Source organism: Lutjanus erythropterus, chromosome 6 (genome assembly GCF_056507025.1).
Source record: "Lutjanus erythropterus isolate fLutEry1 chromosome 6, fLutEry1.hap2, whole genome shotgun sequence".
Taxonomy (NCBI): Eukaryota; Metazoa; Chordata; class Actinopteri; order Lutjaniformes; family Lutjanidae; genus Lutjanus; species Lutjanus erythropterus.
In genome coordinates, this window is record NC_139322.1 from 1,210,070 (window position 1) to 1,314,830 (window position 104,761).

The following is a 104,761-nucleotide window of genomic DNA, read 5'->3' on the forward strand; positions in this document are numbered from 1 at the left end:
TTCCAAACAGTGTGGCATGGCACACGGGTGCTTTGACGCAGGTCCAGATGTACCTTGAGATATTGTGACAACCGTTCAATCTTATTGCAAATATACAACTATAAATTACTAACAGTTTTTTATTTACTGTATCAGTAGTTTGTACGCAATATTTCCCAAGAAGCAAATTCCATTTCCTCTTAAAAAAATCATTTCAAAGCAGACCCCGACTTTTTGCATTTGCATTTTGCATTATTTTATTTTATTAATAAATATTTCATAAATTTTATTTGGCATTATAAACTAAAGAGAAAGTAGTATTGTACTGTCATCTCAGAAATATTCTGGGTCTCATTGCATAAATTTATCCTGTTTCTTACAGAAAAACTCTTTAGTGAGATTAAATCAGTGGCGTGCTCTTTTAAAGGACCATCCCGTGTTTTTTCACGTTGCAGCTCATTAACTATAAATGGCTCATTCCTCCTGACTGTTTTCTGAAGCACAACATCAGTTGTCAGATGTTTTTTTTTTCCTTCTAGGCAGCTGTGTTCATGTTTCAGTGTTACATCAGCTCCTGAGAGGAACAAACAGTAGATCTTTTTCACATTCAGACTGAACGTAGGTTACTGTATATGTGTAATCAACACCGCTGTACTCATGACAGGAACATACACACACGTGTCCTGGTCTGGTTCGTATTCTGTTGGTAAATGAGCCCGTTCATCATTTCTCTGCAGAAACTCTGTGATGAAGTTCTGCACTGAAGAGTCAGAGAGACAAAAAACCAACAACACACAGACACAGAGAAATCAATTTTACCTGGTTATCAGGTAAAATATCCAAAAGATGAACAAAAAGAGAGAAAAATACGAGTTTTCGTTGTCATTCTTCAGTGTTGAACTGAAGCTTCACGATAAAATGTTTTCAACACACAAACATTAAACTTTGATGCACCGTCCAGCTGCTGTGTGTGTCTGTGTGTGTGAGTGACAGTCCGACAGCTGACCAGTGTTTCTTTACATTCATTATTCATATTTAACTTTGTGTGTTTGTGTGTACAGTGTGTTTTTATCATGGGATGTAGCCTGTTGTGTGTCTGTGTGTGGGCGGATACACATGCTGCACATGTACCTCCAGGCAGTCTGTGTGTGTGTGTGTGTGTGTGTGTGTGTTTCTGCATGTTGTTCACACTAATGTGGATAAAATCTTTGGTTTTCTGTTTTTGCTGCACATCATTAAGGAGGAAAACATATTTCAGATGTTATAAAGGACGAATGAAGCAGCTGTCATCAGAGACAAATAAAACATTGAAGAAAACACTATTAAATGTGTTTTTTAAAAAATGTATTTATTTTATTTTACCTTTATTTAACCAGGCAAGTCATTAAGATCAGATTCTGATTTAAACCGGCAGCCTGGTGAATGTGTCGACGTTCACAGTCTGACTGCAGATTTTGTTGTTTCCTTTCTATACGCATATTTGACAAATACAGTCTGTACAAAACTTCAGTTCTGTTTTATTAGTTAAAAGTAGATTAACACAGGGTCAGTGACATGTACTGAATGAGAACATGTCAGCAGTAGGAGCACGAGTCATATAAATGTAAAATAAAATAAAGAAAAAATACATAAAAGAAAAATTTTCTGCCACAGCTCTGTTGCTGGACAGAGTCTCACACGCTTTGGACACTGCAAGAAGGAGTTTGATGTCACTTCCTGTCTCCACTAAGTGGCACTGCAGAGCACCCGCTAACTGTATGTCAAATGAATGTTACAGGAAGCTTACTTCCTGTTGCCACTAGGTGGTGCTATGACTATGACTCCTGATTGTCATGTCGGTGTCTGCAGGACTCTGATCAAACAAGTGAAATTTGGAGTGGATTGAACAATGAACACTGACGTCACAGCAACTTCCTGTGTTTTGGAGGAAAGTTGAAGTTTGCTGTGCTGCCAGGACAACAAACATTTGCTCTTTTGAAGTTTCAGCACTTTTCGACCAGAATATGTGCACCAGTTTTCAGATCATCATTTACAAGGTCTGAAACCTGGAACACAAAGAACCCTGAGAGAACAACAAATGTGAAACAAAGTGTGTACAGAAACTGAAGCTGCAGCTGTGAACTAAGACTCAAAACACAAAATGTTTTCAGAGATTCGATTTTTTTCAGCTGAGCTGAACAGTATACAACTCTTCAAAACTTGGTATCAATCTTGAATTTTTTTTAGGTTTCAAGCTTTCAAACACTGCAGTGGAACCTTTTTTTTTTTTCCTGTTTTGAATGATGACATGATATTCATTATTCAAAACAGGAAATAAATATTATATATGATATTCATTCATGAAGTGAACCTCCATGTTAGAGGTGACAGTGATGTTTGGAAGTAAAAGGGATTAGCCCCCATGTGTCACCTCTAACATAAAGACTCAAAAACATTTCATACAGTTAATTAATGAATTAATTCTTGAATGTACTTGTGTCAAGTCAAAGACAAACAAAGACATGGTTCATTACTTCCTCCAGGATTTTGCTGTTTTGGGGGGACTGTTGTGGTATAAAATGCCTGAAATTACAGCAGCTTTTCTAAAAAACTGCAGTACATGTTTTGATGTTTTCAGGTGTTTATTACAAGAAACCGCCAGAGCAAATGAAAATTGCAAAAAAAAAAAAAAAAGTTGCATAAAAAAATTCTAACAAAATATGCTTCAAATGCAAATGAATAAGTTCACTTGGAGAGTATTTCCCAAAGAAGTGAAATTTTTCTGGGGCTTAAACTCAATCAAATATGCACTGATTAGTTAGTAACAATGATGAACCTCTTCAGTACCTGTGATAAAATCATAAAAAAAAACAAAGGCACAACAAAGTAATAAATACTAAAACACTGAGTTGGTTCATTGAGACCTATATGCTCTGCTCTAATTGCTGAAAACTACAGTTGTTGGTCAAATTTGCAGAAGAGTTGCACTGATTGGACAAAATTGCAAGTTTATGCAGAATTCCCTGTGATTTGCTGCATTTGCGTTAATTGTTGCTATTGCAACATCGCAGCTTCCTGGAAGGACTAATTAATATGACAGAAAAATGCGTATTTAACCCTTCAGTGTGAGAATGTGTGCACTCCATTTAAACTGTGTGAGAATAAAAGCAAATCAACAAGATTCACATCAAACAAAGTGTGTTATGTGAAGTGTTTGGGTGTGATTGACTGCAGATGAAATGAACCTGTGCAGGTCAGTGTGAATGACTGTTAGCATGTGTGGCTGTTAGCATGGGTGGCTGTTAGCATGTGTGGCTGTTAGCATGTGTGGCTGCTGTTAGCTTGTGTGGCTGTTAGTAATGAGGGCTGTGACGTAAATATTCTCCTTCCGTGTTTGGTTTGTTCCAGCAGGCTGAGGTGACAACACACATCAGTGCTGGTTCAGGACAGGAATTACAGCCTGGCAGTGCTTCAGATGCCTCAGAGTGTTGCTGTAATGACCCCTCTTAAATTAACTGCCCGCACAGCCAGTTTAACACGCCCCGTGTTGAGCTGACCGCTGTAGCCTTAAAATAACGCAGCAAATAAACAAACATTTCACAGCGTCTCTGTCGTCTCGGTGTGAGTCTCCCACTCTCACATATAGCATAAACATTAACAGCAAACCTGCAAGCTAACATTAGCTAACCAGTAACGTCATATGATGAGGACCAGCAGCTGTGAGAATTCACACACATGATTGAGAGTGAATTAACAGTATTAGGAGTCTGTGTTTAATTCAGTGTGTCTGATCCACCAACCAGTTCTCCTCTCGTTCCTACAGTCTCCTCCCATTAAAGCAGCTCAGCTAATTAACAGGCTGGTAGAGTGGAGGCGACAAAATCCAAACGTCTGTAGAGAAACACACTTTACTAAGAGTCTGTGTGTGTAAAAACGTGTTTAAACTTGACTCTAAACTTGACTTTAAACTTGATCTCCTGCACACAAATGTGCAAGCTGATCTACTAACGGTGCGCACTGAGGATCGTCTTTCAAGACAGAACGAACTGTCCATTTATTATGTTTGCTTTGATGAAGATGTAATTCTCGAGTGTCCAAAATACTTTTTATGTCGTCTAACTTCCGTCTTTTCATCAATATAATATTTTTACCTGCAGGTTGCGTGTCTCTTCCCCCTTCACTACAGTTAACAGCTAAAGTGTGATTAAGTTGTCTGACACTGACTGCAGTTGGTTATTAGTTTGATTAATGGTTTACAGTCTAATAATGTGTGCCTGTATTGATTACTGATGGTGGCTGATCAGGCTAATTATCAGCTAATTGTGCTGATTTGTCTTCATTCAGTGTAATTATAATTCACTGTTGTTGCTCCATTGATTCTGGCCCTGATGTCCTACACTTTGGCTGCGATGACCCATTAAATTTGTATTTATAAAAAAAAAAAAATTAAAAATGGCTTATTCTCAGGTCTGCTGGTCTAAAACACAAAGCGTCCAAAGCGAACAGTATTTTGTTGGCTGTGGTCAAAAATGCTAACTGCTCTCAGTGTGCCATCATGTTAATCGATGGAGAAAGTAGGCTAATACTGTTCACAGAGCGTGAAATGTGCTAACTGTACATAATGGTGATTCTGTCTGCAGTTAATATTCTGTGACTCTTAAAATCATTATTTTCTTCTGGCACGGTCGTCATGACAACACAAACAGCAATATCAGTCGATACCAACAGATGGACTGTTTGTGCTGCTAATGAGGCGACCGAGGACGAGATTTAAAGGAATATTTCACCAGTTTGGAACAGAAGCTTATTTTTGTTGTTGAGCCTCAGTTTTCTGTTTAAATGTTTCAGTACGCAGCTCCAGTGTCCACCTGTGTGTGTGTGTGTGTGTGTGTGTGTGTTAGCAGTGTTTTGTCCCACTAAGCGGTGAAGCTGATTGTGTTTCCTTCACGTCTCTCAGGGAACAAATGAAACTTGACCTCAAACACGTTTCACAGACCAAACGTTCAGATTCAAATTAAAAATGGATTCTTCACTTCCCTGCAGGTTAAACGTGACAAAAAATAGCTGTCCACATTAAAATTTACATTAACCTTTAATATTGTAACTTATATGTCCAAATATTCACATTTTAATCTCAATCAAAAACTAATCTGAATCTAAAAAATGCTACAAAGTCCAAAGTCAGAAGGTGAACGGTTGTATTTCTCTGTTTAAAAAGGAAAATAGGTGAGAGAATATTTCATTTCTTGACACTTTGTGAGTTTTTCTTGTTTATTGGACATAGTGAACGTAAATGTACATAACGTAGTGAATACACATGCTTACGCACATCTCCCAGCTGAGACTCAAGAGGACGGGAGGAGAGGTGGAGAGTGGGAGACGAATATATCGCCAATCATCGATGGATGGGCTGATGATGGTTGGTTGGAAAATTTGAACATATCGCCCAACCCTGGCATTGTTAACTCTTTCCCTGCTGTTGATGATATATCTCAATTATCTAGCAAGTGCTGTTTTCCCTGCCAGGCGGTAGGAGACGCTGTGACATCATCTGACAAAAAAAATGGCACCTCTAGAAGAAGAGAACCGCTGGAACTGATTAGCAGGAGAAGAAGATGGTCATCTAGCATGAAAACATCTTTGCTCAGCTGCAGATCCGTGGGAAAGCGAGCACGGCGACCGAGCCGCAGAGCTCTGGGACTCGGTCAGTCGGGGCAGAGGGCGCTTCAGCCCCGGGGCCTCTCAGACTGTTTTGACCGGGGGACGGGGGACACACAGCTAAAGTTAGCCACTCACAAAATTTTTTGATGCAACCAAACAACATTCAAGTGCTTCTAAAAAAGAATGAATGAAGCTCAAACAAAAAGTTTTTTTGTGTCTGAAACTAGAAGATCTTCCTTTGATAGATTCCACGGTAACATATTCACAGAAATGAATATTCTGTTGGCCCCCGGCTGGCAACTTTATTAAAAAAAAAACACTGGTGGGAAAAGACTTAAAAGCTGGTGATAGAAGTCATTGTCTAAAATGTAATTAAACTTAGATGAGTCTTACTGCGTTTAAATATTTATGGCCCATAGATCAATGAATACATAAGAAATAAGCGCCTTTATTCCATAAGATTCTTACTAAATGACCCAATAAACTTGTTGCCGTGGATACCAACCCATCATTTGGTTGAACGGAAGCTTGATGATTTACAAATGTATCATGTGGTGAATAAACTGCTTTTATAGTTGAAGAATTCATGTCAAAATAAAGTTAGATGCAGCTGGCAACTTTTAAAAAAATGCTGGTGGGGAAAGAGTTAATAAATTAATAAAAATAAAAGATGACTGAGAAGGATACATTGGGAGATCCATAAACAAAACCTTCAGAATGTGTTGGTTTTATGTGTGAATTATTTCTATTAAATATATATTTTCAATTCAGAAATAATTTCTTGGGACTGGAGGAAAGTTGTGGGACACTCGTCTCCTCTGACCCTGCAGGATCTGCACCCGAGCTTCACAGTGAAAGTTACTTTCTGAATTTTACTACGTTTTTTAAATGTGTTTCAGCAGCAGTGTCGTTTGCAGATCTGTTTTACACGGAGCAGTTTGTAAAGTAAAGATCAGCTCTTCTCTCAGTCTGAACACTTTTATTTTTCTCTGCTTTGTTACATCATCAGGTAGTAAAATCCTCCTCCTCTCCTCTCCCAACATGAAACTCCCATCAGTCTGCTTAATGTGGAGCAGAGAGGGAGAGAGAGAGAGAGAGAGTGTGTGTGTGTGTGTGTGTGTGTGTGTGTGTGTGTGTGTGTGTGTGTGTGGAGAGAAAAGGGAGGGACACAAGGGAGCGAGGAAGAAGAGGGTGAGAAATGACAACGAACAGAGAGAGAGAGAGAGAGAGAGAGGAGGGAGGGAGGGTCGAGTGAGCAAATGGGAGGTGGAGCCAGAGAGAGAGAGTGTGTGTGTGTGTGTGAGAGAGAGAGAGAGAGGAGGGATGACAGGAGATGTGGTTGTTGCCGCGGCAGCAGAGCAGGACGGATCTGAGACAGTAAAACAACACTCCTCCTCCTCCTCCTCCTCTTCTTCTTCTTTTTTTAATCATCATTCCTCCGTCCTCCTGCGTCCGTCCATCCGTCCCGTCAACACCTGGAAAAAAAAAACCTGCCGCTGCTCTCCTCATCACTCCTCTTCTTCCTCACCTTCTTCATCATCATCATCATCACCATCAGCTGTGGTAAGTAGGATGAAAACTGCTCCAGATACACCGGCACTGACTTACTGCTGAGAATAGAAAGAGAAGAGAAGGGAGCGGAGAAGAGTGGTGAGGAGGAGGAGGAGGAGGAGGAAGAGGAGGAGGAGGAGCGGGACGGGACGGCAGGGTGGAGGTGGAGAGGGAAGAGTTTGGAGAAGAAGAGGAAGAAAATAGATTCAGAGTAGAAAAAGTAAAGAGGAGAGGAGAAGCAGGACAGAAAGATGTAGGAGGTGCAAGAACACAGAAAATAGAAAAAAGAAGAAGTGGAAGAACAGGACAGAACAGAATAGAACAGAACATAGAAAAGAATAGAACAGAACATAGAACAGAATAGAACAGAACATAGAAAAGAACGGAACAGAACAGAATAGAATAAAATAGAGTAGTTTGAGTGTTTGAGAGCGACTGCAGATTCAGGAATGAAAAATGTTGTAAAAATGTTGAAAAATAGAATAACAGGTAGAAAGTGAAGAACACAAAAATAGGTGGTTGTGTTTGCGCGTTCATGCGTGTGTGTGCACGTGTGTGTGTGTGTGTGTGTGTGTGTGTGTGTGTGTGTGTGTGTGTTGAGGTTGACGTAATCCAGCAGTATGAATTAGTGATGAAGTTCTGTGTATTTGCTATTAACGGTGGTTAGCTTTCACACACACACACACACACACACACACACACTTTTCATATGCATGCATGCACATACACACACATTATGCTCATTAATATTCACACACCTCCTGCTTCTGTAGTCCTGTCACGATGAAATCTTTTCTTTCCTGCTGCTGGACGTCTTTGTTTTGTTCTTTGACATATTTTTAGTTTTAAAGTTGAATGAAGGTTTTAGTGAAAAAGTGACAAAAGAAAAGTCGTGACGGTTGTCGCGTGCCTGCTGTCGTCTCTCTTCACGTGTTCGTTGTCGTCTCAATACTTTGTGACCTCCCTTCTCTCTCTGTGGCTCTCAGCTCAAAGCTCATTGGTTCCTCCTGAAGATGTGAGTCTTTTAAAAACATCTCACAGATCTAAAGTTTCGGATTTAAAAAGCTTCAGTAATTTCTTCAAACAGCCTCCTACTGCAGTTTTTAAGCAAACAAACAAACAGGAGGAACTGGTGCATTTGTTGGGGACTATTTTCAGTGGCGGATTGATCCACATTTGGTGCAGCAGGATGGTGTGTGTGGGATTGAATCAAAATAAACTACAGTGTGTGTGTGTGTTCATAATGAAGGAACGTGTCAGCCGGCGCAACAGCGAGGTTCACTGATGGGTTTTTAATAGTTTGGACACGATGGAGCTCAGAGGAAGTAGATCTATCAGGCGCCATACCTTTTTATCTTTCCAAGAAATGTTTTTAAGATGTTAGGCCTGTTTTGTTAAATCACATAAAGAGAAACTGACTCAAACAATTATGTCATGCTGTGATAATCAGTTTTTGTCTTGTCAATATGTGGAGAAAGTTATAAACCCTTCAATCTATCCAGTGTGGCTCTTAAAAATACAGAATCATCTGAAGAGTGAAAAGTTGTATTTCACTGCTTGAAAGAGGGTCTTTTCTTTAAACTGGCCTGTCTGTAGAAAGACTAGAATATCTTTGAAATTGGTGCAACGTGACCAGAAAAAAATGATGAAAATGGCTGTGTATAAAGTATATAAATATAGCAGGAAATTCTATCACAGTAGATGGTAAATATTGATAATTCTACATCATGCAGGTTGTGACTGATGACATGTTTGTGCTCTAAAGAGTAGAAGCAGCTGAGGTGATAAAATGAGTTTGTTGTTTTGCCGGTCTTGGTTGGGACAGTACATTCCTGCACATCCATCCGTCCATCCTGGTCGTGGTGGCAGCAGGTCAAACGGCTCCTCCACCTCAGCTGACTCCTGTTGATGCGACGGAGCAGCGTTTCTCTGGATGTCCAAGCCCCTCCCCCTCTGATAGCTGTCTGACTTAAAAAAAAACTAGAAACTGCCATACTGGTGATCTGACCTGTCCTTTTTTTATTCTTCATCTGCACCCAGTTTGTCCCTCCACATTGCTTTAAACGTTAAATGGTTGGCTGTTCGTGTTTCACGTGACAGGCTGTTTATTCGTTATGTGCAGTGAAAGTGCGTTTTGTCGCTCTGGCCTGTGTCATATTCCCTTTTGCTTACGTGGTAGAAAACCTACCACTGCGCCTGTTGCCTTCCAAAGCCCCTCCCACTTCCCTAATTCCTTTAAACAGTCAGTCAGAGCTGCTAGCGTTAAGCTAAACCCTGATAGCACTGCCAGGTAACAAACTGGGGCAGCATGTGTGCTAAGCTGTGTGATGTCACCATGTTTGTTAAAAGCATTGATACTTTTTCATCACCACATATTTAAATCAATATAGTATAATTTAATAAAAAAGGATTAAAAGTACCGAAGCTATTAAACATGATGTTCAAAACCTCACAACAGTTCAGCTCTTTATTTCCTGCCTGTATTTTCAGCTCAGCTTTTTGTGCGTCTAGTACTTTTTGAAAGATAAAGAGAGAGGTAGAGAGTATCAGTCCGTCCAGGATGCTGTGGGTCTTTTTTGGGATTGTTGCAGCCTAAAATGATTTCACAGCAGCTTTTCTAAAAAGCATGTTGGGATGTTTTTATGCATTTTTGCAGGGAAATTGTGGGACCAAGAGAAAATTGCAAAGGAAAGTTGCGATTTTTTATTTTACAACTTGTTCCAAGGAGACAATAAAACTCTGTCCTGAATGTTCTGAAAGGCTCAGAATTACAAAAATTCTAAAAAAAAAATCAGCTTTATGTGTAAATGAAGACCCGAGGAATATTCCACAAAGAAGTCAAATCTTTTTGGAGCTCAAACAGCTGAAAATTAAAAAAATTAAATGCACAGAGTGATAAATGTGTTCTTTTCAGAACCCAAGACAAAATTTAAAAAAAAAAGTATAAATGCAGAAAAATAGAGAATAATAAAACAAAATATTGACATGTTTGCCAGGGGGACTGCTGTACTTGGTGGAACTCACAGGAAGCTACAGTGATTGGTCAAATTTTTGGAAAATCAGCAGTTTGGTTGTGCAGAATTCATGGCGATTGCTTGAATTTCCATGAATTGTTGTGCAACTTCCTGGAAGGACTGGAGTATAGATTTTTTATACTAGTAAAGTGTAAGAATCTGGTATCGTGACACATTAGTAACACTGACTGTTGCTCAGACGTCTGTTTTGTCTCGCTGACTTTAGTTGTTTTTTTTTTCCCATTTTATTGTTGTGGATGTTGAAGTGTGTCTCCGGCTCTCTCCTGTCACACACACTCATTCAGGAACTTTACCCAGGAGAAACTGTCTTTGGTAAAATTCGCTGCAGCACAGCGACTCCGCTTCTGTTTCCACCGGGGCACATTTACCGCGACAGCACCGCCTGTTGTCTCCAGCTCAGGGCAGCTCTGCGCCGCTGTCCTCGCCAGCCAGCGTTTGTTGACTCTCGGTATCGGCAGCCTCTTCCTTGTCCACGTTCCTTAATTCCTCCTCTCTGCGTTGTAGCTCATATAAGTCTGATTCAATTCTATTAAAACAGTTTTCCTCAGATCTACAGGAACGTCACCTTCAGGCGTGATCCTCCAGTTGATATTTTGATTTAGGAGCCGTCTCTCTCGGTCCGTCTGTCCACAGCTGTGGAGACAGATAGACAATCTGTAGTTTGAACAACAGATGAAGCGTGAATCTCATGGGAGAAAATTCATTGTTGTTCAGTTGCATATTCTATCAATATGGTAAAGTACAAAGGTGACTGAATATTAGCAAAGTTTCCTTTTAACGGCCTGAAGAGGTCAGTAAACGCATCTCTGAACACTGTGTAGTTTTTACTGTTAGTGGTGAGTTTTTCCTGCTCAGGATCTGAACTGTGTGCTGAAACTGTCGATCCCTCGTGTTTGTGTAAGATTTAAATCCGGCGCAGGAATGGCGGACTACGCCACTAATATAAGCTACCATGTACAGAATATAAATACACTGAACGGCTGGTGCAGACACAAATATCAGAAATGTGGTTTGATTTAGGATTTATTGATCTTTAGCATCACAACTTTAATGTCTTGACGGACGACAAATAAAAACAACAACAACAAAGTGACAAATATTTTAAAAATGTGGCAGACTTCAGAACTGTCCAAAAAAAATTCTGCTTCAAACTGTTTTGTAACGTCTCGGTCAGACGAACAGAAAAATACGATTTATAAATAAATTCACAGAATCATGTGATGTTCTGTGAGCTGCTGCACTTCATTCTCCTGTTTCATCTGCTCTCTTGTTTTCTACTGTTTCCTCTGTGATCCCTGATTCTACTCGACTGTGTGTGTGTGTGTGTGTGTGTGTGTGTGTGTGTGTGTCTGCTGCAGTGAAGTGCTGCTGCTCACTGATGGTCGTCTAATGGTTTCACACAAACACTCAGACTGACCGGCCATGTGCTGCTCTTCATCACTCTGTGTGTGTGTGTGTGTGTGTGTGTGTGTGTGTGTGTGTGTGTGTGTGTGTGTGTGTGTGTTGACAGCAGTTTCCACTCCAGCAGAAACACTTTTCCTCCTGTTACTTACTCGGGGTTGACTGACAGTTTTTTAGTTTAAAGGTGCAGTCGGATCTTTTTTTTTTTTTTGGACACCATCTTTGTTCTCCGTCACGTGTTTCAGATGTTTCAGATGTTTCAGATGTTTTTCAGTTTCATGTCAGTGTGTTCAGTACAGACTCGTGACAAAATCTGATCACACATGAAACATGGCCAATGTGTGTGTATAAATACTGCGTGATGAGCCCCCGGTTATGATGTTCATATATAGAGATATTTTTTTTGCTATAGTTTTTGTGCTCAGTGTGCAGAGGAGAGACCAAATCGTTGTTGTTCACGAGCCAAGACTGAATTTTTATTGAAATTGTATCCAAATCATAATATGATCTACAGCAATTTGCAAACTGCAGGAAGCTCGTTCACATTCATCCACTTTGTTTTCAGCACGGCCGTGTGAAATATTCTCCTCCTGATCTGAACTCCTCTTCATGATTCTCATGACTGCAGTGTTTCTGAAACTTTTCATTTCTTACCATCATAGTTTAGCTTGTAACTCTCAGAAGGATGACAGGCAAAACATTTAATTATCTGATATTTTATGTATTTTCATTAAACACTTTGTAGTATTTTGATAGTGCTACTTTATTTATTTCATGTAAAAAAATATATTCCTGACATTACTTCGTGCACCACTAGAGGGAGCTCATGGACCACGGTTTGAGAAATAGTAGAAATACTCTTTTATTAAACTTTTTTTTCAATCATAGAATGATTTATTTTGGTAAAAGTACAAAACTATGAGCATGAATCTTAACTCTTTCCTCACCAATGACGAGATATTCTGTCAGTTTTCACTGCCAGGTGGTAGGAGGCGCTGTGACGGATCATCTTACAAAAAATTGTCAGTTGAAGAAGAAGAGAACGGCACAAAAACAAACAAAAATGACAACATTAAGCTGATATTCTGCCTCAAAATGTCTCGCTGTTTCCTCTGGTTTTTTGTCTGAAAAGTGGATTTTTTGATGCAACCAATAAACATTCAAGTGCTTTTTTAAAAAAAAAAAAAAATGACTGAAGCTCAAACAAAATGTTTTTTGTGTCTGAAACTATCAGATCTGTTCTTTCTTTTGATATATTCCATATTAACATACTCACATAACTGAATATTCTGTGGATGTTGAAAAATCAGTGAATGTGCTGTCTGACAACTAAAAAAAAAAAAAAAAAAAACGCTGGCAGGGAAGAAGTGAATAAGTGTAATATTACTGGATTATATTTAAAGATTATATAGTACTTGGTAGTTTAACACACAACAACATATTCTATTTTATTTATTGACCACAATTTATTAATAATATTGTGAAACTGCAAAGTAACTAGTAAATAAATTTATCACATAAGTGCAGGGAAGTAAAAAGTTGAAGTAGAAAGTTACATAAAATGGAAATACTCAAGTACAGTTACTTTAAAATATTACTAAAGTACAGTGTTTAAAATAAAATCATAATAAATCAGATGAGTTATTGATAGAAGCCAAATGTTCAAAGTTAAAGCAGACGTGCAGCTCTGCCTCCTGCAGACTTCCTGGGTCTGTTTAACTCGTTATTGATCAGCGATCAGAGAGCCCTGCTTCCTCTTTATTGATCAGTAATCACAAACATGTTTTCTGCGCCATCGATCAGTGATTGGAGACATGTTGTTGTCCTGTTATTGATCGGGTCAACATGCAGAGCGGAGCGGAGGCAGCGAGCAGGACTCTGATTTCATATTCACAGAAACATTTAGTCGTATCAGCAGCAGATCAGGTTGTTTCCTGTTTCCTGTATTTAAAAAAACATGATATCTGAAACTCATCTGTGTTTTAGAAACATGTTAAACAGACTCACTTTGTCAGCAAAGAGTTTTTATTTGTGCACAAAACACTGAAACTGTCTGTTTGCAGTTGAGACATTTCAAGGTAAATGTCTTTCTGTGTTTTCTCAAACTCTTTAACTTTCAAAAAAGTTTTGCCAACCTATAATCTTTAGTTGAGATAATTTACTTTACCTCTTATATTTTTTCTAGTTTTAGAAATAAAATAAATGAGTAAACTCATTAAAATGAAAGTGGATAATTATAAAAAATGGCTCATTAACTCGTTTAATTAATGAGATTAAAAATAAGACAAATAACCAGACTTCAGCTGCCAAATACAGATATTAAAGGAGGTGAAGAAACACTGGCAGATGTTTTGCAAATATATTCAGTATACATGTGAATATTCAACATACATTTTAATGTAAAAGAGTTGTGTGTAAATCATACTTTTCAGCTGGATGTTGTGTGGTTGGTCAGATCTTAGTCCACAGAAACATGATCCCCGTCCGATCGCAGCAGTAACTCATGTTCTGATGTTCACTTGATAATCAGGAGCAGATGAAGCTGCAGCAGGAGGCTCATCATCAACAATCATCAGACAGTGAAGCATTACAGCACAACTGCTGCCATGTTCTGTTTGAAGCTTTTAAGATGAAACACTGACTGATGGAGGGATGAATAAGACATGAACAGTTTACCAGTGATGGAGGAAGAACTCAGACCTGTACTGCAGTGACAGTACTAATACCTCACCGTGAACATACTGCAGTACAGGTGAAGTAAAGTAAAGTAAGTCACAGCCTGTTTTCAGCTTCATGACGGCGGATTTTCCAGCTGATCCCAGACGTTTTTTAAAGAGTTTATTCATCTGAAAAAAGAGAAGAATTATCTCAACGCACAATCTGTACTCAAGTACATGAACTGTTACACTGCTAAAATAATACTCAATTACAAGTAAAAGTACTGCTGTAAGAAAAATACTTAAGGAAAAGTACAAAGTATTTGTCTCAAAGACGACGTTGATGTCACTGCCATGTCACCAAACTGCATTTTCCTGAACCAGTAGTTGAGAATGCTAACAGTGGATTAATCATTGATAATTTATTAAATACAATACCTTTTCTGTTTTTTTTCGTTTTTTTGGTCTTTATTTTCCTCATTTTAATTCTAAGTTTAATTTTCCTTTCTTTTCCAGTGTTGAATGAGGTGCAAATTACTGCCATTACTATTGATTAATAATCCATGAATTCATTTTTAATGTAATGTAAGCTAAACATTTATTTAGATTACAATCTTACCAGTTAATTCCACCCATCACGGCTCGTCTGTGCCACGGTTCTGATCCGTCCTCCGTACAGCTGCGGCGACCAGCAGCCTGATTATGTTTAGTTACTCAGATTTTGTTGATTATGTCCCCTTTCCTTGTTCTTTGTGCTTCTAACATGGATGAGCAGGCTACGTGGTTAAACAGTTTGCTTTCTGTCTGTCTTTATGAGTCTGCACAGGGTCTTTTATTTTGAAAATCATCTGGATTCTCCCTGCCTTTTCTGTGTCTGACTTCCTGCCCGTTCGATCTGCTCTGTGCTAACTGAAGCAGCATCCTTCAGAAACAGACTCAGTGTGTATCTGAAGCGGAGTGGAGCAGAGAGACGCTCCTGGGACGCTTCGAGGCGCCGCTGCTGGAATCATAAGCGTCGTCAAGAATGGCTGCGATCAGCTCCGGGTGACATAGTGCAGCCGTAATGCGACGCAGCTGCGCCTGATGGAATTTAGCCGTTAGTGGGGCGATTTGATTCAAAGACCTTATGACTATACTGAGTCACATATTGTTAGCTAACATTTTACACAATATATTAATACGAAATGAAAGACAAACAAACAGATCCAGCGATGACATGGTCCTCACTGGCTGCCTGGGTATAATTTAAAAACTTGGACTAAAGTTGAATACCCCTCACCTCACGTTCCCCTTCCAAGCATGTAGGAAAACCAACGGTAAAACATGTTTCTTATGAAAAATCTGACAATCTGTAAATGACCATTTTTGTCCATTCTGGGCTACCGTAGAAACATGTTGGCCTCCATGGAAGAGGAGCTGCTTCCTCTGTAGATAAATACTGAAAACACTGATGCAGAAAATACTGATGCAGTTTACTGCTCAGACTGGATGGAAACGTTCTGTTCAGGCTGTTTGCTGACTGATTTGCAGATGTAATGTTGGTTCTTGGTGAATGTAAAGTCAAGAAAACTCATCTCGGTTCTTCTCGAGGTCGAGGAGAGTCTTTCACTCAGCAGTCGGACAGGAAACCCACTGACTCAGTTCGGCTCTTATGCAGCAATAACCATAAAACCCGCAGCCATCCCATTACTGTTACCGGAAGCTTCCAGGGTCGAAGCCGCAGCAGCAAAAGCAGCAACAGCAGCAGCAGCTCGGTGTCAGCTGGATAAAAAGCATCATGTGGGATTCTCTAAATATCTAATGTGGGCTCAGAAACACATGATGTCAGCAGGGATTCCCACAGAGAGGACGGACAGATGGACAGACGGACTTACTGGAATAACCTGCAGACAGATGGTGGACAGAAGTGAGCTGGATTTTACAAACACCCAACACAGAGATTTAGGTTTTTCACAGTTCAGTCAAATCTTCTGACAGTTTTATTGTTCATGGAAATTCTTCTGGAAACCACCAAGTTTTTAACAACTAATTTAACTTCAGTTCTGTCACAGACAGAGGAGGACAACTGGACTGGTTTTAAAGAGCAGAGAAACAGCCGGGAGGAGGGTTAGTGAGCTCCGTCTTGTTTCTTCAGCTCGGTTTAGGATGATGTTAGATGGATCTCGAAATTAAAGAGCTGGTTTTCGAACAGAAGTCTTTGAGCTGGAAGGTGGTGAAGCTGTAGTGAGTCCTGAACGGAGCGAAAACTGGCATCCAACCACCGCACTTACACACCCGAGCTTCAGCACATCAGTTATTATTTTCACAGTTGCTTTTGTGGCAAAAGTTTGAGAACCACTTTGTTAGTCAGTACTCACAAAAACCTACTTCTGTAAAGTGCTGTGAAATATTAGAAAAAGACGTTTTCTACAGTGATTAGCTTACTGAGGTGTGCAGCTCTGGAGCCAGAGACAAAACCACGTGATCCACCTCATCTGCAGGTTCTCACTGCTGTCAGTTTCCTGACAACCACCAGAGAGATTCTGATGATAGGTCTGACACATCTCTGTTTCCTGTCAGGCCTGAGACTTTTAACTGTGCAATGCATCATGTCTGTGTACTCTGCATCCATTTGGAGCGATGGTTGCATGGGCGGAGTTACACTATGCATACTCGAATGCAAATATGATTAAACAGCAAGTATATCTCCGGCCTTATGGCAGGTTCACGCTACACGCTTGAGTAGCACATGTGTGTGTTGCTACCTGCTGGTTTTCATTTTGGAGCCCATATTAACCAGTTAGAGTGTCGAGCTGCAGCCATACTTCATCTAGAGATTCAGAAGCTCGCCTATGTTTCTGTGTGATCCGTGCATTACTCTGCAAAAATACGCATTAAAACTGGTCATATCAACAGGACACCTTTCTTCTCACTGCAGTTTCATTATTACATCATCCCTCCTTCCCTCTCTGAATGAGGAGGAAATCACTGATTGCATGCAGAAAACACGTGAGACGTTTTCTTCTCCAAACTCTCAACTGCAAACTCTTATGTAGAAAAGCAGAACTTTCAGCAGCTGCATCGCAGCAGAAAAGCAGCCTGTATGGACGCCGCAGCGTGTGTGAGCCGCAGCCGTCCGATGATGGTACCATCACGCTCTGCTTCAGCTTGTAGGGAGAACCAGCTGTTAGTTCATCCAGTTTACAAACCACTGCTCAGCTAACAGATGAATCCACTGTGCACATCATGGGACCATCTCCACATCTGTTCCCATCCTCAAAAGATAAAAAAATTAAATTCAATAAATACTCAAATATTATGTGATGCACAGGATGACATCTTGAACACTTTTTCTTTAAAACTGCCTTTCGGCGGCATTTCCTCTTGTTTTCATTTCTTTTCTTCTGTTTGCTGTGAGTTTGACCTGTCAGATATCAGTGACTTGTTGCTTTGTGGTTTGGACACGGCTCCTCAATCTGCCTTCCTTTCTACCTTCCTTCTTTCCTTCCTTTGTGGAGAACACATCCAGTTTAAGGGACAGGGAACATTTTACTGCGACATGAATACTTTTATTTTTACTTACATTTATCTGATAATATTTCCAGCCTTTTACTTCAGTAAGGTTTTGTGAATGCAGGACTTTTACTTGTAGTGAAGTATTTTTACAGTGTGATATTAGTACTTTTGCTTCAGTAAAGGATCTGAATACTTTTTACACTCCTGACAGACAGACAGACAGACAGACACACAGACAGACAGACAGACAGACACACAGACAGACAGACACACAGACAGACAGACAGACAGACACACAGACAGACAGACAGAGGAACATCAACTTAATGTTACTGTAAATGAAGGAACTTGTAAAGGAGGAAATACAAGTTCACCTGATAACAGTTCACCTCGTGCCTTGTAGGGTTCTACACAACTTGCGTAGCGTGCGTTTAGGACTGACCAGCTCTGATTATGTGTTATATTAAGTGTTACACCTGTAGTTTCACCTGAAACATCATCTGTCTGTGGTTCCCTGGATGTCAGTGCTGGTGGCTTTTTGGAAAAATTGTGGATGTCTGTACTCGATGACAAGCGTGAGTGAGAATGAAACACTTGTTCTTCAGGACAGGCTAAGTAGGCTGCATGCCCACTGATGGCATATTACTGCCTCTCTGTTAGACTCCAGTACTGCACACTGACACACACACACACACACACACACACACACACACACACACACACACACACACACACACACACACACACACACACACACACACACACACAGACGTACGGCACTGAGGTCAGAGAGAGGCTGAGAGAAACTCCCAGTACACTGTCATTCTCAAAACGTAAAAGATGTGGGTGTCTTGATAAAAACATCTGGGGCCTGAACCTCAGAATATACAGATCTGTGATCAGACAGTCCAGTGACGGGCTGGAATATAGATATGACATGTGTGTGTGTGTGTGTGTGTGTGTGTGTGTGTGTGTGTGTTGGGTGTTGGCCTAAAAGCTTTCCTGTCTACTGTCTGCAGTACCAACAGTGGTCAGATGAAGCCTGTTTTGTTTGTTTGTGTTTGTTCATATGTGTGTGTGTGTGTGTGCGTGCGTGCGTGCGTGTGTGTGTACGTGTGTGTGAGAGAGAGTGTGTGTTATGATGGATTGTATGTGCTTAGTGGTAACTGAGGCAGTGCAGCTGAACAGAGGAACCAGTCAGGCTGAAAGTTCATTCATAATTCATCAACACACACACACACACACACACACACACACACACACACACACACACACACACACACACACACACACACACGAGATTTAACTGAGGCAGGGCAGGTACAGGAGAGTGTGTGTGTTGAACTTTGATGTGCTTTAAGTTTGTGTTTGTGTTTGTGTACCTGAAGAAAATCCTGTGTGTTTAATATATATATATAAGACGACACCAAAAAATAAAAACAGTGCAATTCTAACAAATAAAAAGTCCATGATATATTTATATTAATATTTAGAAATAAAGAAAAATGATGACATGAAAAAACATCCTTTATTAAATAATAAATCTGATGTGTACAACAGCTTTTGCTCTTAAAGTTTTTTGTTCCTTTTAAATTAAAGTGCTTCTGCTCTCCTTCTTTAATAAAATAAAACAGGTAGCAGCCATGACCTGAACATGAATTATATATAACTGCAAAACTAAAAGAATGCAGCAGTCAGTAGCAAAGCTTTGACCAAGTAAGATAAAAATATTAAAAGAAAATAATTAACTATATAATATGATGTTACATATCATCACAGGTCATTTTTTTATTTACTGTGATATTCAATATATTGTTAACTTACATGACCATAGCTGGTCAGATTTTTGTCTAAACTCTGGTTTTTATTTTTATTCCAGTGAACTAAAATGTTTGTTTTTTTCCACCTAGTTGTAGGTTTTAGTTTTGATTTAAGACTTGACTCGAGTGTAAAGACTTGAGACTTCCTTGTGACCTGCAGAACAGTGACTTGGTTCCACCTCAGTCTGTTACATCACACCCCGTCCTCCCTCCGTCTCTGCCACCTGGGATATCTTTTATTTGAATTATTGCGAGCAGCGTGAGCTCTGCAGACGGTTCCTGATAATATTTTGCAGAACGTCCTGTCAGCGTTTGTCTGTATTGATCCGTTGTGTCAGAAGGTTTGGACCTGATTCAGACAAACCCCCCCAACATGAAGAAAAATACATTTCAAATGCAGCTTTCAACCAACAGCAGCACTTAAAAAGTCTGGTTATATAATGAGTGACGACTCGCTGCTGTCAGTGTAAATTGGTGTAATTATACTGATGACTAAAGTACATTTCTTAACTCGGCTGTTTTCATACTGTTGTATTGTTTCGCCGACAAAACCTCATTCGCTGCTGTCAGGAGGTGAATTATGAAAGTCTTTTGCACCAAAGTGTAATCGTGTGTAGGCCTGATTGTAATTCTGTGTTTTATTGGCTCAAGTACAAATGCACTGCATGCATAAATTGGTTTAGTAAAGAAAGTCACAGTGAAAAATACTGTGAATAAATATAGTGATGTAGCAGCCTGTCACAAAATGAAATTAACTTCATTAATTCTTCTCTGAATTCAGTCCAACAATACATGAAAATATAAATCAAATATATGAAAGTCCCTGTGGTCGAGAAGTTTCCTCCATCAAACGTCATCGGTGCCTTAATTAAATCATATTTTAATGCACAGAAAACAAGAGTAAGATTATAAAGTAAGCAAATACTGCTGCTAAAACTTTTTTTTGTGATCATGTTGGGATTTTTACTGTTTATGCAACATCTTGTCATGCACTTTTATTTTGAAATTTCTGTACTGGAGGTGGAGCATCCCGTAAAGGCCACCTCTCATTGGATGACTGACAAAGTTTCGGCCATCTTGTGGTGTATATAAAGGCTGTGTTTGCACCTGGTCTGTAAAACACTCAGAGGAAGTCAGTTTGACACGCAGCTCTGACTCGTTATCATAGAAACATGTTAACATTCAGCTGCACATCGACATGATCGACCCAGCAGAGTCGTGTTTGTATCACCTGATGGATGTGAGTCTGATCTTCAGTGTCTTTCAGCTCTGGTTTTGGTCTCCGCCACCTCCTGAGGGAAACACGTGACTCTCAGCTGATAAAGCTCATCTCTGACCTTGTCTGTCTGCAGTAAAACTTAAGCTCCTGATTTTAATTTAGTTTTATTCCAAGTGTTTTGATAAAATGTTTAGTTTTAGTCACAGTTTTGTCAGCAGTCACAGTTTCACTTTTATTCTTAGTTTAATTGACATTTTACTCTTATTTTATGTGCATTCTTAACTGTTATAAAGGAGACATTATTTGGTCTCATATATTATGAGTTTGGCAGAAAAGGAGCTGTTTAACTGTTTATATCAGACTCATACACAAACAGAAGAATTAATCTCCTCAGCAATTTTTTTTTATAAACGTCGACATGCTGCAGAATTCAAGAAAATGAAATGTAACACTAACTCCATCATTTTAGACACATTTCATCAGAATTCAGCCTGACATATTTCATATCTTTGGTCTTTTATCTCCTCTAGAATTTGAGCTCTTGGACAAACAGTTTGTTCAAAATAAATCAGACAGTAGTTCAGTTCAGTTCAGTTCAGGGTTGCAGAGGTTAAACTGCCTGGATCAGACTTAACTGTGATTCAAACTAAACCTGAGGAAGGAAAAGTTTTATTGCTCCCACCGTGGACTTCATGCAATAAACCCGCGACAATAACTTTTCATCTGACGAAGAGCAGTTTCAGAGGAAACTTTATTGTGGCTGCTTTATTGAATGAAGAACGCAGAGGGAGAAATAAAGAGAGAGACGGCCGGCTGTGTTTTTCCTCTGCAGACTGAGGACGCTCATCATAAAAACCATCTTTAATAACCTGCAGCTTCATATCTTCATCTTAAACACATGAACAGGATTTCAGCTGCGTGTGTCTGTCGGGGGACGTTAGAAACAGGAAGGAAACGATCGATAAAGGACTGACGTCCACGTGAAGCCGTCCTGTTTCTGATTTAAGATGTTTCTCAGATTTTTAATTAAGAGCATCGTGTGTTTTTATTTATTTATGGGTTTAATAACTTCAAACGATCTCAAAACAGGAAGCTGTAACTGCCACTGAACTTTAATGTGCACAGGCCTGCTGCTGTGTCACACGTGTGTGTATACAGACGTGTGTGTGTGTAAAATAATTAACAATGGAGTGAAAAAAAAAAAAGAATTTTCCCCAAGAGGGATTAATAAAGTCGTTCGTTCTCCTCTGAATTAAGACTGGTCCATGTTTCATCCATACTGTCCAGTGGCCAGTCTGCAACATTAAAAACAGGGTCATTTAGTGTCTCCGTCGTTGTTTTGTGTCCCTTTGTGGTTGTTACGTGTCTCTTTATACCAGTTTTGCATCTCTATTATTGTCTTGTGTCTTTTTGTGGTTGTTTTGTGTCTTTTTGTGGTTGTTTTGTGTCTTTTTGTGGTTATTTTGTGTCTTTTTGTGGTTGTTTTGTGTCTCTTTGTGGTTATTTTGTGTCTTTGTGGTTGTTTTGTGTCTTTTTGTGGTTGTTTAGCCTCCTCTTGTTGTCATTCTGCATCTCTGTACAGTTGTTACGTATCTGTCTGTAGTTTTGTGTCTTTGTGGTTGTTTTGTGTCTTTTTGTGGTTGTTTAGTGTCTTTTTGTGGTTGTTTTTTGTCTTTTTGTGGTTGTTTTTTGTCTTTTTGTGGTTGTTTAGTGTCTTTTTGTGGTTGTTTTTTGTCTTTTTGTGGTTGTTTAGCCTCCTCTTGTTGTCATTCTGCATCTCTGTACAGTTGTTACGTATCTGTCTGTAGTTTTGTGTCTTTGTGGTTGTTTTGTGTCTTTTTGTGGTTGTTACGTGTCTCTTTATACCAGTTTTGCATCTCTATTATTGTCTTGTGTCTTTTTGTGGTTGTTTTGTGTCTTTTTGTGGTTATTTTGTGTCTTTTTGTGGTTGTTTTGTGTCTCTTTGTGGTTATTTTGTGTCTTTGTGGTTGTTTTGTGTCTTTTTGTGGTTGTTTTTTGTCTTTTTGTGGTTGTTTTTTGTCTTTTTGTGGTTGTTTAGCCTCCTCTTGTTGTCATTCTGCATCTCTGTACAGTTGTTACGTATCTGTCTGTAGTTTTGTGTCTTTGTGGTTGTTTTGTGTCTTTTTGTGGTTGTTTAGTGTCTTTTTGTGGTTGTTTTTTGTCTTTTTGTGGTTGTTTAGCCTCCTCTTGTTGTCATTCTGCATCTCTGTACAGTTGTTACGTATCTGTCTGTAGTTTTGTGTCTTTGTGGTTGTTTTGTGTCTTTTTGTGGTTGTTTAGTGTCTTTTTGTGGTTGTTTTTTGTCTTTTTGTGGTTGTTTTTTGACTTTTTGTGGTTGTTTAGTGTCTTTTTGTGGTTGTTTTTTGTCTTTTTGTGGTTGTTTAGCCTCCTCTTGTTGTCATTCTGCATCTCTGTACAGTTGTTACGTATCTGTCTGTAGTTTTGTGTCTTTGTGGTTGTTTTGTGTCTTTTTGTGGTTGTTTTGTGTCTCTTTGTGGTTGTTTTGTGTCTCTTTGTGGTTGTTTTGTGTCTCTTTGTGGTTGTTTAGTGTCTTTTTGTGGTTGTTTTTTGTCTCTTTGTGGTTGTTTTGTGTCTCTTTGTGGTTGCTTTGTGTCTTTTTGTGGTTGTTTTGTGTCTCTTTGTGGTTGTTTTGTGTCTCTTTGTGGTTGCTTTGTGTCTTTTTGTGGTTGTTTAGTGTCTTTTTGTGGTTATTTTGTGTCTTTTTGTGGTTGTTTAGCCTCCTCTTGTTGTCATTCTGCATCTCTGTACAGTTGTTATGTATCTGTCTGTAGTTTTGTGTCTCTCTTTGGTTGCTTCGTGTCTCTTTGTGGTCATATTGCATCTCCTCGTGGTTATTGTGTGTGTGTCCACAGTCCTGCTGCCCCAAATACTCACTAGAGCACCAAACATGGATTAAAAATAGTCCCTGACAAATGCACTGTTTCCTCCAGTTTGTTGGACAAAAATACAGCGAGCAGCTGTTTGAGGAAACAACTGAACATGAACATCAAACTTTAGATTTGTGAAGAGTCTCTTCTCTTCTTCTCTGCATCATCTCTGTCCTCCATTTCCTCCCTTTTCTCTCTCATCTTTTTTATCCTCTTTTCCATTTTGCAGCTCATCCTGCCTTATTTCCGCCTCCTACTTACCTTCATTTTTTCTTTTTATAATCTCGTCTCTCCTCCGTCTTATTTTGACTCTCCTTTTCTTTTGAAAACTCAATTTATCCTTTCAACTGTTTTTCTCTTTGCCTCATTCCCTCCTTTTCCCATTTGCCCTCTTTTCCCCCATTCTCTCTCGTCTCATTTCCTTGTCTTTTCCCCTCCCATCCATCCTTCCTTCTTGCCTACGACTCTTTCTCCTCCTCTCGTCCTTCCTCCCCTCTTACTCCCATCCCTCCCTCTTTCCACTTTTTCACTCATCTCCATATCCCATCCTTCCTCGTTCCCTTCTTCTGTTTCCTCGCTGTGCCTCGTCTCTCCTTCTTCTGTTTTCATACTTTTGACAACTCAGTTTCTCATTTCTCCTCCTGTCTTCATCTCCTTTCCTCCCTCCCTTCCTTCCTTCCTCTCTCTTTTCTTACTTCTCACATTCTTTACATTGAACAACTCTTTCTCCTCCTTTTCACTTCTTCTTTCAGTTCTTTTCTCCCTTCTTTCCTTCATTCCAGTTTTCCTCCCAGACCTCCTCTCTCTTTCTTTCCCCTCTCCTCCTGGTTTGTCTCTCACTCTCTGTCTCTTTTCTGTTTGTGTGTTTTCTGACAGGACGGCCATACATGGACATGGAGTAAGGACGACCCAACGCCTCCTCCTCCTCCTCCTCGCTGTCTCTCCTCCACCACCAACACTACGACCACTAATGTCCCACTATTTCAACAACAGAGACAGTAGAAGAGAGGGACAGATGAAAGGAAATTAGAGGACAAAACAGCAGCAAAAGCAAAACGGAGGAGAGGAAGATGAAGAGGGAGGCTGAACATCCATAATCTCCACAGAGAGGGAGGGAGGAGGCAACACCCACGATTCTGTCTATCCTGCAACTTCAGGAACCATCATCACAATTTAATAAGAATTTGAAAGGCTGCGGCGCTGCAACCAATCAGTGTTCAGAGGGAGAGAGAGCTTCACACAGACAGAGAGAGAGAGAGAGAGGGAGGGAGGAGGCTGCAGCGAGGTGGAGGCCAGACAACCAGTGCTTTAACACTTTCCTACCTGGATTTATATCTTTTTGCTTTCTGTTGCGAATCCCAGCGGTAATAAACCTGTGACGGCAATATCACAGAGTAACTTTATTATTATTTTACACATATTCTGCTGTTCTGAGACTGCTGAGATTTCAAGAAATGATGTTTGTCTACCAGGAGAGTCTGTGTTGTGAGTTGGAACATCTTATTATTTAGAGGAACAGGACTGGACAGGCTGAAGTTTGTCGGGAAAAACGACCAAAACAGGAAATATTCCATCTAATTCCTGAGAGTTTCTGGGTTTTAAAGGGTGTTGTTTTGCCCTGAGGGTCGCCTCGCAGGCCAGAAGGAGGTCTGCTTTTATTTTGGAGGGCTCCAGGACGGCTCCGCCCCCGTCCACCAGAAGGACATTAGAATCTCATCAAATTAAAAGACAGGCCACACGTCTGTCAGATGCATCGGTTTTCCCGCCACTTTACGGCATTTTTTTCATGGCTTGACACCTAAACTGCCATTTGGCCCCTCCCTCTGCCCCTCCTCCCCCCCCGTCCTCCTCCCCCCGTCAACATGTCGGACCGCTTCGTCTCTCGCTGCCAGGCAAAGTGAGCGAGAATTTCATTAAGGCTTCACCTCAAGATACTTTTAGCTCCGCCCTCCTGTCCAGGACACAACTTGACTCTCTGCGGGCACGGAACCAACTGATGCAAGATGGCGGCCGGCGTGGCGACGTGGCTGCCGTTTGCGCGGGCTGCGGCGGTGGGATGGCTGCCGCTGGCCAAGAAGACGATGCCCAAACCTCCCGTGGACAACTCGTCCAGATCAGATGAGATCCTGTACGTCAACGTCAGCGGGGTCAGGTTTCAGGTGAGCGTCGACGTCTACTGAGCATGCTCCAAAAATCCCTGAGAACTGGGACAAAAACATTTTTACTCTTCAATTAAACTGGAAAATATATTTTAAAAGATTTTTATTTTATTTTTTGAAGTGTCTCAGAGTCTCTTAATGTTCATCAAAAGACACTTTTTTAAACCAGAATTCTTATTGATCTTTGATTTAGAAGGACGACAGAGTCGACATGTTATGATTAAGACACATCTGATAGAAATATTATTGAATGAATTTGTCTATAAGAAGAAAGTTTACCAGTGTCTGAGGAGTATTCCCGCCTTTTTTAAACCAGGAAGTGAGACAGGGGTCCTTAAGGTATAGCTGACCCTTTTTATGCCTGATTAAATCATCTTTTTGCAAAACAAACACTTTTCACTAAAAACAATGATAACAATACCACATTTTTACGCCTATATTATCAGCAGGTTGTTAGATTTGAACACATTTTTTAATTTTTTAAAGTAGTGAATTCTTGTCTGAGACAAGAGGATGTTTTCTGTCACAGAGACAGTTTAGAAATAAAGAAATGATAGAAAACTAAAATATTTCATATAGAAATCCTTAAAGAATAAAATTTTATCAAAATTGGAATTAGTTTTTTTGGTAGGACATGATCTGATATGTGATATTCATTTCTAATAACAAATGACATTTTGTCTGTTGTTTTTTTTGTGTGTTTTTCATTTCACTCACTTTGTCAGCGAACATTTTTTTCTGTTTTCTGTGCCAGTAAAGCTTTTTGAACTGAACAGATGTTCTGATCAGCAGGTTGTCAGACGAGGCTGTTTTCTTCCACAGAACAACTTTAGAAATTAAAAAAAATTAAAGCAAACCAAAACATTTCATAAATTACATATATTTCAAATCCTTAAAGAATAATTTTTCACCAAAAACTTGTAATTACAGATTTGCTATTCATAATTCTCAAAGTTTCTTTTTGGGAGGACTTTGATTTGTCCCAATTCTGAAGACGATTTACATTAACAGCAAACAAAGCACATTTTTAGCTCAGTTTTGCAGCAGTTTATGAAATTATCACTAAATGTAATCTATAGATTTGTGTACATGATCACAGCAATGAGGCCAAACGTGGTATAAAGATCAAAAAGTCCACAGAGGAATGATGTCCGGGTGGACGGACGGTCAAACGCTGGACTTTCACACAGGAGACAGTCAATGTTCATTTGTTTAAGAAAGACTTTGATCTTTTAAAATATATTTTCCAGCATAATTGAAGAGTAAAAATCAAAACCCCCTCAAAAAACAAACACAAAAAAAGTTTTGTCCCATTTCTGAAGAATTAGTGGGACATTATTAACCCTGCGGCTCCACAGCCTCGAGTTTGGTGAAAAATTATATGGAAATGAATTTTTCACATTTTAATTTTCAGTTATCATTGTTTAGGGTCTAAATCGTAAAAATGAAAAAGCTGAGAAAATTCAGTGTCAAGGCAGCGTCAGATCTTTGAGTTTTCAGCTCAACTCAAACTCTTGACTTTTGAAAAATCTTTTCCATGTTCTGATCTTTTGTTGAGATAATTTACTTTTCTTCTTTAGCGTCAAATATTTTTCATTGTGAAGAGTCGTGTCGTCATATATGGCATCCAAATAAATATGTTTCCGTTTCCTTTTTAAAGCAAACAGACCCTGTAAACGACATCGCTGAGGAGGAATGAACGCTTTTCTTCTTCAGATAAACTTTAATATTTGAGTTTTTGAAACAAAAAATTGTATATGAAAAATAATCAAGTAAAAGTGTTGAAGTGAAGGTGAATGGTGTTTGAAATGTTATATCTGTAATTAAAACCATTTTATTTTCAGACACCAAAATATTTCCAGCTTCACAGCTGACAGTTTTTGAAATATCTTTTTTTGAGTATCTACAACAGAAAGATTGAAGTTTATCTAAAGAAGGAAAGTAAATCATCTCAACTAAAGATTACAGGTTGGCAGAACTTTCAGTCCATTTCAGAAGTCAAAAAGTTTGAGTTGGGCTCAAAACTCAAAAATCTACTGCAGCATGTTGTTGTTGTCTCAACTATTTTTTACAGTGTAAAGCAATTCTGTAAAAATATGTAGCCTATACAACAAATCAAATTTTAGTTTAAAAGTTTTAATAACATTTAAAGTAAAATCTGCATCACAGCCTGTCTGTGGCTCTGCGTCTGTCTTCTTGTGTCTCCAGCTATGAATGCCATATTTAAAAAAAAAAGTCTTCAGGGAAAAAAGAGAGTTTTATAGTTGCAGCTCCAGACAGATGTGTTTTTTTTTCTTTTTTTGGTCAAAAATGACTCTTTTGATGGTAAAGGTTTCCGACTCGTGGACTCAGCAGAATAAAAAGTGCTCCAGTGTTTGAGGATGTGTGGATTTAAAACGTCTCCTGACTTCCTGTGTGAACCTTCTGTCTCCTGAACCCTCGGTGGCTGAAGATTTTCGGTACACGGTGACGCTGCGGTTCATCTTAGTAATACTCCAACATTTTCTGCTGAGGTTTGTTTAGAACTCGTAGCGTTCTTCCTCTGAAATTGTTGAAGGCCTTTTCCCTTTTTATTCTGAGAACAAGGACATCATCTCTTTGGGTGAAATGTAATTCATTTACATTTACATTAACCCCCCGCCGTCCCTCTTTGATGTCGAGAACGCTTCTTTCATGTCGGGTTTCTCAAACTGCGTCAGCAGCAGCGGCTCTGTGCTGCAGACCCACAGCATCTGTTAATGACATCCAATTAGAATTTCATTCTGGGTTCATGATAAACTGAATAAATACCATAGTTAGTTTTAATTGGATTAACTGCTGTTCATTCTGTTCAGCTGAAGCTTTTAACAGTGAGAGAAGTCACTCACAAGTGTCTTCATCAGGTCTAATATCAGGGGATTCAGGACCATCATTTTAAAGTTTTCTCCACCTCTGCCACAGTCTGCTCCTTTAACACTATCTTAAAGGGATAGTTTGTACTATTTGAGGTGTGGGTTCTTCTCCACAGTCAGTGTGTTACCCACAGTACACACTGTAATCAATGTCCTGCTGTGGACAGAGTCGGCAGCAAAACATATTTCAGACACCTGAAAAATCTGTATCAGCTTAAGCTTAAACACTTTATTTAGAATATTTTCACCACATCACCTTTCTGTCAGACAGACTCTTCTGACAGGAACCAAGTATCACTCTCTCCAAACCAAACTCCACTGACAAAATCAGTAATTTTAGCTCACAGAACACAGGAGTTGCTGAACAGATTTCGAACTTGTTCTTTGTAGGTGTTGATGAGCGCCAGGTTTTTTCTCTCAGTGTGTGTGGAATAGTTTTAAATACTTCATTACCCATGAGCCACAGCAGCTATTCCAGCCAGAGCTACATTTTTAAGAGTTTTACTGCATCACATTCAGAGCAGCCTTGTCGCTGCAATCAGGAACTTCTGCAAAATAATTAAAAAGCGATTCACATTCATGAATTTATCCAACAGAGATCAACCTTTCAGATTCCATGGCAACAGAATCCAGAGCGTTCTGATTGGATGGACTCACAGTTGACACTATAAGTTGTCATGGATGCAGTCTCGTACAAATTCTAATAAAACAGAAGTGATTCCAGTAAGAGTTTTAAAAAACTTCCAGAAGTACTTTGTGTTTCTCTCGATGTGCTCCGACGTGTCTGAAGGCTGTAAATACTGTACGTCTAATCAGAGCATTGATGTGCATTTGAGCTGAAATAACAACAAAATGGCTCCACAACAAAAATAGATTTTTGGTGGCTTTCAGGAATCAAAGTACTTTGTGCTGCGGTGGCAGAACAAGAAGAAAGTTCCTGTCAGGCCTGTGACTTTGTCCTAATTTTTTTAAAAACAAAAGCTTGATGTTCTTGTGATATAAATAGAAACACAAACATACAGAAATGCTCGGCTTTAATACAAAGTTATAACATCTAAGCATAAAATAGACCTTTACTTCACTTTTACCATCAGTGACGCTCCACTGCTCCCGTCTCGCTCCACGTCTCGCTCCACGTCTCGCTCCACGTCTCAGTCCACGTCTCGCTCCACGTCTCGCTCCACGTCTCGCTCCACGTCTCACTCCATGTCTCAGTCACTCCTTCAGGTGGAACTTGTGTGTTTTTAACATGTTGTTAATAATAAAAAAAACCTTTTAACACCCTGCTGATGACAGGGTCACTCCTTCATCCCCAGAGTCCTCTGGTCCCCAGATATTATATTGCATGTAGTTATTGTGTATTTCATGTTGTATTGAACTGTGCAGTGTGTAACTACTGCTTTTATTATGTTAGACACCTGCATTTACTGTCGTTTTTATTGCTTTTAAAATGTAAGTTATTGTGTCTGCTTGTTATTTGCAGGACTGCAGATGGAAATCTGTAAATGTGGTGCAGCCATGTTTTCATTTCTGAATGATCAGTGTCATTAAACACTGACCTTTTTATCAATTAAATAAATTAAACTCCACCAAAATTGTTATTTGAAATACGATCAAAGACATTATTAGAGTTAAAGTAATATTATTACAGTAATCTATTAATATTAATATATTAATATATTAATATATTAATATGTCATCTTCTGCTCAGTGTCTGTTCGTCTAAATTGTACTGGGAGCTGAAAAAAAATAGGAAAACCGAGCATTCAGTAGTTGCGGCTCCAGACAGACATATATCTATATGTGTGTGTGTGTGTGTGTGTGTGTGTGTGTGTGTGTATACACACATATACTACGCTGTGAATATGTTGCAGAAAAAAACAGAATATTTCCCTCAGAAATGTAGTGCAGTGGGTGAATTCAGTTACATAAAATGGAAATACCTTGAAATTGTACTTAAGTAAAGTCGGCTCTACTCGAGTAACTTAAATCTCCTTCATTACTTTCCACCACTGCCTCCAAACAGAAAAAATCATTTTAGAAATGAGTGACTGAAATGACGGTGGATCATCAGCAGCATCTGTTTAACTGAACTGGCTGTTTGTGTTTTTAAAGTTCTTCACTTTGGTCTCAAATTTGGAAAAATATTGATAAAACAAGATACAGTAAGTTAATCGTTAATGTGATTTTAGCTGCAGTTGAAATTCATGACTGGATGGTTTAAGAACATTGCATAATTAGAAACATTAGCCTACATAATTTAAAAAAAGATAATTTAATATTAATTTCTATGACATGATCTAAAATGTTACAGCAAATACATCCGATCATAAAATGTTAAAATGCAGTAAATTCATAAGTTACCTGATGTGAAGCAGCAGGGACCGTCTCTCATAATTCAAGGTAAATAAGGCACTTTCTTTTTTAAGTATAAAATAGCTCATAATAAAAGATCTTTCATGTGGACACAGGACAGACAAGTCATTCAAAGGAATTTGTTGACTTGTTCAACAAAATTGTGTTAAACAGTAAATCCTCCAAATGATGAATTAGTAAATTAGTATTATATTTTCATAAAATAGAAGTTCTTTTCCTTCCTGTTTGGTTTCTGCAGACATGGAAGAACACTTTGGACCGTTATCCGGACACGCTGCTGGGCTCGTCAGAGAAGGAGTTTTTCTACAACGAGGACACACAGGAGTACTTCTTCGACCGAGACCCTGAAATGTTCAGACACATCCTGAACTTTTACCGCACCGGGAAGCTCCACTACCCGCGACACGAGTGCATCCAGGCCTTCGACGAGGAGCTGGCCTTCTACGGCATCGTGCCAGAGATCATCGGAGACTGCTGCATGGAGGTAAACTGTCTTCTCTCTGCTCAGTGGAAAGAAATTCTGTCTTTAAAATCACTATGGTTGGCACCAAGAAGGAGCTGCAGCGTTTGTCTGAATGTCTGAAAGTCAAAGATGATCACTTGCATGTTCCTGGTTGGGTCTTGTCTCTGTTTTGGTGTTCTAAGAGTTGTGATGTTTGGCCAACAGGGGGCGTTACATTAACTACATTAATTTGTTACTGACTGATCTATTGAAAAAAAGTCAAAGACGTCCAGGCCTGGACACAACTCTGTTGTTAGAAAATGGAATAAAAGAGGAGGTTTACAGGCTTTTCTTGGACTTTATGTTTATTGTTTCTATTTGCAAAATCAAAACCAGGGCTGCACCAGTCAACTGGCCAGAGAGTGGAACTGGATGGTTTTCATGACTGGTCACTTGCTGGTCTAAAACCCTTTCTCACTTGGTTCCACAAAATTTGTGGCAGCTAGAAGACTTTTACTTTGAAACAGCTGCAGATGCATGTTGCACATGGACTTAGTCTGTTAGTAGTAAAGTCCAGTAAAGAAGGACCACAGCTTCCATATTTATGAAACTCTGCAGCCCTTTCAGATGATTATGTTTATTATACCTGCACCATTCCTGGCGTACCTGCTGTATTTATGTATTCTTTCATGGTTTAATGGTCGACTGTAATGTCGGTTCTCGTGCTCCGGTGCTCATTAAGTCTCTTTGGAGAAAAGCAACATCAGCTAAATGACTAAAGTGTCAAAACATGGATGAATCTGAGGGGGATCACTAACCAGCGCTGCTCTCAAACTCCATTATAAAACTGAAGCTCATTAAGACGGCAGTGATGAGCCCCCTGAAACACCCAGCAGCTCAAATACAATCTGATTGGCTCTTTATTGCCTCAGAATTTGGCTTCGTACCTCGTGTTTCTGTAAGTGATTTCTTAAACGAGTCATAAACAAGTTCCCCACTCGCTCTCGGAACAACAAATCACTTTCAGAGCTTCTTTATATCACCATTAGTCACATTCGCCTCGTCTTCAGAGGCTCTTTATATCCTTGTTTTTAGAGCCGACCCGTCCACTGACTCATGAATGGATAATTGTTCTTTTTTTTCCCCTCAGATTTGCTCACAAATGTTGATTCAACTGTGAGAGATTCTTATTTCTGGGCTTCTTTTTTTTTTTTTACCCGCTCAACACACACCCCCACAGTTTCCCACGAGAAACAGTCAACAAGGTTTTTATTTTTGTTCCTCCAGTGATTTCACAGATTCTGCCGCTCTTCACCATTTTCTCTGTTACACTAAATTGCAGCATTTTCGTCCTGTCAACTAGGATTTGAGATGAAATGTTTGAAGACAGAATTTAACCACCGTCTGGACCAGTTTATTAGTCTCTGTAGGAGAACAGGGAACAGCTAACAGGAGGAGCAGCTAACTGCGGTGAAGCTAACGTCACAACATTCATTAAAATGAGGCAACACAAACTTCATAGTAATTCATATTTTGTTGGATCTCAGCAGTCAGTCTGGTCTTCATGTAAAGAATCACTCTAGTTGGTAATTTTCTGGCTTCAATAAGAAACTTCATTTAACTTCCTTCAGGGGACCGTTAGCTTATTAGCACCTGTGGGGGCTGCTGGCTAAAGTTGAACTATCTTGCTAACAGCTAACAGGAAAAGCAGCTAACCTTAGTAGACTGTGGCAAATGTAAAATCAACACAAGCATGAAGCCAACATTATATTAGCATTAACAAGGTTCAGTTCATAGCACACAAAGCTAACATGATGATGATACGATCTTCAGAATTACAAGCAGCCAAGTGGGAAAAATGTTGAAATCAGCCTTCTGGTTAATATGTAAATGGATTCAAATAAATAATTTAGACTTACTTTTGCATTTATCTGTTGTGACCACAAGGCTAGACGTCTTACAAGCTTGCTAGTTATATTAATCAGTGCATTAAGCTAACGTTCTGCATCCCTGCAGTGCAGAAGGAGAACACCTGTGGTTATCCTGACTTACAAGCATTCATGCATCATTCTAGGACAGCTAGCTTTGTAGTCACACCAAATAACTAGTCTAAATTAGCTGTATTTATGCTGTTACACCTTTTTGATAAAACTGACTTACAGTTAGAGTTATGCTGCATTCATGTGACTTTGGTGTGTTCATGAGCTTTTATGCTGTAAAGTGGAAACGGCGGGAACGTCGGGGTCAGGGTTGTTGTTGCTGTTGTTGTACTTGTTGAAGCATCTGGGTGATGATTGGCTGAGATGAGGGTTTCAGTAAAGACTCTTGTTGTTGAAACAGTTTGTTGCTGCAGTAGTGCATTCACTAAAACTAGCTAGCTAGCCTGTTAGGAGTCGGCATCTGGGCTCTTCACCTGTGCTAGCATACGCAGTCAGGGCTTAACAATTTATGTTACCAAATCCTGACTTAAATAGCTACTTTTTATGTATATTTGCTTAAAGTGAGCTTACCTGAAGACCAGTCGTGGCTGACATGAGGTAGCCTCTCCGTCTCCAACGCCTACTCTCAGTTTTGTTGGTGCCAGTTGGATAACGTGCAATGTATCGATCCATAGCCGACCTATCGCCGACTTTGAAATGGCGCATAATCCCGTCCTCTGGCAAACCACGTCCCTGCTATGGGCCGATGCTTCTCAGATGAACTTAAAGACTTTAGAAGTAGAATGCCGACGCACGATCTGAGGCCGACGTCGGACAGATGCTTGTGTTCTGTCTGGGTATGTTCAACCTTCTTTATCTGTTTTAATTGGATACACAATAAGCCTGAAAGATCGATTACTTTGACAGATATTGTGATATGAATGAATTAATGGGGATTTTTTTTTCATGTCATAAAAAGGATGATGTGATTTTTGCTGCAGTCTGCACCAAACAGCATTTTCCCTTCCGTCTGGAGAAAATGATTTGTTGGCCGGTGTATCTCTGTAGCACCACGGTGCTTTATTTATAATGGTATGTTGTGACACATTTTACCTTTATCAAAAAATTGCAGCTTTGGATGTTGCACACTGGACCATATTGCAATTTTGATAATAAATTAATTCATTTTTTAGCTCTAATACACAAGAGCATTCCACCTTAATGAGAGTTTTTGAAGCAGGATTTTGGCCTCAGCAGTTCCAGTTACTAACTTTACTTAAAGCTGCTCAGAGTTATGTCGCCTAAACAAATTTCTGACCTGTTTTGCACATTTCTTTCTCCTGAGCATTTTTTTTTCTCTCTGACTCGTTGTTGTGTGTTTTAAACACAGTTAACTTGATCAAAAAGATAATCTTGTCCTCTTTGTGTCTTTGTGAAGGAATACAGGGACAGGAAAAAGGAGAACCAGGAGCGCCTGGCCGAGGACACGGAGGCCAACGAGGCGATGGACGCCCCCCTCCCTCCACACAGCACCTCCAGGGAGCGGCTGTGGCGAGCCTTCGAGAACCCCCACACCTCCACCATGGCGCTGGTCTTCTACTATGTCACCGGCTTCTTCATCGCCGTCTCCGTCATCGCCAACGTGGTGGAGACGGTCCCCTGCCGGCCTCCCAAAGGCAGCGTCAAAGACCTCCCATGCGGGGAGAAATACCAGCTGGCCTTCTTCTGCATGGACACAGCCTGCGTGCTCATCTTCACCTTCGAGTACCTGATGCGTCTGTTCGCCGCGCCCAGCCGCTGTAAGTTCATGCGCTCGGTGATGTCGGTGATTGACGTGGTGGCCATCATGCCCTACTACATCGGCCTGGTGATGCCCGAGAATGAGGACGTGAGCGGCGCCTTTGTCACCCTCCGCGTTTTCCGCGTCTTCCGGATCTTCAAGTTCTCGCGTCACTCGCAGGGTTTGAGGATTTTGGGCTACACGCTGAAGAGCTGCGCCTCCGAGCTCGGCTTCCTGCTCTTCTCCCTCACCATGGCCATCATCATCTTCGCCACCGTCATGTTCTACGCCGAGAAGGGCACCAAGGGCTCCACCTTCACCTCCATCCCGGCCTCCTTCTGGTACACCATCGTCACCATGACAACACTCGGGTGAGTTACCCTGGGTTTGCTATTGTGTGTTTGCTTATTTTTGCTCCGGATGACTGTACTGCTCGGTCGCCATGGCAACACGAGTGTGCGTTCCTCTCAGGTTGTTGTGCGTGTGTCAGTGTTATTGGTTACGGAGGAGAGTTTTACAGTCTGTTTCCACCATGAAGAGAGATGGAGTGTGAAAAACCCAAACTCTGTGTGTGTGTGTGTGTGTGTGTGTGTGTGTGTGTGTGTGTGTGCGCCTCCCACTCGTTGCTTCTCGAGTACGGTGGTGTATCTTCACCCTGCTGCCGCCCACACACACACTCGCTGCTGCCATGTGGATGGAGAGTGAGAGTGTGTGTGTGATGGTGTATGATGGGGTGTGTGTGTGTGTGTGTGTGTGTGTGTGTGTGTGTGTGTGTGTGTGTTCACCCTGCAGCTCTCCAGCACTGATCTATTATCTGCTGTTCAAAGAGCCTTTGGAAACATCAGAAATAGAGAGTGAGTCAGGACTCTGCCATAAGCTCCAACTGAACCCACCATACTGCTTTATACACACACACACACACACACACACACACACACACACAGCGTCTCTCCTCTATATGACTCTGTACTCCTACCTGTCTGTGAATGGAGGAACAGATAAAGTGTGAGTTCAAAGGTGTGAATGACTCAAACAGTTCAGTTGTGGAGTGAAGCAGACGTGTGTTAAACTGTGAAACATCTGACATGTTTGTTTTATTCCACTGAATGAAAAAAGATGAAGTCTGTAGTGAAAAATGTTTATATTCAGTAAAGTGCAGGACGGGGAATCAGCAAGAAGTTACTGCTTTGGTGACAGAGAGAGAGAGAGAGAGAGAGCTGCACAACTCATTTAAATCTTATCAAAATCATAATATGGCCTTTCTGCAATATTCAAATTGCATGAGGTGCAATAATCATTAAAGACAACATGTGTCAACAAACAAACAAACTACAAAGTATTGAATGTGTTGAGACTTATAAAACAAAATTAAAATAAAATAAAACAAACAGCTTTAAGTATTAGTGTTTGGAATAAAACAAAGGTACAAATTAGGAAAATAAATGATAAATAAAGTTTAAATTGTGTATGTGGTGGCTTGAGTGTATGTATTCACATCAAGAGGTGAGTCAGGTTGAGAAAATAAAGAGTTAAAAAAAAAGTTGTTTAATTAATATGAAGAAGAATTTAAAGTAGTTTAATGTCCTACAGTTGTTCTACAGAAAAATACTGTAAAAAGAATAACAGTAATAAACTGTGGAAGTAAAAGTATAATAATGGCAAAGATGCTGCCAGTTATTTACTGTAATTTCAGGGAAATTTGTTACAGTTTACTGTGAAATCATTATGTATTTAATTATTTTTTACCATTTGTCCAATTTTGCGATCAGACAAACTTTACTGTTGATCTCTGAGTTTGTTTGTTTGTTCGACTGGTCAGGGATTCCTCCCAGTTAAATGTCTTATAATGTGTTTACTTCTCATTAAATATCACAATATTTTGAACAAAATACCTCGATATCAATGTTTATTGATTTTTTTTTTTACAATATTACAGGAATGACTATTGGTAATTTTCACAAAATATTAATGACACAATGGGATTTTTTCAGTAATGTGTTCAGTCTTTGAGCTGCGGAAACTGAATATTTGATATTATTTCTGACATTTTACTGACACACCTAATGATTTATCAATAATAATCAATAATCCATAGAATTAATTATTGGTACTTGGTATTAAAATGATTAATTTGCAGATGTTCAGCTGAAGGAGACCTCTGTACATCTCTGACACTGACCTCAGATTATTGGAGGCTTTCATTCTGAAATGCCTCCTCCTCTCCTCTCCTCTCCTCTCCTCTCCTCTCCTCTCCTCTCCTCTCCTCTCCTCTCCTCTCCTCTCCTCTTCATCTCCTCTTCCTCTTCATCTCCTCTTCATCTCCTCTCCTCTCCTCTCCTCTCCTCTCCTCTCCTCTCCTCTCCTCTCCTCTCCTCTCCTCTCCCTCTCTCCTCTCCTCTCCTCTCCTCTCCTCTCCTCTCCTCTCCTCTCCTCTCCTCTCCTCTCCTCTCCTCTCCTCTCCTCTCAGTCTTCAGGTCCATTAGTTATCAGCAGGGAGAGTCTAACCTCTAAATGGATTCTCCAGGCAGCAAAACACAACCCAGGCTTTTACCTCCCCCTCTCCTCACCCTCCTCACCTCCCCTCTTGCTCTCAGTTACTCTCTGATTCCTTCCAGTATCCCTGCATTTGTCCTCCTCTCTTCCTCTCCTTCTCTCTTCTGATACCAAAAAAAGTTGTTGAAATGACAAAATAAAACCACTTCCTGCGCCGTCTCTTAGATTTCACTCTACGATCAGTTTCCTCTCAGACACTGAAGATCCACAAACTGTTCCAGTAAAATATTGATTTGATTGATTGGATCTGTGCTGATCACACAGATCCAGATGTCGGAGATGTTCTGTGGATAAAGAGAAACAGATTTATGTTTTTTATGTCCTTATGTCTTTAAAGCTGCTGAAACCTGTTCAGTCTGCTCACAGTTACATCATGTGGTACTGATGCAGTTAAACGCTCTTCGGTTGGATGTGAATTACTCAAGAAAACTTGCTTTATTGGAGATTTCAGGTGTTTCCTGTCTGCAGAAAAACACCTAACAGACTTGCACGGTTAGAAAAGAACAATCAAATTTTATTAGTTCATTTATTTTAATCAAATGAGAATTAAATAAAGCAATATCACACAAGACAACAACTGTCACCCAACATGCCAAGCTGACTTAAAAATGTTATTTCCACTGTTTTTAGTCTGAATCTTCTCTGTGATCTTTAGTTTGTGTGTGTGAGTGTGTGTGTGTGTGTGTGTGTGTGTGTGTGTGTGTGTGGTGTGACGGTGTGCAAACAGCATGTCAGGACTTTAGGAGACTTGGATTACACCAGATGAGTAGTATGGAGGCATTTTATGTTTTTATTCTGTTGTTTTTTTTACATTTGAAAACTGGTCACCATTCACTTCCACTGTTTGGGAGATTGTGCAACACTCTTTTCCTGTGAAACTCCAGCAGAGTTTTGTGGATAAACAAAATAAACCCGACTCACGATCGGCATGAGGGGGAGTGGATAATGACTGAATTTTCATTTTTGGCTTTAAGAACATTTTATGGGTTTTGAGTTCACATTTGAAGCTTCTGTGTCGTTTAATGCAGTGAAGTCTGGTGCGTTTCATGATGTTTGGATCTGCTGATCTTTGCTGATCTTTACTCTTTGAAACAGTCACAGTTTGGTCAGGTTTAGGAAAAGATTGCGGTTTCGGTCAAAATAAGTTCTAGGTAAGTTATGTAACAGAAATGCGCCATGTGCATGAGGTCAGTTAGATAAGTTAACTAAAGTTAAAATAAATCAATGTTCACTTTGCATGTAAACATCAGACACAAACTGTGGCCACTGGGCAGAAAGTTTGGGTGTGTTTGACGCATCAGTCCACCCCACCTGCTCCATATGCAGGTTTTCTTGCTCTTTATTTTGCATTTTTTCTATGACATTTATGCATAAAGTGACAGTCTGTCTCTGCATAACTCAGTACAGACTAAATGATAATCAGTACGGAAAATTACTGGTATTTGGTGTCTTTATTTATACACCATTTGGTGCTGGAACAACATCGAGTTTAAGTTGATTTTTAAAGGAAGGAAATCGGTCTGAAACTGATGGATGATTTGGAAAATGATCGGCAGGAGTGTAACTGCGATTTAATTTTATTAGTTAAATCTGAAGAAACAAAGCAGCAATGGTCCTTTAAATGTTCATCAGTCGGTTTCAGTGGAGAGTTTTAGTGTCTCTGATGTTTTTACAGCATCCTGATCGACTGTCATAAACACTTATTGATTAAATCCATCTTAAATCAGCTGTTCTCCTTTTATACGTTATTGTCATCTTTTCTCCTTTTCCTCTCTGCTCCGTGTATCTCCTCCTCCTCCTCCTCCTCCTCCTCCTCCTCCTCCTCCTCACCACCTCCTCCTCCTCCTCCTCCTCCTCCTCCTCCTCCTCACCTCCTCCCGCCTCCTCCTCCTCCTCCTCCTCCTCACCTCCTCCTTCTCCTCCTCCTCCTCCTCACCTCCTCCTCACCTCCTCTCGCCTCCTCACCTCCTCTCTCCTCCTCCTCCTCCTCCTCCTCGCCTCCTCTCGCCTCCTCACCTCCTACTCTTCACCTCCTCCTCCTCCTTGTCCTCCTCACCTCCTCTCGCCTCCTCACCTCCTCTCTCCTCCTCCTCCTCCTCGCCTCCTCTCGCCTCCTCACCTCCTCTCTCCTCCTCCTCCTCCTCCTCCTCCTCACCTCCTCCTCCTCCTCTCCTCGGCTGCGGTCCGATCAGCTCATTTGTTTCTCTTTGTTCAGTTTGTTATCGTTGTTTTTCATCATGCTGCTTTTATTGCTCTGCTCCTGTGTTTTATCACTGTGCAAATAAACTGGACGTGAAATCATAAACCTATTGCAGCCCCCCCTCCAGAAGCAATATATGTGAGGGGAAACATAATCTGCTGCAGCTGCTGCCAGGAAAACATGCTGCAGACTGTTTGTGTCTCCGCTTCACATAATCCACATTCTCCTTCAGGTGCTTTGATAAAAAACCCTTTAAATTCACCAATTAATGGTTCATTTCACAGGAGAAATCTTTGATTCATGCAGTAACCAGCTGAAATCATCTCACATTCAGTTTCTGATGACGCACAATAAATTCTATCTAATATAAATTAAAAAGTAACACTATCAGTTGTTTTTAGATGATATGTTTAAGGACAAACTGCAGGTGTAAATGCAGCACCACACATTAATGTGATCACATCATCTGGACCACATCTGGAGCGAGTCTGATCTGATCTGTGACACCTGGACAGTTTCCTGTTTTAAGCTGAATGTCAAAATAAAAGTAAAACAGATGAGTCCTGGAACTGAGACGCTCCAGTTCAGCCTGATCAATCTGCATGTTTGTGCAGAATTTAGACATCGAGACCGTTTTATTTATTTGTTCTTATTTTATTGTTTATTTCTGCAAGGGTGGATCATAATTAAAAGTAAATGCTCCAGAATTAGCCAGCGGTTGCTTTGCATCTGTTGTCTCTGAGCAGGTAGACAAACACACAACCACAGATCATCAAACAGACGACATGAAACAGAACAACAGAGTCCGGCTGTGTGAGAAAATTCATATAAATACAATAAATACAAGGTAATCGTTGATGGTGACACTTGTGCTGACTTGTTGTAAAATGCACAATGTGTTCTGTAATATATTTCCACTTTACCTTAAATAAATAATAGATTTCTCTGCTTTGAACATTGTGCAAAACTCAACGCAATATATAAATATATGTCTAACGTTTTGAGACATATTATTATGTTCTATATTAAAATTTTAATAGAAGCTCTAAAGTTCACATCAGCACTGAAATGGTGAAATTTCAAGATTAATTTCACAAAATTTTGCAAAATAAATCTGCTCAGGTTCATGTTTGGTAAAGATCAAATGTGAGTGGACGAACAGACGGAGAGTCAAAGATGGAGGAAGCTGCTGAAGCTCGTTATCTGTGTGAGTGAGCTTGTAGTTTTATTGAAGCTCGTCTGTCAGAGTATAAACCTGCCTGGTTTACACTCAGTGAGGACTGAGAGAGATCTGAATAAACTGGATAATAAGTGTTTAACCGATGAGCCGGCTGTGTGAGGGGAGACTGCTCGTTGTTCTGACGGTTCGTTATTGACCCACAGATACCGTCTGTCCCTGTGGTTAGCTTTGGTTAAGGTAACTCTGCTGACTCAGGTGACAGGATGTGCACCAGCTGATGGAACCAGATGAATCTGTGAGCTCGTGTTTTCATTTCATTTGGTTTAAGGCCTGAAGGATCACCTGATAAGGGCATGACTTCCACTGATTCAGCACCATGGACAGAGTCATCAGTCACTGAACTAAAACCTGCAGGGAGTGAGTTTCTGGTTTTGGTGCAATGAGTTTGTTTTTGAGACGCAGGCTGTCTGAAAAATGGGCTTTTGGTCCAATGGGACATTTTTCTGACTATTGGGGTCCATGAATAACTAACCATCGGAGAAATGGCACAGCACCGTGTGAAGGCCTCCTGCTGCTCAGGTAGTCACATTTTTAAAAAGTGAACTACAGCTGAGCCGACCATTAACACACAGATCCTCCGTCAGAAGAGAAACCATGAGGGGAACGAAATAATTCCTGCATACGTCGAAATATAATGAATCCAAAGTGAATCCTAACCCTCTGCAGCTTTACGTAAAACACATGAGACAAAAAAAACCAAGCGCCTATACGACCAACTTTACTGTCCTGCCTGTATACTTTGGCTATAGAGAGTTTGTGCTGCAGCAGAGCACTTTAACATCGACATTATTTATAAGAACAAGAGGGGAAGCAGCCATTTCCTCTTAGGAACAGGATGTATATGAGCCTGAGAGCGAGAGTAGCAGGCGGCCTTATAAAACAGCCTGGATGGAATTATAGACCATCTCAACGCATGGCTCACACTGTTAATGTTTTAATAGAGACGGATGGAGGGATGGAGAGGAGGAATACAGAGTGAAAGAGGAGAGACGGAGGAGGAGGAGAAGGTAGAAAGAAATGAAAAAGATCTAATCAGAGATGGACAGAGTTACAGAGAGGATGCGTATAAGTGTCTTGGTTTATTTCATCCATTTCCTGCTTGAAAAAATTCTCCTGCTGACAGACCAGAGCACAAAATGGCCGCCGTGGCGTCGCCCTCAGACGGCTGACGAGAACTCCATCATGGACGTTGTACTGGAACTATTTCTTGACCAGGAACAGGGTATCCTTCCGCCCAGTACTTCTGTGCAGCATCAACCCTGGGAATCTGTTTTACCTGTTTTATATTTTCCGGTAAATCTCCTGAATATTTAACCTTTAAACAAAAACGGAAAAAAAAAGGTTAGGCATAATCACGCCGGGTCAGTTTGATGGGTTTGCTGCATCCTCCTGTGGTAGGTGTCTATCGTAGATTCTCAAACTGTGGTACGAGCTCCGCTGGTGTAGAGGAATGTCAGAAATCTTTTTTTAAATTAAATAAATTCATTTAAAATGTCACCCATGATAAGTTTGAACTGTGATAAAATAAAATGAAAAGTGAAAATTAAAGCTTCAGAAACAGCGTCCACAACATCCACCGCGTCCACACCGTCCACCGCGTCCACAACATCCACCGCGTCCACCGCGTCCACAGCGTCCACCGCGTCCACCGCGTCCACAACATCCACCGCGTCCACCGCGTCCACAGCGTCCACCGCGTCCACCGCGTCCACAACATCCACAGTGTCCACAGCGTCCACCGCGTCCACAGTGTCCACAGTGTCCACAACATCCACCGCGTCCACAACATCCACCGCGTCCACAGCGTCCACCGCGTCCACAACATCCACCGCGTCCACCGCGTCCACAACATCCACCGCGTCCACAACATCCACAGTGTCCACAGCGTCCACAGTGTCCACAGCGTCCACAACATCCACAGTGTCCACAGCGTCCACAACATCCACAGTGTCCACAGCGTCCACAGCGTCCACAGTGTCCACAGCGTCCACAACATCCACAGTGTCCACAGCGTCCACAGCGTCCACAGTGTCCACAGCGTCCACAACATCCACAGCGTCCACAGCGTCCACAGCGTCCACAACATCCACAGTGTCCACAGCGTCCACAGTGTCCACAGCGTCCACAACATCCACAGCGTCCACAGCGTCCACAGCACCTGCTCACCGGCTGGTGAGTCTTCTCATCAGAGAAGATGGCGACCGTAGGATCTGGCGAATGGCCTGGCGGACAGGTCAGCACCAGGTACCGGTCTGGACCCAGCGTCAGCTCTGTCCCGTCCGCTCAGCCTCGGCCACAGACGGTCCGCCATCGAAGAGCGGCTCCCTGCAGGGAGCAGCAGCGGGTCGCCGGGCGAACTGCAGCTCACAACCTGCTGAATCAAAGCCGGTTGTTTATTTACAACTCAGTTCAATTCAAAAAAGCTTTATTGGCATCAGAAACAGACGTTTATGTTGCCAAAGAAAGTGTGAAAACAACAACCAAAAACAAAGTACATTGATAAAGTAAGTGTGAAATAAAAACACAAAAATCTACATAAACAGAAGATATGTGTTTGTTTGTTTTTCTTAGAAATGTATGTCACCATGAGAACTGGGACAAATCATGTCCTACCAAAAAAAACCTTCACAAATTATTAATACTAACACTTTAATCCTCTAATCCTCGTGAGAAAAAGAAATTTTATTCTTTATGGCTTTATATATATGAAATATATGTAATTTCTGAATATTTTGTTTTGTTTTGATGTTTTTAATTTCTAAACTGTCTCAGAAAACAGTTTTTTCTCTGACAAGAATTCAGAACTTTAAACAAATTAAAATGTGTTCAGATCCTTCAAAATCTAAATCTAACAATTCCTGCAGATAACAGAGGTGTGTTATAATCATCTCTGTTTTAAAATGTATTTTTTATGAGAAAATGTTGATTTAATCAGGCATAAAAAGGGTCAGCTATAACTTAAGGACCCCTGTCTCACTTCCTGGTTTAAAAAAGGCGGGAATACTCCTCAGACTCTGGTAAACTTTATATTTTTAGACAAATTCATAAAATAACATTTCTATCAGATGTGTCTCAACCATAACATGTCGACTCTGTCGTCCTTCTAAATCAAAGATCAATAAGAATTCTGGTTTAAAAATGTGTATTTTGATTCACATTAAGAGACTCTGAGGCACTTTGAAAAATAAAATGGCTGATCGCTACGACGACGCTGTGAAATGAAAAGAAATTGTCAGCTTTGTAAGATGTCGACTCCATCAGATTTTCCATCTGACAGAGTCGACATCTACATTTAATAAATAATTTAATAACCAGGACGTTCACCTGGTTTTATAGTCAAGTTTGATCTTTTAAAATATATTTTCCAGCATGATTGGAGAGTAAAAATCAAAACCTCCTAAATCAGTTTTGTCCCAATTCTCAAGAATCTTCATCTAAGAAAATATTCCACTTCAGTCCATATTTGTTTTTATTTCATCTTTCAGAAACAACATTTAAATCTCTGCACACAGAGGGAGGCTCACACCTGTAAGAACAGCAACATAAATAATGATCACGTCTAAAAACTGACAAGTTCCATTAATATCAAGGTGATTTTTTTTTTTAAAAAAAAGGCTAAATCTTTTAACCTGATGTATGATTTTAATCAAACGGAGGATTTTGGTGATGACAGTAATGAGAAACATTTAGAGCTTCATTCAGAAACCTCAGTAGAAATAACAGGTTTTTATTTGGTACAGTCCTGCTTGCTGCTGTTCTTGTTCTGTTCACATGAAAAGTGACAGAATCTGTTGTGTAACGAGTAAAAAAAAACCGGAGCTGCAGAGAGAAGTTCTCACCTCCACACAGGACGAAGTCAGAGAGAAGAAGTCGGAGAGACGTGGGGGGTTCAGACGCTCTGTGGGAGGATAGAGGGGCCTTAAAAAGCTGCTCTGCTCCTTTCTTACCCTGCGTATGTCTCCTGATGTTCTCCACATTTAAAGGAACTGTTCAACACTGCAGTCAGGACGTCCTTCAGTCCAAACACAAGGTTACTGAATCCTAAAATCAACGCCGCATCTCTCGTTTTTCTAACCCAGTTATGAATTTGGTCTGTTGAAAGTCCTTATATGTATAAAGACTTTCAACAGGCCAAACTGAAAAAACTAAAATAAATCAAAAAACAATTATTACAATTTGTCAATGAGTTTAAGTAATTTAGAAACACAACTTTTCCCGGGTTTATAAATCTCAAAGATTCAAGTTTACCCAAAGAAAAAAAAAGTTAATGATCTCAACAAAACATTAGTTTTAACATTAATTAGTTGGTAAAACTTTTTCAAAACTTTAGTTTGAGTTGAGCTCAAAATTCAAACATCTATTGAAGTAAGTTCACTTGAAATCTTTCATGTTTTTTTTTTTTTACAGAGCAAGAGAAACTGAAAATGTCATATTTAAAGTTTCTTCACTCTCTATGACGGCCAGCTTTTCACTTTAAACCCCTCAGATAACATGTCTTCACTCAAACTGACCAATCACAGCTCCTGTTGTCTCCATGTGACGTCTCCATAGTAACATAAAAGAGGTGCTTGTCAGCACAGCTCAGCCTGAACAGCTTCAACTATTAATCTCTTTATCAAATATAATATTCACTTCATACATTTAAACTTATTATGCTAATTGTCTGTAATAAATTCAGTCTGACTGAAAAGAAAAAACAGTTTAGATTTAAATGTATAAATGAGATTAAAACAATTTATACAGAAGATGGAAAAAGAAATAAAAACATGTAACCCTCATGGGAAATACTGATTTATTAGGAGAATTTAAAAACACAAACAGGAAGAGAGTTTCATATTTTGGAGACATTAAAGAGAAAATCACCAGTGGTGGAAAGAGACTTGAATATCTGTACTCAAGTACTACTAAAGTAAAAGTACTCCTGACTAAAATACTCAGAGTATTTTAGTATTAAATGGTGAAAAATTAATCCTGTCACAATGTTGTTAATTAAAAAATAGATCCAAACAGACGTACATCCTTGCGCTCCACCTGTTTTTACATGTTTGAGGCCATTTTTCAACTAGTGATCAATCTGGTAATAATTTTCCCACTAATTGATCAGTTGTTTGGTCCATAAAATGTCCAAGATGACGTCCTCAAATGTCTTGTTTTGTCCACAACACAGAGATAATCAGTTTATTGTCAGAGAGGAGGAAAGAAACCAGAAAATATTCACATGTAAAAACTTTATTTTAAAAAAAAAAAAATCCAAACTGATTAATCAATTATAAAAATAGTTGAACAGTAATTTTAATAGTTGATGACTAATTGATTGATCAAGAAATCATTGAAGATTGTTTGGTGCAGATCTGTTTTATGAATTCCACGCCACTGACTACTTAAAACATTTGTAATTTGGGCTAAGATGGAAGGGGCGGGGCTTATGACCTACACTACAACCAGCAGGGGGACATCTAGATGATTTGGCGCCATGTTTGTCGTCCATCTTTATATACAGTCAGTGGTCCACGCAAAGACACTCTTGATGACATCACTATGACATCATGAGGGCTATTTTCTCGCCCTTTAATGAATCAGATGTTTTATCAGTTCAGTTTCACTCCATGAAAAGATGATTTCATGTTTAAATCAGAGACTTTTTGGAGCTGATGTGTCCTGATGTTCTGATGATCTGCAGTCCAGTTTCACTGCCAACGTGCCCTGAAGCAAGGCACTGAACCGCTGACCGCTGCACGGAGCCGCAGCCAGACAACCACAGGGAGATCAGTGTGTGTGTGTGTGTGTGTGTGTGTGTGTGTGTGTGTGTGTGTGTGTGTGTGTGTGTGTGTGTGTTATTAAAGAAGACACATTTCATTGACCTCACACAGTAAAGCCCATGAGTGAATCTCCCTCTCAGTTTTTAATGTGGACGAGTTGGAAATGAACCAGACTTTCTGCTCCGATCACCTCCAGAGTGAACGAGGGGGGGTCGAGGTTTTTGCTGATCTATGTGACCGTACATCTATCCTCTCCTCCCCGACCCGTAATGGAGTGAGAACTCCACCGCAGATCCATAATGAGAGAAACCAGCTGCGTCTCCCTCGGTGGAGGACTTCTGAGGGCCACAGTGTGAATCTGATCGATAACCTGCGATCGATCGGGTCCTGGGAGCGGCGCTGTAATGAGTCTCTGATCTATGCTGCTGTAGGTCTACACAGGAAGTTTGGAGTGTAAAGACGAGGCGGTGAGCGGATCTAGATCTGCAGATCTGTGGCAGGACTGGTGTGGCAAATCACAAGTCTTAACCTTCGAGTCTCAACGAGTTACTGTGGTGAGAATCAAGCAAGTTAAGTCGAGTCATACAAAATTAAAAGTTTCCAATATTTAAACCAAATAAAAGTTTGATTCTGACTGACTGATCTGACTGTTCTGGCTCATATTTGACATTTTTTATAACGGAGAGAGGGATCATGAGAGAAGACACACTAACATCTGGCTTCTGCCTTCAGTGTGAAACCGTCCAATCAGCATTCAGTCCTGAGTCACGTGACTCTGCACTCGTCTGTTATAGTAGTTATCAGCTCCAGGTCTGGTCAGCAGTGATGGAAACATCAGTATCAGGTAGACACACTCGTTTTCAGCTTTGATGGCTGTCTGTCTTTATCAGCTGTGTTTTGAAAGTGCCCGCATTTTTCCAAACAGTTTCTAAGGATTTTTTTTTATCGCAAGAAGTTAAAAGTGAATTTTGGACCATAAACAAATGACACCAAGGTCACATGACGTGATGATGTTTATGTCTGTCTCATTTAACCAGCAACCATTTTTTAAGACACTTCAAAGTGAAAGGTGAAAATATTGTACATAGTTTTATATTTTTATTCTTCTTTTTATATTTTATTCTATTTTTATTTGAATTCTTTTCACAACTCAGTCCTTTTCAACCTGGACTTTTGATCCTTGACCTGCTGTGATGTGAATTTTCACAGTGTGGGATCAATAAATCTTCTCTTAGACCTTATTTGAGATCCGTCCAATCAAAAACACACTTCCAGTCGAGGGAACTGAAGAGCTAATATGCTAATTCATTCAGTTGCACTAGAAATCAATCAATCATTAATATTTAATAGGGGCTACTTTTTAAAAAGTCTTTTTGAGTCACTTGTCTCAAGTCTGAAGTCATGAAGACCAGGTCAGAGTCAAGTCTTTTAGTAACAGCGGTCTCGCACATCTGATGTCCTCAAATTTGTGTCCTCAAAAAGTCAGACTCGAGTGACTCGAGTCCCCGCCCCGCCATTACAGGTGTAGAAATAAGTTGATATGTCAGTGATCAGCTGACAAAACAAACGGCGATCATGACGACAGTATGACGGGATCACTGGGGTGTTTCTGATTCAGCGACCTTTGACCTCCCTGCTGCTTTTACACGACTATATTTAACATCTGAAGAAGAAGTGAGTCTTTCTCCTCGTGCTGAAGTCGCTGAAATCTTGTAAATAACAAGAATTTAAATAATAAGACCTGTTTCTGTTCTCTCAGGGCATGATGGGAACGTGAGTCCAAACACACACCGTGTGTGTGTGTGTGTGTGTGTGTGTGTGTGTGTGTGTGTTATGTAACAGGTCACACTTGTATAATATAATGTTCCACACACAGGAACATGACATTTAGCACAGCTCAGGTCATTGTGTAATATGCTAATCAGCAGGTTACACTAATTATCAGAGTATGTTAATTGAGACATTATGGTAATAACTGCAAGAAACGATCATAAATTATTCATTTAGTAAAAAATCCAGTGACTAAAAGAAAAAAAGCTCTAAGAGAGAGTGAAGGCTGGACAGAGAGAGACGGTAACGAGATCAGATCATGTTGGCGTCTGCAGGCGACTCGTTGATTAAATGTTAGAAATGTTTTATGAGCTGATGTGTCGGATCTTTGTGCAGCTGCTGTCAGTCTCAGGAGTCTCCGTCTGACTCACTGTTTGACTCAAGCTCTTTGTGAAAAAGTCACAAAATACATATTCTGCTTCACGACACGAATTGTCAATATTTTTTACGACTGTCGGCACGACTTTGAAAGTATTAAAAAGACGGTTCTGCCCCAAAATCAAAACCACACGTTTTTTTTTCCTCATACCTGTTATTTTTTGGTGTTAGATGCAGAGTTTTGGAGAAATTAGCTGCAGAAATATCTGACTTCTCTACTACATAATGAAACCAGAAGACATTCAGCTTAAATATACTCCAGATAATCCACAGGCGAGGAACGATCACATTAGTTTAAAAGTTGTCTTTTGAGTGTCACAAAAAGAAAGAAAAAGGAAAATTTGAGTCCAAAATCTACGGACAGTCGACAGTCCTGGTTCAGGACTTCAGGACTTGGCTCATTCACCAACCAGCCGTTCTTCAGAAGAAGTTTCTTCTTAAAACCCACTTCCACAGCTTTCACAGAGATTCTGGCATTCTTAGATGTTTTCTTTAAAAAGAAAAAAAAAAAACAGTTTAATGTTCAAATAACATGTAAACAACATGATGAAACAAAAACAACTACAGCGGACTAGAAAAGACAAAAATAAAAAAGAGACATAAACATCCTCAGTATTACAAACATATTCAACTCCATGTCCTCAAAAATCCATCGACTGCTGCAGGTTAAAGATTCTTATGTCAGATTTGGTTTTAGGGAAGAACAGAATCTAAGAGAGAACTTTCACACGTTTCAGTGCTGCAAAAATAATGTAATTGCCCTTCAGTTAATTCGACACTTGTATTATATTACAGGATTTAAATCACAAAAATATTTGTATGATCATTTTCAATATTTTACAAGGCATTATGGTCTTTAAATAAATAATTAATTTGAGTCTTCAGTCTGATGATTTATAGCTTACCGTCAGTCGGAAGAAAGAAACCCGTCACACATCCAACAGGTTTAAGTGCCTCTTAATTTATTCTTTTAATTTGAATTAATTTTACCCCTCATTAATTTTTGAAGTGAGTGTCAGAGATCTTGACCACTGTGGAGGCTTTCTGTGTAAGGTGTCTGTGGTCTGAACGGTGGACAGCAGCTCAGATCAGATGAGCTGAACGGGACCTGAGTGTTGGCTGCGAGGTCAGAGGGCGGCTCTGTAAGTGAGTGATAAAAACGGAGCCACTCCAGTGACCTTTTGGGGGTTTTATGTTATGCAATTTCTGGTCTATATAGTAAAATCAACTGTTTAAATTTTGGTGATTTACTGAAGGTCTGTGTGTAAAAACGTGCAAACTCTCATCTGCAAACAAATGTGCAAACTGCTCTAATGGTGCACACTGAGGATTATTCTTTCAGATGTGGAAGTGAGCACACACTGTCCCTTCAGTACGTTTACGTTACGCACTGCAAACTGATCAATCAATTAATAATGAATTGTTTGATTAATTAATAATTAACACACATTTTCTTTTTTCTTTTTTTTCTTGTTTGTGGCACAAATTTCTCATTTCAAGTTTACTTGTAAGTTTCTTTACACAACAAATGACTCGTACACATTCTGTTGTAGGGAAAAAAAACACCTGCCTTGTTTGCATTTCTTTGAACCAATCACAGACGTCTTGGGCGGAGCTAAGCCCAGGATGCAGCGATGGTGCTCGAGGGGGAACTTGCTTTGGTGGAACATTTGCACATCAGGAGGTGATGTCTGGTATTAAAATGACCACATCACTGCAAAAGAAAAGCTAACAGCTGTTAGCTTGTTTATATTCCTATCATTAGCATCCCAGGTGCTAATTTTCTGTTTTCAACGTGGAGGTTGATCTCGTTTCCTAACGGACGCTGCAACACCGTGTGAAGCAAGTCATTAACATCCCTCGTCCTTTCAAATCAGATTTCACTGAGCAGTTGTCTGTTATTTATTTGTTGGTTATGAATAGTTCACGTTTTAGATGTTGACCTTTGACCTCATGAAGTCAGAAAGTTTTGTGAAGTGTGTGATTTGAGTAACAGTTTGACCAAATCTCTGTGTGTGTGTGTGTGTGTGTGTGTGTGTGTGTGTGTGTGTGTGTGTGTGTGTGTCTGTGCCTGTGCAGCTTTGGACTTTTTCATTGATGGAATTGATGCTTGTCTTCCTCTTCAGACTGAAAATCATCCAACAGTTTCTCTTGTTTCCATTCTTCATGTAAAACAGATTCTTTACTGCAGTAAAAATACTCAGTTACATGTAAAAGTCCTGCGTAGAAACTGTAACTATAATCATAAAATGTCCTGAGTGCAGTGAAACGTGTCGTATCTGATCTCATTAGATGATTTTGTATCAAACTGCAACTAACAATTATTTTCACCACAGATTAATCTGATGATTATTTTCTCTGACTGATTGTTTAGTTTGTAAAAATCCTGAAAATAGAGAGAAATGTTGTCAGAATGAGCCAGAGCCCAGTGAGACACCTTCACAAATCTCAACATTATTATTTTGATTTTAAAAACTCTTTATGTGTCTTGTGTGCAAAACTCTTCATAAAGTAACTGGTAACTAAAGCTGTCAGATAAATGTTGCATGAAAAGAAAAGACACAGGTGATTCATGAATCAATTTACCGTCTCAGAAATGAAGAAATGGTTCCTTATTTCAAGACAAACTGCCCTTCTTATAATATTACATAATAATGTTGGTATTTTTGAACTCTGGTTGTGTTGGACATCAGCGTGCAGCAGCTGCTCCTCTGAGGCTTTTATCTTAAAGTCAGTGACCTTTTTGCAGCTGCACTCTGTGTGTAATGACGTTAATCTTTATTCATGTTGGAACAATAAACACGTTTCTTTTCCACCTGCTTCACATTCATAAAACAGGCTCATACACCACAGCCTGCTGCTGCTGCTCACACACACACACACACACACACACACACACACACACACACACATTTCAGGGTTTAAGTTTTCTTTAACTGAAGGTTAAATCATATGTTCAGTCACGCCTGGTGGAGATTATGCAGCGGGTCGTGTGTGAGTGACCAGCGGGGCTGGAGTTTGTCTGCAGCCAATCTCTCGCACTACTGGACCCTTCAGCCTCATATTATTTCTGCACATTTATGACTATATGTTTATGGACCTCTTGTGGTTGCTGGCTGTGCTGCTTCACAATTTAAAAAAAAACGAGGAAAAAAAAATATTTCATGACTGCAGTATACAGACTGCAAGTCCTCAACAACTGCTAAGCTAAAAACAAAGTTTACCTCGTCTGTTGCAGGCCACATTTTGACCTTTATCGTGGTTCAGAAACTAACATCCATAAACAAGTTTCTGCAGATTAATTTCATACCTGTTATGTTATGATCCATTAAAGTTGTGCGTCGGTGCAGCTGCCATGTTGGAGATCTGCTAGTAAACCAGTGAGAGATGCTTCACTGCAAAATCACACCTGTAACTTGCTTAATTTTTATCATGAAATTTGTTTTTTATAAATGTGAGAAATTGAACAAGATAGTCGTCACATGTTAAGATTAAATTCAGTCACTGGAGGAGATTTAATCAGCTCTGTGTATTTTGTTGCCTTAATACTTATTATGTCCACAGCTTTCAAAGAAATAATTTTACCTAATTAATATTTGATAATGATAAAAAAAAAGACAGTGTAAAACAAAAATGCATTTCCTTTTCTATTTCATCAAACTCACATGACTGACAAACTCCTGTTTGTAACATAACATCCTGTTTCCAGATGTAAGAAATCTCACTTTAAACCTTTTTTACACACTAAACTTTAGTACTAAATTTAGTTTTAATTAAACTATCCTGTAACTTCTAAGTTTTGTCTTATTCCAACTCTCAGTATTAATAAATCTGTCAGCTTTTCTTCCTCAGGCCACACTTTTTGAAATGAAACATAGATCACACACCCAAAGAGAATCTCATGGCTTCATTTTGAATCTGTTCACATGCTTTTGTAAGCTTTAAATCCCCACAGCCTGTCAGCGAGGTCCAAGGACAGACACAGACATGTCAGTAGTAGTGGGACTGTGGACTGTCTGGCACAGTGATAAGCTGGTTTGGATCCTGTTTCAAAGACAAGGAGTACTTTGTGTCCATCAGTTATTAAACACCTGAGTGTACAAACATGGCGTGGAGTTCCTCAAGGCTTCGTTCTCGGGCCTCTGCTGTTTAATGTCTACATGCTGCTGCAGATGTTCCTCATGACCGATTAAACATTTAGACTGGATAACAAGTCTAAAAGTAAGAAAACATTCAGAAAACTGTAAATGATAATATTAAACACTGCATGTATTAAGAGCCATTTGAAGCCTTAATCACACTCTTCAATAATCAGATGTATTTGATGAAATGTGTGGCACTTTGCACCGTGCATTATGAACGTTAGGCTACACATTATCATACAGAACATAACAGCTCACTAAATGCATTATCTCGTCAGATCCAGGATGCTAACGTTAGCATTGTTAGCAGCCCACTCTCCTTGCAGGTTAACATCCACATGTCTGTGCTGAATGTTGTTACACATTAGTCTGTTTCTCATGAAAATTTATTTTCACTTTCTTGTTATAATTAGTGGTTCTTAGCCTGGAGGTCCGTCCCCCCTTTGCTGATTACATGGGAGAGAGTCTGTTAGCGGGTGGCTGGGTGCCGTCTTAGAGGCAACAGTTAACCAGCTTGGTACGTTAATCAAATAATAAATATTTTAACTGACTCGTATTTTCTGACTAGTGAGGGTGGTGAAGTTCAGTTGTTTAGTTGACTAATCACGCAGCAGTTGCTAACTCAGATCACACAAACAACAAAATATCTGAGCATACACAGATTCATATAAGAATATCACACGCTGACTTTGGTCCCATAAACACTCAGTAACTGTACATCAGTGATCAATGATTGGATGTGCCAAGATTTAAGTGGTTCAGCCCGGCATAGTGGTTCTCAAATTACATCCTCTGGATGACGAGAGGAAAAATATGAAGGGAAGCAAAGCTGAATGAATATGATTCATGTCAGGAAAAAAAGAATTTGCTGATGCTGTCATGTTTACTTCAGCCTGACAAATAAATAAGAATATCTATCAGTGATAAACATGTCATCAATAGTTTTATGCCCCTCGATAATGGAGCGTGCTAACAGAACAGCCAATCATTTAACGGGCAAACCCCACATGTACTCCCACCCTGACTCATACACAGCCAATTAGATCCATTGGTGCTACGAGTGAAACAGCCAATCTGTGTTGTTCTGCGTGGAGTTAAATATGAGCCAAAAACAGCGTGAGTAACTCGTACGAGAAAAAGACAAAAAGAGTGCAGGTAAAACAGGAGAGGTCAGCTCACCGCTGTGGCAGATGTTTGATCAGCGTTCAAGGAGCTCAGAGTAGAACCACTGTTCTTTTACATCACAAAGAGCTAACTGAGGAAGAGGAGCTGGAAAGCGTCATCCTCAGTCTGCTGCCTCTGCGACCTGACCGCAGATATCAGAGCAGCATCGAGTGAAAACTGCAGGAAATTCATCCTGACCAGGATCAGGAATACAACAAACTTATTTTATCACCTCAGCTGTCATCAAACAAACATGTCATCTAGTTATAAGCTTCATGATTGATAATTATTGATATCTGCTGATATGAAACCTCACTATTGTAATCAACTTTGTCAGTTAAATCACCCAGGCCTGTGTTGATCATTCGTTCACCAAAACTGGACCTTTTTATTCAGTTGCTTCTCTTATCACTGGTGAATAAAAATCACGATGTGGTGTCAGGAGCTTGTGTGCAATGCATCTTGGTACATGTAGGCACTGCCAGCACCGCGCTGTGAACAGGAGAACTCAGTTTTCTTGGTCAATATAGCAGCACTGAGGAGGAAGTTATTGCTTGAATGGACTACATTTACCATCAACACTGTGCAGAGACAGACCAGAACTGCCAGGGCTGCATTTTTACCAACATCCATATTTTAAATTAAATCATTTATTTATACCTAAATTCTACCAAACTGACTGCAGATCGGCACACGCACACGCACACGCACACACACACACACACACACACACACACACACACACACACACACACACATTTTCTCTCTGCCCTTCAACAAGAAGCACCAGGAATTTATTGCAAAATATAATTAAGGATTTGATTCTTTACTTTCACCCCTGAGAAACACACACACACACACACACACACACACACACACACACACACACACACACACACACACACACACACACACACACACACACACACCATTCCCTGTGTCCTTCAACATGCCAAGAAAGTCATTTATCTTGTTGCTGTGCGATTAGGAAATCCTTGTTTCACCACAAATCCTTCTCTCACACACACACACACACACACACACACACACACACACACACACACACACACACACCTAAATACCTAATGGGTGGGGCTGTTACCATGGTTACGTGGGTGTTTTTTGTTTTTTTTTGAGGCAATTTTGGTGGTCGGGGGCGTTATAATCAGATTAAAGTCTGATTTCATGTGTCAGATATTGAGACAGATGGTTTGTAATACACTCACACACAAAATATACTGTGTGTGTGTGTGTGTGTGTGTGTGTGTGTGTGTGTGTGTGTGTGTGAGAAGGAGAGAGACAAGGACAGTCTCTCTCTCTCTCTTTGGCTGATAAAAGCTGGTTTATGATGTTCACTAAGATCAGTATTTCTGTATATTTTAAAAATATTCTTGGCTTGTGATTATATGAATTTTGGCCCTGTTTTAACACTGTAGTTTTGATCCTACGAGGATTAAAGAGCAGCATTACTACAGTTCAGTCTGCTGGGTTTCAGCTCCACAGTTATTTACACACTAACAGTGAATAATCAGATAAAAACATCAAAACCCTAAACTTTTGTGCCCAAAAAGGGATCAGCTGTGTTTTGTGTTTGTGTAGATGTGAACAGCAGGTTTCAGGCGTGTGCACATCATGTGTATATCAACTCCTCCAACCTCAGAACCTCAAAAAAAGTTGTCAGGACCCCTGGGAAACTTAGGGGGGCAGAACCCCAGGTTGAGAACCAATAATTTATATAAAGGCACCAAAAGGACAAACACATTTTCTGATTTGCACTTTGTTTGCAGTTCTGCAACACACTGCACACTGTTTCTGACATTAGACACTTTGTGCAAGAAAGAAATTTCTTGCAATCACTCAGATTTAAAATGCAAAACACCTGAAACTGGCAGCAGACACACATGAAAACACACTAACGTCTGAAGGACTTTTCACACCAGATGCATTTCCTTTTATCGTGCAGTCAGTTTTATTACATGGCTTTGTTGAATACCCAGTTCTGATTGGTCAGTTACAGCATTAAGGTCTGTTATTTCTTTTTAACACACTGTTGTTTTTGAAGAACAGACAAACAGTTCTGACTCAGTGATTTTATTGATCCCTAAAATCATTTTAAAATTAATATTTTCAGTCATTTTTAAAAACATATTTTTGGTACAGAAACATATTCAGTAAAAGGACCCAGCTCAGGCTCACTTGATACTGATTACATCTTTTTTTTTTGCCACAGTGCAATTCTTTTTAGAAGCATAATAAATTATTCCTTGATGTGAACAGTTAGATGGATGGATATTTCTGACAACATTAGAGACACTTTGTTGGACCATGTCAGACTGTGTGTTGACCTGATGAGCAGGAGTCTGGACAGACAGACTGGAGAAGAAGTACGTCTTCAACTTTCTACATCAGGCTGCATCACAGGACGATACAGGAGTAGATCGAGTAGAGTTTATACAGTTTACATGTTTAGTGACACACAATGACACGCAGTGACACACAATGACACACAGTGACACACAATGACACACAGTGACACGCAGTGACACGCAGTGACAAACAATGACACGCAGTGACACGCAGTGACAAACAATGACACGCAGTGACACGCAGTGACACGCAATGACACGCAGTGACACACAATGACACACAGTGACACACAATGACACACAGTGACACGCAGTGACACGCAGTGACAAACAATGACACGCAGTGACACGCAGTGACACACAGTGACACGCAGTGACACGCAGTGACACACAATGACACACAGTGACACACAGTGACACGCAGTGACACGCAGTGACACACAGTGACACACAGTGACACGCAGTGACACGCAGTGACAAACAATGACACGCAGTGACACGCAGTGACACACGCAGTGACACACAGTGACACGCAGTGACACACAGTGACACGCAGTGACACGCAGTGACACGCAATGACACGCAGTGACAGGCAGTGACACGCAGTGACACACAATGACACGCAGTGACACAGTGACACGCAGTGACACGCAGTGACATGCAGTGACACGCAGTGACACGCAGTGACACGCAATGACACGCAGTGACACGCAGTGACATGCAGTGACACGCAGTGACACGCAATGACAGTACAATTAGAAGAACTGAAGCAGGGACATCATGTTCTTGTATTTTCCACAGAACTGTCAGATGACCTCCTGAGGATTGAGGCGAGCGTCTGTTGAATACACACACACACACACACACACACACACACACTGGTCACTGTCGATACAGTGTTGGCGAACACCTTTTTATTTTTACCGTCACATTGTATTTTTACTGCGTTTATTTTTGTTTCTGTGAGTTTACAGTAACATATTGATTACTGTACTGGAGTTATACCTGTCTTTCTGACTTGTTGTAAAATATGCTGTGTGTGTATGTATATATATAAATACATACAAAGCAGTAAAGACAGCGGTGCTCTGTGTAAAGCTTCAAGAGAGTAACTCAGAATGTGTGAATCATTTTGCTGCAAAAATGTTTTTTTTTTTAAAAAAAGATTCTTAGGTTTGATTGCAGCATTTTGAAACAGATGTGAAGTATTTCTCTTCAATATTGTCTTTACATCAAATATAGTAGGTATATGCAGTTTTTTCAACAGAGCTGAACGTGCTAACAAAAGGTGATTGATCCTTTTCCATCACCAATAGATGAGTTTGTGTTTTTTGCAGAAGAGCAGAGAGAAAGTTGAGATGTCTGTACGTTCAGCTCTCAGGACTTTTGTAACTTCTAACTGAATCTCTGTGACTGAAGTTTAGTTTCTCTCCTGTGTTGTGGTTTGTACTTTTAGGTTTCTGCTTTATTTTACCATTTCATGTTCACTTTCAGCTGATAGGAGTCAAGTTCAGTTATTGCTGATGAAAACTCAACATTTCCAGCACCTTCAGGTGAATCCAGGTGAGTCCAGACTCCTCTGTGCTGGACTGACGGCACCAAGTCAAACCAAACCATCAGCACGTGTGTTTTCTCCAGCTTCTGTGTTCTGTGAGGTAAAATTACTGATTTTGTCAATGGAGTTTGGTTGGTTTGGAGAGAGTGATATGTGTCTTATATAATGGTGGTTTCCTGTCAGAAAAGACTGCCTGACAGAAAGGTAAAGTGGTGAAAATGTTCTTAATATAGTGCACACACACACACACACACACACACACACACACACACACACACAAGACGTGTTGCTGCTGACCCTGACCACAGCAGTATACTGTGTAGCTTTACTGTGCAGGTTTAAGAACAGCTGAACCTCCTCGCAGTGATCTGTCAGCCTCAGTGGTCACCTTCTGTCCTCAGTGAAAACCCTCTGAGTAAATCAGAGGTGAGAACAGAACAGAGGAAAGGAAGTCACATCTGGATCTCACAGGTCTGAATCCACCTGTCCACCTCCTCTGCCCCCTCAGTCAGCCCTCCGTCTCCTCCGAGGTCCGCCGGGTCGCAGAGGAGCCGAGGATCAGAGCAAAGACTTCACAGAAAGCTGATTTACAGAGAGTGAAGTTTCAGGAGGAAATGTCAGAGCAGAGATAAAGAAGAGAACAGAGAGAGAAGAGAGGATCATAGTTAAGCTGTTTAGTGTAATATGAAGAATGAGTACCAGAGGTGAGATATACACAGCGTGTGTGTGTGTGTGTGTGAGAGAGAGAGAGAGAGAGAGAGAGAGAGAGAGAGAGAGAGAGAGAGAGAGAGAGAGAGAGAGAGAGCGAGCGAGCAGATATGAGTGATCAGAAAAGTTCAGTTCAAGAGTCAAAGTCTGAGAGAAAAACCAAAGTTCAGCAGTTTCTCTTGTCGCCATTTTACAGGACGTTTGGGAAGAGTCAGAGCCACAAATCCAGGAAGACCCAGAACAGTTTAACTAAAGACGGTCCGTAAAAGAGACAAAATATATATATTATGGAACTTTGGTTTTTATTTTGTAGTCCTTGTCTTCCTTCCTGTTTCTGTGACTGTACTTCCTGTTTTTGTCCTTTTACCACCCTTTCTTTTAACATTTGTTGTTATTTCCTCGTCTATTTAACCTTCTTGTTTCTCTGTTTCTGTGTCTCTACGTCGTCTCTCTTGCCTTGGACTTGTGTTTCAGTTTTTCAATGCTGGATTTGCTTTTTGGATTTTTGTTTTCTTCATTTGACCTCCTTGGTTGTCTGTGTTTCTTTATGGACTTTCTGGTTTTGGCCTGCCAGCCTTCCACGTAAGCCTCTTATACATTTTTTTTTGTTATCAATATACATTTGAACTGGTTCTGCTTCGCCTGTGTCTGCATGTTTGGGTCCCTCGTCTTCTTTTATTTGGCACATTAGGCTCATTTGAGATTAAGTGCGCCTTGTCCTGGAAGGTAGACGAGATAAGGTGGTTGCAGCAGGAGGCGGAGACAAAAAGTCCAGTCAGACAGTTTCCAACATATAGGAAGTGACACTAACATCCTGTTTGATCACCTGTAGTCTGCAGACTGTGTGTGCATGACGCCAGAAGCAAGTTGGGATCAAGTTGGACACAAAAATAACTGGCATGCACTGCGTGCCGATCACTGGTGATCAAATCTGCACAGGAATGGCTCATCTCCAATGCACCTAATGTGACAGAATCAAAAAGGGCGGGAAAAATGACAAAGACAGGAAGTAAAGTCACAAAATCAAGAAGGAAGACAAGGACTACAAAGTAAAACAGGAAATAACTGACAAAAAAACCCAAAACAAACCATGACAGACACAGAGGGTTAACATGACGACCTGGGAATGAGACCAGGCCGGTTCATCGGGGTCGTGTGTTTGCGTCAGCTGGGCCAGATGTTGTACTTGAGGGGATGATGTTTGTGCCTTAAGATTACAGTCGTATGACATTTATAACATTTTCTAGAAGTGAAGTTTCTCTTCAGACTCATTTTACAGACTTTTAGTTCTGATGAAAAGAAGAGATGCAAAGATGCTCAGACACAGAGACCTGAAAACAAAATGTAAAGTAAAGAGCAGCTGAAAAAACAACAGTTTAGCTACAATATTTTGTATAAGTTAAGTTTTGGTGTTAATAGTCAGTTTACAGTCACCAGACGGCCAATCAGAGAGCAGGATTCTGTGTGTCTGTGGTGTAAAGTACAAAAACTCTGTGTGCGTGTGTGTGTGTGTGTGTGTGTGTGTGTGTGTGTGTGTGTGTGTGTCCTAGTTTTCCAGATGACTGGACGCTCTGCAGGGACCATCTATCTGTCCACACCTCGCCCTCCTTCTATCTTCCCTCCATCCTTTCTTTCTTACCTTTCCTCCCTCCATCATGTAATGTTCTGTTCCTCCCTCCTCCATACTTCCACTCTTCCTCTTCCTCTTCCTCCTGCTGCTCCGCTCAGTGATTTCATCTTCCTCCTGTGAACGCCCCTCCTCATCCCTCCATCCTCAGCCCTATATCTCTGCCTCCACACCTCGTCCCTCCTTCTCTCTGCCCTCTTTCCATCCGTCACCTCCTCCCTCCTTTATAATCCTCACAGAGGAACATTTTAGAGTCGTGTGCACTCGTTTTGTTTTACTATCGGTTCATTCTGGTCCCGGTCTGTTTGTGTTCACTACAGCAGCAGTTTGAGGCGAGTCTGTGAGCTCATGTTTCTTTTGACCTGGTAGATTCTTCTGTCCACCCTCATGTTCAGACAGATCTCCACTAATCCAGATGTTTTGGCCGCACTTTTGGGAAGCTGTCACGTTTGTCCACCTCAGCCCAATATCATGTCATTTTGTGAAATGACGTGATATGTGGTGTTATCTGGGGTTGAATTTGAATTTCAATCATCAGACAGTGAGACCCCTCATTCCTGTGTGCAGTGTGCATTACATTAACAGGATAAAACACATAGAAGCTAACAAAATGTACAGGAAGAGCATTTCAATGAGGAATTATAAATAAATGGAATCATAAATGGCTTATATTTTTGCATTAGATGGTGCACTTATTTAAAAACCTCCTGGTGATAACATGTGCTGAAGAACTCTGTAATATATTTTCTGTAATAAATCATGAAATGACCACGATGTGTCATCAGAGATCAAAGGAACATGTTAAGTTGAAATACTCACCTCATTTGACATGAACACCACAGCTGGAATAACTGATGTGTCTATTTCAGTTCAAACTGATGCTGAATTTCACTGAATGAGTTCGTGTCTGTTCATGAGTCTCAGGAAATCATTAATAATCTTGTAGAAGGTGTAAATGTTTATAACTTTTAAACATCCTTTGAGTAAAATGTTAAAGCAATAGTTCATGCAAAAAATGAAATCCGTAAGCCGCCTTCTTCTTTGTTGAAAGTTTGCAAAGTCAACCGTATGCGTAACAAGTCACTATTTCTGAGCAGTTATCTCTCTGTTGTCTGAGTCTCTTCCAGGTAGCATGTAAACACAGATGTGAAGGTATCGCGAGATCTCGTATATCTCGTGTCGCGCTGCTTGGGTGAGAGCCTGTGTACCCGTAACCAAAAACAGCTTTATTTTTGTTCTCACCAAAAAATGTTATCATCATAATCACCAGCTTCATTCAAACTTGACTTGAACTCAATAAAAACATCTTGCTTCATCTGTTCAAACAGCCTCCAACTCTGGTTTGGTCAAAATAAATTCTTAATTCCTGCAGTGAAGCGGCGCAGAACGGCGGACACACACTCTGTGTCTCTGACTGTGAGAAAATCTGATGTTTTCACATCACAGATGACAAAGAAAGGTGTTCAAATGTGAGTATTACTGATAAAACACACTCATGTAGGCTGATAGAGGAAGTTAGTGTGGAGCACAGAACTGAAAAAAGAGAAAGAACTGACAAATATTTGTATTAAAGGCCAAATCTGATTTGACCAAAGTAAGAGTCTTACTGTAATCCATATATTTCTGTGCACAAATTGTCATTTTTTGTGATCGTAATTGTTTTAAAAACATCTTTAAGGAAGGAAGAGTAGTTATTTTAACTCTCTTCTCCTCCTCTCCCTCTTCTTCTTCTTCTGACCCTAATTGCTGCAGCTGCTCCGTCTGGGCGAACAAGGCTCAGATAAACAGATAAAAAAAAAAAAAGAGCGAGAGGCAGAGTGAAGGAGGAGAGAACTTTTCCTCTCATCAATTATTTCCTCTCAGTGTCTGAGTGCATCCTCGTCCTCCTCCTTGTCCCATCCTCCCTTCTTCTCATTTCTCTCTCTCTCCTCCTTTTCCTTCTTCCCTCATTTACTCCTTTTCCCCTCTCCTCTTTTTCTCCTCCTCTTTCCTCTTCTTCTCTCTCTTCTCGAATCATTTCTTCCTCATCCCTTCTCCTTTCTCCTCTTTTCACACTACTTCTCCTTTCCTTCACTTATTTATCTTCCATTTTCTCCTCCATACCTCCTCTCCTCTCTTCTTCTGTTCTATTTGTTTTTCCTCCTTTCCTGTGACAGCTCCATTTTTTCCCTCCTCTCTCTCTCTCCTTCTTTCCATTTATACCACATCTTTTCCTCCTCCTGCCTTCATCCCATCTTTTTAATCTCTTCTCACTCCATCTCTTCTTTTCCCTCCTCTTCTGTCTCTCCTCTCCTCTGATTTCTACTGAAGTTTTCTTTCTTTCTTTTCCTCCTTTTTGTCTAGTCTTCAGCTTCCATCCTTCCTTCCTCTCCTCACTTTCCTCCAGTTTTAAACTCCTCTTTACCTCCCTTCCTTCCCCCTCTCCTCCATCTTGTCTCCTCTTTCTGTCTTTCATTCCTCCTTTTGTTTTTTTTAATCCTCTGCTTCTTTCTCTTCTTTCCTTCCTCTCCTCCATCTGTCCCTCTTCTTCTTCTCCTTCTTCTTCTTCTCTTCTTCATGTCAGACAATCTGAAACATTTAACACACATCATGTGATATTTAAACACACACACAGATGGATTGTCTCAGTCACGTGTGTGTGTGTGTGTGTGTGTGTGTGTGTGTGTGTGTGTGTGTGTGTGTATGTGTGTGTGTGTGAAGTAAAAATAAACACAGAAATGTGGATTATGCAAAACGAACAAATAAAACACATTAGAGACGCTCAGAAACAACGTGAGCTTCCTCTCAGCAACAAACCGAGAGGAGTTAATAACAAAGAGGGAGAGATGGAGGGAGGAGGAGGAGGAGGAGGAGGAGGAGGAGGAGGAGGAGGAGGAGGAGGGGGGAGAGCGTGGGAGATGTAAATACAGGAGAAAATGAAAGGGCGGAAAATAGGAAGAAAGGAGGTGCAGAAACAGAGAAAACAGAGAGATGCAGATGTAGAGAAAAGGAGATTTTAATCTGATGTAGACGAGTGGAACGCTCCCTGAGGACAGAGTAAACACAGAGAGCTGGATCTGTTCAAATGTTAAAGGATCATTTCAGATTTATTCAAATCCATGTTCATACAGAACTGTCTGTTACATGTTGAGTAGAGGATTCAGAGCTGCTCAGAGGCTGAAAACTGTCCTGAAACTTCTTCTTCTGGCATCAAATCTTTTCTCTTCATCAAAATTACAGATTTAAAAAAAGTCCCTTTGTGCCTTGAAATAGGTTAGATGCAACTCTGCACTTTTGCCTCATTTAGTATGCCTGGTTCTATCAATGTGCAAATTAGCCCCGCCTCTGTCTCCTCTGAATCCTCTGCTACTCACCTGCAGCTCGCGTCTACCTGCTCACCATCAACACTGTAAAACTGCTGTATGTTACTGGAATAATTAATTCTGCCATACATGTTTTAACAGGAAACCACAGATCACACACATAAACACCAGAAAGCCACTTCCTGGCAGGAAGCCCTGAAGGCAAACTTCTTCAATGAGCCGTATACACTTGAATGACCTTATGATGCTAACGCTACACTAGCAGCTAATGAGGACGACCTTTATTATAACATGTTCTCTTCATGAACAAGTTTTCTGTCAGAATCATCTGAATGAATATCAACATCATCTAATTAATTATTTTAGGCTAACGCTAGCTGACGTTATCAGTCTCACTGCAGATTTGTTGGAAACAGTCAACAGATAATTCAGAAGAAAACACGCTGGCTCGTACTCGCTGTGTCCACAGGATGAATAGATGGAAAAAACAACGGGCTTCAGTTTAAGTTCTGGCTGAACCCATCTGTTTTGTTAGGCTGATAACAGAGTGAATCATCAACTTGTTACACAGCATGTCCATATTCAGAGAATCAGTCGGTGGACTGCAGGGGACGGATTCAGAGGTCAGGACCCAGAACATGTCTTTTTCTAGTACACTGCAGATCCAAGGTGGAACCATGTCTTTGCTTATTCTGCTGATAATGAGTCTTACAGAACATTAAAAAATGCCAGCAAGGTTAAAAAAAAAGATTTTCGTTGGTGGGGAGTCTTCAAACTGCTCTGAGAGACGAGTAAATCAGCTGCTCTCAGCAGCACTGTGATCATTTCTGGTGGTTGTTTCAAAGTAAAACTTCCTCAGTTTGTAAAACACGTTGTCCGTACATCTCGAAGCAGAAGTCGACTCATTTGTAAATTTCCTGCTGGAGTTTTGTTGTGACCACTAAGACGTTTCCCTTCACCACAGTTTAGGACCAAGGAAGACAACGCTGCGTTTGAAGTGACGTTCTGTTAGGGTTGGGCTGATGGTTCACCATCATCGACCACTGAGCCCTCAACCGTGACATCATCGTGATCTAAAAACGTTCTGTATGCGAGGTAGTGTGTCCTCTCAGAGTTTTTTTTTTCTGTGAGCTTCTGTCACTGTTTCTTTTAATCGAGACACTACTGCTGTCATTGCCTGACTTTCTCAGTACAGCTTCTCGCTAATCTCGTGTACAGCCGAGCAATTTTCACAAGATCCACATACTAACCAGCTGGAACTCATCACATGATCAGTCTGACATGAAAAGTACATCAGCACGTGATTCTGAATAACAGTAAAGTTTGGAACACTGCCTCTTGATCTGTGTCAGTCAGACTGATGAAGCTTCATATTATCTTCTCTGGTCTTAGACGTCAGAGTGTGGATTTATCCCTCAGTGGAGTCTGTCAGGAAGAGATCAGCTCACAACAGGAAACAGAATTAGACAACATACAGTTTATATGACACATGACTCTTGTATTATAGGATCCTTTGATATCAGATATCTGACCAGCGGAAACATGCTTCTACACACACAGTAAACCGGAGGGACAGTGTGTGTGTGTGTGTGTGTGTGTGTGTGTGTGTGTGTGTGTGTGTGTGTGTGTGTAGACTCTTAAACATTTATGAGGGGTTTAACTCCTTGTAGCCAGAAATAGAAAAGGGGAGGAGAGAAGAAAAGAAAACCAAAGTGAGGACAGCTATAACAGGCTTTATATTATCTGCACATCTGCACAAAAACATGAAATTTGAATCATTAAACTTTCTTTCACAAACAACTTTGGTTGATAAAAGCACAAGAATATCTGATTTAATGTGATGAAGAGGAGAAAAAAATCATTCTGTATATAAACGTCATTTACAGCAGCTGGAAAAGCTTGAAAAAGTCTTGAAATTGATTTAGGAAAAAATGTGTGAACCCTGAAACTGGTATTTTAGTTAAAATGTGCATAAAAGCAGAAAAAGTCTTAGGGACCCCTTGTGATTTCTGGGGCCCGGACCCCAGGTTGGGAACCAATGCTCTGATGTGTCCAATCTGCTGCGTGTGACGTCTGACTGACAGCAGCTCATAGTTAAGAGTGAGACGTTTGGATTCTGTAAAAGCTCAGATCTATCTGCCTCTGTGCTCTGTTTTAAATGTTTAATGTACAGTTGTTCAGTGCACACACAAAATCAGCATTGTGTGTGTGTGTGTGTGTGTGTGTGTGTGTGTGTGTGTGTGTGTGTGTGTGTTATTTTGGGAATGATCTGCAGGTTTCTGAGTGTTTGCAGTCTAATATTAGCCGTGCGCTGCTTCCTGCTCACATGTCCGATTGATTCTCGGTTTATATTTATATTCCTGCTCTGATTCTCTCGGTGGATCAGAGGAATCAATCCAAAGTCACGCCGTCAGGGTCGAGTTTGGCTCGTGACATTTTTCACGCCCAGGTAATTCCCTGAGTCACGTGCATTCAGAGAAGACTGGATGCTCCTGAGGTTTTTTTTTGTTTTGGCAGCAGGACTGCTGACACGCTGCAGGGCTGTGGTCAGGACTTCCTCCAGTCCATTATCATCTCTTATGTTTTATTCACATCAGCTGTTGTACTCAGCTCCTGTCTGCATGCTGACTCGTCACCTCTGCTGATACCAACAATCAGGGCAGTGTCATCAGCGTACGTGATGTTGCTGCAGATGTTGAACTGGTTTGTTAGCTGTTTGTGTCAAATCTAATCCAGCAGGGTCAGAAAGGCCAGGAAGACAACATGAAACAACCATATTAGTGTTACCAAACTGATTTAAAGCATAACGTGTTTCAGTGATGAAAACCACATGGTTGATGTTGGGTCACAGACAGGCAGTAGAATATTTTGGTCTCGGCTCTCATCACTCCGTCCTGTTCGATTCTCTGTCGTGTTTTTTCAGTGATGAAGAGTTTTATCTGCTGTGATCTGAGGGTTTGAACTTGAAAGAGCTCTGCAGCCTTAAATAACCACTCTGACTGCTGGAAATAGACTCGGTGTGACTCAGAATTTCTTTTTCTGTCTGTTTATTTTTCTGCTTTATTGTGTCACTTTTTTTTTTTTACCATTTTTTTTCTTCTGTTTAATTTTGTTTTAATCTCATTTCTTATGTCTACACTCATTTCCCCCTTTCTTTCATTTCTATGCTCTTTTGTACTTCATATATATTTCATTAAATGATCAATCAGCAAATTTTATTCACATATTTACGCCTGCTGTCTGTAAACTTAACTTGTTGTTTACTGTGTCATTTAGAAACTTGATTTTTAGATTAATAGATGAAGGAAAATCACACTAAAGAGGGAAAAACACACCAGAGTCTGAAAACAGCCTTTGATAAAAATATGTCCACGTGCAACACATCATCACTGGTTGGATGTTTCCAGATGTTGAGTCTGATGTGCAGTCGGGGGGGAGTTTGTTAGACCTCAAACTTCTTCTAGCAGCTCAGAAACACTGACGTCTCCAAATATCATCTAAGTGTGGACACGTCTCTGCTGCTTCTTCACTCTCAGTTCACCGTCATCCACTTCATTTTCAACGCAGCAGCTTGAAATCTTCTCCTTCTGATTTGTGCTTCTCTTCATAATAGTTTCAATGATTTCAGTGTTTTAGGGGCTTTTATTTTCAGTCTCTTCATTTCACCTCTGCATACTTTATTGCCAAAGTTTAGTTTATAGGATGACTGACACTGCGCACCAAGCTGATACTGGAACAAAAATACGGGAAAATGGAACTTTTGTAGCACTTGTTTGAGTGTATTTTTGAAATAATTTATTTAATTTGAAGAAAATATTTCTGATGTTCCTCTGTATACCACTCAGAGGAGCTCGAGTACCACCAGTGGTACACGGACCACAGTTTGAGAAGCATTTGTTTCATTTAAAGCAGGAAGGGATGAGGTAAAGTTGTAGCCTTTCAGATCATCACTCATATTTTTTCTTGTCTGATCCCAGTTCAGTGCTGAGTTTCACCAAACTCATTCAGAAATGTGATTTACTCTGAGATCTCTCAGTTCATTTTTTGTTTCTAAGGAGCGCAGATCAAAACTGGACAGAGCTCCAACCAATCAGAGTTGATGTTTCAGTTGTTTGTTGAGTCTGGTCGGTCTTTGGTTTGTTTTCCAGGGACACAAACGTTCTTTCTCTCTGACAAACGTGATGCTGACTAGTTTGAAAGTCTGATCTGAGTTTCGTGAGTCTGGTGCGCTGTGCTTGAAACGTGACCGATTTTTCAGATCTGGACCAGTGATGCTCCTCTTCATGCATCAAAAATTCCCCAGATTAAGTAAAGAGTTGTGATTGGTCCAACAGGAGGAGGGTGGAGATCAGTCTGAAAGTGAGGGTGGCCAGACGTATCTGCCAGAACAAATGAAATATGAGCTCACTGATTTGTCCGGTTCTCAGGCTAAATGGTCATTTCTGTATTTAAAGATCTGTCCGTCAGTCTGGGAGTGACAGCAGCCTCCAGCCTGGTGATGTAACTGCGGACGATGAGATTCTCTGATCACGCTGTCGATCTCTGATCTGAAGGGTCCTTTAGAAACACCACCGTATATGTATATATGAACTAAAGGGGAGCGTGAGTGAGATTTAAAAGAAGAAAGAAAAGCAAAGAAAAGGACGCAACAACACAAAAAGAGCAGGAGAGACAGAAGACAGAGAGGCAGGATTTCAGTTTGTTTAAAGAGTCAGATCTCCTTCACCAGAGGAGGAGAAACATGGAACAACCATCCCTCCTCCTGCAACTTTCATCATCACTCCATCAATTAAACATGGCCGTAGATTACACTGGAGGAGGAGAGCAGGAGGAGCAAGAAAAGGGAAAGGAGAGGATTTAGGAAAAGGAGGAGAGGCAGAGAAAGGTGATGGAAAGACGAGGAGGAGGAGGGGGAGAAAGAGGAGGAGAGCAGGGAGGCTTTTAGCAGCCGGCTGTAACCCAGAATAGAAGTTTTCAAAGAGAGAAAACAAACCGAGCTGATGATCAAACTCGTCCGGTCGATACTGGTGTCCTTGTGAAGAACAATCCCAGTTCAGACAGAACAGGAGGCTCAGGTGGAAACACAGAGGAGCAAAAACACCGTACACTTCCTTTATGTACTTTTCAATCTGTGTCAGTGTGTTGTGTGTCTGCAGGATCATTTTACACAACAGAATTTAAAAAAGACCACAAAGACCAACCAGCAGAATCATTATATTTTATTGTCCTTTATGACACATTTGACTGTGATGTTATTTAACTGTATGTTGATGTAAATAATGTATATGACTGCTGGAGACGGACGTGTTGGAGCTTCACTGTTTCATTGTTCACCTTGTAAAATAGTTGCGGTTTGATTTCATTTAGGTTTGGGAAAAGACGATGGTTTGAATCATCTTATAACTCAGGTTAAAGTTAAAGCTGCCACCTGCGTGAAAGTCTGCCTGTGTTTGACATCATCTAAATTATGATGTTCTCAACATGGTTTCAAACCAATAAGCTGATAAACATCACCCACAGCTGCGGTGTTTCAGCCTCTCTGTGTCCCGGCTGCAGTGGAGGTCCAGGGACTGCAGCGTGAGCAGAACCGCTCTGTACCCGGGGTCACGGTGTTCTCTGTCCCGCGGTTCCGCAGCTGAGCGCTGACGTTTTCATGCTACATGACATCATCTTCTTCTTCTGCTGTTCAATTTGAGCGGTTCTCTTCTTGTGTCAAATTTTTGTCAGATGATCCGTCACGGCGTCTTCTGCCGCTTGGCAGTGAAAGTCAACTTTCTTGTTATGTACAGGAAAGAAAAAATACGACAGTCAGCAAATTAAACTTCATATTCATAATGAAAGAATAATCAAAGTTTCAACAATATATTTTTATGTGTTCTGATTGATGACAAACTGGTTGGCTTTGTCTGCAATCACACTGAATCTCTTGGGATTCTGAGAAAGATAAGGGCTTTTATAAACAGCACGTTTCCTTGTCATATTTTAATTTATCCTTATGTAACATACTCTAATATTGTCTGGGTCACTGTGTTTCCAACCTGTTTGTGCAAAACATTACTGCTGCAGATTAGCAGCTTTTTCTAAAGCTGTTGTACCAAATGCATCTCTCTTCTTTTAAAATCAGCTGTTGAATCTATCATATCTGCTTTAAAGTGAAATGATTCACCTCATAGTTATAGATATTATTTTATTAATAATTTACAATTCCATTATTTTCCAACTAGACATGATTAAAACATACAACAACTAAATACTAATTTTCTCATAAGCTTGTAGATAATCAGACTTCCTTCTGCAGGTTTAATATCTGGTCTATGGTTTGTTTTTTTAATCCTAAACAAACAGAATTCAACCAAATCAGAACAATCTGAAGAGACTCAAACAACTGCAGGTTTTCCTGCGAGATCTTCTGATTCTGCTGAGTCCAAATACTGCTGATACACTCCAGATCACGTCCTCTTCTTCTGTTTCTTCTTCTTTCCTCCTCCTCTTCCTCCTCCTCTGATTGGAGGGATCACCCTGTACTTTAATTGTCCTTCTGGCTCTCCTCTCTAAACTGATTACCATTGGCTGTCTGTCCCTCTATTAGATTGTGATTGGCTGGCTCCTCTATTACAGGTGAGAGATAAGGATCGGTCTCTGTGCTCGATTGGCTGACTCGACACTAATGGATTCCTATCTGCTCCAATCGGGAAGCAGCAGACGACCGTCTCTCCATCTGTTAGTTAGTTTTTCTGCTGTCAGGCAGGTCTGTAAACTGTGAGTCCTCTTCTTCATCACTCCTCCTCCTCCTCCTCCTCTCTTTATCTGGACTTGTCTGTCCCTCTGTCTGCTGTCCTGTCTCGGTCCGCCTCTTTATTTTTCCGTCGCTCCGTCTCGGTCTGTTGGTCTGTTTCTTGGTAGCGCGGCTCGGTGCAGGATGACATAATCCTGACCATGAAATATTTAACGTACTGAGAGAGCAGCTCAGAATAACCGGGCTGACCCGGGCCTCCTGAGACTTCCCCCCTTTTGTAAAACCTTTATTTATTACGACGGTTGACTGCGGCTCCACGGAGACGCGCTCGTGCTCGCAGGCTCATCATCAGCAGCAGTCAGTCAACAGTCAGTCAGATGATCACATGATGGAGGAAGAATGATGCATTATTCACTCCATTCAGCCATTTCTGTTGACTTGTTTTTGGGGAAAATGCGTCCCACCTGAGCGTCTCCTTAATTCATGAACTGACTGTGATGTCACAGGGTTTTAAAGGGACATTTCCTGTAGTTTAGGTTCTCTTCTCTCCATCTTTGACAGAGATACTGGAGGCAGCAAATCCTAATTTGTGAGTTGAGTGAGGTTTCCTTTTACTCAAGTAAAAGTATATCGGCCACAGGCAGAAATACTCTGTTACAAGTAAAAGTTCTCATTCAAAATGTTACTTGAATAAAAGTTTAAAGGCATCAAAATATACTTAAAGTACCAAAAGCAAAAGTACTCAAGTAGAATTTCAGAATAATATTGTATATGACTTGTTTCTTAAGAACTGGGACAAAGCATGTCCAAACAAAACAACACAACACTCTGCTGCCTTTTTTGTGTGAAAAGTTTCTTCTTTAAGTCTTTATACATATAAAATATATAATATTTGAAATGTTTTGGTTTGCTTCAAATTTTAATGTCTTTCAATTGTCTCATTTTTTCCACAACTCAAAGATCATCAGTTTACTGTCAGAGAGGAGGAAAGACAACAGGAATTATTCACATTTAATTTAGGCTTTTTTGAATTCAAAAATCTCTCTTAGTGATTATCAAAATAGTTGACGATTTATTTAATAATCCATTAACTGTTGTAGTGTTAATATCATCTTTCTTTTCCTGATCTGAATCGATGCTCTGAGGACAGAGTGTCTCATGTGAAGCAGCTTGTTTTAAAGTCTAACACCATGCTATGATGATTAAGGCATTTTAATTGTTTTAAAGAGAGTTCCTTTGAGTTTTTTGAGATAAATCATTGAAACATTCAGCATTCCTCCTGATATTTTCTCCCTGGCAGTGTGCAGAAGGTTTTCCAGCAGTATGATATATAATTAAAGAGTTAATTGAATAAATAATGACAAATAGAAATAATTAAAGCATTTTAGAGATGATTTCTTTTACATTTTCTGGTTGTGTCTCACGTGACCTCAGTGTATCTGAAGTCCTGACCGGGGACACTTCCACTGACTCCAGATACACATCTGTCTCATCATATCTGCAGATACAGATCAACATATCAGCTCTCCCTCCTTCTCCTCCTCCTCCTCCTCCCAGTTTGTCTCTCCTGACCTCTCTGCTCTCCTTCTCCACTTTCTTCCCTCCGCCCTCCCTCTCATCTGTCCTCACTCAACCTCCTCCCTCCTTCCCTCCATCCTCCTCTCCCATCTCTCTCCTCTGGCTTGGAGTCAAGCTCCCACTCGATGTGTTGTGCTCCTCCTCCTCCTCCTCCTCTCCTGCTGCAGGACGGACGGAGACTTGGCTCCAGCAGCTGCAGATAATGACCCCAGAGAAAGAGGGGGGAAGAGGAGGACAGGAGATGGGGAGAGAGATAGAGGAGAGAAAGGGCACAAGAGAAGGGGGAATACAGGAAATGTGCAGAGAGAGAGAAGGGAGGGATGAAGAGGGAGAGAATCTAAACTTTCTCCTCCCTCTGTCACTCTCTACTAACCAGCTACAAGCCCTCTAATGCCGCCATCCATTATTTAACATTAGCAGCTCCAGGCTCACACACACTCTCACACACACTGTCACACACACACACACACACACACACACACACACACACACACACACACACACACACACACTCTGAGCTGGTTTAATCACCTCTCTCTGCAGTCACAACCTCCGACATTTTAAAGAGCAACTGAACTCTGAGCTGCAGAGCTTCGCTCCACTGACCTCTGCTGGTCCAACAGCTGCTGCAGGATTCTGACGTTTTATTACAATAAACTTTCCTGACATGTCACATGAACAGAGGGTCGACAAAATGCATGTAGTGCAACCTTAAAGGCATAATATACAACATTTCCCTAAAGGAACACAATGATTAGAGTCAAACAACCATAATCCCTTTCAATCATCAGTTTTGACCCAGTAGAAGTGTGTGCTGTCTGCAGCTCTCTGTTTCCTTATTTTTCTCAGTATTTTGTTGCTCAGAATTCTTTACCAAACCAAAACATCTGTATTTGATGTCCTGGTATCTTTTTGATGTGTTTCTGAACAGCTCAGACAAATCCTACTGATTCTACCTTTAAAAAGCAGAGTACAGTCGTGGCACGGTTCAAAATATTGTTTAAGATAAAAACACGTACAGTTTTAATGTACCTGCACTTCACTAACTGACTCTACTGTGTGGCAGAAATCTGAAGAAAGGGCTTTCTGGCAGAAACATATTTTTTGCACATGGTCTTGCAGACAGGTCCTACTTGTTCTGTCTCTTCATGGGACCAGAAGTCTCTGATAAAACACTTAGACAGAGACACAGAGGCTCTCATGTTGGTGATGTATCCTGTGTGTAGTTCACTGACTGATTCACACAAAAATAAACTAAACTGTGACAAACAGAGAAGTTCCTGACATGTTAAACTCTTTATTGATGACTTCATCATACGTGTGATTCATGACACAGTTCAAATGGAATCAAATCATTTGTCTCCCTACGAATAAACAAAATAATATTTTATATTACTTTATTACTTTATTACTTTATTTATACAGTTATTACATGATCAGTGTCTCTGGTTCGTCATCATTGAATTTGTTAGTGAACACAGTTTACTGTAGTGTAGAGAGTCTGAATATACATCATACTGCTATGTGTGTGTGTGTGTGTGTGTGTGTGTGTGCATGCGTGCGTGCGTGTGTGCGTGCGTGTGTGTGTGCGTGCGTGTGTGTGTGTGTGTCTAATATTCTTCAGGTCAGTGAAGAAGATAAATCAATGAAGTGTTTTTGTCTGAATGAGTTAAATATAAATCAGCTTCATTGTGAGTGTGTGTGTGTGTGTGTGTGTGTGTGTGTACAGTGTGTATATGGTTCATATACGATACATGTGTGGGGGGTTACATCAATAGGTTGAACATGCTTCATGCTTTGTGTGTGTGTGTGTGTGTGTGTGTGTGTGTGTGTGTGTGTGTGTGTGTGTGTGGTGCCTGCAGGACATTCTGGGCAGTAATTGGTTGAACTCTTGACCTTCTTTTCTTCTTTTACCTTCATCTTCACAGAGACGAAGAATCAGAATCAATCTAAAGATGTTTTTAAGTTTTAAGTTAAAAATTGACATTATTAATTTAAACACACACACACACACACACACACACACACACACACACACACACACACACACACACACACACACACAAACACAGCAAGCAGCATCAAAGCCAATTTACAGTCCATTAAAGGCGCATTGCGTGTAATGTTTGGCTGTAGACTCAAGGCTGCTGCAGATTTACTACTGCTCTCTGGTAGTAAACACACACACACACACACACACACACACACACACACACACACACACACACACACACCATGAGCAGAATGCTTTATAGCTGCACAAAGAGAGAGTGAGTGTGTGTGTGAGTGTGTGTGCACGTGTGTGTGGGTGGAAAGTAACAAACTACAATTACTTCTTTTCTGTACTTAAGTATCTGTACTTTACTTGAGTGTTTATTTGTTTTATTTTGCAACTTTTTACTTTCATGTTTCTTTTACATTTTAACACAAATCTCTGTATTTCTGCTCTTCACATTTTGCATATTAGTGCATCATCTTCCAAACATCAAGACTGATTTCAACCTAAGTGGATGAAACAATAAGACACAGAAAAGACGATTCACTGGTGGATCCATCAGTGTGTCTCAGAGACGACAGACGGAACAAGACAAAACCAATGAAAGAATCTGAAACAGACAGAGAGAGACTCTCTGGTGGAGAAAGTGTGAGGTTCAGTTATCTTTGCACAGAAACAGTCAGTAGAAATGTCCTTCAGAGGACGACAAGTCGAGGCTTGAATCTAAAGGTGACTGTGCTTTTCTCCATCAGGACCCTTCGACCTGCAGAATCAGTCACATCTTTTAAATCACTTGTTAAAACACACTTTTATAGACTTACTTTTACATGATGTCGTCATTTAAATCATTTAAATCAGTTTTATTCTTTGATTTCTTTTATTTGTGTTTATTTCTCTTGACATTACATGATGTCATCTTATTATCTTTTCTATCTTTATTTATATTGATTAGATGACATCATGTGATGTCGTCCCTGCATTCTTATCACTTTAATTTATTTATTCTTATTGTCATGTTTTTATTTCTGTTTCTTTGTCTTCCTGTCCCGTCTTATTTTTACTGTGTGTCAGTGTCGACTTCAGTTTTACATTCTGTCTTGCTTCTGTTTGGCCTTGGGTTAAAATAAGTACAGAAATGATGTCAGTTAAGTTGTGTACGTGATACCAGGCTGGTATTTTCGGAACAATGGGTGTTTGTGTTTTCGGGACGTTGGGCCGGGGAACCTCTTTGTACTGGACGATGATAAATGAAACTGACATCTTCTCATCTGGAGAACACAGAGAACAAGCAGGTGTTCCTTTGATCAATAATTATGGCTTCTCTCTGCTAATGTGCCTTTCTCTGAGGCACTTAACTCTGGGAAACTCCCTGACCAAAGATGGCTGACTTTGGTTGTCATGGTTATTGATGTCAGCGTGCAGAGGCCAGGGTCACCTGACTGAACGTTAACAGGCAAAGAGAGAAAAGTGAATTATGACCTTTTTGGTCCTCCAGGTGTGAAAAACCTCTTAACTCCAGTTTAAGGTTTTCAGTTTAAGGTCGTCTCTGATGGTGTCAGGTCACGAGTGTTCGATGTAGGTTAGACCCTCCTGTCCGCTGGGAGCTGAGCTATTATAGGATCGATGAGACTGACAGGGACACACACAGGTGGACAAAATAACCTGTTCAATATAATCCTAAACAATAGAACAATTCTGCAGTAAATATAACCTTTAGGAAGCTTATTATATTCAGTGTTTCCACTCAGCTTTGTTTGTAACTGCAAGGATTATCCTTTATTATTATTATTATCCTTTTTTATTATTATTGTTATCCTTTATTATTAAAGGACAACTTTGTTTTTTAGTTCATTTGTTCTTTTGCAGTTCTGTTTTATTAAATACAATTAATCTGTAATACATAACATCTAATTAGGTTTAAGTTACTGATCAATTTATTGATAACTGAGAACGTAAAGCTAAGCCCAACTTTTCTGACCACTAATCTGATGTGTTAGTTTACCTAAACTGAACTGAAGTATTTTAGCCTGTTAACTTTTTAACTGCAAGTTAAACTGACCTATTTGGAAACCAGAACCTTTTAGCTGCTAACCGTATGTGTTAGCTAACCAGAACCCAACTGTTTTAGATGATAAACTCACATGTTAGCTAACTTTAACCCCAGTGTTTTAGCTGCTAATCTTACCAGTTAGCTAGCCAGAACCTAGCTGATTAGCTGATAAACTCATGCATTAGCTCACTTGAACCAAAGGCTTTTCGCTGTAACCAGAACCAGGCTGTTTTAGCTGCTAAACTGATCTGTTTGTGAACCTGAACAGAAGTGTTCCAGCTGCTAAAGTGGACTCATTTGATCCCCAGGTGCAGGTGCTACAGTGAAATGTTAGCAAACCAGAGCAGTTTAAGCTTTTTTTTTTTTTTTAAGACAAAAGTAAAAGTTTTTTTTATTATTATTATTTCTTTAAATCTCATTCTGTGAATTTGACGATACTTAGCCTACTTATTTTTGGACATATTTAATATTGTGGCTCAGAAATCATGTTCCCATGAAGCACAGCTGTGGTCACAACTATTCCTGAATTTCCACATTTTGCTGATAATTTTGGAAAAAGTCATGAATAACCAAGTTTGGACCTAGGAAATGATGTCATTTTCAAGTAACTTAGTTGTTCAGTAAGAAGGGAACTACAAAATTTAAATCAATTAAGATGAAATTATAATAATGAAATAATAACGATGGTGTTCATCGGGTGGTGTCACCTGGTGAATGCAGTTCAGCAGTGTGTGTGTGTGTGTGTGTGTGTGTGTGTGTGTGTGTGTGTGTGTGCGTGCGTGCGTGCGTGTGTGTGTGTGTAATGTTTCTTCTTCCTCCAAAAGTCACAGTGGAACTTTACAACCTGTGAAGCACAAGGTCCATAAACTGCAGGCTAATGAGGCTGATGTTCCAGCTGTTCTGTGTGAGTTAACAGCTGGCAGATGCTCCAGTCGGCTGTCTGCCCATCGCAGCTTCGTTCATTTACATTTACAGTCTGAGCTGTTCTCGCTGTCTGCAGCTGATTCTGTAGAACCACGAGGTGCAGGAGTTAGCATGTTTATGATTTTGTCCTTCGTTTGGGTCACTGCCCTGAACTTTACGCCGTCTTCTTCTGCATATGGAAAGTTCTAAATAAGGAACTCCTGAGTCGGCTGATGTTGCATATAAGCAATATTTTCTCAAACAAACCTGTTAGCATGGTTAAAGACTGCTAAACTGAACTGTTAGCTAACCCTGAGCCCAACTGCTTTAGCTGCTAAACTGACCGCTCAGTTCTTTGGTAATGACCTGTTGACTAATCTCTCCCAAAATAGTTTTACCTGCTGAATATATTCATTGATTAACCTGACCAGTTAGCCAACCTGTAGTCAGCTGTTTTACATGTCAAACTGACCTGTTGGCTAACCTGAACGAAAGAGAACTGATCCTGCTAACCTAAACCCGACTCTTTTAGCCATCCAACTGGCACATTAGCTAACCTGAATGCTAAACATTTCTGTTTAGCACTTAACCACCATATTAACTGACATTAGCTGACAGTTTTAGCCACTAAACCAGACTGATTTAGACTAATGCTTAAAATCCAGTTTTGGTGAATTTCTCTGATTTTCTGACTTTATCAAACTTTATCTTTGAAATGTATGTTTGTGGTTTGAAATTTAAGTTTCTCATTGTTTACGCCCATGAAATTCTGCTCATGTCATAATTTCCACTCATTTAACAAGCCGAGCCTTCTTGAAGCCTAGAAAAGAATTTGGAAAATAATTAACCAAAGTAAAACATGTCAGGATCCAGATTTAGGTCCAGTTGATGTTCGTGGTGGATTCAGTTCGTGAGCACAGATTCATCCCGGCTGTTTGGCCACAGTCTGACATGTCCTTCGATTCTTCCGAGCACTTTTTGCCAACAAATACAGAAGACTTCTGCTCCACTCTGCCCTCTCTGTTATCTGCATTGATCGGCTCCCAGCTGCCAATATCGCTCCCTGCTGAGGACGCTGGAGGTCCAGTAAAACTGACCTGAGTGCTGTCATCACACGGAGACTGACTCTGAGCTCCCACAGATCCAAACACACTCATTCAGCAGATTACTGTCAGGATACACTCTCTCAGGATGGGAATTACAGTCAGTTTAAACTACAGGCCTTTTCACAGCTGAGGGTTGAAACCAACAGTGATGTTTGTGTTGCATTTTAATCTGTTAGTTCTGGTTTCATGTTGCAGATATGCACACTGAAGAACTCTACGTGACATACTGAGGTCCTGATTGGTTTGCAGATGGGCGTGCAAAGAGTCCAGCACAGGTCCAGTTTTGCAAAACTGCACCCGCAAAGCTGAGTACCAGACCTGACCCGTTATCCGCATCTACCTCCAAGTTAAATCCGCACCCGCCCGCAAATGTTAGTATAAATCCTACAACCCAAAGTCACTGACAGCTGCCGCCAAACTTCTTCCAAATTTCTCATTTGGCCTTTGATGATGTATTTGGTGTTTACCATCAGATAGTTTTGTCTTCATGTCATCAGTTTCACTGTCAGATCAAACAGTGACGTTCTGTTGTTTAGCAGGATGTGGGGTCAGAGGTTCTGTCGGAGGCTTTCACAATAAAATCCTGGCAGCTGATTAGAGTTTTTTGCAAATAAAAAATGTCAAAAATACAGCGCAGTCATTTTCATCTTTGATTTCTAAAGGAGCTGTCTGTCTGCAATTAGTTAATAATTGAAAAGCAAGAATTAAGTTTTGATAACGATTGATCATTGTAAGTAATTCTTTTAAGAAAAAACAGCCACATGTTCTGTTTCCAGCCTCTCAGATATGAATATTTGTTGTTTTCTAAGATCTTGGGTTCTCTCCTCAGACTCTGAGGACCTGGGATCGACATATTTTAATTATTTTCTTTTATTTTATAGACCAAACAATTACTTGTTAAAAGAGAAAGTAATAAACATAATCCTTGGTTAATTCATTCTTCATTATCGGTCTTATAGTCAGTATATTATGTCATGTCACTGGTGGTTTGCATTCATTTCTCTGGCCTTTAACGTTTCTGGAGTTTTACTGATGATGCACAGGGTCAAATTTAGGATGGTTCGTTTGCAAAATAACACTTTCTGTGATTTTATTCAGAATATAAATGTAAATATAAAATGTAAAGTGAGGTTATGGAGGATTTGGATCAGACAGAATAACCCCTATAAATAAATGTATAAAATTTCATGCATAATGTTTATAAATGTATGCAAAGGTTTAAAATGAGAACTTATTTTTGGAGAAGAAGAACTACAGTATCAACTGTAACGTCTGGCTTTATTTGACTGCAGATTGAAGATGAAACACGTGTTCACAGGGCGACGGTGTGCAACTTTGAAATTAGCTTTTAAAAAAAGAGAATTAGCTCTCAGATACGAGCTTTAACACGGCAGACGAGGTCGTGGCCTTATTCTCTGAAGGACTCCGACATAATCCACCGCAGCAGGTACACGAGCACAGAGCTGCAGCTCATTACCTGGATATCTGATTTACTGTACGGCCTGAAATCATTTGCATATTTGAATATAAAGACTTTAATTCCACAGCGGAGACGGACGTCGTTCGAGGAAAGTGGAAAAGTAATCCTGACATTTAATCAGAAGGAGAGTTAAAACTACGGACACAGAGAGCTGCTGCGCCTGCAATTATTTTTATTTTTATTTTTTTATTTTTATTTTTTTAAATAAAAATAAAATTATCTGGAGAAAACAAAAAGTCCTCATCACAAAATGAACCGTCACAGTTAGACGGTGAGTTGTCTGGTTTGTGTTCAGTAATATGTAGATCAGTGTGAAGCGTTTTTCTCTCCTCTGTGTGTCTGAACAGAATCACACAAACCGTCCTGGCCTCCTGCCCGCTCTCTAATCTCCTCCTCCTCCTCCTCTTCCTCGTCTCACTACCTGTGATTTATGGCTCTGTACAATGAAAGGTGAAGGCCGCGTGAGCCAACAACCAAAAACCTGTGTGTGTGTGTGTGTGTGTGTGTGTGTGTGTGTGTGTGTGTGTGTGTGTGTGTGTGTGTGTGTGTGTGTGTGTGTGTGCTATGAGACAGTAATATCTTGTACAGCATCTTCACAGAGATTAGCATTTTCTATCTATCTATCTATCTATCTATCTATCTATCTATCTATCTATCTATCTATCTATCTATCTATCTATCTATCTATCTATCTATCTATCTATCTATCTATCTTCTTCTGAAATATAAAATAAATGTTGTTTTACACAGAATATTGTTTTAATAATTAAATAAACCATAAACAAGCTGACATTTAACTGGGAAACTTTTACAGTTTTTCTGAATATTTTTGACTCATTTGTTTTAAACATATTTGTGACTTGAGCTGCAGTCAACATGACTGTTTTATCAGACGTTAAAACTCTGTTGCATGTTTGCAAAATGTTGTTACTCACCCAGAACACTGAATTCATGCTTCAGAACATTTGTCCAGTGGCAGCAGAACGAGACAGTCGACCCTGCATGTTCAGTCTCTGTGTGTGTTTTGTTCTTGTTTTTCTGGACTGTATTTTTCAGTGTCAGGTTTATCCAGCTGAATGTTGTTTTCACACTCAGATTTCATCAGCAAGTAAAGGTCAGATTTCTATCTGTGGTACACAGAAAAATGATACACACACTTCAGCCTGTCCTCGTCCAGTTTCTATAGTGAATTTATTTGTTTCATTCAAGAGGTGAAGAACTGAGTTTGGGCAGGTGATTATATTAACATCTGTAATGACTCTTTTGCACACATGAGCCAAAACGTGCAATTACCTTGAATTAATGAGAAATTAGTTTGTTGTGAACCAGAAACTAAACTGAGTTCTGAGAACTGAACTTAATATTTTGAAAAATATAATTTGAGAATTGAGCTGAAATGAATGAGACAAACAGTAAATGAGAGTTTGATGCAGCTGCTGATGACAGGATGAAGTTAGAGTAGAACCTGTTGGATAAATTTAGACATTTGAATCAATTCATGTTTGTATTTTGGATCAGTTTTTTTCTTCCATGAGCTCCGTCTGTAGCTTCAGACTTCAGACTGAAGGGTCGTCCTTGAATGGACGGCTGGAATGAATGAATGAATGAATGAATGAATGAATGAATGAATGAACTTCCATGGGTCACATTCTGGATTAGAAGGAATTTGCGTCCTCAGACAGACCAGTGATGCTTCATGTCATGTCTCTGGACATCTGATCAGGCCGCTTCCTGTCCCACTTGGCGCCCCGCCTTCCTTTAGCGTCGGACTGTGTGGACTCCTCCGACCCGACCCAGAACACGTCGGTGGGACCACATATCCCATCAGAACTGAACGGGTGGATGTTTGAGAGGTTGACTGATGATGTGACTGTTTCCGTCCTGCAGGTACGGTGACATGGTTCCCAACACCATCGCGGGGAAGATCTTCGGCTCCATCTGCTCCCTCAGCGGCGTGCTGGTGATCGCCCTGCCGGTGCCCGTCATCGTGTCCAACTTCAGCCGAATCTACCACCAGAACCAGAGAGCGGACAAGATGAGAGCGCAGCAGGTCGGACCCTCAGGACTTTATTACATCGTTATATCACATTTATTACAAACTACAGCTGTGATTTTTGGTACTTTTGGCTCACAGTTAAAGCTGTTAGTATTTAATGTACAAAAATCTGTCTGTTAACAAACAAAACAAGTTTATCTATTTGATATTTAATACTTTATTTAATACCTTGAATTATCATTCAGTGTGCAATATCAATATTTTTAATTTAATGAAATATGATATTTTCAGTAAAAGACACAGTAGTTTCAGACTGTTGTTGTGTTGGCAGATAAAAAAATATTTTTATATTTAATTTATTAGTTTTCTGAGGAAATCCTTTGTAGATTTTAGCATTATTACTTTATTATTTGGTTTTTTTTTTAACTTGTTAGCCACAAAGAAGTTTTTTCTTGTTTCCTAACAAAGCAAATACAGAAAATGTCCCTACCCTGTAAACAGGGCTGCACAGTTAATCACAATCACAATAAAATCTTAATATGGTCATGTTTAATATCCAAATCACAAAACCAACAAACCAAAAGGACAAACATGAGAAAACAGCATTATAATGAGCAGAGACGTTCTGCTGATACATTCAGCTGATTGTCTCGTCCAATAAGAGGATGAAATATTTCTGTTTCCATTTTAAAGATGCAAAACTTAAAATTTCATGTTAAACTTGAGTTTTAGAGAGAAAGCTGTTTCATCAGAGGCATCGAGTTTAAAGAAAGACAACAGATGAAATCTGACAGGCCTCACTTTAACCTTAATGCTCACTCTCATACAGTGAGTGTGTGTGTGTGTGTGTGTGTGTGTGTGTGTGTGTGTGTGTGTGTGTGTGTGTGTGTGTGTGTGTGTGTGAGAGACGTGCTGACGGTGCTGTTTTCCTGTGTGTTTCTGTCCGACAGAAAGTGCGTTTGGCTCGGATCCGCATGGCGAAGAAAGGAACAGCCAACGCCTTCCTCCAGTACAAAGAAGACCGATCACTCGGGGTGAGACACACACACACACACACACACACACACACACACACACACACGCACACACACACACACACACACACAGTGACAGTCGATAGCTTCACAGTGATGGAGAGAAGAGAAAGTGGAAGAAAGAAAGATTCAGATTCAGACAGAGAGGTGAGGATAGAGACAGATGATCCTTCACACTTTGACCCAAACCAAAATTTAAAAAGGTGGGAAACCTTCCCTGGTCCAACCGACAGAGACGGTCTCAGTCCAGATCAAATAGAAAGATGGTTCAGTTTGTTTGTAGTGTGAAAATAATTTTTGGGATGGTTCAGACCTTCAGGCCAGTTACAGGAAGTTCTGGCAGGCTGTCATCTGAACCAGAAAAAGGAAAAACTAAACAAAATTAAAGCTGTATGCAGCACTGGACGGGTCCCTGCACCCCGGCGCCGGCGGCCCGTGAAGCAGTCACTGAGGCTTTTGTGGAATGGGCGTGGCCAAACCATTTGACACTATGGTCAGCAAAACTTTTAAAACATTTTTTAGTTTACATCCAAAGTTTCAAAACTTTCTCAAAGTTTTTAGAGTTTGATTCAAAACTCGAAAATCTAGTGAAGCCAACTGCCTTCAAATTATGAGTTTTCTCAACTTTTCTTTTTTCAGGGCAGAACTGAGTAATTTTAAGAATAAAAAACAATAAGTTACTTATTCCAATAAATTAATGTGAGCATCTAGTTTTTCAGTGTGATTCTGAACAACTATAAATACTCCTTAAAGTTTCTGAGGTGAGTTTTTTTTTTTTTTCACTCTTCAGAGGGTTTACAGGACAGGAAGTGTCACACTGAACAGACTGTAAAGTCCTCTGAGGTGATGGATTGATGGATTTTCTGATCTCATATTTATCAAACAGGAAATCAGTCTGAATTTGAGATAATTGGTCCAAATCATGTCCAGCTGTGAGGACATGAAGCAGGGACTCCTCTCATCTCTGTCCTGACCTGTCCCGTCTGCTGCAGGAGATGGAGGACACGCAGGAAAAGACAATTTTAACAAAAAAAATATATACTGACTATTATTTGTACCTGTGACTGACAATCAGACAGATTCAGACAGAGAGACAGACAGAGAGACAGATACAGAGACAGGCAGAGCGACAGACAGAGAGACAGATACAGAGACAGACAGATGAGGAGCTGCTGGCTCAGCAGTTTGGAGCTCGACCAATAACGAGTTCGTCACAGAAACGTTTCCCAACAGCAACTTGGCAACACAACAATGGAACCACAGCAGCTCCATTAGTGCACAGAGAGACAGAGACGGACGGACGGACAGATGGAGAGACGGACGGACAGGATGGGACAGATAAACTGTTCTCTTTGAAAAAAAAAAAACAAAGAACAAAGACACAAGGTGTCGAATTTGAAGTCAGTTTGAAGTTTCAGGATCCCGTAAAAAGGTTTTTAATCAGCAGAAGATTTTGTTCAGACTGAAACGTCTCAGTGATGGATTGTGGGAAATGTGGTTCAGACCTGTAAAAACTTTATTGATCCTCATCTAACACCATCATCAGGTCAACATTTGGTTTATTATTTCTGATCAACATCTGTTTTGCAGATATCGTCTGCTGTATTTACAGTTTAATGGAAATAAATGTGAAAATCTCTAAAGCATGTTTCTCTTTCCCAACATCATGACCTGATTACTGAAGATAATACACACACTGTTTTTTTGATATTTTTCATTCTTCTGGAGATAAAATAGCAGTTCATGTTTCACGACCTTCCTCAGCGTTCCTCAGCGTTCCTCAGCGTTCCTCAGCGTTCTACCAGTGTTTCCCAGACTCTCTCTCAGTCCTTAAGGAAGAGCTGCAGAGGTACATCATCAACTGTCAGCTGTCTTTTGTGGCGGTGCACACATCCATCGATCACTTGTAAAGGTTCAAACATGATGTTTTAACATAACAAGTGTTGCCATAATCATTTCACCACAATCTAATACTACAGCAAAGGAATCTATGACTACAGATCATCTGCTTCATCTGTTTAAGAGTCCAGACGAGACCTTATGAGAGGACCAATAATACGGCTACAAAATATAAAACAGAATATGAATCTGGACATGTGAGACAGTCTGAGACATGTTGAAAGGTCAGGATTTTGTTCTCATGCAAACAAAAGGTCAGTGACAACATTCCTGCACAGAGACGTTTAGTTTTCATGAAGTTTATTTTAAGAAGTGATGTAATGTGTGTTTAGCCTGGATGTGAACTACACTGTAACCGTCCATTAGAAAAGCATAATGTTGGTCTAATAAAGCTAAAACTGTGACAGGATGAACGGAGCGCATCACTAAAGGACAGCTGATGACTGGCTCAGACCGCCTTCCTAAAGCTAAACCTGTCAGAGGGTTTAACTGAGCTGAGGAGACTCTGGGAATCGGGGCCCTGGTCCTTCCTGTTTCAGTATCCTGAAATAATTTTGTGCAGATGAACTCTGAACATCTCCGAAGGTCTGATGTGAGGAACTTCATTTTATTTTCATCTTTCAGCTTCATCACGACTTTGAGTCGTTCTGGGGTTTGTTTTTTTTTCATCTAGAGGATGAAACGTTCACTGGTTTCAGTGTTTTATCAGTAAAATGGCTTTAAAGTGCAGGTAGAGAGTGGATCACACACACACACACACACACACACACACTGAGATATTGTTGAGTCTTAATCCCTCTCCAGCGCTGAGCAACAAAGAGGGATGACTGTTGGATTTAACGAGTGCATAATGAGGGTGAAGAGGAGGAGGAGGAGGAGAGAAATGAAACGAGGAGAAAATAAGAGGATGAAGAAGAAAAGAGGGAGAGGAGGATCAGAATCCCTGTTTGTGTATTATAAGAAACAGATTTTTAAAATTATACAGAAAGTTTATCTGTTGTGAAACATCAGATCAGACATAAAGACGGAGAGGAAGAAGAGAGATGAAGCAGTTTAGAAGAAAAATAAGAGAGATTAGTTTGGTGGAGGAGAAAAAGATAGAGATGGAGGGGATCAGATTAAAAATGAGAGACTTAAAGATGATGATGCGTTTACTGGCCTCCACTTCAACCTAAAAAGTAAAAGTTTTACTGATGTTTGAACGTGGAAGGATTTTTTTTTTTTTTATCAGAGTCAAACCTTAAATAAGATATTTATTTTTCACTCCTGCTTCTTTGAAACAAATCCAGACTTTCCCGACTGTGTGAATCTGATGAAAAAAATGTTTTTAAAGTTTGTCCTGAAGGTGGCGCCATTTCTTTTCATTCCTATGTGCATTGAAAAAGTGCAGGATTGTGTGGCTGTAGTTGCAAAATATAGCAGATATGTCCCGAAATCTCTGGTTTAAACAGTAAAATGATTGATCAACATTTTCTGACATTTTATGGACCAAACAACTGATCAATTAGTGGAACATTTTTTGCCAGATTGATCCCTAATTGAATTTATTTTTCAGTTGACAAGATTGTGACAGAATTAATTAATTAATTGATTAAACATTTTGAGTTGCAGCAACAGTAGAAACCTGCAGTGCAAACATTCAAAGATCCCGTCATAATGAACTGTCATGTCAGAAATAAGAGATAAAATCCACAGTCTTTGTCTTATTCTGCATGAAATGTGTTCCAAAGTTCATCACAAATTCAGTGGACGTCTTCCAAAGCTACAAGCTTTTCGTGTTATTTTCCTTCTGCTGCAGCTCAGCGGGAAAAAACCGTCTGTGGAAACACAACAAAAAGTAATAAGTGTGAAATGATCAACTTTATTATTTATAAATAATAAAATATATCATTAGTGCAGCAGACTGATGTGTGTTTTGGTATTTGTGTGTGTGTGTGTGTGTGTGTGTGTGTGTGTGTGTGTGTGTGTGTGTGTGTAGGACCGGGACAGTGACAGCACGGCTCTGTGTGTGAAGAACAGATCAGCGTTCGAGCATCAACACCACCACCTGCTGCACTGTCTGGAGAAGACGACGGTGAGTCACGTCACACACACATCTGAAGTTTAGATTCCATCTGCTTTTACATTTTTAGACACAAGAGGAGTTTAAAAATACCCACAGCTTTTCTTTATCTTTACACACGGTCTTAATATAAACTCCAGGTCTCACTTAATTTAACTTAAAGGGACAGTTCAGATTATTTGAAGTAGGTTTGTATGAGGTTCTTATCCACAGTCAGTGTGTGAACCTTCAGTACATGATGATCAGTTTGGAGAAGCAGCAAGAGAACCAAAAAAAAATCTATATCACTATATTTAGAATATTTTCACTGTTTTACCTTTCTGTCAGACAGACCTTTCTGCCAGGAAACCACTGTTGTATTAGACAAGTATTACTCTCTTCAAACTCACCAAACTCCATTGACAAAATCAGTAATTTTATCTCACAGAACACAGGTCTACTGTTGCCTCCATCTTCTAGTTAGTTTGTACTTTTGTGTGACTTTGATGTTTAAAATAGTTATTTTGGACACAAAAATCACACAATAACACAAACAAACTAACAGATGGAGGCAGCAGTAGACCAACAACTCCTGTGTTCTGTCAGCTAAAATCACTGATTTTGTCAATGGAGTTTGGTTGCTTTGCCAAGTGTACTATTTGGCTTATAAAGGTGCAGTTTTCCATCAGAAAAGTCTGTCTAGTGGTGAAAATATTCTAAATATATTGTACACTTAAACTGATACAGATTTTTTAGGTGTCTATAATACATGTTGCTGCTAACTCTGTCCACAGCAGGACATAAACTTCCTCCACTGGTACTCCTGCTGCTTCTCCAAACTAGAGGCATGTTGACTATATTTGAAAAAGAACTGAACTATCCCTTTATCCTCATATAGTTAAGTGCAGTTGTTTAAATATGGGAAGCCAAACCTTTAAATCCTCTAATCTTCCAGTCTTTAATTCAACTTGTCCGATCTCCCTCCTCTCCTCACAGAACCACGAGTTCACAAACGAGATGACCTACAGCGAGCTGTGTATGACCGAGTCGGTGGGCTACAGGACCAGTCGCAGCACCTCCCTGTCCAGCCAGCAGGGGGCGCAGAACAACTCCACCGGCTGCTGCCCACGCCGGGCCAGGAGGAGAGCCGCCATGCGACTCGCCAACTCCACGGTGTCCGTCAGCCGAGGGAGCGTCCAGGAGCTGGACACCCTGCACATCAAGACCACGTCCATACCACCACAAACGTAAAGAAAAATAATCAGTACTGACATCATAAACATGTACATAACTACAGACGAACATATAAACTGACCAAAGATAAACCACTACACAAGAGTAAATATAGATAGAAACAGAGAACAGCAGTGGACCAAACACAGAACCCTGAGGTACTACCACAGACTTTAACTAGAACTTACTACTAGAAATACCAGGCGTCAGGGACGATGGATTAGATTCTTAGAACCTTTACATTTAGTGAATGTACCTTTTCTAGAATAAGTTTAACATTCTGTCTTTTAACAACCCAACAGAAAAGCTAATCCAAACTCATCCTCACCAAAACAACAATCATGACTGATTTTCACTAAGCAACTTTCTATTTTTAATTGAGGATCTTTTAAAATTATTTTGTGCACAGACTTTTGCATAAATTGCAGGGTCTGTGCTGGAAATCCTGAAAAACTCTTGAATTTTAAAGTAGTGAGTTCAGAGTTTGAAACGTTCTTAAAACCGCCTGAAGCTGTAATCACATCACTTTCATAATAAACTGCTGCCTGACTGAATTAGTTTAAATTATTGAATAATGAAATTTAAAATGAAAAAGAAAAAAATGAAAATGACAAAATAAAAAATGAGAGAGTGTGAAAAGTCCTTAATTCTTTTATATTGGATCAGTAAGGCTATACAGGATCCCAAGTCTACTGACAGGCAGACTGACTGTTTTCCTTTAATTCATCACCTTCCTGTAAAATTCTATCACAAAACATCATTTTGGTTGATAGTAGCACAAAAACAGCTGATTTAATGTGATGAAGAGGTGAAATAATAAGACGCCTGGGAACACTTGGTCTGATCTCAGGAATCATCCGTCTGTTTCTGTATCTCTCATTTTTCTATCTATCTGTCCACGAAGCCTCAGGAAGCACAAATTATTTGCTCAAGTTGGCACATTTTTAATTCCTGGAACAATTTTCATCTATTCATGCCCATTCACATATTTCCATTGACTTTGTCTGCAATCACGCTGCACTGATGGCGTCCAACATTTGCTCTGTGTTCTGTAATTTGTGTCTGTTAGTTAACATTGATACATATTACGACAGTCATCAAATAACAGTTTTATTCTTTTAAAAAAAAAACATGTAGAACAAACAGTACATCTTCTACTGACCCAGTTTGTGGAGGTTGTGTTGTTCTTCTTCTTCTTAATAATAAAATGTTTTTGTGTCTTTCCTCAGTCGTTCCAGTCTGAACGCCCAGACAGGTGACCTGAAGCTGAACTGCGGGGAACAAGATTTCACCGCCGCTATCATCAGCATCCCCACGCCGCCCGCCAACACACCTGACGAGAGCCTCCCCCCATCGCCTGCCCCCATTCCTGGCATCCTGCGCAACACCCGGGCCACCGCCTACACCCAGGACACTGTCAAAATCTCCTCCTTATAACCTCCGACCACGCCCACGACTTCCCCCCCCTTCACACCCACCCCGCCGCCCCACCAGCCAACCTCCCCGAGAACTCTGAACTTCCTCTGAACCTCCGATCCTGAACCCAGGGCACTGCTAGCTGAGATCTGGGGGGCAAAGACTACTCAGACGGATACTCTAAATTCCTCCGGTTTCTTTCACTTCCTGGATTACGTGGAAACCGAAACGGAGACAAAATGGCTTTTACCGTCCCGGATACAACAGAGAACAGCTGGGAAATCAAGCAAAAATTAACGGCAAGGACCTCAAAAAGGAACGACAACCTCCTGAAGACTTTCCTGAGTCTTAAGAATCACCCCCTCATGCATTTTAGACCCCAACATGCACTTTCCTCCCTGCACAGTTTTGACCTTTTGGATCTGATTGCACAAACCCTCGGGAGGGTTCATCCTGGATCGACGGTGGAAAAAGATGCCAATACTCCCAAAGAATGACTCTCAGCACCCAGAGACCGACCGACAGGTTTGTTTCATTGGGTCTGTCTTGCGTCCCCACTAAACACGACGTCTAGAGGACAGTGGTCTTTATTTTTCAGTGTAAACCTGCCGTGAACAGACTGAATGATCTTACTTCGAAGGAGAAGTTGAAATGTTCGTCTTTGCAGTGAATTTGAAGGACTGCCGACCGTTGGAGGATCATTTAGACTCAGCTGGTTGATCATCAAACTCATCTGTGACTGGACAAAGAGGTGATCTCTTGACCAAACCAAGTTTTTGATTCTTTGGATGTTGGTTGTGACGACTGTCAGATACAACTCAAAAATGACACGTGCAGGTTGGTATGTTGGCTTCCCTCTTTTCATCACAGCGACAGACTGGATCTTTGAGCCTGATTGTTGCTCCATTGAGTTTTGTGTTGGACCTCTTTCGTTTGAAATGTAAAGGTTGTAGGTTTGAACCCCAACATGATGTCTTCAAGATGACTTTTAGGTGACATGGAGTCTGTCTGGATGATCTTTTCATGGCTCTGAGCTTCTTCAGGTCACATTTTAAGGAAAGTAACATCCAGAGCGAGAACTCTTTTATCAGAATCCAGTTGCAGGAGGTGAACGGACCTGAAAATCCAGACGCTGCTGAAACACAAGAATCTAACACATGAACTGAACACAACTGGGTTTAACTGATCTATGCTGAGCCTGAATACTGTTCACACAACTACAACTGAGCTGAGCTTAATGGAGCTGAACTGGGATAAACCGAGCTGGTCTGAGCAGCGACGGACTTAGACTGGTGTTCTGAACGGGACTGCGGAGAGGAAAGGGTTAAACGAGTGATTCTGGACTGGATTAATCAGGTCTGATGTGGACTGGTCTGGTCTGGCTGTAGCTCAGAGGTGTTTGTCAGTGCGACACTGACGTCCAGACTAGGAACGAAAGCCTTTTACTTTTCAAAATATGCAACATTACAACAAGCAGGAAAATAGCATCAAATGAACAGAATAATAATAATAACAATAATAATGTGTGTGTTATAAAACTACAGTAATTATTGCAGGGAACATAATGTAAAGCAACTAAGAAATTCATTTGTTATGTGATCTTTTCAGTGAGAGAGAGAACACAACAAGTATTCTGCAATAGATTTGAATGGGAAAAGGAAACGCGACGCCAACAGCTCTTTAGCATTAAGATCACGTTTGTCCTGAAGACGTGCACTCCGAGAACAAAAAGCTTGTTTTTAACACATTTGCATTTTGTTGCTTTGGTCTTATTTATTGGTTGATCTTCAGCAGTATGCTTATGCAAAATATACAAAAAAATATTTAGTCAGGGTACAGTTGGGATGTCAAGAAAGAGAAGTCTCCCAAAAACCCTGTGAACTCTCCACAGCTGCAGTCTTCATGGAAAGCTGAAGCTGAGTCCTCTTCCAGGTTTGCCTCTGTTCCACTAGCAAGAGCTTTTCTTCCATCAGTCGCTCTGAAACGCTGAAACACGTTCATGAGTTTATCTGTCCTGTAAATGAGTATCTGCTGCTGGACTGGACAGTAACACATGAACAGCTCTCAGTGACCCGGCAAACACCGACTAAATTCTGGAATAAAATCAGATAATTCCAGTAGAACTGCTGCCGTCGGTGGATTAGCTTGCAGTGGCTCAGTAAATCCCTGCAAATCTTCTGAACATTGACTGTTGGCCAATAACAAGACGTCTTCACAGCACCGAGCTTAGCTTGACCAGCTAGTCTGGAGCCGTTGTATGAGGCTGGTGCTGGCGTGCCTGGCTGGCTAACATGTTAGCATTTATCTTGCCAGCTTACCAACCAGTCCTGAGAGCAGTCACTACACCTCCAAGCTTCTAGCAACACCTATTTCACAAGAATCCATGTGCAAACTTTGCTGTGCAATCCGAGTCATAAATAAGAACTTAAATAAGGACAAACCAAACTGTAGTCCACTGGTTTCCAGTGAAGCTGACAGCCAGTCTTGTGGGTTTTAATCTTAAATTTACTGTTGTAGCTGCTAATAACAGCAGATGACAGTCGTTACGTGAGATTCTGCAGGTCAAAAAGACATCTATCACGTTAAGAACTAGTTAAAAAGAAGTTTTAGATTATTTAAAAGCATTTCACTGCTACTTTAATTTAGATTCTACTGAAAAGACTGGTGTTATTTTCTTGGTTACCAGAAAGACTGATGGTAGAAACCTGAGCAGTGGAAGATGAGCTGCTCAAGACTTTACATACAGATTTTTTTTTTTAAAGTCACGTTAGACAGGACACGTCTCTGCTCATGTCTCATCACCTCTGTCCTTTCTTTAAGAGCGCACGCCATCGGCCACACGTGACTTCAGCTGAGAGCGTTTATTGGTGAAGCGTTTCCTCGACCAATCAGAAGCAAGTGTGAGTGAGTGACACACAGACAGGAGACAAAGACGTACATACTGTAACATATTTTGTATCATAAACTTTCACCTGCATCTTCCAATCAAATCCTCAAACCAAAAAAAAAAAGAAAAAAGAAAAAAAAAGATAGCGATGGAAGTCGTCGGGTACCTGACTGGCGTTCCTCCGTGCATGAGCCTCGTACAGTAGAAGTAGCACTACTGATCATAGGAATTTATCAACCATATCAGAGAAAAAAAAAAGCTAGAAAAAAAAACACACGACACAATGGGGAAGAAAAAACTCATCATCCGTTCTTTTGCATGACGACTCCTGTTTTTTTTCTCTCCTATCAGTCATTGGTTTGTTTTCCTCATCGTCCCGAAGAGTTTTCAAGACGAGTGTTTGCACCACCGAGACGTGTACGTTAGATTACCGAGAAGAAATAAAACAGATTATATAAATGAGTTCAAAAATAAAAACCATTCAGGCATGTTCCTCGCCAGAATGCAAAGTGTGTGTGAGTGTGAGGGTGTGTGTGAGCGAGCAGGTGTTTGTGTTTGTTTGTATGAATGTGTGTGTGTGTGTGTGTGTGTGTGTGTGTGTGTGTTTGTATGAAGAGCAGTCACAAATATGCATGGATACCGTTATAGGTATTTTATCTGTTTTCTCCTGCGGTTGAAAGAGAGACGACAGAGAGGAGACTGAACAGACCGTCTGTTCACTGGACTTTAAAACTTTCTGTCATTGTTTGATTTTCTGAAAAATGTCTTAATATTTTCACTTTGTCTTGTAGCTGCAGCTCCCAGTCGACCTCCAGATCTAAATTATGTAAGAATTAATGCACAGTGAGCAGGTTGTTATTGTGAAATAAACCCTGACAGGATGATGCACCCCGAACGGGTTTATGTCACATTATATCACTCTGATGTAAAGCAGTGTAATAAACAACAGTAAAATTATTGGTAATTATTGGAGCAACTCAGTATCAACATTTTTATAATTTTTAATAACAAGTTTTACTACCCTTCAAACTAATGGGAACCATAAATGTATTCATTTGTACCATGATGATGCTTCATTGTATCTGTTTAACTCTTTTTCTGGACTTCTAATACGACCCATTTCCACTAACATGGGACTGGTTCCATTCCAGTTCGTGCACCTAATTTTAGCTGAAGTATTTAATCTCTAATTACAATTTGTTACCATTGAAACTATTTTTGTCCAAATAATGAACTTATGTCCCTTTTGTTCTTCTGTTTTTTTATTCAGCAGTTTGAGATGAATTTGTTTTTGCGTTTTTCTCGGTCATGAAGCTGGTCTGTAAAATCTTGTTTGTGTTAAGCTGCTGAATTTTATGTTGAAAGCAGGTTGGAAGTTTGTTATTCTTGTGATTTTTTTTTTTTGCTCAAAAGAAAACTCATCCTAATCTGATGAGTAGCGTGATGTTTTTGCCGTTTCTGCTGAGCTGCTCGTATCGGCGGGTTTGAAGGTAACGGCTGGGAGCCGCCGCTCTGCTGAACTTCACTGGGATCTGCTGCTGACGTCGACTCTTTCACGTGTCATATTTAATAATCCTGTCACATAAATCTTTATTTCTTCAGCCGGCGCTCTGATGTCACTGTGACAAACAGGAAACATCTGAAGAATATTTGGAGAAAATAGATTCAGACTCAGAACCTCAACAAATGATCATTTCTACTGTCTGATTGATCAAATGTTCTTTACATCAACAAATTGTTCATTGTCTCTTAATTTGGAAATTAAGCTGACTGTAGCATTCTGAAATCATGAAGTTAGCATTCCTACTAATCAATTAATATGATTAATCCATAATCAAAATTATAATTGATTATCTTTGTGTCATGTGACTAATTATTTAAGTTTTTTGGGGGGAGACGTTTATGGGGACGGGAATCAGAAACTGGAAACAGCACACATGATAATGACACAAAGATAATGAATCATAATTCAGAGTATTGATCATTCCAGTCAGGTTAAACATTTTATTGGATCAAAAAAAAAAAAATTATTTAACTCCTCGTTTCCTATTTCAGCCAGATGTTCCTGTAGGTCACAGCCTCAGACGGAGATTTAAAGAGCAACTTAACATGAAAATCAGGTTAGTAAATTATAGTTCCTGTTCAGTCGCTCTGTTATGATTTGTGGTTCCAGTCGATATGATCATTGTGTACAAACAACATTGGTTCAAGTTTTTTTCTTGAGAAAATCCAGTAATTCTGTCCACTGGTTGCACATGACCACCAGTTGTTTCCAGCTTGATCAAAGACAACAAAAAAATTCCCAACAAAAAAGCAAAGTTTAGAGCACAAAAAGAAGAAAATAATAAATTTGTGTAGCAGAAATATTCTGCAGATCATTTTTTGACCCCTTAGTTTCATCTTGGGACCCCTGTAGGGCCGGGAACCACAGCTTCAGACCCATAAAATAATCCAGAACCACAGTTACATACAGTAACAGTTTCTGAATATGTAAAAGAGGTGTTTTCCACCTAAACCTGGTGTTAAGTTGCTCTTAAAGATGTTTTTTTTTATTATATTATATTTTTAATAATTTAGTTTTTTTTTTTCATCTGAAGTGATGTTTACACATCTGGACAGCAGCTGTCACTTCATAAGTTTGCTCATCGTTCTTTAAATTAACTCACGAGAACAAACCAACATTTATCTGTCAAACATGACAAAGCACACGGGTCCAGATCTGAGGAGACAGGAGGAGGTGAATAAATCCCGTGTTGAGATGATGAACTGATGGACGGTGGTGTTCAGTCTCAGTGTGCAGCAGTGAATGAAAGAAGGAGAAAACAGCATTAAAGCACAGAGGTGTATATTCCATTCCACTAATAAAGACAACAGAAACCAGAACATGTTGTGATCTGTTTTTTTCTCCACATACATCACTTCATCCTTACAGGCACTTACTTACATCTGTTGTCACGGTGATGGTGGACTAATTTCATCAAAAGTGAAGTCTGATCTCCATGTCTTGTGAACTAACAAGCTCGTCACCAATCCATCATTAACACTCTGGTATCAGATCGATATGCAAAGTTTGTTTTCTCTGAAAAAGACGTAGCCTGGAAGGCAGCATGGGTCACTCCAAAACCGGCATGTACCTTTCATTAAAGAGGTAGTTCACCCAAAAATCATGCTGATTGAAAGTGAATGGTGACCAGTTTTCAAACGGAAAAAACAACAGAAAAAAAAAAATACTGCTCGTCTGGTACACACACATCATCACACACATACTGTTCACATGGTGTGTACATGCATTGGGTGAACTATCCCTTTAAAACATTGCAGCTGTCAGTCAGGAACACAGCCTCAGCAAAGAGTGCAGAGGAAGGTCGGCAAACATGGCTAAAGATACCATGAACAAAACTTTAATACCTCGTCCATGAACATGATTTCAGTTGTGTCAGTTTTTTTTTTTTTTTTTTTTAGCAATGATGGTGGCTGTTTAATTATGAAGACAATAACTCCTATGGATCCCTTTCTACTCCAGATGTCATAAAACTGTCTTTTCATTGTAGATACTGGACTTGGATGTTACTTTGTTTTGTGGACTAAATCTAAACTCACCTTCAATCAGCATGAGGGTCAGTAGATAATGACTGAGTTGTCAGTTTTGGGTGAACTATTCCTTTAATGGGGCCTTCACAAGTGTGGCACTCTACCTTTTTAAAACATGGACAAATGCATACAGAGAATGGACGCCAGAGAACATGAGTTTGCCGTCCTGGGGAAAGAATGGCACACAGGGAACTGCTAAGAAGTAACGGGTCCTGTTTCAGGGTTGATAAATTCTGTGGTGTTGGACTGGTGCATAGACTCGTAAAACAAAACACCCTGCTTTGTTTGCGTTTCTTTAAACCAATCACAAACATCTTGGGTAGAGCAAAGCCCAGGATGCAGCATGCTGCTGTGAAATAATGTCATGGTGGAACATTTGCACGTCTTGAGGTGAGTTCTGGTAATTAAATGACCACATCACTGCAAAAGAAAAGCTAACAGCTGTTAGCTTGTTTAGGTTTGTACTGTTAGCGTTCCAGGTGCTAATTTGCCATTTTCAGCATGTAGGAACGTTGTTCTTGTTTCCTGGGGTCTTTTAAAATGTAGATAGTGGATGAGGATAGATGCTGCTTGAAGCAAGTGACTAATGGCAGGACTCACCTGCAGTGTGCATCCAGTCAGTCAGACTATGCTAATGCTAACACCAGCATTTTCAGCTGTATCTGAGGCATTTTTTTGTGGATTTGTAAATTATTTGTTGTGTGGTTTGTAAAATGTCAGAGAAGAAGGAAAAACTGTTTCTTAAACCCAACATGAAGTCTTCAAATGTCTTATTTTGTCTTACCAGTCCAAAACACTGATGTTCAGTTACAATGATATTAGACAAAAACAGCAAATCCTCACATTTAAAAAGATGAAACCAGACAATATTTGCCTTTGGCATTTTAATAATAATGAATACTGTAACAATTATTTGGTTCTGCAAAGTTAATTAAAGAATATTTAAGAAACATATAACGCAATACTCATTTTTGCTCACATTCTTTATGGGCTTAAGTGAAATAGACTTTTTTTGTGCACTCCAATGATTTATTTCTCTCAAAATTGGTCTCCTTTGCTGAAATACACCTGACAGGTGTGACATGTAGAGATGCTGATTAAACAGCAGGATTATTGTACAGATGTGTCTTGGACACTTTAATGTGTAGTTTGATAACACAACATGAAGTTTTAAGGGAGTGTGCAAACAAATGTCCAACAGATCTGATGTCCATAAATTGAACGTTCATTTCACTTCCATAACCTGTGAAATAATCCTGCTGTTTCATCTGTTTGATTTTGGAAAGGGGAAGTGCTCAGTAACACAGATATGAACAAATCTGTGCTCAAACTTTGAGAGTTGAGTTTGCTGAGTTTGTGTTTTTGCACACATGAAGTTCAGATTCAGTGGATGGAAGTGTGAGTAGAAACTGATGGAGCAGCGACATCTAGTGACCAGAATGTGAATTACAAGTCAGTCAGTCTCAAACTGGAGCAGAAAACTGAGGGGGGTGAAATGATCCTCAGGACAGAAGTGCTGGGATCTTCAAGTGTCAAGTTAAACCCACATCTGGATCTCTAAATGGATCCAGTGTTTCAGACTTGGATGTTTTGTACCTTTCAGGCCACACAGTGCAGGAAACACTCACATGATATGTGGATATCAAGTGGAGGTAAATCTGTGTGCTTCATTATTCACTCAAAATATGAATCAGTAGATTGAGATCAGTAGATAAAGTTTACTGTCTGTATTTACTGTGATCATTGTGTTGATGCTACGTGTACAGGTACATCTCTCCCTCCAGGTGAGTTCAGGTACCTGAAGATCTTGTTCATGAGTGCTGGAAAAATGGAGCGTGAGCTTAACAGGTGGATTGGTGCAGCTGGAAAACAGCCAAACAAAACCTGGTGTTTACAGGTTGAGCAGGGATCCGGATGATGATGACGCCAGCAGATAACAGACGGAAACATGGTGAAAAGAAAACACAAAGAAACAGAAGATAAATACTGGAGGACGGCTGTGAGCAGGTCTCAGAAGAATCAAGCCTTCCACCAAACATGGAGAGCTTGAAAACAGCACTGAAGCATTTTGCTGACCATGTCATTAAAACAGCTGGCATCTACACCACAGTCATTGAGATTTTTTTTTACCATTTTTTATTTGACAAGGACTTGGAATGCACCTGTAAAGACCAAGTGACAAGCTGCTGGCTGTACTTGATTCTGCCAGCGTTTTTATTACTTTTCTTCATACTGTGGATGGAAAAACCCTTTGTAAGAGCCTGGAAATACACATGCAGAAACTAATGCAAAATTTACTTCTGTTGTGTTTTACTCTATTACTTTCTCAAAACAGCTTTGCTTGGTTTGCTGTGGGTTGCATCTGTGTTCATCGATGGAGACTGGTATGTCTACTGCATGAACAATCAGACTGCACATCAGAAACTGTTACCCTGCAAGGACAAGAAAAACCTCACGGATGAAGAGCAAGTAACCATCAAAGATCTGAAAAATAAGTCACTGGTGAGATTTTAACATCATAGTTGTCACTGATTCAGGTGTTTAAGTAAACTGGTCATTCTTGTTTCTCTCGGATCATTTCGATGACGTGTTAAAAAGAAACTTGGTTTCAGTTATCGTGACTGAGACTTTGACTTTTTGGCCCTCTCAAAATGGTATTTATATAATTCTACTTTGTAGCTAGAATATTTTGTAAGAAATGTATTTCATTCCACTCTTACCACACAATATGGATTTGTAGCAGCTGAAGCATCACTAGTGTATTTTATGTCTCTGTATAGAAAACTCACAGCACACAGTCACAGCGGACCCCTACATAGAAAACATCTGTGGCTGCAGCTGTTGCCGGTGTGAAGCGGATGGTTTTTCCAAAACTGAATCGCAGATGTCCTTCAGCCTGCAGTCATGAATGTGCACAAAAAATTAGTCTGATCGATCCAGTAGTATCTGCAGCTGCTGTACATGATGTAGATCAGTACAACTAACAGTTTCACAACAACACCTGTTGATGTTTCAGATAAAACCCTTGGAATATAAAAAGATTCTTAGTTTCTTGTTAGCATCCTTTGAAAGGTAGAAAGGTTCTTAATAGAACCTCCAGAGAGGGTTCCAGGTGGAACCACTGCACAATAAAAGGGTTCTCTGGAGAACCTTTCACAGATGGTTCTAGATATAACAATTAAGGCTGGGTTATAGGTACAACTGTTTGAAAAGGTTTCAAGTGAACTTTCAAGTTCCAACAAGAACCAAAAATTGTTCTCTTGGGGACAAGCTGAAGAACCCTATATGGTTCTAGTTAGAACCTTCATTTCTAAGGGTGAATGAAACACTGTCAGAGAACGTGGAACGTGTTGCTGTGGAAATAAAACTTTGTTTGAGGGGAAAAATGCATTTTGTTTTGTTTGGAAAATGTTTTTAAGATTTTGTAATTTTGATTAATCGATTAATTGATGATCGATACTAATCAATACTAATGATCAATTAAGAAAAGAGCTAAAAATTTGCAACCCTAATTTTCACTTCACTTTTTTTGACTGTATTAGTTTTTTTTTAATTATTTTTAATATATATAACATTTATTTAATCAGGTAATCTGATAAAAATCAAGGTCAGACACAAAGAAAAACAAACTGAAACAGAAAAAATGAAAGTACAGAAAAATGTTTGAAAAGACATTCATATATATATATATATGAATGTCTTTTCAAACTTTATATATATATATATATATATATATGAATGTCTTTTCAAACTTTATATATATATATATATATATATATGAATGTCTTTTCAAACTTTTTTCTGTACTTTCATTTTTTCTGTTTCAGTTTGTTTTATAATAGTTTATAATAATAATTATTATTATAATAAATAATGTTGTTCCATTGTTCTGTAATAAAAAGTTTAATCTACAGGTGTATTAATATGGTCAGCCAGTAGGTCTAATATATATTACTGTGGAAGCAGGTAATACAGTTATTAATGATTATAAAAACTATAAGAACCATCAATCCAGCTCTCACAGTGACAGTATAGTTCAAGCCTTTCTGACAACAACAGCAGCAATTATAAAAATAATAACAATAATAATAATAAACTTTATTTTTATAACACCTTTCATACTAAACATTCAGCTCAAAGTGCTTTACATATTAAAAACAAGGAATAAAAACAGGAAATCTAAATAAATAAATAAATAAAATAAAATAAATAAAACAGAACAGTTTAGAGAAATTTACTTCACTTTACTGTAATGAAATCCAGAAAAAGAAAACACTTCATGAAATCTAAAATTGATAAAAATAAAATGTCCCCACATGTCCTCATCAGTGAAAATATATCTGCTGTATATTAATATAAATCAACATGTTTCACTTATCTAAAGATACTCATGTATTTTTACTTGTCTGTTAGTTATGAAAGAAAATGTAATTTAAAAAATGATTGTTCCAATTGCCCCAGGTCTCCCCTACTAAAGGTGAACGGATAAAACCGGGTCACAGCTGCAGGCTTCTAGTCGCGCAGTGAATCATGGGAGATCAGGTGTGACCAGTCTCCTTTCAGTTCACTCTCTGCGGTCTCTTTGATGTGTTCAGTCGCCAGTTTCCTCGTTCCTGTCGCCAGATCTTCGTCTCTCTCTCTCTTCAGAACCGAGTTTGTTCTTCCGGTGTGAACCCGTTTAAACCGGCTCTGATCGCGACCCGGCACCAGGACCAGGACATCAGAGTCCAGAGCAGCTTTAAAGTCACTCAGAGCTGCTCTTTGTTCGTGACGTCTGTAGCTGTACCTGTCAGAGAGACAGAGAGACACCTGTCGCTGCTCACCTGTCGCCGCCATGATGTGAGCGGGTCTGAAATGAGACTGAACTCAGAGAAACACGGAATTAAAAAACAACAGACAAAGAGGACGAGCGGAGACCCGAGGAGACATGGATTTACTGGATGCAGGACAGAAGTTCAGTCCCAGACAGGTGAGTGAGTCTCTACCTGTAATATTAACCCCAGCGTGACGTCACAGGCCGGCGGTCAGGTTGGTGTCGGTTTCACCTGAGACGAAAGACAGAAACCAGACTGACGGTTTCAGTGGTTTGAATGGTTTTCTGACTGGTTTCTGATGGATGACAGTGAAACATAACGTGACTCACACATCAAATAATCTTTAAAAATGATTTTAATGATGAAAAAAACAAATTCAACACATTTACAACACAGATATCTTTACTTTTCTCACTTTTTTTTTAAAATAAATATTCATAGATTTCTTGTCATTGCTGATATTGATTCTGAACTTTATATATTAGTCAATATCAAGAACTGATCCGATTAAAATGTGTTAAAAGAAAGAAAAAGTTACAATGAAAATATTATCAGAAATCCTTTATACAGAAAAACATTCAAGATGTTTATTGTGAAAGCTGTAATACAATCATGAGAACAACAAGTAAATATTAAAACATGATCATAATAATAAAGATATAAAATTATATACAGTGATAAGATACAAGGAGCATTTTTTAAATACATATTTATATATTATATAATACTGAAGAAGAAAAAATACTGACATGTACAGTAATATAGAGCAGATAAATATATATATAAAATAAATATATATAGAAAGCAGTGAAAGTTGTAGAGTTTAAGTATTGAACATATAAATACTTTAAAATATGTTTGTGACAAAGATTTATGATGAAGGCAGTTTAACAATAAACTTTATTATAGTGATATAGAGGCACATTTTTAAAATAATAAATAACTATTATTAAAAAACACAACTAGCAGAATTATTATAGATAAGATGTATTAAAACTGAATTAAAAAAATAATCAAATATTCATAAATCGCTGCATATAAGGCTAAAACATTAAAACATTTAACAATATATTCTGTAAAAATAACAATGAATAATAATGATAATAATAATAATAATAATAATAATAATAATACAGACACTGATATAAATGTTCATATCTGTCAGAACAAAATCAGCTGATGAGTCACAGGTGTTTAAAAAGTCTAAGATCCAATCATCTGAAGGCCTTAAATTCCTTGCTGAAATATTGAATTATGAAAATAACATTACTTTAATAAAGCTGCATTAAATCTGACTTTTAAATGAGTTTTCAGGAAAATGTTGTATTGATCACGATGAAACAAAACCAACACAGAGCCAATAATCAGAGGAGCTGAACGACAACATGGACAGTAAAGGAATAATTCAACAAACTGACTTTAATTATTTTCATGCAGACTTGGACTGAATGATTTATAAAAATCAAATATTGAACCTCCTGTGATTTAAAACAAAGGAAACACTTTGTTCATTTATTAGATGAGACAGGAGAGAGACGAGTCGACCAAAAACTTACACGCTGTCTAACTCGCAATCCACCAACAACCTTCATCATCACGCAGTTTGTGTCCAGAAGAAGCATCTTAAATAAAGAACGCTGCTCCATTAATTAGAGTTTTATATCAGTAAAATCTTTTTAGACGCCTTTTCTCTTGATATCAGGTTCACACACAAATGTTTGAATCTGAATATGAGTTGGGTTTTTTTTTGCTGCTGTCATTTATTGTAACTGTGGGATTTATATTTATATTCAGTTTGAACAGGACAAAGCTAACTTTGATTATTGTTATTTAACTGATGAATTGTTTGCTGTGTTTCTTCTTCAGTGCTGTTTTTAACTTACAGTCTAACTGTGTTCCTGTCTGCGGTGTTTGCAACTGGAATATTTGATTTGTAGTTTGAATATTATTTCTGAAGGTGGTTTATCGTTCGTGTATTTGTCCATTCAGGCATGTTGATATTTGTCCTACAGAGTGCTTTAGTTTTTCTGTCTGTTTCTGATGTTGTAGTGTGTTTGCATTGATAACTGTGTCCCTCTCTTTGCACGTGGGGGACGTGTTGTTGTGGTTGTAGACTGACAGCCAGTCCTTATTTAAGATGCTTCTCATGGACACAAACTGTTTGTCTGATGAAGGTCTGATAGTGAAACGTTGTAAATAAATGGTATATTGCAGGTTAGACGGTGTGCAGGAGTCTGTTACAGCCTCTGGTGATTTGAAAATTACAGAAAGCCATGTTTCAATAAAACAGACTCTCAGTTTCTTGTGGTAATAAAAGACAAAGACTCCATATCAGTTCTTGTAGTTTTTTATAGATGTGTAATACTTATAATACACTGCAGATAGTTTTTACCAAACGTGTCCAGATGGAAAGATGGATATGTTAGACTCTTGTAGGGTGAGTTTAGCCTAGCTTAGCACAAAGACTGTAAGCAGGGGGAAACTCCTAGCATAACTCCATCACAAGATTTGTGCAGCAGTTGGTGTTTGGAGCTTCACCTCGACAGCAAACCGTTCAGAGGTGCAGCTTTACGTCATACAGGGTGTGTGTGTGTTTAAAACAGTGTTAGAAGGTGCAGGATTCAACATGCTGACGTGCCAAACATCTGTAATAGAAACATTCCTGTCCAGGAACACCCAGCTGCAGCTGAACAGGTTCACACAGACGCTCACCTGTCTGAAGGCTGCAGGTTGGCTTCTTCACTCAGTACCAGGGTTTTACAGGTTACTCAGATTTAGTCAGTGGTTACAGTTTGATGCACTCGTGCGTGGACACTAGGACATGTAGCAGTAAGCCTGCAGATTTCCATTTGTCACAGCAGTTATATTGATATGAAACACCAGAGTAAACACACAAGGAGTGTCACGGTGTCATTATTAAACCACAACTGACAATCCATTGAAACAAGCCTTCACTTCTGATCATTGAAAACAAAGGATCGCTGATCGTCATGTGTCTTTTATTTTTTTCTCTCCACCTGCTCGCTCGCTCGTGTCCGACACGCGTCCAAAGAGAAAAGCTCACCAGGAGCCTGCAGCTGCATGTTTCACTGTCAGAGTCGGAGATTAGAGGCCGACCGATACGGGACTTTTCAGGCAAATCAGTCGATCCTGGAAGTTGCAACAGTTCATTCTGTATGGCCTTTAATTTAGTCCAAACTCAGAAACTTTTTTGCAAATTTGACATCATACATTTACGATTGATTGGTCGACGCTGCGGCTGTTGGCTTTTTTTTCTTTTTTTACAGAATTTGGAGAGTTTTTTCATACTGTGCACCTGCAGCGTAGAACATGCAAAACAATTTAAAGCTTTCCTCATTTTTATCCAATTTAAATCTTTAACTGCTTTACATTTTACTTCCAGATGTTCCTGTTTTAACTGATTCACACGCCTGTTTTTATTTCTTAAAATTTTGTTATGGCTTCTATTGTTTTTACTTATTGCTGCCACTTTTATGAAAGTTTCTTTTTGGTATTTTTGTGTCTGGGAACTTTTATTTCCTTGTTTTACTCGGCTACATTGTAAATGAGCTCCTCACCTCAGTGTGTTTCTGAGTTTCTGAGCCTTTCCAGTTAGACAACATCCACAACATCAGCTCTGTTTGACCTAACAAGGGAAGTTAATGATTAATCAATCAATCGATTAATCACCATCAAGACTTTAACAGATTAAAAATGTATGAATGCATAATCTAATTGCACCTTATTTGACCTTATTTTTGTCTGGCAGAGACATTTGTTGAGTTAAAAATAGTGAGACGTGGTTTTGACGTCTTATTTGACTCACAATCCAAAATATATTGAGTTTACTTTCAGGGAGGAGTGAAGAAATATTCACATTTAAGAAGCTTTTTTTATTTAAAAA

General features: G+C 39.8%; 2 protein-coding genes across 2 annotated transcripts in view; both read left to right on the forward strand.

Moving 5' to 3' along the window:
* The first annotated feature begins 7,013 nt into the window (after window positions 1–7,013).
* On the forward strand, window positions 7,014–90,390 carry kcnd1 (potassium voltage-gated channel, Shal-related subfamily, member 1). The gene is made up of 9 exons (XM_084720151.1): window positions 7,014–7,182; window positions 24,583–25,865; window positions 31,371–31,616; window positions 34,932–35,644; window positions 81,834–81,996; window positions 82,893–82,976; window positions 86,854–86,949; window positions 87,913–88,163; window positions 89,379–90,390. The coding sequence occupies exons 2-9, from the start codon at window positions 25,710–25,712 to the stop codon at window positions 89,584–89,586; spliced, it is 1,917 nt and encodes a 638-aa protein (XP_084576277.1). The 5' UTR covers window positions 7,014–7,182; window positions 24,583–25,709; the 3' UTR covers window positions 89,587–90,390.
* Window positions 90,391–103,483: 13,093 nt separating this feature from the next.
* The window catches only part of LOC146324563 (suppressor of tumorigenicity 14 protein homolog), a 12,188-nt gene continuing 10,910 nt past the window's right edge, over window positions 103,484–104,761 (forward strand). The window contains exon 1 of the mRNA XM_084722029.1: window positions 103,484–103,586. Coding sequence (XP_084578155.1) covers window positions 103,484–103,586 — 103 coding nt within the window. The remainder of the gene's footprint in view (window positions 103,587–104,761) is intronic.

Excerpts from the sequence above, each read along its gene's own strand:
- kcnd1 (XM_084720151.1), top strand. The coding sequence starts at position 25,710 with ATGGCGGCCGGCGTGGCGACGTGGCTGCCGTTTGCGCGGGCTGCGGCG. Across the intron at positions 35,645-81,833 it reads GTCACCATGACAACACTCGG|GTACGGTGACATGGTTCCCA; the intron begins GTGAGTTACCCT and ends TCCGTCCTGCAG. Across the intron at positions 86,950-87,912 it reads ACTGTCTGGAGAAGACGACG|AACCACGAGTTCACAAACGA; the intron begins GTGAGTCACGTC and ends CTCTCCTCACAG.